The 118,095-nt window shown below is 34.3% G+C and overlaps 13 protein-coding genes, 1 long non-coding RNA gene and 1 pseudogene across 22 annotated transcripts; 8 read left to right on the forward strand and 7 right to left on the reverse strand.

Moving 5' to 3' along the window:
* Positions 1-1,129: 1,129 nt before the first annotated feature.
* On the reverse strand, positions 1,130-3,964 carry LOC120579449 (uncharacterized; annotated as a pseudogene).
* A 1,182-nt stretch (positions 3,965-5,146) lies between these two features.
* Positions 5,147-9,292, forward strand: LOC11429491 (UDP-N-acetylglucosamine transferase subunit ALG13 homolog). The gene is made up of 3 exons (XM_003602602.4): positions 5,147-5,512; positions 6,003-6,099; positions 8,795-9,292. The coding sequence occupies exons 1-3, from the start codon at positions 5,345-5,347 to the stop codon at positions 9,049-9,051; spliced, it is 522 nt and encodes a 173-aa protein (XP_003602650.1). The 5' UTR covers positions 5,147-5,344; the 3' UTR covers positions 9,052-9,292.
* A 4,692-nt stretch (positions 9,293-13,984) lies between these two features.
* On the reverse strand, positions 13,985-28,637 carry LOC11428648 (DNA topoisomerase 3-alpha). 3 transcript variants are annotated; one of them, XM_024777853.2, is made up of 24 exons: positions 28,213-28,636; positions 27,924-28,102; positions 27,623-27,695; positions 27,328-27,450; positions 27,114-27,235; positions 26,962-27,034; positions 26,755-26,871; positions 26,198-26,281; positions 25,336-25,515; positions 25,109-25,237; positions 24,311-24,385; positions 23,446-23,535; positions 23,235-23,339; positions 22,432-22,466; positions 20,882-21,011; positions 20,116-20,168; positions 19,942-20,041; positions 19,538-19,576; positions 18,966-19,044; positions 17,992-18,063; positions 17,583-17,654; positions 16,242-16,448; positions 14,877-14,997; positions 13,985-14,571 (listed from the first exon to the last, which is right to left on the reverse strand). In XM_024777853.2, the coding sequence occupies exons 1-24, from the start codon at positions 28,501-28,503 to the stop codon at positions 14,325-14,327; spliced, it is 2,796 nt and encodes a 931-aa protein (XP_024633621.1). In that variant the 5' UTR covers positions 28,504-28,636; the 3' UTR covers positions 13,985-14,324. The 3 variants fall into 3 exon arrangements, with proteins under 3 accessions (XP_024633621.1, XP_024633622.1, XP_039687648.1); XM_024777854.2 differs by lacking the exon at positions 14,877-14,997 and having other exon boundaries at positions 28,213-28,637; XM_039831714.1 differs by lacking the exon at positions 13,985-14,571 and having other exon boundaries at positions 14,992-15,059; positions 28,213-28,637.
* Positions 28,638-40,434: 11,797 nt separating this feature from the next.
* LOC11434077 (F-box protein At5g39450) lies at positions 40,435-44,204 on the forward strand. Its single transcript, XM_013606123.3, has 2 exons — positions 40,435-42,512; positions 43,745-44,204. Exons 1-2 carry the CDS (start codon positions 40,675-40,677, stop codon positions 43,758-43,760), a joined length of 1,854 nt encoding a protein of 617 aa, XP_013461577.1. The 5' UTR covers positions 40,435-40,674; the 3' UTR covers positions 43,761-44,204.
* A 981-nt stretch (positions 44,205-45,185) lies between these two features.
* On the forward strand, positions 45,186-48,780 carry LOC25489862 (farnesylcysteine lyase). Of its 2 annotated transcripts, XM_013606125.3 has the most exons (6): positions 45,186-45,747; positions 46,151-46,324; positions 47,056-47,415; positions 47,547-47,722; positions 48,097-48,295; positions 48,437-48,780. In XM_013606125.3, the coding sequence occupies exons 1-6, from the start codon at positions 45,223-45,225 to the stop codon at positions 48,449-48,451; spliced, it is 1,449 nt and encodes a 482-aa protein (XP_013461579.1). In that variant the 5' UTR covers positions 45,186-45,222; the 3' UTR covers positions 48,452-48,780. The 2 variants fall into 2 exon arrangements, with proteins under 2 accessions (XP_013461579.1, XP_013461578.1); XM_013606124.3 differs by having other exon boundaries at positions 48,097-48,780.
* Positions 48,781-49,786: 1,006 nt separating this feature from the next.
* LOC11420731 (vacuolar protein sorting-associated protein 20 homolog 2) lies at positions 49,787-52,841 on the reverse strand. The gene is made up of 6 exons (XM_003602608.4): positions 52,380-52,841; positions 51,564-51,716; positions 51,060-51,212; positions 50,742-50,825; positions 50,112-50,247; positions 49,787-50,007 (listed from the first exon to the last, which is right to left on the reverse strand). The coding sequence occupies exons 1-6, from the start codon at positions 52,479-52,481 to the stop codon at positions 49,982-49,984; spliced, it is 654 nt and encodes a 217-aa protein (XP_003602656.1). The 5' UTR covers positions 52,482-52,841; the 3' UTR covers positions 49,787-49,981.
* Positions 52,842-54,380: 1,539 nt separating this feature from the next.
* LOC11424996 (RNA polymerase II transcriptional coactivator KIWI) lies at positions 54,381-56,700 on the forward strand. Of its 2 annotated transcripts, none has more exons than XM_024778007.2 (5): positions 54,381-54,506; positions 54,596-54,776; positions 54,890-54,995; positions 56,211-56,233; positions 56,352-56,700. In XM_024778007.2, exons 1-5 carry the CDS (start codon positions 54,451-54,453, stop codon positions 56,409-56,411), a joined length of 426 nt encoding a protein of 141 aa, XP_024633775.1. In that variant the 5' UTR covers positions 54,381-54,450; the 3' UTR covers positions 56,412-56,700. The 2 variants fall into 2 exon arrangements, with proteins under 2 accessions (XP_024633775.1, XP_003602657.1); XM_003602609.4 differs by having other exon boundaries at positions 54,392-54,514.
* A 2,396-nt stretch (positions 56,701-59,096) lies between these two features.
* On the reverse strand, positions 59,097-62,911 carry LOC11421270 (ribonuclease 3-like protein 2). Its single transcript, XM_003602610.4, has 3 exons — positions 62,346-62,911; positions 61,302-61,678; positions 59,097-59,476 (listed from the first exon to the last, which is right to left on the reverse strand). The coding sequence occupies exons 1-3, from the start codon at positions 62,826-62,828 to the stop codon at positions 59,302-59,304; spliced, it is 1,035 nt and encodes a 344-aa protein (XP_003602658.1). The 5' UTR covers positions 62,829-62,911; the 3' UTR covers positions 59,097-59,301.
* A 2,142-nt stretch (positions 62,912-65,053) lies between these two features.
* LOC11418945 (NAD-dependent protein deacylase SRT2) lies at positions 65,054-71,595 on the reverse strand. Of its 2 annotated transcripts, none has more exons than XM_003602611.4 (11): positions 71,428-71,593; positions 70,998-71,040; positions 70,666-70,903; positions 70,471-70,536; positions 69,507-69,552; positions 68,754-68,914; positions 68,521-68,650; positions 67,065-67,229; positions 65,840-65,967; positions 65,572-65,671; positions 65,054-65,476 (listed from the first exon to the last, which is right to left on the reverse strand). In XM_003602611.4, the coding sequence occupies exons 1-11, from the start codon at positions 71,449-71,451 to the stop codon at positions 65,426-65,428; spliced, it is 1,152 nt and encodes a 383-aa protein (XP_003602659.1). In that variant the 5' UTR covers positions 71,452-71,593; the 3' UTR covers positions 65,054-65,425. The 2 variants fall into 2 exon arrangements, 1 of the variants encoding a protein (XP_003602659.1); XR_003010550.2 differs by having other exon boundaries at positions 65,422-65,476; positions 65,572-65,666; positions 71,428-71,595.
* A 4,256-nt stretch (positions 71,596-75,851) lies between these two features.
* Positions 75,852-77,338, reverse strand: LOC112419969 (uncharacterized). The gene is made up of 3 exons (XR_003010170.2): positions 76,761-77,338; positions 76,619-76,678; positions 75,852-76,130 (listed from the first exon to the last, which is right to left on the reverse strand). It is a non-coding gene; the product is annotated as an uncharacterized lncRNA (long non-coding RNA).
* Positions 77,339-83,587: 6,249 nt separating this feature from the next.
* Positions 83,588-85,853, forward strand: LOC11424008 (psbP domain-containing protein 2, chloroplastic). 2 transcript variants are annotated; one of them, XM_024779746.2, is made up of 3 exons: positions 83,588-83,981; positions 84,060-84,215; positions 85,328-85,461. In XM_024779746.2, exons 1-3 carry the CDS (start codon positions 83,619-83,621, stop codon positions 85,415-85,417), a joined length of 609 nt encoding a protein of 202 aa, XP_024635514.1. In that variant the 5' UTR covers positions 83,588-83,618; the 3' UTR covers positions 85,418-85,461. The 2 variants fall into 2 exon arrangements, with proteins under 2 accessions (XP_024635514.1, XP_003602661.2); XM_003602613.4 differs by having other exon boundaries at positions 83,591-83,981; positions 85,347-85,853.
* Positions 85,854-86,882: 1,029 nt separating this feature from the next.
* Positions 86,883-90,734, forward strand: LOC11425555 (amino-acid permease BAT1 homolog). The gene is made up of 8 exons (XM_003602614.4): positions 86,883-87,186; positions 87,310-87,455; positions 87,556-87,738; positions 88,144-88,263; positions 88,459-88,650; positions 89,006-89,311; positions 89,669-89,851; positions 90,129-90,734. The coding sequence occupies exons 2-8, from the start codon at positions 87,345-87,347 to the stop codon at positions 90,618-90,620; spliced, it is 1,587 nt and encodes a 528-aa protein (XP_003602662.1). The 5' UTR covers positions 86,883-87,186; positions 87,310-87,344; the 3' UTR covers positions 90,621-90,734.
* A 4,457-nt stretch (positions 90,735-95,191) lies between these two features.
* On the forward strand, positions 95,192-102,286 carry LOC11424997 (ultraviolet-B receptor UVR8). 2 transcript variants are annotated; one of them, XM_024779945.2, is made up of 12 exons: positions 95,192-95,671; positions 95,936-96,122; positions 96,555-96,701; positions 97,844-97,925; positions 98,911-99,063; positions 99,324-99,503; positions 99,827-99,898; positions 100,155-100,226; positions 100,379-100,497; positions 100,791-100,876; positions 101,046-101,098; positions 101,596-102,286. In XM_024779945.2, the coding sequence occupies exons 1-12, from the start codon at positions 95,578-95,580 to the stop codon at positions 101,674-101,676; spliced, it is 1,326 nt and encodes a 441-aa protein (XP_024635713.1). In that variant the 5' UTR covers positions 95,192-95,577; the 3' UTR covers positions 101,677-102,286. The 2 variants fall into 2 exon arrangements, with proteins under 2 accessions (XP_024635713.1, XP_003602664.1); XM_003602616.4 differs by having other exon boundaries at positions 95,195-95,671; positions 99,330-99,503.
* Positions 102,287-103,086: 800 nt separating this feature from the next.
* On the forward strand, positions 103,087-110,032 carry LOC11420732 (auxilin-related protein 2). 2 transcript variants are annotated; one of them, XM_039831715.1, is made up of 9 exons: positions 103,087-103,616; positions 103,692-103,743; positions 104,268-105,534; positions 105,770-105,893; positions 106,002-106,099; positions 106,486-106,551; positions 106,856-106,945; positions 107,787-107,963; positions 109,571-110,032. In XM_039831715.1, exons 1-9 carry the CDS (start codon positions 103,397-103,399, stop codon positions 109,607-109,609), a joined length of 2,133 nt encoding a protein of 710 aa, XP_039687649.1. In that variant the 5' UTR covers positions 103,087-103,396; the 3' UTR covers positions 109,610-110,032. The 2 variants fall into 2 exon arrangements, with proteins under 2 accessions (XP_039687649.1, XP_003602665.1); XM_003602617.4 differs by having other exon boundaries at positions 103,087-103,743.
* A 542-nt stretch (positions 110,033-110,574) lies between these two features.
* Positions 110,575-113,707, reverse strand: LOC11428649 (amino acid permease 3). Its single transcript, XM_003602618.3, has 6 exons — positions 113,472-113,707; positions 113,004-113,237; positions 112,684-112,777; positions 111,926-112,140; positions 111,479-111,618; positions 110,575-111,387 (listed from the first exon to the last, which is right to left on the reverse strand). Exons 1-6 carry the CDS (start codon positions 113,575-113,577, stop codon positions 110,743-110,745), a joined length of 1,434 nt encoding a protein of 477 aa, XP_003602666.1. The 5' UTR covers positions 113,578-113,707; the 3' UTR covers positions 110,575-110,742.
* Positions 113,708-118,095: the final 4,388 nt, after the last annotated feature.

Here is a 118,095-nt window from a genome sequence, read left to right on the forward strand (position 1 = left end):
TCCTCTTTATTAGTTTCATCGCTGTCTTCAGCTTCCGCCTTTGACTCATCATCAGAGTCATGGCTAACTTCATTGGTATCTTTCTCATCTTCCTCCGCATCAGAATCAACAGAATCATCCTTTGATTCCTGACAATGAGTAAAGGAAGTGTAAGAATGGTTTATGTTCTTCCAAACAAAATTAGTAAAATTGAAACAAAATGATATGTTTCAAATATGCTTTTCACAATTAAAATGTACCTCCTCTTCTTTCTTCTTCTTAGCCTCTTCAAATGCTGCCTTCTCAGCCTGCAAGAACATATTTTCACCAAAGAGGATCAACATCCATTAAGTTTTATTCCTTAAGGCCAAAAGATGGAGTGAATAGAAAACATCTTAAATCCTTCTGCTTGCCCATGTTTCTTCAGCAACTTGCTTAGCATACTCAGGATCATCGGTAATAACAACATTGTCAAACAATGTACCAGATTTCACCTGCAAAGTTACGTAGCTTGCAGATCAGAATTTGGAACTAAAATGCTCAAATCAAGTGGAAAAAGTAAAAAAGTAAATGTTACTGAATGAATTAATGAAATAGAATGATGCTATTATAATAGAATTATACCTGCACAAGACTTGATTATATACCAGTACTAAGAAATGACCAAAACAGAAAATATAGTATGTAAACAATGTTTTAGTACATTTTAGAGAGAGAGAGAGAGAGAGAGAGAGAGAGAGAGAGAGAGAATTTGAGACATAGTTCTACAATCCTTCTTTTCTTTTCATGTAACATTGTTCTGCAATCCTTTAAAATACAAAGAAAAGAATCGGCAAAACTATACCTTTACAACTCACAAGCAACGCTTTGGACATAACAATATACTTTCCTCTAAATCCCATATAAATCAACAGATATATTGGTAAAAAAATCATCTGAGATATAGTAGATTACTAAAGGATAGTAGGATACATTCCAATAAACAATTGCATTTCAAAGCATCATATTATTGTTCCTATTCACCATTTTAATGTTGGTTTCTCGGACTTCATTTGAATTTAATACCAGAATATCTAAAAGAATCAACTTTCCTTTTGAAAGATGCACCAAAAACACAACACCAAGTAATCAAACATGAATAAAACAAACTTTACCTGATTAAGAATCCACGTCAAGCCAAGCCAAGCCAACAGCAGCCGTGCACTCATTTTTAGAAGCACTATTAAACCAGTCTAGATTATAAATTGTGTCCAAAGTCTCTGTTATTGTCGTTATATTACTCCTTCTAACCTTAACCGAAAAGATTTCTCCATTTGAGCTTATGTTAGGATGACTATTTAAAAACGTCTCATGCCATCCACTCCCAAATCTCTGCATCGACAGAATAGTAAAATACCGCAGCGGGTGGCACCTGCATTCCTCCCTAACAAACAAACAACTATGCAATCAATAACAGTAAAATTCAGAAACATTCAGAAACAAAATCTCTTATTCTACACTTAAAATTCAATCACCTGCTATAAGTTTAGTGATTTGGATAGTGCACATAAGGAATCTCCCAAGGTTCAATGTTAGGTCCAGGACAAGGCATTTGAATAACATTGATATCTAGAAAACCAATTCTGCTACCAGTGCTTATCTGCTTCAAACAAATAGAACATATACACACACCACAAACCATTGCAAAAGCCAACACGATCAACCTCCAAACCAACGTAGAATTCTTCAAACCCTTCACAAGCAAAACATCCTGTAACCATTAACTAAAACATTATTAAAATTGATTCATCATTAATTAATCAATAAATATGCTAAAAATTCAACTTTATTGATCTAAGACAATAACAACATTGAATAGATTAACCCCACAGAATCTACACAACCAAATCAAAAAGCTAACAACCCATTAACCTTAAAAAAACAAAAAATAATCTATTAATTCACTTTGGTTATTGATGGTATACTAAGTAATTTACACTCACAATTCTTTGATGCATAAAACTGCAGGTCACTGGAGATCCAAACCCAATTTCAAAGCAACTTATATGAAAACTATTTGACTTTATTTTAAATAAAAACAGCTTATACATAAGCGCTAAGTTGTTTATCCAAATGGAACCTTTATGGTAAAATGCCAATACCTGCCATGATATACTCAGGAGCAGCATAGCCTTTTGTTCCCATTATGCATGTTGTTGTCACATGTGTTTCTTCTCCTTCAGGACCATCTTTAGCTAATCCAAGGTCTGATAGTTTGGCTGTGTAATCCTGAATTTAGGGAAGAAAAAAAAATTACTTGATGTAGGCTAGCAGCAGATGCAACATTATCATTGATCAAATGAATGAACATACCGAGTCCAGTAATATATTTGAAGTTTTGAAATCCCTATATATTACAAGTTTATCTGCTTCATGAAGGAAAGCTAGTCCCTTAGCTGTACCTAATGCAATTTTCATTGATTACAACGATCCTGCATATTTGCAAGCTCTTTAGCCAACTCTAGATAATCAACATCAACAGCCTATATATTTATTTACTCTCATAACCCACATTGCTTTCAATAGTTAGCATAAACTTTGTTTCATCAAGAAATTTCTTCTAATTTTTATAATTTATTTCCTAATTACTCTTTGCTTCAGCATTTTAGAAGAATGCTTAGCATTCCTCCATTACAAAAAACTAACTAATAGGCTTCCCCTCCCTTCACTTTGAATATTTTTTAATTTCTAGTTGTGTTATCTGTTTCTGTCTTGAATGTCATAATTTTATTTGTTTTCCTCATGTCGACTTGTTCTCATTTCTAATTACAGGAAGGTGTTCGGCAGCTTGTTCCGGGTTTATACATCATACATTACTCTATTATCCTATACATCACCTAAAACCACTTGAGACAATAATTTTGACATACCGTAGGAATCGGAACTGATTTCGAGGATTCAGCAAATGTATCAACCTTCTCAAGGTTCAGTGACTGAGTTGGAGCATCGAAGACAATATTCTATAACACAATGGAAAACGAAACATAAGCTGTAAAAAATCAAATAGCCATATCTGTTATAAATAAAATAGCTTCATAGAAAATATCCTATAACAATGCAATCGAAAACCAAACATAAACAACAAAAAATCAAATAGCCAAATCAATTATAAATAGAATAGAACGAAATCACAAAAAATGTTCCATCTATCTATCTGCCACCAATGGGAACTACAAAACCATTGGTATTGATGTTATTGTGAAGAAGTGTTTCATAAGGCACAAAATTCATCTCTTGTAAATATTCATAGTTATCATCATCATTAACCCTGTTAATTCCAGAAGTTCCTTCACCATCTTTTCCTCTACTATTACTCCCCATCATAAACACAAACCAAGAATTTTTTATAGTGATAATCACCACAAGCGAGATAGATATAAGTATATGAATTCAAAATATAAAATTCAACCGATTCACTAACCTCTTTCTTAGCAGCCACAAGTTTCTTCTCTTCTTCAGAGCTTCTATCATCATCTTCATCGTCAGAATCGGAGCTATCTTTCTTACTCTTTTTTCAACAGCAACAGGCTTTGCATCCTATACAGTGGGGCATAAGTTAGAACATCAAAGCATTATAAATGAATACTTATGTGAGAATGACTCAACCTTCCACTTCAACTACTTCTTTTAGAGAATGAATCACCCATAGTCAGTACCCAAGCTCTTGCAGCAACCAAACAACACAACAAATCATCCAGGCTTCACATGCAATGTTTTTGATGAGCTTAAACAATGAACTTTTCCAATTTTCTTTCTTAAAGAGGGTTCGGCTGAGAGGAATAAAAGGGAGGGGAAGAAATTTAAAGTTGGATTCTAGTTTAGTTTGCCAATTGGAGTGTGAAAATGGGATTGCATGTTGATTTCCACTTGATTTGAGAAGAATTAGATGAATTGAGGTGAAGGAAGAAGAGAGAATAGAGTGAAGAATGAAATGGGGAAAATTCTGTTAAATCATACCACTCCATATATATATATGGGAAAGGCAGCATTTACTAATTTACCAAAATACCTCTATAAGGGCAAAATAGTAAAAAAAATGGCAAGAACTGTCCTTTTGTCCAATATAGTTTAGTAGATAGATATTATTCATTTAAATTATTTAATATTAAAAATTAATATAAAAATTTGAAGAATAAAAATGCACAAAAAAATGAGTTTAAAATTGGTTCGAAACCAGTTTAAAACTGAAAATTAGTTCAAAACCGGTTAAAAATAAGTAAACCAGTTTAAAACTGTAAATCGGTTATGAACTGATTCTAGACCGAACTGAAATTGGTTTGAAAAATTAACCAATTTTTATTAAAATGGTTTTTAAAAACTGAACCAAACGGTTAATACGATGCAGTTACAGTTCAATTATGAGCCACGAACACCCCTCTATCTAGTGACACTTACAATTAAGTGTGGTTGGATATTTTTCGTATTTTTTTTTATTTTGTATATATAAATTATTATTTACACTTGAATAGAAGGCAAGCGGACAACAAGCTGTGTCGCTCAACCTTTTTGGATGGCAAAATCAATTATCGCAAACACAACATTCATGGACCTAGGAGACATGACATTGCTATGCATAACCTTCTGAACTCTATGTAGAAGGTCAACAGCCTCGGGTGTTAAGAAACCGAAAGTGTCAAAAGCAAATGGTATAAAAGCATGTTGATTCTCAGAACACGCTTTCTCATGTTTGGCCACTTTGCTTGACGCAACTTTTAGAGCTGCCTGACCTACGGTAAAAGGTCCGACACCTAATCCCACAAGTGGTGAAACCCCAGTCAAGTCTACACTAACATGTTTTCCACCTACTCATCCATACACCATAATGTCCACAAGCCTGAGTGTTGATCTTCTATCTAGTGGGTCAGTCACGAAGTTCACAGGCACCTCCTTCTTCATTGATATCCCTGCCCGTCTGAATATATAAAAAAATACATCTGTAACAAAGTCATGTCTGTACTTAAAGTCGGAAAACTCCTTACAATAAATAATGTGCTCCCCAAAAGTATCTATATGGTCTACTAACTTTTTAAATTGGTTTAACCATTTTTTTTTTTTTTTTAAGGGAAATTGGTTTAACTAATTTAAAAAGTCTCTTGGTCAGACGGAGCTATTTTTGTCATTTCCAAATCATTTTCTTTCTTTTTGCAGAAGCAGTTATAAAAAACATTGTTTTTTTTTTTTTGGGTATACGATTCTCTGTTCAGCTATGAAATTGATCCTCTCCGACGCTAACAACAACACAATTCAAATTTCAATTCAATTTCTGCGTTTTTTAACAGAAGAACCAAATCGAATAAAAATTGAGCTGTGTGGTGTGATTAATTAAATGGGGGGTGAAAAAACGAAGAGAGTGGTTTTCGTGACTGTAGGAACGACTAGTTTCGACGCTCTGGTGAAAAGTGTGGATTCAGAAACTGTTCAAAAAGAGTTACTTGCAAAAGGGTATACCCATCTTCTTATTCAAATGGGTCGTGGATCCTATCTTCCTACCAAGGTAGTAACTACTTTCAATCATTTTCTTCAATTTGCATTTTTTTTTTTGTTTCTTACTATGTTTTCATAAATTGTAATTGTGATCTTGTTATGTTCAAATTTACCATGACAGAGTTGTTCTTATTTTAATGCGATTATGTTTTTTTTTTTAATCTTTTGCGTTTTTGTGTTGAAATGGGATTTGTAGACAAACTTTCCTTGTTTAAAGAAAAGTTGAAGCACATAATTGTATTACTACGAAGCACCTCACCAGACATGACACTTAGTCACTTACACTTTGATATCGGTAATAATTTGAGAAAATGAACCAATCGAATGTAATCATATTTGTTGATGTTGTGTTAGTATCGGACATCAGACACTATTTCAATCTGAAGTGTCGGTGCTACATTACATTTACTTTAGTAGATGACATATGGGGAAAAGTATCCTCTTATATAGAAGATACTTCGGTTTGTACTGAGTTGGTTTTTGTTAACTTTTTAATGTAGTCCGAAGGAGATTGTACATTGGCTGTAGATTACTTCACTTTTTCTTCCAGTATTGCTGATCATATCAGATCTGCTTCTCTTATCATTAGCCATGCAGGTATGCTTGCTACACCTTGTCCTTTGTATGTTGTTATTCACATTATTATGTAATTATAGACACATTGTATTTCTTAGGTCTTGGTGGCTTGTTTGTATTATGCTCTCCCATTATGATTGAGAAGTATTAGTAATCATGTTTAATTATTTAACGGCATGGTGTTTGTCTGTTTGGTTAATATCTGATAACCTATTCTTTTGACAAAGTTGGCTTTTAAAAACGGTTGGTTTTCTGCAATTAACTCGCTAGTTCAAGTGAGCCAATAATTTATAATGATTTGCTTTGCCATTCCTTCCCCTTGCTCCACATATGAAATGGAAATGATTTTTGTGTTGTCTTTGTTTCTTTTTTTGGGTATGTAGATGAAGTAGTAAGCATCACTAAAACTCACACACCACTTCGAGGTCTTGGATTCGAACCCGGGTGAAGGTGTCCAACCTAGCGATTTCGGCATTGCGAGTTGCTGTGTTGTATTTGGTAGGAATAAATTATGAAAATAGAGAAAAGGAATAAGCATTTTATTACTTGATTGGGAATGATCAGAATGAGAAAAAATATCTCTCCTCAAAACAGTTTTTGCTAGGGAAATTCGTGTTAAAATCAGCACATGTCTTATTATGTGACTGTAAATGGACAGAGTACAGCTGAAGGGAAAGCCCTCGGACTAGAGAAAGCTCTCGGCTCCAGCAAAGACAATATTTTACTCAACATAGTATTTCTCTATTTCTTCGTTCCATATAACAGACTTCCTATGGTTTTCTCTCCATAACTAGCTAACACTCTCCCCTCTGCCTATAGTCTTTCTACGCCTTTGGGGGGCCTTCAAGTATAAACTTTAAGGGGTTTTGTGCATAGTTTTAAAACTCGGCTCGGTCATCGACTCGGTAGAGGCACTGAAGCACTGAGTCGATGGTCGAACCATCGGGTCATTTGTTGAACCGCATGACAGAATCGGATGACTCGGTTAGATAACCTGGTGTTTAGATTAAATTTGTATAGGTATTTAATCAAATTAAATCGGATTGAACTGGTGACTTGATTACTCCAAAAACTAAAATAATAACATATATAAAATAAAATATCCAACAAACATAATTTCATAGACTAATTATTCATGTGATAAAAAAAAGCGAAGATTAATTATTCATGAGCTTTAAATAAAATATTTGAGCTTTATAATTATATTTTTTTTAGGGAAGCTTTATAATTATACATGTCTATGTTTTTGTCCGTTAATATTGTGAGTTATTTTTATAAAAAAAATTAAAAAATTGATAGGTATTTGCTTTGTAAAGTATTAAACGTTAATTTTTTGAGGTATTTTTATCAACCAATAAAAGGTATTTGCTTTGTACAGTATTCAATATTTCGATAGTTTTGATCTTAACCAAAAATTTGTTTAATATATTTTTATTAAAAGCAAATAAAAAACAGAGAGAACAAATGCTTCAATGGTTAGGAAGTTGTTTCTTAATGGGAGGGTCACGAGTTCAACTCCCATATGTGCCATTTTTTGTAACATAATTTAATTAAAACATGATTTAAGTTAAAAGCAAAAAAAAAAAAAAGAAGAACCGGTTCGACCCATAACTCGGCCGAGTCACCGAGTTTGACCGGTTCTCGCCGACTCAGCTGCATGGCCGATCCGAAGGTATGCTCGAAACGGTCTACCCACCGGTTCTCGGTTCAACCGGCTGGTTCGAGCCGAGTTTCAAAACTATGGTTTTGTGGGCTTCTTGGGGATTGCACGATTTCGATTGCTATCCATATCGCCCCCTCTAACATTTGCCTAGTCCTTCAGGCAGAGATTTGGAAATATCTTTGATTATCTCAGCCTCCTGCCAAGTTGTTTTCTCTACTAGCGGACACTTCCATCTTTTGTTGATAACACAACCTCAGGATTCATAAGTTCAGGTTCGTCTACCTCCATTTCAGGGTGCACTGTTTCTGCCACAAAACTGATAGGACCCAAAGTATGAATTGGAAAACTTAATTGTACCGATGCTAAATAACTCAACCAAAAGGATAATTCAGTTATAGAGTATAGTAAGAATTTGAAATGGAAATATAAGAGCTCCTTTCAAAATGATAAACCTGTTGGAAAAGGAGCCCTATCAGGACGGATACAGGGGAGGGCAAGGGTGGGCTCCAGCCCCTCCCTCCCCCCAAAACAACTATTAATGCATATAATATATTTGAAAACTTTGAACTTTTTTATTTTAATTTTTTTTGGTTTCTCTTAAGTTTTTTCCACCGGAGAAAATTGACACTAAATATGACTATCTCATTTTGTCAAAATTTGAAAAACTTTGATTCGTCATGTTGTAGAAGTCGAACTTTCGTTCAATTTTGATCTTTTACATTACAAACGTTAAAACACTTTTGTTCTTTTCAGTCAATTTTTCTTGCCTGCCTCCCGTTGACCCCGAGAGATAATATTCTATCTCTCGTTCTCTCTCTTCACTCAACTAGTGCCACCAGTCCCATTCTGTTATGTCCCTTCTCCGTCTAACTGCTCTTCTCTATCACGCGGATGGTTGTATTTTGATTAAACTGAATGGAAAAAACCAATGTATCATAAAGGTAGTTTCTTGTGACCCTTTTCTTTTTGCCCTTTTCTTCTTGTTGTCGTTGCTGCTAGCCGGCTGCTATTTGGGCCTGAGGTAGTAACTGTAACTAGTCTGATTTTATGCAGGGTCAGGTAGCATATTTGAGACGCTGCAGCTATGCAAACCTTTAATTGTGGTTGTAAATGAGGATTTGATGGATAATCATCAAAGTGAGCTTGCGGAAGAACTTGCAAATAGAAAACATTTGTTTTGTGCTAGTCCTCAAACACTCCATCAAACCATTGCTGATATGGATTTAAATGCTCTCCGTCCTTACTCTCCAGGTGATGCTACGCCAGTGGCCAAGCATATAAACAGATTTCTTGGTTTTCCTGATGATTGAGCCGAAGACTTTCTTGTATTTTTGCTCTATTATCAGAGACCGTGCTTGTAGATTTAGGAACTCTTGTACTTCGGTATTCAACATGTGACTTCTGCATATTTAGTCGTGTGGAAAATTGTCTAAGAAAGAAAGAACTGTGTACCACATGTTCAAATTGTCTACTTGATGTTGAGGTGACTCAGGCATCGTGTTTTTATTCTAAATCAAGCATCATGTTTAGACATGTCATTCTTTGCTCCTATTTCCATCTTGTTCAATCTTTTCACTTTCATTTCCTTAAGACTTGGTTGGATGAAAAGCAATGTCAAACAGCAGACTAGTTATAGCAAATCATTATTTCAGACAATTCGAAAATAGTAATTAAGACATAACCACAGAAACTTGCAAATCAGTTTCTTTTTTTCACGTCAGTTCCACATATTACCTTTGTTTCCACAGAAGCCGGATTATCAATGGATAGTTCCATTTCATATCAATGAATCACCAGGTCTTCAATGTTGATTCACAGAAAGCACGTCCTATAATTGAGAGGGCGAGGCTACTGACTTTAATGCTGTGTATGGGTTCGAAAAGAAGGTAAAAGAAAATGAAGTAAACAGAATGTTAAAAGGAATGAAAGTGAGTAAAAAACGAAATGACTATTTAGTTGATCAAGTAAAAAAGACATCATGATAAGATGGGTTAAATTATATATTGGCAAAATTACACACGCAGTCCTGTAACCATTACCTTGGATTGGTCCTTCAAATTTTATTTTTTCTCAAATTTGTCCTTTATGATACATTTTATTTGCATTGTTAGCCTTTAAGTTATCTTTTTGCTGCATTGTAGCCTTTATGTCATATTATGTGATTGTGTGAACCACAAGCTTTGTTACATAATTAGAGATGAATAACATTCAAGTATCCATTCATCACACTTCACACTAAAGATAAGTTACTAATTGTTTTAATTTGTAAATTTTAATCATGTCTAATACCTTGTTGCGAACGATGAGATACTTTGGTTTTAAAGTTTTTCAATCAAAGAATTTAGATTTAAATAAGAAAAGTGAGTAGAAATGATATGGACATATCTGACATGTCAGTGTAAGTTTTCTTGATATTAAAATGTCAAACTTGCTTAATTTTTACGGAACTTATTAAAAAGGCTAGCAGTGAAAGTATAATGTAACATAAAAGATCAATTTAAAAAAATATAAACTTAACAGACCAGTCTAGGAAAAAGGCCAGACTTAAAGGACCGCAAATGTAATTTTGCCTATATATTTATATATAAATGCATGAATTTAATTTTTTTTTTTGTTGAGGAAAATATTGGTGTTTAACATTTATATTTGTTTAAGTATTTATAGTGGTAATGGAACAGTACATAAAGTACACACTTGCTTTCATTTTTCATTTCTCAGCTCAAACAAACGTCATAAGCTTCCATCCAGACTTTATTTTTGTGAACCAAGACCAAACTCTACCAACTACTTTTAGTAATTTATTCAGAATGTATCAAAAAAATTATGTTGGGAAATTATCATTTAATTTCACTTACTGTAGAATATAATACACTGCTTTGCTTCATTTAGTCCAATAACAAGTAATAAGAAGCAATAGTCATTTAGACATTTGTTATTGATCTCTCACACATGAAAAATGTTTTGACTATTACTTTTCCCATCCTATGCCTTTCCTCGCGCGCCCTATTTTTTTTTCCAATTTTACCCCTAGTCCGGATTTCGTTTTTCGGATTGCATTGTTAAAATTTTGCAGATGTTTCCGGATTTCAATATCCGGAATAATGTTTTACCAGAACTTTTGCAATTTTAATCTTCAAAATTCGTAAAATAAAATGCAAATAAATTAAAAAACAGAAATAAAAGGACACAAACATAAAAACAACTGATTTTATTAATATATGAACAATACATTACAATAATTTTCAAGCTTTTTAAACTTATTACATAAGATCCTAAATCTATTTATACTCTTAACTTATTACATAAGCAATATCGGTGGCTCCAGCCACCGGTGGAGATGAAAGAGGGGGGACGAAAGAAGATGGCGGGGAAGAAGAAACCAATGTTGCCTGATAGCACATACCAGTAGCTTTGGTGTTGGTGGGGAGACAGAGGGGGCACAGGGGCCTCTAGGGAATAAGAGACCATGATGGTCACCATGACACCCAGGCAAACGAATCTCACACCCAGACTAACCCCTTCCAGTGGTGGAGCCCTTCATGGGCTGGCCCACCCGAAAAAATTAAAAAATCAACGATTATAGATCTATTTTGCGAGATTTTATGCAATTTTTGTGTCGGTTTTATGTGTTGGTTGATCCAAATTCTTGCAAAGTGATGTAGTGGCTCACCCGAAAATTTAAATAATTCAATTAAAGGTCTAATTTGCGAGACTTTAAACAATTTTTCAATAGTTAATTTTAGTGGCCCACCCTGACATTTTTTTCTGGCTCCGCCACTAACCCCTTCCCTATTGACCGATCATATGACCCCTGATGGATTTCCAAAGAGGCCTCTTTGTATGAAAGGCCAACGATGGAAACACATCGTTGTAGAGGAGAAGAGGAGAAAGAAGAAGGTGTGCAAATGTTTGAGGAAATGAACCATATTTATAGGGGAGGGGGGTTAAAAAAACGCGGGGAAGCCATCAATGCCGGTCAAAAAACGTGTAGAAACACGTTTTTCAACTTGACCACCGTCCAAAACGTTTGAAAAACGTTTTCTTTGTAGTGCATACCACCGGCCAAAAGTTTCTGGTGTAATCTGGAATATATAATCCGGAATATATATTCCGAAAACATACGATGTTGGGGTGAACAAAGGGAAACTTGAGACTTTGAGTATGGTGAGGGTTGGTTCGGATTTTAGAATTCGGATTTATTCAGCATTGGATTCTTTTGTGTGTCCCACATTGCACCGACAATTTTTTGTGGTCCACAACGCCCACATACCTCTATAAATAGGGGTCCCTGTTTTCATTACAAGTAAACTACATCAGACAAAAAAACATGGAATTCCCTGGCTTTGATCAGAACACCAAGCTAGCGGCAGTCTACTACAACGGTGGAACACCACCCCATCTGTTTAGGATTCGAGACGATGTCACCCTCTCCGAGCTGAAGGATGAGCTGGATCAAATCAACAATCAACTAAACCACAAAGACACGAGGAGGGTGGTCGGAGTTGAATATCGATGTCCGTTGTCTGACTCAACCGGATCTCTTCGCTTCAGCCGGATGAAACACAAGAACGACGACAACGTGCGAACCATGTTCTCTGTCTTTGGTCAGCATAGTACAAGAGGACCGATCGAGTTGGACGCTTTGTTGGTTAGATCTGCTGAACAAATTCTGAAAAGTTTGCACCGGACCAGGAACTACGAAGAGATCCGGGCTCTGCTGGAGGGACCAGAGGAGGTAGAAGTTAGTTTAGATGATCCGTGATAATGTGCTATGTTTTACTTAATCGCGTGTTTTATGTTGTTTTAATTGAGTGTTAGTTATGTGTTGTTGAATTAAGTTGTTGCATTATGTTTTGAATAATATATATATATATATATATATATATATATATATATATATATATATATATATATATTATTTAAACTTTCATTATGTTTTAATTTACGTCAAATATGTTCATTTATTCGATAAAATAACCAAAGAAATGATTTTCGGATTACAAAATCCGGATTTGCCTAGGGCGTATGTGTGTTCCGAAAAACGAAATCCAGAATACCTCATCATAGGATTCTTTTTTATGGACCACATTGCACCAAGAGTTTATGTGGTCCTCAACATCCAAGGACCTCTATAAATATATCCTCTTCGGTTTCCAGCTTCAATACCATCACAACACACAAACACACCAAAGAAAACCATGCAAATTTTTGTCATTAAGCTGAGGATCTTTCTCATGCGGTCGCAAATAGATGAGTTAGCTCTCTATTTGACTGCATGATGAAGATCCTCAGCATGCTGTCCTTGATACATATCAAGAGGTTTCTATGAGTTCGATCCTTCTGCCTGTCAGATGAATAAGTCATTTGGCAAGGCAGCATGATCGAACTCAAAGAAATCCTCTTGAAAACACCTTCCTGAAAGATTCAACATTTATGTTATTTTGGTTTTTTTTTTCAACTGTTTATTTGTCTTATGTTGATTCTATTTATATTATGTACCTTTGTTCTATTTTTTTTCCAAGGCATTTGCAACAAAAACGATCCAAACAAAAGGGTATAATGCAGTTCGGACTTTAAAATCTGGAATAGCTTCATGCATTCAGGATTATAAAATCCGAAAACCCTTAGTAACATTTTGGCCGGTGACGTTTCACCAAAGGTTATGCCGATTTGTGAAGTTTTAATACGTTCTTGTGGACGGTTTTGAATGAAAAACAAGTTTTCCTTGACTTCCAAATTATCTATGACTTGTTTTAGGCTATAAAAAAGCTTGGATCTTCAACATTTTCCTTCATTCTTCTTCACCCTCCTTTCTTACATTTTCTTCAAAAAAAAATTAGTTTTTTAGGTAGATTTTAGGAGTGTTAGTGATGTCATAGTCATTGTTGACCGCTCATACGACCCCTGCAATTGCATTGCAGCTTATGCGGGGGTCGTATAACGGTCAACAGAGACCCTTGACATCAAAGAAAGACAAAATATTCATATCGTACTTGTCTGGACTATATATTCCGGAAACACTAACAATCTGGTCAAGATTACATAATCCGAACCAGAGGTATTTATGGAATTTTTGCAGGGCGCGCGAGAAGGCAACAGGGTGGGAAAAGTAATAGTCAAATGTTTCAGTTAATTAGCCCCCCATAAAGTTAGTGGTCCTGAAGAAAGATCAAATCCGAAAATTAGTTCGTTTTCTTCACCCCAACATCAATCCACATATATGCAATACAAAAAACCACCAAGTATATACATCCCATATGCATTAAAGAAAGCATTTAATGTTAAAAAGTTTACATATGACCTACTGAAGAAAGAATTTTGACAGGAATCAAAGTGTCCTAATACCTATTTGTTACATCACTATCAAATGGCTTCCGGTGAAACATGTATAAGTATTCCATAAGTCATGGAATCCGGGGATTATATCTTCCCCTTAACCAAAAAGATCCAATTGAACTCATGATTCATGGTTTTCAATAAGCATGCTACATTTGACATAATTATGTCTGTATCACTGCTTCAAAAAAAACATGCAAAACACCAAGTTTTTCCTTCTATATGACTGATAAGAATCATTAAGGCATCAGAGTCCACCACGATTGGGGCAAACATTAGCAAAGTGAGATGGATCACCGCATGTATAGCACCTTCTATCAGAAATAGGATCACCAGTGGCTGACACAAATGTCCCATTAGAAGAATTAGATCCATTGCGACCCCTACCACGAGATCCACGGCCACCATTTCGACCACGGTTGGATGCTGGAGTACTATTTGAACGTGGAAAACTTCTTCCTTCACTGCCATTGTTGAGGTCATCCACCCATCTTCTGTAATAGAGGTCATAAGATTCACGTAAGCAAATAGCTGTCTCAAAACCATGAACTATATTTTGTTCCTCTAAGCTGCATGATATCATCCATCACATAATGAAAACCATGCAATATAATACACTGATTTGCTATATTTCGTCCAAAAATTAAATTGAAATTAATGTTAGCCTGTGTTATTGGTGGATTGAAAGCAATCAAGGGGAAAGAGGTTGGTAGGCTATTGATTCTGTTATCTAGACATTGCTAAGTGTCAATGATGTGATAGTCACAATAATTTTGGCATGGATTAGGAGTTCACGTACACAAAGAATCTGCACCCCTGTGTTTGACATGAGTAGAAATCCCTGCCCCTGTTACTATCTGTATTTGCAGTTTGCAAACCACACGGGGTTCCACACGAGCTGCATGCAACAGAAGATTCCCCTGCATTGTGTAAAAAGGTTTATTACAAGATGCATTCCCTTAAATTTCAATTTTGGCAGCTGCTAAACAATGATGGAAAAATGTATGGTAAGTGATTTGCAAAAAAATTCTAAAACTAAGACAAAAGTTAAGACTCCTATCCTTTTTGAAGAGAATAATTCAGTTCTTATTTTTAACATCCAGGTAAAAAAATATACATACGAACACAAATTATCGCCTCGACTAGTGTAGCAATGGGATATAGAAATTAGTAAACAACAATAATAGCCCTTTTCCACTAGGTGAGGTCGATTCAGTGGATAAACGAATCCATAAAGTTTTATAGTAACTTTTTTTAATAATAAAACTATTGAAGTCTTTCTTTTTACCTTTAGATTTTCTGCGTGTTAGAAGTTAGAAGCCCCTTAGAGATTACTACCTTTTCCAACATAGGTTCAAACACATCTTTCTTTCTTTCTTTATTATACTTGCAATATCATAATGACATTTCAAAATAATTAAAAATAAATAAATTTAAGCACTTCAAACCAACAATGATGTGTGGAACAAAAGACTGGACAGTCTAATGGCGACAAAAACAGTAAACTTGGTGTTGTCGGGATGAGAATGCTAGCTGGACAAGTGATTACTCGAGAAAATATAGAATTAGAAATACAAATACTATAGACAAAATTGGGTTAGGTTCTAATTTCTATAGTAGAGAAGATGGCAGAATCTCATCTTAGGTGGTTTTGGCATGTACGGAGAAAACTTGTAGAAGCACCAGTAAAGAGAGTACATCAAATGGAGGATAGTCAAACAATCGGAGACAGAAACCAAGGAAAACTATTGGAAAATCAATAAGAGTGAGTTAGGTGTAAATGATCAACTTTGAACCAAAATACATGTCAAGACTGTATGACATCAATTGACCCATGAAGCCAACCCACCTAGTGGGAGAAAGCGTAGTTGTTATTGCATTGAATTAAATTTCAACACTTTGTGCAGCATTATTCACAATCATCAGCACATCAATAACATGGTGAGGCTTGGATAGGGCAGATTCATCTCTAGGACCATCAATTATCACATGTCAATTCATCTACAAAATCCAAAATTAACATTTGTGTATCACAAACTACAGGACCAAGATCTGCATGGTTGACTCTCACTGCTTGCTAATTTCCTAATGTCCAAAATTTACAATTCTTATTTCTCTAGGCTGTCTATTCTGCTGTGGCATTTTAAAATTCCAGAAATCTTACCATTTTGTTGGTTCATTCCAGGATATTGGGGATTCCTGGAGCGTCGAGTCTGTGAAGGACAGTCATTAGAAGAATGCCCTGTTTCTTGACAGTGCGAACAAACTGCTTGCCTTGGGTTGGTATGATGGGCGTTGCTGGTTGATGCAGTAGACCTTGGGTTGGTATGATGGACGTTGCTGGTTGATGCAGTAGGTCCTCGACCTCTTGCTGGGAAAAAGGCAAGGTATAATCATTGGAATTTAATACTTATCCATGAAAAAAAATTAAATAGCAGTAAACAGGTTAAAACTGCATTCCTTTCTGTCACTGACTTGTGACCGCAAAATGCTATAAAAACTCATTTTATGCTGAAAGTAAAATGAAAATACCCATACAGAAAAACTTGCTTAAGGGTCGTAACAGTATCCATAAATAAATCATAATATCTCTTAAAAAAGTTTCAATGTCATTGATAAAATTTGTAGGTATCTAGATTGAATCTGTCGTATATACACGGGTTATGTCACGAGTTTTCGATGCTAACAGATATTGTTCAACCTATTAATTATCAAGAGACTACGAGAAACGGAGTGTAAAAAAATGAGTGAAAACGTAAAGAAGGCTACTCTTAAGTAAGATTGTTTTTTTTCTATATAGCGAGAGAGTAGAGCTATATACCCACATTGATTAAATTAAAAGTACACCGCAATCTCAACCCACAAAATCTAAGGATCTGGAAGCCAACTATAATCTGTCATTACTGAATATAACTTGTGAACAGAATGTAGAGGCATATATAACTATATAACAGCCCAATTGAATCTCATTGTTACTGACACTGATAGGTAGAAGTAATCCTGTATTGCTGACAACTGTACGCTGTGTGCAGCTGTGGTAGGACCCGTCATGAGAATATCCCAATGGATAGTAGAGGTGAGGTGGCAAGTTAGTTAGGGGAAAAATGGGAAACACATGTGGCAATGAGTGATTGGTGAGGTGTGTGATCAATTTTGTTATAAGAGTATGTGAAGGTAGAGATCAAAGCATCTTTGATCATTTTGTTCAGTTAGAACCTTAGGGTTGGGCAGAGAGAGAAATGTCTCTTCTCTGAGGAGCTTTTGCTCTGGGTTACAGGGGTTATCTTCTGTAACACATCTATTTTCAATTCAATAATACAATTTATTTCTTTTCTGTGAATTCGAGTTTCTATCAAGCTGTTATCAAAAGACTAAACTATTATTGACAGTCTAATTCAATTTAACCATAGTTTACATAGAGCCATTATTTCATATGAAACAATATGTACAATCCAAATATATTTTTAGAAGCGTTACTACTAAGTAATTGGCCATTCATACAGACCTGGCATGCGGGAGCCGGTACCACATATTTCTGTCAACTGTGTAAGAATCTCATCGCAGCCACCAATGCAACCTATAATAACACATGTATTTATAAAACATAAGTGCTTCAACTAAAAAAGGTTTGCATAGCTGTCATATCAATGTGAATGAATATGTTAAAGAATCAATATTGCAAAGGATAGTTTTCAATGTTGTTTTCTTTCCAGTTGCTCCTTTGGCAGATAATAAAAAAATAAAATATGGGAAACAATAATCTTTCAAAGCACGCAAACTTGCAACAAATTTTGTCACCAGATTGGGATTTAAAAAACATAAAAGTAAATGCATATATATTTTAAAAAAAGGAAATGTATGCTCACAAATTAAAAATATCAAGAAAATTTATCATAAAAAAGACATGCAACTACCCAAATGGTTGACATTGTAGCTTGGTGGTATTTTCAGCTGCTGAAACTTGAATTGAATTAGGTAAACAGGACCTGTAATATTTTCTACAATTAGATATGAAAATAATATCTAAAACAAGACATGGAACCAACATCGCTAAAACATATATCAATAGAAGAAAACCATGTGTTTCAACTACACCATGATCTCATGATCTCACTGGTTGGATCTCTTATGTTACTCTTCATTGTGCAAGTCCCAATGTTGGACATCATCTAATTAATGTAAGTTGTCATTGACATGAATTTCTCCTCCCACAAATCCACTCTATCAAACATCCTAGATATGGTGAACTATTTATTTTGCTAGCCTCAGGTTTCTTCTTTTGGATAGGATCCAGAAAAATAGAGCACCCAAGATAAAAGCGGATTATATTTCCAAACAGAAACAATAGACTTGTTATGCTAAAGACAAAAGTCTCCTACAAACAGTATTCTCTATCCGCAAAATTACACACCCTACTATCACAAATGCTCCTAATAAATAACTTCCAGTTGTTTTCTAATCATAATTGTCGTTACACAATTATGCCACAAATTATTTCCTGATCATAACTGCCATCAGGCAGTTACTTCTCATGCTGCCAAGTATAGACATTCCAAGTTTGTGACTTGGCTGGTTTATAGACCTGGTTCAGCCTTGTGGATCCCATCACCAATCCTAAAGAAATAATCTAAAAATATTGGAGATATCTTTATGTATTCTAACAAGAATAATAAATTCTCCAATATATCAGAATTGAAAGGGGAAAAATTCAACAATTCACATTAAGTGCTGGGTGAACATATTCTAGTTTTACAACATAAAATTTTGCTTCCTTAGTAGAGAGAGAGCCAAAACAAAGCCATGCATTAGCATGCAAACCACCAACGTTTTTTTTTTTCTTCAGTAAGAAGCTAATCATGTATGTTAATGCTATCTGTCGAGTACAAACCAGGAGTGCAATTGTTGCAAGCATTGGTGGTCACAACCGCTTCTGATATTGATCCAGGGAGCCAGACAACACTTCTACACTGTTTTTGACAAAGGCAAATTTATTTTAGTGCCGGTCAGTTATAACCAAGAGAAATAGGGACAGCAAGGGAGAAAAGCTACATAGAACTTTCCTTTTTCAAAATTAAATTCAGAGAGGAGAGAAAAATTAGATATCTATCAGTATGAGTATTTAACTACTTGCTCTTGAGTGATGACTACTTCAAAAAGGACTTGAGAATCTATCTACATGGACAAAGGCAACAAAGAGAACAAATTTTCTTTGAAGTTTTCCAATAAAAGAAAGCAGTTCCTGTAATTATTGTCGTTGCAAAGGAAGAATTTTCATCCTCCTTTTTTGTTTGTACTAATTCTTTTCTCGTTTAATAATATTTTTTTTATTCACCTTGTAAAAGGGGGATGGGGGGCATGATGTATTGGCAATTCCAAGTGTAAATAAGTTCTAACTTTTTTATAATAGATACATTAACAGGAAACTGAAGGGAAAAAAGATTGTAAAAAAAAAAAACCAACCTGAGGGTAACTACGGCATCCAACCATAAAATTGCCATCCTGATCAATGATGATAATATAATATTAAGCTTTATACATAAAATATAAACATGACAAAATTCACCTATAATTCAAGAATAAATAATTTCATACTTTGATCTTAAATCAACTAGATAGATCATGCACCACCACACCACGCCCACCACCCCAAAAAACCCATCCCTTCATGTTGCAGACCATAAACAACCTAACTTCCACAACCACTATCCTTCTTGGTGACATTGTAATTGATTAACTGTCGCATGATCCACCAAAATAATGGCGCATAATTGATCAATTTATTTTTTTCATAAATAAATGCCCTAACTTTGTTCATGAAATGCCATTATTTACACCTAGGAAACCACAACTACCCAAAAACATACTCGATTTTTCTTTAGCACCATATCTGATTCTTGGCAAAGTCTACACCGTCGAACAACTACCCCAGTTCCATTCTGCTCATCACTGCCAACTCTATTTAATCTGCAAGAGTGGTTGAAAACCCATTAACATTTTACATAAGGAATCCATGAGGCAGAAGGTGCAGGGATAACTACCTTTCAAAAAATATTGCCATAGCTTCTAAAAGTTTAACTTTATTTAATCTTGCCTGCATACATTCACAAGTTATCAATTATTGAAGGTCGCATTGTCCATAATCAGAAAAGAAAACAATCATATAGGGCAGATGGCATGGAAAACCTACCTAAATGAATATTAAATTAGTACCTATAAGTTTCTTCTAGTTTGCATTTTCTCACCAAAAATAATGTTGTGAATAAAATAAAAAAAATGTATTTGATTTTTTTTTTTTTTTGCTCAAAATCTCTCCGGTCTAAATGCCAAGACTTGTGGAGAAAAGCCACAACCCAGTTTATTGCAGAAAGCACCAAAACAGTTGGTCTTCCCTTACCAAAAAAAGTCAAATGAACTCACAACGCATCCTTTCCTACCAAAAACGTCCTACGGGAGTAATAATAATTGGAAAAGGATCAGATGCATATAATTAATGAAGGTTAAAGAGGAATGATATTTATAAACCAAATTTCAACAAGAAAAGAGAGCATGTGAATAGAATATGCATATAAAGGAGATTGGGATATTAAAAGGGAACTTTTTACAAGATATAAGAAATTCGTATTAGTTATTACCTTCGCATGTCATTAATATGAGCAAGAAAACTAAAGTTGTCATCCCAAAAGCAAAAGTAAATGAATATTTTTAATTAAGGGTTCACAAGATGCAATAATAAAATTGACAGCAGAACCAAACCTTGATCGCCAATATCAAATAATTACTAAGAAGAATGAAATAGAGGCATACATCTAAGAAACAAGTTTTCATCTGCTGCAAGCTAGTATCCAAAACTTCAGCTTTGCTTTTATTCCCTTCACTGACTGACTTCATATCTCGTTCCATAACTGCTCTAAGATCTGGTTTCCATAGTTTATACCTGAAGGCACGACAGAATAGCATCTCTTAACCAAGTGACTAGGTAAAGAAAGTGCTTGTGTGGAACAGTGAATACTGAGATGTAGCCATAGGAGGAAAGCAGAAAATGTGAAATCACATGTTGGAATTAAACACAAACTAAGGACCCTTTCTTACTAAAGTATGCTAATTAAGCATTATACAACAAAATCATTTTCCTACTAGGTTAGGTCAGTTGCATGAATCAGACCACAATGCAAAATTCAATTGTGCACCACGTCCACGTCTAATGACAAACTATTTTCACCTAAATCCTTATGTTAACTTGGGATCAACTTTGAGTTAGGGAAGAAGGAATCAAGGGAAAATAATTTGTCCCATGCCTAAGTGTCAGAAAGCCGAAATGTAAATAAAGTAGATGACTTTAAAGCAAATAACTAGAAGTGAACGCCTTAAGGTAAGGTGGTTTGAAGCCAAAATCCAAAGAATAAAAAAGACACACATTGTATCACTCGAAGCAGGCCTCATACAAAGTCCAATCATTCGAACGACAGTTCACACACGAAGAAAAATTGCGGCCAACCCTAGGTTGCATTCATTTCAACCAATCATAGCCTATCCCAGATGAATTCAGCCACAACTATATATCTGCTCTTTCAAACTTCACACCCTAAATGCCCAAACCTAGATGTGAGGGTGTTGAGAAGGAGATCCCTCACCAACTGGTGGGTTATCTGTATAAGGACTAGTAAATCCCCAAACCTTCGGCAAGCTTTTGGTGTTGGCGATGGGTTGAGGTCGCAGAAGATCCTTTATCCCTTTCTCCACAGCATTTGTTAAGAGACTGAACGGTAGTCTAGCAGAATCTGACATGTTATATTTTCATTGAAGAACAATACTAGCTAGTTTTGTCATTGTAAAGAAAGACCTTATTCATTCTCAGTATAACATTAACAATTTATCCAAAATTGTCTTCAAAAAAAACAATTTATCCAAAATAGATCCTTGTCTAAATATTTCTTCCCCATCCTGGTTTCCAATATTCAACGCCATCACATTTTATATACATGATTGAAACTATAGGAGTGATTACAAAAAGATATTTTGGTAAATAATTAATTTTATTTTAGGAATAATTAACAACCAAAATGATTATATAAGTTTGTTGCTGGTTAACTACTGACCACTTTTTGAATATCATTAACCAATGGAATCATTATGGGGACGAGTAAAATGTTGAACATCCCTACGGTTGACTGGTTAATTGTTCATTTGTACCTAACCTAAGAAATATATCTACCATGAATTCCTCATTTTGATATTTTCAAAACTTTATTCAACCAAACTGACAATTTTTATCATGAAAAGTTTATAAAATCTAGACATCCATGATCCAATTAAGTGAGACAAGAGACTTTTTTTAAATGAACAGAATTACTTACCCCATGTCATCATATCCCATAACAAGTGCCTCACCCTACAATAATATCAAACCCACAATCAGTATAAAAATACAAAAATACAGGTTATTAAAATACTAATACAGTATTTGTATGGACTGCTAACTTCTTATTGCAGCAAACTACATAATTGTGAACTAAATACATTATAGCTACACAACTAACAAGAAAATATTTTTCAAGTACTAACATGAAAAAATTCACACAAGTAAAACTTTTAATTTGCAGCATATCTGCAGATTAATAACCATGCTCGTTGTCACTTTGTTTTGCAGATCTATAGAAAATAAAATGAAAAGGAATGATAACAGGATAACCAACGCCCTTGTACGCCATGATATTGGGCAAAACCTTTTTATGCAGATCTTCTGTCTGTGATAGACATACTCTTTGCTCATGTAATGTAATTATATATTAGATTTTGTCAAAACTAATGCAGGTCACATATCAATTTTAGTTTACAAATATCATAGTTATTTCTTCTATAGGTCACAGTCATCTTCTTGTTCAAAGAAATGGAGCTGTCAACCTAAATTATATGGTTCACAATGTAATGTATGTATTCAATTATTATCCAACAGTGAATATAATATCACACTTATTAAAGAGAGGCCTTAAAGAGAATTATTCACATAATGATTCATATCCTCTTCTAACCTTACATGGTAACTTCTCAAAATAGCAGTAAAAAAAGACCCACGAAAAAATAGCATGGAGATTGGAGATTGATTACAATTAAGAACGAAAACATATTCTTTCTTTTAAAATTAACGGTACGAGCTTACCAGATTAGTTGGTGTGAAACACATGTTTGCATCCTTAGTTGCATAAAATCGATCAAGCAGCTTCTTGATGTGATCGTGCATCGTAGCATCCGTACCAATGCACTCCTATACAATTGTCACTATTTAATAAAACATACTTCGACTTAAATGGAAGAAATGGTCATATTGCTAATTATATGATTCAATATGTAAGATTCAATATCATTCTCACCTTATCCATACGGCTCAGCAAATCCGCTTCACTAAGAAGAGGTGGTGGATTAGTTTTTCCGGGATCAAGGGTCAATGTTGTTGGAATGAACTGTAATAGCAATAGCTCTGTCATGAATACTTATTTTTTGGGCTCAGATGCAATTTGCATACAGTGTACTCAAAACTCATGGATTATAACAATGTATAAAAAAGTATCTAAAACTTTATGTTCAGATTGGACCTAGTGACGCGTATGTTCCAATCGTACGCTAGCTAACTCCATTTCTGAGAACGAGGATATGTAAGGAAAAATGGTAATTTGTCTATGTAGTGGGTTGATGGCACAAACAGATTTTGCCTAATTATAATGTTGTTATGCTTAATGATGATAGTCCTTTATCTGGTAGCATTCATTTAAATAATATTTACATACACTAAGAAAATGTGGTTTGATTTTAAGAACCAAAAGTGATCCTTGAGTTAAATTGATGAAAAGAATGTAAATAAAACTAAAATATAGTAAAATATACAAAAGCTTTCTCAAAACTTAATAGACACTTTAACATGGATGTTGAGGCTACTACTTGCAACATATATACTTGGATAATTTTGTTTTTGTTTTAGTCACGAAGATGAAACTTGTCAAACATCTAAATTTTTAGCATCCAATAGGCACGAAATGTGACACTGAAGATTTAGGATACCAGGGATACCGGGATTTGTTTGGTGTAGAATTCCATCAGGAATCTGAGATTTAGGATACTGAACAGCTTGCAATGGGAATAACAATAACTTGATGTAATATGAAGAAAAAATACAACAGAATAATCAACGCAAAATCAAGGAATGTTGCATATAATCTGATGTGATAATCAAAGGCAAACCTGTTCACCGATAGCATAATTCGGAATCATTGATCCATCCCATCTATCATAGATATAGATATCCAAGTAGTTTCTCTGTTCAAATTAAAACCAACAAATACCATATAATCAGAACATTTGTAACTTCCCACACATTTATTGGAATTTGGTTGAAAAATGCAGCAAGACAATGCAAACATTTTTTCGAACTTCTATGTGAATTTTACTTGTTCCTAAAAGAAATACAATGATATATTCATAGTTATATAGTTTCAATAACACCAACTGAAAATCAGGGAACAATGCAAGACACCACTCAAAGTATTTGCTTTTAACTGATTAATTAATTATGTTTATCTTATACACTGCACAATTAACTGAAAACCTGTTTGGTTTCAAAGCAGAAGAAAAAAAATATTACATCACGATAAATCCTATCTAAAGCATGCTTATCAAATCAGTAAATCAACCCAATCGCATAAATTCTGGAAGTGAAATATATACTCCCTCCGTCCCATAATAACCCAGTCTTTTGTTCATTTCACACATATTAAGAAAAAGTGTATAAGTCAAAGAAAGAGAAAAATGGTTTTGAGTGTCTTGTAAGTGTTGGTGCATTCCCCATTATCATAAATACAAAGTAGAATATATTGAATTGGAAGTAATGAAAATAGTATTAATTAGAGTTATAATTGGAAAAAAGTAATTAATATTGCATTGAAAAGTGATATATGTCAATTATCTTGGGACAAATTTTTTCTGCGATGGCTCAATTATTTAGGGACGGAGGGAGTACATAGCATGACTGAGAAATCTCACCTCTAGAATCACCCTCCCACATGCCGAAAATCGTTCACCAGCAATGTCAATTTCCACTGTGGTTTCAGCTCCTAAGGCCGGCTTTGAGACACATGCCAGGAAGTGGCGAACAACCAACTCATACAGTTTCTGTTGTCATTTGAGAAATAACATTAATATGAATATCAAAGTAAAATAGAAGGTTTTAAAGTAAAAAAAAGTGGTAAGCATAAGCAATCATTTCTGACACGATGGTCTTGACTCCATCCTGATTCTCCAGCAGAAAATTTGGTGGGGTGGATGGGTGGATGAGCCTGGTCATCATGTCCACCACCTCTAGGGTTTCTCCAAAGTCCCGCCCCAGGGTCCAGCAACCGTTGTGCATATATTCCCCACTCAGGATGCCCTTGTTGTTCTTGCACAATTGCCTACACTTAAACAAAATAAATAGATTAATAAGGGCAAAACAATATTACTGTTGATGCAGACTGCAATAGAAGCTGAATAATGCAAGTCATAATTTAGCATACTGGCTTCAAAAGACAGATCATCCTAGCTCTCACTTAAAACCATATATTCTATATATATGTAATGTCCTAATATACATACACGGATAAATTGATGCTGTAATGTCCTAAAAATACTATGTCTAATGTTAAATCCAAACCATTCTTAATGTATCTACAAGAAACCATATACCCATGGCCATATTATATTCTAATGAATTTCCAACAACATCCGAAGTGATAAACACTCCATATTTCCTTTTTTCTACCTTAATCATGACATAAAGAACACCTCCTCAAAACCATTGTTAAAATTATTGTAAATAAGGGTAATTGCAGAAATTAGGCTTTTTTGCCATTTAATTAGTGTATATATAATATTCTCCAGGGTGTAATTAAGACACGCGTATTCGCTCAAATGCTCTTTCATTTTCACTCTCAACAACCCTAATTCTTTTACCCCCTTTTCTTTAATTTGTAGTATACAACCCAAATAAGTGCAACAACTACACAAAATCCATGTCAAGCAGCATGTTCTCCAAATTCATCTGGGATGACCAACCAATAATTATGTGTGCGTGAAACAGAAGATAAAGTTACCCACATGCAAATCGGTCCTTGAAGAAAAGTTATCAGTTTCTGTACGAGGATAACTGATGAAACCACCTTGGTAAAGTTCTTCTGCCACCTATAAATAATTAAAAAAGGAATAAGAGACGTGTATAAAAACAATGATACCCATAAAACTATGAAAAACAAAAAGTTGGAACTTGAAATAAAAAACTCATGTCACTAACTGTAAGCACATTTATTGTGTAGCTTAATGTGTTCATTCACCACATTGTGGCAAACAGAGATACACGTAATCAGAACATTTGTCCAATGACTAAATACAGTAGCAGGAAAGCAGTTAGAAAAACTGTTGAACAAAATGTACCTTTTGCAGGGCACATATGCATTCAGACACAGGTAAGGAACAGGAGATGGGTACACATATGCATGCAGACACAGTTATGGAACAGGAGTTTAATTTCAAACACTGCTGGGTTGTAAGTTTTTTAGGATTTTTCTGCAGCATCGTCTACAAATGCATTGCTTGCTCTTATATATTCCAAACTCATTACCAACAATGAAATACATGGATTCTCAATATTTACTCACCTTCATTGTGCGCTCAGAGCTCATACGGAAGTATCGTGAGGCCCGTTTCTCAAGCTCAATAGTACTCAGGGGATGGGGAGGATACTTTGGCTTCTCCTTTGGTGTTACTTTTGTCACCTGAATGGTAATAATATGTATCATCAGTAAAAAAAAAAAAAAAAAAAACTGATTTCAGCATATGCAAGCCACAGTTTGGTGAACACTTACGGTTGCAGTTGGTTCCTCGATGCACATCTCATATATTATGACAGCACATGTATAATCAAACAAATGTCCCCGCCTGCCAAGTGAATTCAGATTATAAGCAGTTGGTAAAACTCAATAACAATTGTGAATGCACACAAAGCTTTGCATATTACTCCCAGCTGAAATTAGCAACGCCTTCATCTGATCTATGAGAACATTTGATTAACCAAAACTCTTCCGGTTCATGTGCTTGTATCTCCCAGTATCTTTCCACAACAAATCCAAGCGTAGGGAACTGTAGCCAAAATGAAGGCAAAATGGAAACTCACAATATGCCAATACCAGCTTAAGCACAAAAACATCACAATATTGTCAACATAAACACACCTGGCAAGGCCCATAACTCAAGACAGTATTTCTGCCATCTGTAACAGTGTCTATGACAAAAGCATCTTTCATTAACATGGTCTGAAATCTGGTGAAAGTGGCACCTATACGGAGATCTATTTCCTGCATAAAAAAAAAAAAATAACCATCCATCACCCTCACAAAGTAAACAATATCAATTAGCATATGTTGGTTATTAGTGAAAAGAAATTGATAGAAACCAATAACATCAGATTCCTGTTTCAATTGGAACACAAAATTTGAGCTCCAACTGAGACCAAAAAAGGAGACTCGCCTGCCTAGCATCTACGGCATCAGCAAACCACTTATTAGGCTCGACAAGATTTTGCACAGCCTGATGGATTTCCCTGCATCAAAGCAGCAACAGTAAAAAATTATGAATCAAATACACAAACACAGATACTAAACACACCGCTGCCAAAGAAACGATCAATTTAAGAAAATTGAACTGATAAATTGATGTGTTAGTGTCGTGTTGGACACCAAACTTGCCTTCAATCTAAAGTACCAGTGATACAGGCATTACAATAACAGAGGAAAAAAACAACTAAAATCATGACAAAACAACGCCTAACCTGTCAATCAATGCAGAAAATCGAGCTCTCTTAATAGTAAGATTCGGATTTGCCGCAGTACACACATTGATAACTTCAAACGCGATATTCTCACCTTCCCTATCGCAATCAAGCCACAAAATAAGCCACTGACACCGCCTAGCTTCTTCCTCTAATGTCCTCTTGATATCCTTTTTATCCTAGGGTTTAACAACGCAATCAAAATCGCACAGATAATCAGAAACATTCTAAAGAGAAATTAAGATTCTAACAACGAAGAAGAAGAAGAAGAAAAACGAGAAGAAATTACCTCGGGAACGAATTTATGAACCGGAGCCTGGAAGAGATCGGCGGGATCACACGAGTGCCATTTCCGGTAACGATCGTCGAAGTCAAGCTCCATGAGGTGACCGAGGACGGAGGTGAAGAGCATTTGACAGGGTTGACCTCGAATGGTGTAGTTGAATTCGAAGATTCTGTTGTAGCGAGAACGACCGTCCCTTACTCGAAGGCCTTGGTTGCGAGAGAGTATGCTCGCCACCGATTTCGCCACCGACGGCTTCTCTGCCACGTTTAGGACGGTTATGGCGCGTCCACCCATTGGTTACGGTGACTCGTAGCCGATTCCGTGGGGTTTGGATTTTCCCGCCGTAATTTGGGTGTTTATCTGTATCAGGGTTTGGGAGGGAGAGAAAGCGGAACCCAAATTGTTTGAAAATTCAATCAACGGGAAAGTAACTCGACTCGGGTACGAATAAATAAGGAGGTTTTTTCTAAATTACCTTTGAAAAATAGTGGGTAATTTACCCATCAACCAATGAAAATGAGAAATTTGTTGGTGGGGTCAAGATTGTTCATGAATACCACTTAAAAATGTGCTTATGTGGTTAATGTGTATTGGTTGGGGTAAATTACCCACCATTCTTCCATGGGTACCCTAGTTGTCACCAAATAAGGAAGATTGATGTGGACACATTTCATAAAGACGAGGCACGCAACTAAAATACATGTTTGGTCCCTCAACAATTAATTGTCGAGGAATTCAATAACCGAATAGATATGGGAGTTTCCAAAACTCTATTGTTACATTTTTGATCTCCTACGTGCAATTTTGAGTAATTTCAAGTCATTTCAAACCAATTTCAATCACAAAAACAAGTAAGTTTTTTTAATCTTATCGCATTGTTGTTTTGTGGTCAAATTGTTTAACTTTTTTTGTTAAATTTTAATTATATAGGTTTTATTGATTTTATGATATGTTAGGATAGTTTAGGTTAGAATGGTTAGAATTGTTAAAGAACTTTTATTGAATTGTTAGGTTTAGGTTTTGATGAATCGTTGTAGAATTGTTAGGTACCGTTTGGCCCAACTTTTTTCCAGCTTCTCTAAGTTTTTAAGAAGAAGTTAGGCCAAACACAATATCAATAAAGTACCTTCGAAAAAAAGTATTTTTTTTAGAATGCATAAAATTAAATGAAATGTGCTTTAACCAAAAGTTGTTGAATGCTACTTCAAAAAACTACTTCTCCCCAATTTATTTTACAAGCACCCTCTCTACAACTCACGCTGGCAACCTATTCTTTTATTTTTTCAATATGCTTTTTTCTTCCATTTTATTTTATTTTTTGAACCGATCCATTTAATTTTTTTTAATGACGGTCCATTTAAGTTTATTATCAATTTTTTAAGGAATTTCATTATCTTTTTATCACTTATATATTAATTTCAATATATTTTGATTATCACAACCTCGCAAATATTTTTATTCACGCTGTCAATGAATGACAACAAATATTTTTATTCTCTTTCTTCAACCTCATAAATATATACACACACATTAGTGTTTAGAGTAATATTTTATGTTCGTCTGTCTGTTTTTTTTTGTTACGCTAATGCGTATAATTTTTTTTAGTGTTGCGTAATACATATAATTATTTTTATAAAATTTTGATTTTAATTAAAAGTACAAGTGTAGTTGCCTAAAAAAATTATACTTATATATATTTTACACATTTGTATTGTAACAAACTATGCATATCTTTTTTTTATTAAAAAAATTAGACATTAGAACTTAGAAGTCTTTTATTTTTTTCCTTTTTAATTATGTTTTTTTTTCTTTTGATTATATAGTACATGCCTACATGCAATGATTCACCTTTCAAAAAAAATACATGTAATGGTAATAAAAAAAATTGGTGAATGATAATGCCTGCCAATTGAATGGTGAATATTTTTCGACTAAATGTTTTATTAAAAAAAAAATATTCATTAACAGTTTGTTTTCATCATTGTTTTCCATTATGGTGGTATTTTAGCTTGAGTCCCTGTTTAGTTTCACGGCCACCAACCGCAAACGAACGTTTACAGCCATCCACCGTGATTTGATTGAGATTGGGGTTGTTTGGATCTCTGCTATGGAATTGAGTGCCTGTTTGGATACCCGTTAGAAAACGGAAAACATGCGTTTTGAGCGGTCAAACACAGTTTGACTAAAAAGTGTCATGTTTGGCTTTCATCCATATGAATCGCTTCCATATTATTTTAAAAGGAATTTATGAACCAGCAAAAATGTACTTATGATTTTAGAAAGGTAGAGATAATTATCTGAAAAGAAAATATGATATTTAGTTTCAAAAACAATTAAAAGGATAATTTGGTCATTGCACATTCAAAATCAATTTTGACTAAAATTATCCAAACAACATCAACTCATAAGAATCACTTTTAAGTGAGTGTATCCAAACATAAATCAATTCATATCAAACTCACTTTTAACCATAATCAATTATCTCAAACTCAATTCTACCGGAATCAATTCTCCCCGCCGCCAAACCAAACAAACACTGATTCTGAATCTTGAAATCGATTCTAGTTGAAGCAACATTTTGTAGCTTTTGTATTTCCCTTAAATCAATTCTAAAGTAACCACAAGCAATGTCAATTTTGCCCTCTTTAATAAAAGAAACTTTGCTGTGTATAGTGACGATCTCTTCCTTCCTTCAATTATCATGTCATTTTTGTATTGCAAAACAGTAAGCTTTTGTGTCAATGTTAGAAAAGATATGACTCCAAAGCCAAAGACCCCCCTTTTTCTGTTTTGGTACATCCCTTTCTGATCAAAAATTTTGGAAGTCCTTATCGTTATCCCTTATTTAACGAATGGATCACCCCTTTCATTTATTTAATAAACTAAACCAAAATAGTTATAGATGTTGAATTATGAAAACATGGGGAAAATAAGCATAATAAAAAGTGTTTTTACGTCCTTAAAAAAAATGCTTTTAGTTTTTAATAAAAATTGGGCTAATATTTAGGTTATATTTGTATTTATTATTTTTAAGTTGAAAAAAAATTATTTAAAAAATGATATACAAAATTTTAAATATTTTACAAAAATTGAAAAGAAATTGATCCACAAATAATATACACACGTATGTTAAAACTTAAAATCCATTTTGGTCATTTACACATCCAAAAGCAATTTTGACATCGAGTATCCAAACAACATTTTTCATACAAAGCACTTTTGTTGTGAGGGTATCCAAACATAAATCACTTTACATTAAACTCACTTTTAACGAAAATCAATTCTACAAAATCAATTATATTAAAATCAATTTTCTCCACCACACAACCAAACACACACTGAACCTTTTTTATTTACGAAAATACACATAAAAACCCGTTTTCTTCTTAACAATAATACAACATACAATGAAGTGTATTATTTGATTTTGTTATCTTTTTCTTTTAGGCAAAGGATAAAGAGTAATGCTAGCAACAATATCTTTCCAACACTCTTCCAAACATTCACTTTATTATTGGTTTAAATAAAGCTGGGTCTCACACATTGAAAATGGGTTCCACTTAAAGTGATGGGACATACACTAGTTTCATCCAATAAGAGAGTGAGTGTTGGAGAAAGTGTCCCTAGCATTACTCGAGGATAAATATATTAAAAAGAAAACAAAGACATACAAAAACTTGGGGACATATGACATGACCCTGGTACAATCCATATGAGAATACATCGCGATAAAGCAAAACCACCTAATCAATCCTAACAAACAAACACTTGTTTCAAGCGCAACCTAACGCACCGACGTACGAGTACGAAACAAAGTTACAAAAAAATGAAAAGAGTGGCATCTGTGAGAGCAATTAGGGTTCACATTGGCGAATCAATCGGACGCAAACACGGAATCCAGATCCACGTACCAACTCCTTGAAAAAATCAACAAGTATAAAGCTCCTTCGAGCATAACAGTCTGACAAGACTAAAACGAACCAACACCGGTAGGGAGGCACACCTGACGTCTTGAGATCTACAGATCTCAACAGATCTGGAACATCATAGAATCAAAGAGAACAGGAACCAACCACAACCAATCTCGTCATAACCACATATTGAACCAGATCGATAGGTCAACACAATAGTCGCCAACCAAACCCTTTCTGGTTAAAAGAACCAACATACCCTTTCGAGTTTACGAAACCAACCACAAGTCAGTAACCGAAATCACCCCAGTCTCTGAAAGAAAAACGAACGAAACGACCAACCGCCGACGACAAAAGAACAACCGCGAATCCGCGATTGTAAAACAAAAACACGAACCTTCCAAAATGGTGGAGGCAATCTGCGAGCATAACCCACCAACACATATATGGATATGAACAAGAAAACCCAAACAGAATGCCGGCAATAAAAGAATCGGCAATCCACTAACACCACCAGCGATCCATAAACCGCCCGAGTGACTACGGCGAGCAGCTTTGGCGAAGCAAAAGAAGTCGCGGCGGCGCCGACGAAGGAAACCCCATAAGGGGGTAGGTGGTGGAAGAACCACCACCACTTTGCTGATCTACATCTTGTTAAGGAAAATTTTGATTTGGGAGAAGAGAAAGTGGTGTTTCACTTTTCTGTAAAGTTAGAGAAAGGTGAGAGAGTTTTTACCTAGAGAGAAGGGTTTATGGAAAGAAGTGATCTTCCTTAATCCTTTGAGAATTGTTGTTCACACATTTGATAAGACTGAGGAACACGAGTAAAATACGATTTTGCCCCCACGGCAGGAAAATTCGGCTGGAGTTAACTGCCGAGGAAAACCTCGGTAGTTAACTGCCGAGGTTTTCTAGACATAAACAAACGCAGAAACATAAACATATACCATTTTCAAAACTTCTCTAAAATTCTCAATTTCTCTCCAATCTTCACCAAAGCTGTAACACTCCTATTTCTATTTAAGCAATTAAACATGCGAATAATACATTTATTCAAGAAATAGAGATTACGTCTTATTCAAAATTCAAAAACCGATAGACATGTATATAAACCTCAATAGTTGCAGCGGAATATAAATCAGAGTGATCAAATATATACATGCCATGAGCAAATAAATCATATCCCAAAGATAAATCTCAAAACCCAAACATACGGGCAGTCATCAACAAAACAATAATCCAAAGGAAATATAAACAACCTAATCTAGACCGACACGACAAGCCTAGATCAGAGCCGACACGACACCGATATCGGAGGAAGCTCCCGATATCCCAAGCAAAGACTCACCGAGCACTACTCCTGCACAACGTCTACTCACCCATACAGGCAAGTAGGCGGTTAAAACCACTGGGGGTAAGCATTACATTATCATAATCCAGATGATAATAAAATCAAATAATATCATGTATTTGAATAATATTAGCCATGCATAAATACTTACATCACAACTTGATAGCTCATATCAATATACATCAATCACATGAATAATTATCCAATCATAAATATTCATTCACAACATTAATCATTGAACAATCATTATCAACATTCATTCATCTCATTTAATCACCAATCACATATTTCACATAGGACTCATGCTATGATATGCACTTATTGACACATAAATGCATGTGGTACCAAATCTCAACAAGGTCGTCACCTTTCGATGCCACTTGCACATCGTATGTAAGGGCTCACACCTGCCTTACAATAATCTCGAAGTAAAAGAGTTCAACCCTTTTACAGCAACATCGACTATGATGCATGGACATGTATAAGGACTCGATAATGCGACAACAATTCACAATCTCAACTCAATATATAGGACGACACCCAATTATATTGATTATCTCCACAACATTGCATTACCAAGGAAACATGCCCATACACGATTAAATCATAGCATTCATCATCATCACATCAACATGATTATCAATAATCAACAATGTTATTCAACATCAACTATCACATATAGTTCACCGATTCAAGCATTCTCATATTCCAAGTAAGATAGCAAAATATATCTCATGATCATCATCACATCCCAATTACATATTTACATACTCAATTATTCACTCTAAATACTTCATTAAGCCCAATATCAAGTTTGGAAAAGTTTCACGGCTTATAGAAAAAGTTATGATAAGTTTTCACAAAAATCCACATGACCCATGTGTAGTAATTTAATCATATCTCAAGTTCTAAAAATCATTTGGACGTCAAACCAAAACCAAAAGATAGCTAACATAATTGTCTACAACTTTCATGTTTACCAAAAAGTCCAAATCAAAACAGAAATATGCGAAAACGATGCAAGAGCGCGAAACAGGGGAAGCTGTCACTGGGCTGCTCGCCTCGCGAGTAGGGTTACTCGCCATGGCGAGAAATTCCAGTGGCTACTCGCCACCAGCTCGCCTCGCGAGTGATGACAGTTTGCAGAAAATTATGTTTTCGTGAAAAATCCATTTTCACCCCAAAATCCCAATTTTTGACCTCCCAATACCCAAATTGATTCCAAAGGTTTACCCAAATGTTTTTAGACATGAAAAGATACTCAAATCCATATACAAACTTGAATCAAACATCATTTTAAACAAAATCACCATTTGACCCATTTTCTCAAAACATCAACAACATCTCATTTTTCATCATCAATCCATAATTATGTATACCCAAGTCATAATTCACCCACAACAACATCAGTTAATAGCAATAACCTTAATGGAACATGAATCACATCTCATTTTAACAACAACATATCAAGATTCACTAATTGAGTATAATTTCATAGCTTGACATTTATACATACTTTGAAACATGTAATTTCATCCACAAACATACCATAATCATCAATTCATGCACAAGAAAATAGCATCACAACAAGAGCACGGATTTAACATCAATTGTTCATCAACCCATTTTCATACAACCATGAGAAATGAAAAAATTTGAATTGATTATGATGAAAACAAACCCCCTTACCTTAGATGATGTTTAATCTTAACTTAGGTTTCACTTTATCTCCTAATTGCTTCAATCTTCAAGTTTCCCCCTTCCTCTAACCTTGTTCTTCCTTCACCTCTCACTTCTCTCTCTACCTCTCTCTAACTTAGTGAAATGAAAAGGAATGAATGAATTTGCTCTCACAACCCTAATGTTATTTCCCCCTAGTGGGCTTAACTTAGTTTTAGTGGGCTTAACCCGTTTCTATTCAAACCACAATTCTAAAAAGTTTCTATACACTCAACGGTAATTACTAACAACGGTAAATTATAACCAACGGTCACTAAACGGTAAAAAAAATTAATCACTACACTAGTAACTTAGTAAAATAAGGGTTCTCACTAAATATTAAAAATAATTCTCACCAAAATTACCATTTTACCCTTACCCGCCAAAAGACCAAAATACCCTTCTAATACGGTAATCCATGTAAATGCACCCAATGACAATTAAATACACACAAGCACAAATAATCACAGACAAACACATAATAAAAGTAATTAAAATAAATCTAGCTAAAAATCGGGCTGTTACAAAAGCCATTTTCACGAATTGCAAGCAAATCAATTGCACATTATCACAAGTAAGTTGTATCAATCATTTTAATGATAATGTTAGTTTGTTTAGGTTTATTTAAAAAAAAATCAGAGTAGTTTGCATGTGGTTAGGGTTGATTTTAAAATTGACAATTTGATGATTGCATGTGTAGTTTAGGAATTGATAAATGAATGTAGTTGTTGCCTATGTTGTTTAAAACATAATGTGGCTTTGAACGGTGGCAAATGAACACAATTTGAATATGTTTTATACTTTGCACACAATGTGTTTGATAAAATGCCTCAATGACAATTTTATTGATTATTTAGTTGGTTTAGGTTATGGAAATGATAGAAATGATGTTAATTATAGTTTGGTTAAGTGTATATTGATTTTTTAGTTAGTTTAGGTTACGAGAATTATGATGGACACAAATGATTAAGTGTATAGAAATGATTAAGTGTATGTTAATTATTGAATGATGTTTAGGTTATTACGGAAATTATGGACATAAATTTTATTGTAATGATGATTATATTGAATGATTTTAGGTTATGGAAATGATGTTCAATGTTGTACTTTTAATGTGTTTGATTATGTTTATGTTTAATGTGTTTGATTAGGTTATGGAAATGATGTTAGTTTTAAAAAAAATTGTGTAGATATGTCTGATCAGAACCCGGTTGATCCATCTAAAATGATTGCTGGTCGGCGAGCAATGACTCAGAGCAACCGGAGGGAGAGGCAAAGCGGGCACATCCCAAAGAGGGGAAGAGGTCGGAGGGTGGATGGTTCAGGGAGTTCGTAGGAGGATTCTCAGGCTACACAGCCTGAAGAGTCGCATGTGGTTGATCCGAGCCAGCAGGTGGAGTACCTGAATTATCAGGATCAGGTACACCACGATGTTACGGATGGTGGGTATGACCAAGATCATATACCAGAGTAGCAACATATAGCATATGATGATGACATTGCAGCAGCTGTTGTCCCAGAGGTGTTACCTGTGGACTCTCCCTTTCCTTGAAGACCGGAAGACCTATCTTTGCTGCACTCTTGTGCCAATCATGTGGCATTGTCGCTTTGGTATAATTCAGAGAACGTAAGTATATTTTTTTTTAAATGTTTTTTCTTTATGTTTAATTATTTTATTAATATTTGTGTTTGTTTAATTATTATATCAACTTTTATATGTGTTTTTTTTTTAATTCTTTTCTTTATGTTTAATTATTTTCTTTATATGTGTGTTTGTTTAATTATTATATCAACTTTTATATTGTTTTTTTAAATTCTTTTCTTTATGTTTAATTATTTTCTCTATTTCAACTTTTATTGTTTTCTTTATGTTTAATTATGATTTAAATTTATTTTGTTATGTGTTTTATTTAAGTTTTAAGGTTTACGTGTGTTATGTTTTATTTTTGCATTTGTTGAGTTTTATTTTGTTTAGTTAAATGTTTACATTGTTTAATGTATAAATTGTTTAAACTATGTTTATTTTTTTATTATTTCAGGTTCGTAAGCTGCGTGTGGTAAAACCGATTAATCATGGGGTTAAGATATTGAGTCTCGGACGCCCAAACGGGAATCATGATTGGTTTTGGGATCCACTTAGGGAAAGCGGGTTACATGATTTGGTTTACTTGGGCTACGCCACTGTGCCTCATGCCCTGCCGATGACTCTATGCGAGAGGTGGCATCCCGAGACCAGCACTTTTCACATGCCCTTGGGGAGATGACTGTGACTTTGGATGATGTCGCATGTCTTATGCATCTTCAAATTGAGGGGCGGATGTTGAGTCATGGGAGGAAGATGCCGAAACATGAGGGAGTGGCACTACTGAAGAGGTACTTGGGTGTATCGCAGCAGGAGGCAGAGAAAATTTGTGGTACGGAGTACGGTGGGTACATTAGTTACCCGAAGCTGAGGGAGTTATATAAGAGGTACCTTGGTAGGGCTAACGTATTGGCGGATACGGAGGATGCAGAGGAGATGGAGGAGCTGCAGAGGGTTAGAACATTTTGTGTGAAGTCCTATCTCTTATATCTTGTAGGATGCTTGTTGTTTGGTGATAGAAGCAACAAACGCATCGAGTTGGTCTATCTGACGACCATGGAGGAGGGCTACGTGGGGATGCGTAATTATTCCTGGGGAGGGATGACACTCGCATACCTATACGACGAGTTAGCTGAGGCGTGTAGGCCTGGAGACAGAGCTCTTGGGGGAAGCGTGACACTGCTCACTCTAAGAAACTTATAAATGTGAATCTTAACTTTTATTTTTTTGTTATATTTTTTCGTGCGTAATAATTTATAAATTGATTTGTTTGGTTTGTGCAGACATGGTTTTTGGCGCATTTTCCTGGCTTTTACAGTGTTGATCCCAACACCGACTACATGGAAAACCATCTGGTTGCAGCGAGGTGGAAGCTTCATAAGGGTCATGGATATGGGGTCACGTATCAGTCGCTGCTTGATCGTATAAAGTTTGATGACGTATGCTGGAGGCCGTACGAAGAGCACATGGAGATCCAGGATTTTAAGGAGGTTTTCTGGTATTCAGGCTGGATTATGTGTGGTGTTCATAGGGTGTACTGTCACTTTTTCGAGAGGGTTTTGAGGCAGTGCGGATACGTCCAGACCGTCCCCAGACATCTGACAGATGTTGTAGAGCTGCCACCGCCTCAGATTATGCAGATATTCGTCGGCTTCCGCACTCACACGCTTAAGGCGGCCGATTGGGGTGAGCAGGCAAGAGAGCATACATGGCTGATGACAATGTGTTATGGTACACTAGGGTGTCTCACCCTCAGATTTTGCCACCTCTTTCAGGAGATCTTCCGAGGCCAGCAAATGAAAAGCAGATCATTGCACATCAGTGGGAGCGGTATGAGGTGAGAAGCTCGCCTGACACCTATGACATGGTTAGTGCCGTTGTTGCCTACGCTGATGTGCAATTAGGCCAGGAGGAGGTCATGAGCCCTCAACAGTGGTTTCAGGCCATAAGCCATCTTAGGGAGCAGAACGCGCCGATCTTGACCAGGAGGCGAGCCCATAGGTCGAGGAGGAGGCACCAGCAGCATCAGCAGGACCATGACCAGTAGTAGTAGTTTGTTTTTTAGTTTTGGTATTTTGATGACATTGATTTGTATATTCGTATTTTGATGATATTACTTTTAATTTCATGTGATATTTTACTTTGTTTAATGGTATAAAAATGTTGGTTTAATTAAGTTTGGTTTAATTAAGTTGTGCATTTGCGCCAATATTTGTTTTGCCATTTGAACCGTTATGCATAAAAAAAACAGGTACATATGTTGTGTTTTGTGTTTGAAATACATTACAGGTTCAGGAAATGAAGCTACTGCCTCTGTCTTGGCTTCAGGACGCATCGACAGTTTACTGCCGAGGAAATCCTCGATAGTTAAATGCCGAGAAAAACCTCGGGAGTTAACTGTAGTCGGTTTCCACAAACTTCGGCAGTTAACTGCCAATGAACATTTAGGTAAATTATCCGTGTGTCTCAGTCAAACCAAATGTGTCGAGAGCAATTCTCCAATCCTTTTCCCTTGTTACTTTTAATTTCAACCACAAAATAACTTAAATATATATATATATATATATATATATATATATATATATATATATATATATATATATATTAATTAATATATTAAGTAAAGAAAATATCAATTAAAATAATAGTTCAACATCCACTGTAATATATTATATATATACTTAGTATTCCATAAATATCAATGTATCAAGTCGGAGAAAATAAAAACTAAAACAATAGGATTTAACATCAAATGCATGATGAGAATATTTGATTTACTTTAGGGTGTCACATGTTATGACCAAAGTTTTATATGTTTGCATTTTCATATATACATTTAGGAAAGAAAAATGATATTTGAATATTGTCAATATCACTTTTTTCTTTGTAAAATATGGTTGTTACCAAATTGATTGTTCAAATAACATTCTTCTTTAGGAAAAGGTCTCAAATGTATAATGTGTGTCCATATAAAAGAAAAGTAGCTTATTTACACACTCATACATCAAAAATTGTTTGATCAAAATTAAACGGTTCAAAATTTAACTCTATACTCCCTCTGTTCCATAATAACAGAGTCATTTGCAAAAAAAAAAAAGTTTTAAAATAATTTAGTCATTTCATTTTCAATACAATATTAATTATTTTTTTCTTTTTATAATTCTAATTAAGACTACTTTCATCAATTTCAATTCAATATATTTCACTTTGCATTTACGATAATGAAGAACGTACCAATACTTAATAAGAACATTTAAAATCATCTTCTATCTCCTTCACTTATACATTTTCTTTAATACGCGTAAAATGAACAAATAATTCAGGGAGTATTTTTTTTTGTCTTAAATGCTTGAATGCGTGAAAACAATGACAAGATAATCCTATCTCAAAGGAGTACAGTACTGAGTATTCCATACTGTTCTCACATTCAAAGACACTCAAAGTGTACAAAGCAGTCAACGCTTTCTTCTTTTCACGTTTTGAAAAATATTAACGTGTGCCTTTAGGGTACAGGTTAATGATTTCACTGATAGAAATTATATCTTAAAAATTGCGTTAATTTATTGCTCAATTTTTTTTTTCTTTTTTTTTTAATTAATACTTACCGTTAGGGACAAAAATTTAATGCTTAACAATTAACATGTATCCTAATAGCACAAGTTAACGAACCCTTGCTTTTTTACTACTTTCCACACACCCCCTTTTGAACACCGATATTTTATTCCTTTCCTTCATTTTTTCAACAACACAGAAACCGCATCAAAACACACCCCAATAATTGAAGTTTTCAAACCTCTTTCACACACAGATTTCTAATAACCCACTTTCATCAACAATTTTCACGGTTTTTTTTTTATTGTTTCTGAATTTGCAAATTCTGTGAACAATTTTTGAAACCTGAGATGTGTGATTCAAACATGCTTTTATATCTACCTGATGATGTATTTGCAATAATTTCTAAGTCCTTTTCACCAAGAGATATATGCAATCTGAGTTTATGCTGCAAGAGCTTGAACTCTCTTGTGGCATCTGAAAAAATCTGGCTAACTCAGTGTCAAGTTTTGTGCATAGTTCCTCATAAGGATCTTGTTGAATGGAGAAAGGGTGTGTGTTCTTACAAGGCACTTTGTCGTTTTCTGTTGAAAGTTCAACCATTGATTGGAATATGGGTTCATCAGAATCCTGAGCTAGGGAACGTTGTATATGTGATGCCTGGTTTTGTTTCTGTTGTTGGTTGTAGGGTCATTCCACAGGAGCTTGGTCCTTTGGGTATGGAAGATGGTCCAATTCTATGGGCCTCTGTTTTTGAAGTTATTGCTGATTTTGATGGTTCACCTATGTTTTTCCTTCATGGAAGGGAAAAGGGTATTGATTATATTTATCCTGGTTCAGCTAGGTGTATTGATAAATTTTGTAATATATTGTTGCTTGAGGTTGAGCCAGAACAAAATAAAAACGTTGGTAGTTTGTTGCAGAGCAAAAGCTTTGTGCATCAATCTGGTTTGGAGTTGTCGAGGAAGGTTAGTAGGTCGAATAGTGATATATGTAGGCCACAAATGGTGATTGGAAATAATAATGAAGGAAATGTTACCTTTAGCAAATTAGCTTTTTCTGATAGAAGAAAGTTGCTTGAGGTTACTACTGGCCAAGTTCGACAAAAGATTCCGGATACGGTGTTAGGACCATTGTTTCCTAGATTGAGGGATGATGAGGGAAACTTTCAGAAAGATTTGGTGCTTTTGAGGGAAAGAAGATCACAACTTAGTCGATTATACAAGCTTGGTAGTAGTGAGATTGACTATAAGGCGAATTCTCAGGAGGTAGTTGGTTCAAAACAGTTAGAACTGGATGATGATCCTGCTAGGGCTGTGCCTGATTCTCTGTTCGGGGAGGATGGTGGCACACAATCTGTCAAGAGAAAAGGCATCCACAGATATTTCTGGAATAGCCTTAAACATATTCTAGGAAGATCAAATTCAATTAATGACAGTCATTCAGCTTCCAAGAAGCTTACTACAAGCAGTGAGAAAAGGCATGCTCAACTTCAAGAGTTTCTTAAATCGAGTAACACAACAAGGCTAACCTTGAACGCATCGAATGTGAAACTAACCTCTTATAGAGCGTGGCCGAATATGCACGACAGTAGGTTTGCACTTTACAAGCTGCCATTGCGAGTTCCCAGTGCCGACCAAGAATATGCCGGTTTATGGGGAGGTGCTTTTGGCTGGCCTCCAGGAAAGCCTTCTGAAGACAAGCCTGGAAAGGCTTTATTCTTTCTTCTCCTCTCTTATGAGGAGTTTCAGGGTCAACAACTTCTCATTGCAACCAAAATATTAGAAGGCACACACTATGTCTTGCACCCTAATGGTTCGGCAATGTTTATAGCGAATATCAACGAGCCTTCGTCTGAACCCTTTCCTTGGAACACTGACGCAGACTCTTTGCCGGTGAATATCAAACATGTTTACACCGGAGAGGGTATTGCGAGTGGTTATGGGTTCAGATACCCTGGATCAAAGCCCGGCTCGCTCTTTGTTTTTCATAACGGTGTAATTGCATTCATTTGGAAGGAGACAAGGGCCGTTTTGACCTTGCAAAGACTTAACTTGCAAGAACTTTTGAAGAAGGGTGAAAGAATACCTTCTCTGCCTCCCATTGCCAATTTTTCGTATCTGACAAAGTCGTACTCAAATGTGTTTGCCGGCTTTCCTACCTCTTCCAATTCTCTGTCTTCACCAAGGTTTGCCTTAAATCTGACATGTCAGCTTTCTTTCACTTAAAATTTTCCTATTAACCTTTGCTCATCTTCATGGTTTTATGATTCTCTATAAGCCTCTAACTATTGGATATACGAAATTAGTTTATGTGTTGAAGTTTTAATTGATTGAAATTCGGGATTTTTCTATCTTGTCTGTGGGATTAATAGGAAATCACTGCTTTCTGGTTTCCTCTTTCTACCGAGTGTTTGTATAATAGTGAAAGTATGATCTAAGTCTTGTGAGAAAAGTTTGTTAACGTTCTGGGAAAAATATAAAAACATTATAGAACAACAGCATCTATCAGCTGACAGTTGCATTTTCTTAAATTCTATATACAGCAAAGAAATGGAAATAGTGAGATATCTATTAGAATTCAGAAACAAATTATTTTGTGTAGAAACAAATTAGTGATATTTTGACAGTATGATATTGTTCAGGGTATCAGTTATATTGTCAGTTCATGAAGTTTGTTGTTGTGGCTTTGGGATATCACTGCTGTTGTTGCTGTTGTCTTGTTCATGTTTTAACTTTGTATGCATCAAAACTTTCACAAAGTAGGCAAAATTTACAGTTAGTCTAAGAATAAGGATCTGTTGATTACTGAAATTACCGGAGATGGAAAGGGTACATGTTGCAAGGCTTTTTGGAATCATATTTGTAAATCTTCATCAATATGATCTATCTGAGTAAGACCCTGTTTGGATAAACAACTTAATTAAGGGCTTCTCATCTAAATGCTTATGCATAAGCTATTTTTATAATAAAACATAAAATAGAATCAAACTATTTTCATGAGGTTTGTGTTCATAAGTTATTTTTAACAGTTTCACAAGTGCTTATGTCAGTAGATAAACTCAAATAAACCAATTTAAACAGGTCCTAAGGAAAATGTTGTCCAAAATTTTGACAGCAGGGACATCGCTAATTTACCAATCTTTCGATGTATGAATGAAATACTTTCAAAATCACTACCTATGGCTATGACTATGTGCTTCTTTTGTTTTTAAGTTGCCTTTGTTTGCATTATTTTTTTGTTATCCACCAATATAAGGTAGGGTTTGAGTTTGAGTTTGAGATATACACCGTCGAAATCTGTTGAAGACACTGATCTTAGTTTTTTTTTACAATTGGACATCGATCTTAATTGATGGTTACTGTGCACGTTCTTCCCTTTATAATGAAAAATCTAAGCGGGTTGCATGTTTCTTTACAGGAAAGCACGGCACTAGTATATTAGTGGGCTTGAGACTCGATGGTTTTTGTCCACTTGTGCTTACAACGGTCTTATAAAGAGGGTTAAGCCTCGTACTTGCGAAATTGTGATTGCTGGAGTTGCTTTGCTTCTGGCTGTCCCAGAAAACACTTCATGCTGTTGTGTCTTCTAGTTGCTGCTTATTGAGCGAGACCAAAGATCGAGAGTACACTACCTGTGATGAATTGTCATATCATACTCTCTGTTGTAGTATAAATGGGAGAAAGTGTACAATAAAGATCCCAATAAAGTTCTTCTATACATTATGTATAAACTGACAGAATGTTGCCACTGTGGGCCATATGGTGAATTGGTGATACTATTACTAACTATACTATCACCGTTTAAACAAAGTTGGCCCATCGTGTAAAAATATTGGCTTCTATTAATACAGTATTTGCTAATTTCTTGGCCATTCTTATCTCCACCTCCACCTCCACCACCTTCGGGTTGATTATTTTTTTGTTCTACTTCCATTGCTCTTCGGCTTCAACGCCGTGTGCAATGTGTCTATCTCGACACACCCTAGGTGTATTAGAAAACACACACACACACACACACACACACACACACACACACACACACACAGGAACTTGTATTTGGATAAATAGAAAGGATACAATAGAAATGTTCTTGACTGGATGTCCATTTAGGCAATCCATAAAGCCTGTTTACTTCTAGTTACTGATGGGGTTGGTTGACAATTGGATGGTTGTTTCTGCCTCACGGTTTGGTGCAACCTGCGATTAGAGACTCAAATAATTTTTAATTTGGAGTTGGACAATTATGCATTGGCAATATAAATATAATGTTTGATTATTATTTTGTTAAACATGTAATTGGTGCGAAATGCATCGGTTTTGTTAATGACTAATCTATACTTCAAAACCTAGCTAGTCCATTTTCAGTAAGATCTTCCCTCTCAACCACGGTTTATTATTTACAAAACTCAAACTCAAGATTTTGTTTAGGAGAACCTAGTCCACTTCTACTAAAACCAACATAATGTTGGCTACACAATCTAAGTTTATATAGAATTTCTATCCTCTTAATAGGATTCCTCATAATGATGGAAACTACTCAATCACCCCCTTCTTTTATTTTTAAGTGTTGATTTAAAATATTATACTCAAATTAACAATAATACTCATCTTATTTATAGAATTTCAATTTTTCATGAAACCATAATTATTACAGTGTACCATTAATTAATTTTATTGAAAAGAGTAAATATAAATATTTAAAAAATAGTATAATTGATAAATTAAACTGTTAAACTATCAAAACGACAATTAAATTAAAATACAAAAAAGGACACTAAAAAAAAAGGACAAATATCAATGAAGCTAGGTGAATGTAATTAACCAAAGTTGTAAAATAATTTATCTAAAATAAATGATAACCCGGTCACACTAGAATAGAAGCAAGCAACGACCAAAATGCATATGCTACTACTCCCTCTGTTGTTGACCTTCCTTAACCTCTCCCAAGCTCAACCACCCTCCGATGCACCACTCTCATCCACCGTCTGCATCATCGGAGCCGGCATCGGCGGCTCCTCCGTCGCCCATTTCATCCGCAAATACTCTCCCGACCTCACTCCAACCACCAAAATCCGAGTATTTGAACGCAACACCATCGTCGGTGGCCGCATAGCCACCGTCAATGTCGCAGGAGAAACATTCGAAGCTGGAGCTTCCATTCTTCATCCGAAGAATCTTCACGCTGTCAATTACACAAAGCTTCTCAACCTTAAGGCCAGAGAGCCTAGTTCGGGATTCTCTCTTGCCATTTGGGATGGAAACAAGTTCGTTTTCAAAACGATTGAAATCAGTTCCAATCTTCCCCTTTTCGATAAGCTTCTTAAACTTCCTTTTATTGAGAATCTCGTTTCGCTCGTCAATTCGGGACTCATGTTCGTTCGTTATGGATTCTCGCTTTTTAAGATGCAGAACTTTGTTCAGGTACCTATTTTTATTCTATTTAATCACTTTTTTTTTAGGTTGATTATTACTTATCTCCTCTTTTGGATAAACAACATTAATCAGGCACCCGCAGCATTAACACTTATCATCTAAGTGATTATGTATAAACTATCTGCTTGGATAAACAACTTAAGTAAGTGCTTATAGCATAATCATTTATCATATAAGTGCTTATCTTTAAGCTATTTATTCTACAACTAAAGATAAAATTCTCTTAAACAACTTATAGACATGTGATAAACTGTTTTTATAAACTAACAGCTCACAAGTCACAAGTGCTTATACTAGTAGATAAACTCAAATAAGTCTATCCAAAAAGGGTCTTATTTATTTGTATATAAAATCAAATGTGTGTTGTTTTTCTAATGAAGTTGTAATTTAGAGTGCTGTGGGTAGCTTCTCGAAGTACTACGAGGATACTGGTTCAAGACCTATTTTTGAGACTGTGGATGAGATGTTGAAATGGGCTGGACTGTTTAATCTTACTACCAGGACTTTACAAGATGAATTGGTTGATGCTGGGTTGTCTCCCCTGTTGATCAATGAACTTGTCACGGTGAGAATTCTTATTATTCTTGACAATTATAGAATATAGATCACAAATTCAGAATTTGTGTGTGTTACCTAACGTTTGTTTATTGGGTGAATCAGCATTTTATTCAGTCGAATTGTAAGAGTTGATAAATTTAGTCCTTCATATTTATGAAATGGCAATTTAGTCCCTTAAATAGAACAATGCCAGTCAATTTAGTCTTTTCTCCAAATTTAGCACAGCAATTTTAGAAGGTTCTATGCGTGTTTTGATGCATTAAGAGACTAATCAAGTCAATATTCTTAGTTTGATTGAGGGACTAAATTACTCAATCCTTACAATTTGGAGTACTGAAATGCTGGTTTAGTCTTGTTTATTTTAACTAAGAGCTTGTTTGGATAAACTTCTTTCTTGACAAATGATCATGCAAAAAGAAATATTAAAAGAATTTTACAGCAACCATGTATCCTATAAGTTGAAATTAGCTTATGTATCTTAATTTTTTAGAAGCCCTCTCATTTCACTTCTCTATAACCATCTATAAATTTATAAAGATTTTTCCTTAAATGAAGAACCATACACTTATATTAATTGAGAAACTTTGATCAGTAAGGAGCTAATCCAAATTGGGCATGTGAAAGTATTGTTACTTTAGAAATTAGAACAAAAGATCCCACACCTATAGAAAAGAGTGGCATCTTAGATTTAAAAAAAGCTTACTATAATATGGAATTTTGTTCTTTTCATTTATGCAGGTCATTACACGTATTAATTATGGTCAGAGTGTCTACATGAGTGGGTTGGGAGGTGCAGTTTCGCTGGCAGGATCAGGTGGAGGATTGTGGTCCATTGAGGGGGGCAACCGGCAAATGGCTGTTGGGCTGATTGATCGGTCGGATGTTGCATTACATCTGAATGAAGGAATAAAATCTGTTGCTGACCTTGGAGATCATTATGAACTCAACTCAACAAAAGGAAACAATTACATATGTGAAGTTGCTGTGGTTGCCACACCATTGGATGAGATAAATATTCAATTTATTCCCCCAATTTCAATTCCGGAGAGAAAATTACAGCACACACATGCAACTTTTGTCAGGGGCCTTCTAAACCCTGTGAGTATTAACATCTGATAGTCACAGCCTACTATTATGTAGTACAGATTCTGTCCTTGTCGGTGTGATATACATTCTTCTTTCATTTTAATCGGTGCTACTACTAATGGATTTCCTTTGTTGTGCTTTAGGTATATTTCGGTCTGAAGGCTACAGCAAAAATTCCAGATCTTGTGGCCACATTGGAGGACCCTGAACTTCCATTTACAAGCATTTCAGTTCTCAAGAAGCACAATGAAGAAGAATCAACTTATAAAATATTCTCTCGTAAACCAATGGCAGACACATTACTTAATAGCATTTTCAGGTAATATTATCAGCTGTTAATTAAATAATTTCCCATTCGCCTTGAAACTTAAACTATACTGCTGATCTGTGTAACCAAATCTATTGCACAAACCTACTAACTTCTATTTTGAGAAGAGTTATAGTTCATAATTTGAGATAGCCACGTGCTCACAAACAAACCTACGTAATAATTACAATATGGACTTTGGTTAATCATTTAGCCCCAAAGTGCAAATGGGATGCATCAGGATTGAAACCTAATGTTGGTATTTAATTGTATAGCTTTGTATTTGAATTATAAGTTGTTTCAACTTTCTCCTTCTTGCGAAGATGAGTACATGAGAACTTTCACCAATTTCTAATTGTAACTTTTGTTGACTGCTTCTCTGACAGTGTGAGGAAGGAGACAATTCGGATAGACTGGGCTGCCTACCCTCAGTATCACGCCCCAGAAATATTTGCACCGTTTATATTGGATGGTCGAAATCTGTACTATGTTAATGCGTTCGAAAATGCGGCTAGCACCATGGAGACAAGTGCTGTGTCAGCTGAGAATATTGCCCGACTCATACTCTCAAGATATTTTGGCAAAGTAAGTGTGCATTCATCTAATTTAAAGGCTAGTTCTCAAGAAGAAGATGCTCATTTAGAACTGTGATACAGTAGTTGTAAGATTTTGTTTATATGCATTTGGAAATACGGGAAAGTAAATGAAGCAATTATTGGTCAACAGGAGGTTAATCCCTAGCCTACTGGTGGAGAAACAACAATGTGCAAAACACAGGACAATACTGCAAATACGACACAATAAATACTTACTCTCCCCAGTCCATCCCTTTGTATTATTATGTTACTTAATTAGTGTGTTTCATTGTTGAGATTGAAACTTCTAGTGTTTGCAATTTCAGGCGAGGATTTAGTTGTATTTGTGCCGCTTCATAGATCACTTCGATTAACAGGCCGAGGTATAAATATGTAACATTCGACTGGTGCAGTATTTTACTAGACTGTATGTAATAAAATTATTTGCGGTGTTCTATTCTGTGAACTTAATACAAAAAACCATATTACCACCTATTTGTTAAGGTTTTGCACATTCCCAGACAAGTTTTGTGAAAGGAAAATGTTTTTTCTTCCTACGGACGAATGTTTGGAGCTTCGTGAATGGCTAAACAAATACACAGCCAAACTATGAATCCTTGACACAGCCTCATGCTGATTAATGCCAAGGTGTTGCTAAACAAATTGCTAAACACACAGCCTTATAAACCAGGTTGTTCGGGAGGGTGTTTGTTGATTTTATAATGTACATCCTTGTCAGGCCTGAGAGATGTGCTATATTGATCCCGTTTTGTTGTTTTCTCATGTGTGTTGTAACGTAGTACACCCACGGAAGCTTTTGTCATGAGCGTTTTGTACTAAAAATAGACCACTGATACCATGTAATTTCTGGAACTTAATTTTGGCACCACTTGTGCTTGGGACAATGTCTTTAATACATTATTATTTTTTTTATATTTTAAAAAACATTAAAATAGTGGTTAATCGCCTGTAAAACAAAATATATGATGAATTTTCTCATTATACAATTCAATGATATATTTATGTTTACTGTCACTATCATATTGAGTGTCGCTTGAAAAATGAAAGTCATTCTTTATAGGGAAATGTTAACTTGTGTCCTAAAAACACAAGTTAAGAAACTTAAAGTAGAAAGATTGTCTTTAAAATTGTGCATTCATTTTTTTAAAAGTTTTAAAATTGTTCTTTTCAATTCAAGATATCTACTTTAAGATTCCCCGACATTTGCCCTCAGGACACAAGTTGTGACTTTAGGATTTCATAACATTTGCCTTAAAAGTACAAGTTAACACGACCTTCTTTTTTAATTAAACATTAATTTCCCCCCTATAGTTTTGACCTCAAATAAATAGCGTGTGTATCATTTCCCCATTCTCAAGTCATTATACCTCATTATTATACATTTATAACAATGAATAGTACTCCAAAAACAGTTCAGTAAAATTGTTTCACACTCCTTTGGTCATTTATTGTTTATTTTTTATTTTTTTGTGAAGAAACCTTATCAAATAGAAATGGAAAGTTTATCATATATGCACATCTGTACAAATTAAATGTCATTGCAAATACTAAAACCATTCAAAACTCCAGTAACTGCATGAGGCAACAGAATCGATAGTGGTACAAGCAGACAAGAAGACCAGATGCTACACTTTGGTTTGCAAAGCAGTTAACTGTGTTTCAGTCACAATGTTCTTCAGGCTGCCAATGGTTCCTCCATAACTGTTGCAACATCAGCCATATTAGTTAGTCAACTTCTATACTTTTTTTATTTTATTTTCTCGGGAAAGAGGGATGGGGGTGAGTTCAGAGGGAAGAGGCAATACCTTTTCTTTTTATAGATACTTCAGCATCACTCGTAGTGGTAACTGGTGCCTTGGTTGGAACATCAGGAAGGTCCAACTTTTCGTCAACCTTGTCAGGAACTGTGCTAGGAGCTTCAGGAAGATCTTCCACTGCAAACTGTTGGAAATATTATGAATTCAGTCAATTGCCATGCAGTAAGAATTTATGGGGGAAGGATGCATCTATTGCACATACATGTCTCCTTTATATCATATTCCTGATTTTGAATTTATAACCTCTATAGTCAATCACTAGCTCAAAACTTTGCTTAGAGATGGGCCAAACAATTGAATTCTATGTTTCGATTGGCAGCATAACTACCAGGCAGTCGCATTATGTAGCTAACTGCAGTACACCATTTTTTATGCTAGATGTCATACTCATACAACAAGTAACTTAGGTTCGGTGAATAACAAAATCAAAACAAATTAAACCCACAAATAAAGAACCTCCATTAATTAGTCTGAGAACAAGGTGTGTGTATGTGTGTGCGTGCGTGCATGTGTGTATGTCCTTTCCATATACTATGATTAAAACCAGCAGTACAACGGGAACAATATGAATGGATTATAAGTCAATACAAAATCACAAAAACCGAAAAATCTGTGTACCTGGGTTTCCAAGTTCTCAAACTCTGCTAAAATCTCCTCTTCATCTTCTGCTGATAATTGCTCCCCAAGTATTGCATTAATTTCCTTCAAATTCAGCAAAACCATGTAAACTATCGGCAAGTAGATGAGAATTGACAAAGAAAAAGTAGCAGCCAAATATATTAACAGCCCAACAGAACAAAAATATTAATCAACCCAGTACAACTTCAATGCCTAACCCCGTCCCCCAAAAAGATACACTCAAGTTCAATGAATCTAGATGTGGAAATCGGTTTTCAGAAGCAGCAAGCGTAAGGATAAGCGTGAAATCAAGCTCACATCTTGATAAGCTTTTGCTTCAGCGGTGTCATCCATAAGTTTCTGAACATCTTCAATGTTTATCTCACTTTGTATGGCCTCAATTGCTTTACTACCAGCCTTTAAACTTTCAAAGACAGCCTTCTGCTTGCTTGTCAGTTCAATATCTGCTAACTGAACCAACAAAGTAAATGTAAGTATCTCTTTTAGGCGTAGAAATTTATATTCATGTTAAAAGAGGGCAGTGTTGTCGCTCAATTATCTCTTCTGAACAAGACATCGAAAAGGGAAAATACCCAATGGCTCAATAGACAAAGACAATTGTAAAGCCATAGAAAGATGCTAACAGGCAGAGATTATCGGAAAGGAAAATACTCAATGGCTCAACAGACAAGAACAAATGTAAAGCCGTAGAAAGATACTAACAGGTAGAGAATGAGTCATTATTATTGGTCCAAACCAAAACAAATAAGTAGACTTTTATAAATAAATGACAGAATAATAAAATCAATATAAAAATATTACTTGTTGCTCAACATTTATAAGCCATGTGTCAACTTGCTTCAACAATTCTTCTTGTGTCTTTTTCTTCTTTAACGCCAACAATGCCCTGTCTTTCTTCTTTTCACGAATCAAGTCTCGTGCAGCTTGCTTTTCTGCTTCAATAACAGCATCAAGCTGGAAAATAAAGAACACGGAAAGGGAAAAACTCAAGTAAGGCAATGTATCATCTTTGATACTTCAGTGCTTATGTTCTATCCAAAATCCAAAACGCTATATCATCCCAGTTAATAACCAAAAAAGTGCAATCATCACCAACGTTCAGCTAATTCATTTTCCATACACCAGATACAATCAAAGACGGTCTAATTTTAACTCAGTGTTATTAATCTTGGATCACACAAAATATAGTTTTTGTTCAAATTCCTCTAAGCTACAGTGCTATAGCGGTGCAGCAGCGGCTGGTTTGACAACATTTTGTTACTAAATTGCATACCGTAGGACAATAGAGATTTGCTAAATTTCCTCTATGCTATAGCCGATATTTATTACAATTTCTTGATATAACTTGAAAAGTATGTAAAACTAATGAACAAATATTATTGATGACTTTATCGATTGAACAAAAGTAATCAATACAGTGGTCCTATTTATACATATAAGTCCATATGAAAATGAGAAGAAGTTAACAATAACTAACTTAACTAAATCTAAACTAACTATACTTGAGTTCAATTACTTTTTGATCTTTTAGCCCTAATAAGTAATTACCAGAAAATTTGACGTGCACAATGAGAATGGAATAAGAGATATGAAATTGAGGGTATTGAAAAAGGTAACCTTTTGTTGATACTGAGCAAGTTTGCGTCTCTGGGTCTTGAGTGCTAGAATTGCACGATCTACGTCGGTTACCTTAGGTTTCTTCACGAATATATTCCCCATCGATTTCGATTTGTAAATTCGATGAGGATGATCAAATTCAAAAGATGAGAGAATTGAGGTTTTGGTCGTTTCCAACACAGCTGACAAACAACCTTAAAGTTTCGGTCTGTTTGGAACAGATGATTTAGGAAATAGAGAAATATGTGAGGGACAAATAAGGGATGTTTCTATTGATTACTGTAGCAGTGAAACACACAGGAGAAAGAAAACCTATGAGCCCCACTGCTTTTTGGTTTCTTCGCTGGAATGACGAGAGAGTTGTTTCCTGTCACTTTGCACAAATACCCTCATCCTAAAAAACCCAAAATTGTATAATCAACTCATGATACGATTCCTCAAACTTTTTTTTTTTTCTTGGTAGAATTACAAATAAAAAAACTTTTGTTAGCTCTAACTAATTGTTTTTTCATTTTCCAAACACACACTAACAGTGTGTTTGGTAGAGAAGAATTAAGGGAGAGAGAAGTTGAGGCGAGAGAAATAGAAGAGAAATGGGAGAGAATTGAAACATGTGGGACCCACATATTTTTTATTTCTCTGCTCATGAGCGAAGATAGAGCTGAGAAAGGGCTACTTTTTCAGATTTCCATATTTGCCCTTGCCTCATTCATTGTTTCACTGCACTCCTTTTTTTTTTTACGTGAGTTTTTACTTTTCTTAAGGAGTGTGAGAGTTGCTTTCTTATTTTTTATTTTTGACAAGTTCCGTTCTTATTATTTTTAAGGTGTGAGTTCATTTTTTCTATCAAAACATTAAATTCGTCAAATTAATTAATAATTAAAATAACTAAACTATTTAAACTTTTAATTAATAAGTAATATTATAATAGGTTCTTAAAAAAAAGTAATATTATAATAGGTAGTTAAATTAATCTAGTTATTTAAACTACTTAAAATTATATCAAGTGATTGAATTAATTAAATTATTTTTATGAGATTTTTTATCTCAAGGGTATTTTTGTACTTTTTGATTCAATCAAAACTTCTCTCTTCTCTATTTCTTTTATCTTTCTCTTCTATCAAACAATCCCTCAAATCTACTCTATTTCTCACCTCTTTCTCTCTTCTCATACTCTCTCTTACCTATTTCTCTCTTCACAACTTCTCTTCTCAACCAAACATATCCTAAATGAAATCTTAACTCAAAATTATTTAAAAAAAAAAAGTGAGAATATGCAGCTTAACTCAAAATTATTTCCAAAATCTCACCTCATTTTTAAAATGTTCAACCTTCCCTTTTAAACAAGGGTCATATCAACCTGTGTGCTTAGGACACAGGTTATGAAGCTTACAAAGAAATTAAGCATTAAATGCACAAGTAAAAAAGATAAAATATAAAGCTTTCAAAATTAAGAATATGCATGCCTTTGGCCCTCCTTGTAATAAAAAAATATTTAAGAATATGTTGTAATTTAAGATTTTAGTTCTATTTTGGTTTCTTATCTTGTGCTCTATCATTTCCTTTTAAACGAGTTAATAAAATATAATCGGTTTTTGGATCAGATACCGAGTTTAAGAAAACAATGTAAAAATTTTAACTTACATTATGATCTAGCGATTATTAATGACTGAGAGCACTCTAAAATATAAATAAGATTAAACCATCAAATTAGTTATGTCTTTATAAGTCATTATCGAACTAGTTTTCGAATATATTAATATTTCAAAATAGTCTATCTTTATAAAAAAAAAATTCAATTAGATCCTTCGTCATGTGACAAAAACATAAAGGCAGAAACTTAATTGAGTAGTTTAAGATATTAATAGAGTCGATCATTAAATTAAAAATGATTTACAAAGACATATACTAATTTAGTGGATTACTCTATAAATAAACAACTCTATAAGATTTTTTTATTTTATTTTTAACATTTAAGTTTTTATTTTTTTAAGGAGCATAAGTTTTTTTTTTTTTTTTTTGACACAAAGAACATAAGGGTTGTTTTCTCTCTTTAAAAAGAGAGTTGAACATGATTCGACTCACTCACTGGCTCTTCCATTGCACAACCGTTTGGGCGCCAAAAAGGTTTCTAGGTTTTGATTTTTCGCTTTTCGCTCTTCCAATTTCTGCTTCCGTGTATTCAATTCCACTAACTCTCTCAAATCACGTTACAGTTACCTCACACCGCGAGTGAAATCAACGCTCACAGTTTTGGAGAAAATGTCTGGAACTGGAAAGGGGAAGAAGAGGGAAGAACTCGACCACGCTTCCGAGGACGATACTGAATCTCACGCGCCTCCCAAAAAGACCGCCAAGAAAGACACTGAAGATGACTCTGGTGACATCGTCTTTGAGGTAGGTTCCTCAAAAACCCCCAACTCCATTACTAGGGTTTTCTTGTTGTTGTTATTGAAATTTAGGGTTTTGTAATTTTTACTATTTTTATTGATTGATTTCGTTTCACACAGATTGGGAAGAACAGGAGGGTTTCCGTCAGGACCTGGAACAAACAGCCTTGGGTTGACATTCGCGAATTTTACACCAAAGATGGCAAGCAGTTGCCTGGCAAAAAAGGTATCGGATTCATTTTCTCATGAATCTGTGAACATGGTTCCGTTTCGTTGTTTATGAAATCTTTTAATGGCTTATTTGCTTATTGATTGGGTTTTGAAATAGAATGGTATCTTTATATCGTGGTTGCCTAGTTTGTTATTTGAAGAGATTCTTGAAATGTTGAATAGGATCATAGGATGTTCAAGTTGATGATAACTGCAGTTTTTACTTCCATAAGTTGTAGTATTCGATGTTGTCAATCATGCACTATAGCAGTGCAGCGTGACCTTCAAGAGTAGCGGCAATTCTACTATCTGCGATACCATTTTTTGGGGTTGTGCTACTCGCCACTATTTGAGATTAACAACATAGGTCTTAGTGATGCATGATGTTCTAGGTGCTCTATCCATTTGTACTGTGTACGCTGATCTGATTTGTCTTGCCAGTGAACTCAATTGGCAATTGTGTTAAGTTGTATTGGATAGATGACTCGTGAACTTAATTATCAGCAATATTATTTGATCCTTGTTGACTTGTACTGTGTGTGCTGATCTGATTTGTGTTGCCAGTGAACTGAATCGGTGATTATGAAATGGTGTTAAGTTGTATTGGATAGATAACTTGTGAACTTAATTATCAACAATATTCTTTGATTCTTTTGAGTTTTGATTGAAAGTGGTGGCCAACTTATGTTGGAGCTCGTTATGTTAATTGTGTGTGTTTCATAATGAGATTTTATTAGGCTTAAATCGTTTTAAATTCTAGCATTTTGTGAGAAAAATATAGGACTCCTACTGATTGTAAGTGTGCGTGTTTTTTGTAAGCATTTATTTGCAAACATTTAAATTGGGAAAGTTTGGAAGTAGTTTTAGGAAGTTGAAAATACTGTAGTTGGTTTAATCAAGTGAATGGACACTGGACCTGATTTTGTTTATCAGTTTTGAAAATTGTCTCCAATTCAATTTTATGGAAATTTTGGTTAACACAACTTTTGTTGCATCATATAGATGAAATTCAAAATCCTAATGATGGTATAGATTTTTAAGATAAGCTTGGAGTATGTTGGCTTTGTGAACTGCATTTGTGTTGGAAATTTTAGGCGTGCTTGCTTCCCTTTCCCTTTCCTACCAAACCTTGATTGCTGTCTTATTGTTGAAAACATAAGTTATCTTGCTTGGTGGTGGCCGTTGAATTTATGTAAAGAATTTACAATGACATTTGTTCACTTGTTTTCAGGTATCTCATTGAACATGGAACAGGTACTTCTTGAAACTATTGATGTTGTATACTTACAACTTACAACTTATAAGATTTGAACCCATTATTCATTGATTAATTGTCTGTCTGTCTGTCTGTCTCTCTCTCTTCTGTGTGCAGTGGATTGTGCTTCGTGATCACATTGAAGAAATTGACAATGCAGTCAAAGAGAAATCTTAGGAATTTGTGCACTAAATGGAATTACTAGTCCAAACACTATCTGTGGGTTTCTTTAGTTTTTTATTAATCATTAGAAGCACCTGACATGGATCCAAACCTAGGCTCAAAAATTTGAGATTTGAACATGTGGTTATTAGTGCATCTGTGCATGTAAAGAAAGTGTTGATTGGTTAGCGTATAGTTCCGTTATTTGCTAATGCTAATATCTTGAAACTTGAAAGTTTTGAATTTTGGGCTTAGGTGTGTGTGGAGATATTTTTGTTTTTTAATCTTTTCATTTTAATTTGCATTTTTAATGATTCTTTTTTTTTTTGCTATACATATTGGCAATAGATAACAAAATGAATATTTCTTGAACTACGGACTGAAATTGAAAATGATCTCTTCGAGCTTGTTTGATTCTGTTTTAACTCCTTAGTTTTTGAAAGTTGTCTAGTAAAATCATTCTAAAACTATTTTCTAATAAATATTTTTGTAAAAAAAGTAAATATGATTAATTTTGTTTTTTAACTTCAATAACACAGTAGAAGGCACGGTTTTGTGAGTTTGTTTTATAACAATTTTAACCGAATACATTTTTAATATAATAAAAATACAGGTACGTTTAAACAAGAAAAATAAGCAAGTCTGTATTTGCGTATTATATATATTTAATTGCCATGTGAGTTAAAATCATATGCCAACAATATACGTTACAGCGATGAAAGCATGTGCAAGAATTTTCATTAAAAAAAATTAAATCCGTTTTGATCTTCATATCATAATTTTCATACGTATGTTTGTTTCCCCTCGTTTCTTTCCCTGCAATTTTCGCCATACGTTATACACTACAGTATTATTTTATATAAGGATAGAGAGTATTTTATATAGGATTCTTGATTTGGTTACGAAAGGAGTCGTCATCTTGTGTACAAGCAAAATGGAGAATGAGTAGGAGTGTCAAGAGACTAGACTTGTACTGTGTGCAAGCAAAATCCATTGATTAATGTTGTATGTATATGCATATATTGACTGATAATTTCCTGTCTAAATACCGAATAAAATTTCTGTTAAAAACATATTAACGTCCATTAGTAGCCAGCTTAATCAATTTAAATTACTAAATATTCCTAACTTTGGGTAAACCAAGAATTCTATTAGTTGTATAATTTCATAACTTGTGAAACGTGTGTTCAGTGCCTGGACATAAAACATTTGTTCAATTCACTTAGCTAGCCAGTTCGCCTAATGGAGGCATGTTCTAATAAAAAAAGTATGTGTGGCTAAAACTCATTACCGCAGGTTACTGCAGTTGAAACTGTGTTGTCCTAATCCATTTTATACATAAGAGTAAGACGAGAGCTATCTTGATTTTATGAACAAACCACTAAAATAATCAAGTAGGACTTGCGATTTCATACCCCAAGTTGCCGATAGTAGGATAATATCTTTTCATAGTAAATAGGACAATTAAACTAATGTTCACTTATTTGTCAAATAATTCAAATGGAATATGATCAAGGCACGTCATAATTCAATATTGTTTATAAGTGATCCATACAAAAATTAGAGTTACAAGTATGTTAATTACAGTAGCAAGACTCATATGATGCTTGTATTAATTAGGGTGTTCACAATGGAGTTTGAATCGATAGTGAGGAAAAAAGTTTATCTGATTCAAAAATAAAATTATATGCGATCCCTTTTGGTTTTTGATGATAAACATAAAAGTTTTGATACGGTTCAAATTAATGTGGTTTAATTTGAATCTGCTTTGATCCGATGATGCTGGTTTGAGACTTTGAAGTAGGCATGGCAATGGGGCAGGGTGGGGACGAGTTTTACCTTTCCCGTCCCCATACCCGATTCTCATATACTTACCCGTTACCCTACCCATACCCAACGGGGATGAGAAATTGAATCCCATCCCCGTCCCCGACGGGTTCGGGTATCCCCGCCCCATCCCCGTCCCCGTCCCCGCATTGAATAATTTTTTTAATAAAAAATATAAGTTTTTTTGCATCCCCAAGAGCAATGTTGTAATACATTATCCAACAATAAGCTCACTTTCACATTTGTTAGACAAAATTATTTAGTTGATCCTTTAAATATCAATGATAGTTTTTATTAACATGACAATTATCAAACAAAATAACATAACATATCAACATAAAGTAGTTTTTTATATTTGGGACGGGTTTGGGTATGGGTTCGGGGTGGGTACCTATATACCTGTTACACGTCCCATACCCGTGTTTCGAGATCGGGGAAAACCCATACCCATACCCAAACCCAGTCAAAACGGGGAAAACCCGTCAAATTTGGTTTGATTCGGACGGGTAACCACGGGTATGGATTTTGTTGCCATGCCTACTTTGAAGTGTGTTTCTATCAAGGTTAAGTTTGATTTTCCTTGATTCCAACTCTTCTAAAGTGAACAACTCACGTTAAAGTATAAAGTGAATAATATCATCCGTTAATTAACAAATTACGAGTTTGTTAAAATAACCACCCTTGATTTTTCACTTTACACTTCAGTCACTTTAGAGGATCCAAATCCGATTTTTGAATATCCAAATTACTAATTGTAAATTTATGTTATAAATACTAATATTATAAAGACACGGTGAAATAATAGATTTGATGAAAAATACAACATACAATAATATATTAAAAATTTAAAAATTATAAAACGACAAAGATCAATTTTGTTTAAAACACGTGAAATGCAACATTTTTATACTAATTATAAAATAAACAAGTATTAAATATGTATACGGTTTGGTTCGAGCTAAGGGTTGAGAAGTTAGAGATCATGAATTCGAATCCAAACGAAACATTTAGTAATTACTAACATGTTATTAAAAATAATAGTGACTAACATATGTAATTGAAATAAATACAATAATTGTCACACTAACTGGCCTTGCAGTAAGGCCCGAATCATCAAGGAAGCTGCAGAGTTTTGTGAATCCTTCACTCGAGACTTTTCTTCCCCTAACATTTTGAGTGTACCATCTGGAGTGGCTACCTGAACAGAAGTGACAAATATCTTGTTCTGAGGAGTACCTTCGTCTCTCTCAATGCTGTGAAACATTACAGAGAATTAAGAAATCAGTTTACAAGGAGGGTCAAATTCTTGACACATGCAAATCAATTGAAAGAACAGCTTGAAAATAGCAATGAAGATCAATTAGCTACTAGAAAATATCAACACTGCAAAAATAATTATTGCCAAGTTTCTCGCGTATTAGGATGATTGATGCTTAAGTTTTACTACATCAACATATTTTATTTATTTTTGAATCATATATTAAACCACCAAATATCATACAAGGCATGCGATAGGGGACAAAGACGAAACTGAACAAAGGGCCCGAATTTGCGGTCCCAAAAATCAAACCAAATACTACTGTCATGACAGCAGCACTGCCGTAGCCAACATAGCAGGCAGTAATTGCGCCAGACCCCAAACCCGCAGCTGCACAGCAACACAACAAAAAACAAAACAAAATTCCCCTAACGCAAAAGACAATCCTTCGGGTTCCAACTCCATTCATAGAAAAGACATGGATGGATCTTCAATCTAGATAAACTCCATTGCCATGCAACACTTTAATTTCCTCAACTAATTTTTTCCAAACCACCCAAAGAGAAGCATGCCACACCAACCAATCCCCTTTACGAAGTTTCTTATTCCAGATCTCCCCACTCGAACATACAAAATGCTCGTACAAGTTGTGTGGCGTAACGAAATTGGTTTCTAACCAACTTAAAATCTTTGACCATACTTAGTAATTTCTCGAAATATTAAAGAGAGAAATGCGGTGGCGGAGCCAGAAAAAAATGTTAGGGTGGGCCACTAAAATTAACTATTGAAAAATTGTTTAAAGTCTCGCAAATTAGACCTATAATTGAATTATTTAAATTTTTCGGGTGGGCCACTACACCAATTTGCGGGAATTTGGATCAACCGAAACCTAAAACCGACATAAAATTGTATAAAATCTCGCAAAATAGACCTATAATTGAATTATTTAAATTTTCGGGTGGGCCACTACACCACTTTGCAGGAATTTGAATCAACCAAAACATAAAACCGACACAAAATTGCATAAAATCTCGCAAAATAGATATATAATCATTGATTTTTTAATTTTTCCGGGTGGGCCAGCCAATGAAGGGCTCCGCCACTGGAAATGCCCAGGGACGGGACATCAAATACTCAGAGTAGAGAACAAGGTTGCACAGATCATCTATAACAAGTAGAAAAAGGAAAATAAAATATAGCATCTGTTATATGATATCTGTTATAGTTGTATCTCCTTTATTTAGCTAGTGGCATCTTAAGTTTCTTATTTCCGTTTGAATACTTAGAAATTGTCCAAACTTATGTTATGCAGAATCATTGATAGATCCTATAATCTAGAATTTGTCTCCTCTTGATTAGATGAAATAATATCAGTCTGCGTTTTCTTCTAATTGAGACAGACTTAATAATAAATGTAAATCATTCACCGGAAGGAATCAGTTATCATCCAAATTTGATTATAGTAACTTTCTAAGACTCCGTCATGGACGAGTTTTCTGTTCTATGCTGCAAGCAGGTTTCTTATGTGTCTAGACCTGTATCTAGGTATGAAGGTACTTAACAAATGCAAGTTATAACTTAAAACTGTTCCGGTCAACGAAAATGGTATCCTCAACAAAAACAAAAAAACAAACAATACTCTTATCCATCCTCATCATTTTTTGGTTTCTCAAAGATGCCATATATTTCCAAATTATTCTACCAGAGGAAACCAGAAGACATGAATATGCGCTTTTTATATACAGAAATCAGGACTATAAATGAATGTTTTTCTCTCAATAAGCCATTGCAAATTACAATGGCAGGCTAGCAGTGTTTACCTGTATACTGGAGTAGGCCATTTTTTCCTCCCACAAAGTGCGTATAACTTCTGCTTGGGTTCTTCAATCTCAAAGGTACCATCTAGGCCTTTACAATTGTCGGGCGTCGTGGTAGTGATAGGGAGTACACGTTCTAGTTTCTGCACAGCACTCTTGGCAGCATCAAGCTTTGCAATGTCCTTCTGATCAGAGGAAGCCACGGCAAACAACTCTCCATCAACATAGACACTGGCAGTGCTTTTGTCACCATTCCTCGAATGTCTTATGTCAACCTTTTTCCCATTCTTATGACAGATCTCATAGAGCATTGTCACCGGTTGCGGCTTTTGTTCCAGATCATTCAGTGTTACTATTGGCTCCAAAAGACCTCTTATTACCTGTCGACAAAATTACAAGCATTTATCATGTAGTGACAAATTTGTAGGGTCAAAGCAACTAAATGATTTCAAATCCAACATATGCAAGAATAGTTTAAGAGTTTAGACAGCATGGATAATACACAAGCTCATTGTGTACAACTATTATTAAGCTAGACCATGTCCCAGCATCCACCCTTTTTAACTTCAATGTACCAAACACCGAATACAACATCTAACCTATTTACCAAATGTTGTTTAAAAACATGGTCATAAACTTTTAACTCAAATGCAACAAACATAAAACATCCCCTACTATCCCATTCTAACCGATATACCAAAAGTTGCGTAAAAAACATGGTTACATTGATACACAGCATGGTAAATTCAACTCCCACATCATGAACTCTAAATCCTGTTTATAGGAAGCAACATATATGTGGTGATCTACAAACTGATAGTTGAGTCAAAACACACGAGTGGTTTTTTAGACAACCTATAAGAATCATTTGCAAATGTAGCCATTGATTCATTATAATTATAATTATAATGAACTAATAAGGTCTAATTGTAGCTTAGTTTCTGGATTATAATCAATGTTCCTTTCAATGTATGTAAACCTGAATATAGGCTATGAAACATGAACTCTAACACGACGAGTGTCATACTTAAAGAAAAGCATACATACCACCCATAATTTCTTAAGATCAAAATCAAGATCAACATAAACAGCAGCAGCAACAGACTCAACAACATCAGCAAGAACCTTCGGCGCTTTAACTGCTCCACCATACAAAACAATAGCACGACCCTTCTCTTGCTCAACCGCGGCAGCAAACTCTCTAATATGTTCAGCAAGAGAATGAGTTTTGAGACGAATGTAACGGTGGAGACAATTACTCACGGCGGCACGAGCAAGTTTCTCGGTGCTGACATTGGCGGAACGGAGGAGAGAGAGTTGACGTTGGTCAACGTTAGTGTAAACGAGGAAGAGATGGTTGCTGATAGCGTGGCCTAATACGGCATCGCCGATGAACTCGAGACGTTCATAGGAAACGGATTCGGGGTAAGAAGAGTGGGTTAAAGCTTCTTCTAGAAGGTTCTTGTTTCTGAAGGTGTACCCGATTATCTTCTCCACTGCTGCAACAGAATCTTCCATCTTCATCTTCATATTCTTTGTCTCTGTGAATGTGTGTCAGTATGACTTTAGATTTGGTACGGTCTCCGACAGTGATGTGATAACGCCAAATTCAATGGATATGTACTGTTGTTATAATTCTTATCATAAGAAAATAAACCATCAATTTTTTCATATAAAATTATTTTAAATATATAGATTGATTTTTTTTTTCAAAAATGAAATTATAATTAAAAATTACAAAAATATGAATATTAACTTAAATGTTTTTTTAACAAATTTAAATTTTTTGTAAGGGTAATTTTGTCATGGCAACCATAATAGATTTATTGTTTTCTACGTAATGTTTGTTGGGTACACACTTCTTGGATATTGTATGTCAAAAATAATTATATTGTAAATTTGTATGCAATATTATAATTATTGGGTTTGAAAATACGGTGGTAAATAAATATATTTGTTCTGTAAATAAGTTTATTGTCTGTCAGAATAGATTTATTGTTTTTCAAATCATGTTTGTTGAGCACACACCTCTGGACATTGCATGTCAAAATAATTGTACTGTATGCAATATTATAATTATTCGGTTCGAAAATATATATCCTGCTGTGGAAAAATTTAGTTCGAAAATATGTTTGAAGATTTAAGTGATTAATTGAGTTGGAAAATATGCTTGGCTTGGAGAGGGTCTAGTATTCCAGGATTGCTTGCTTACAACTATGATTTAATGTCTACTCGACCAAAAATAAAATATATAGCATTGTGCTATAGTATAGCGGATTTCCATTCCATGCATCTACATTGACAATATCTTATTATTCGTGTCGAGTACTCTTGGCAGTATCTGCAGAATGCAACAACTTGTTCAAATTTGGGGTAGTAAACTAAACATGCAATAAGGCACATATATATCCTTGCTAGCATGATAAGACACAAATCAATCAGATACATGGTTCAGAAAGCACTTGTAGTCTGTTTCTTCAAGCTAAATCATGAATTATCACAAGTCCAAAAACTCATCATGAACTTATGCCAGAAGAGACAGGTCAGCATCAAGGAAATAAGATAAAGATGCAGCGGAGCACACATCAATATAATGTGCTCACATAAAACCAAATGAAAGCACTACATAAATGGTCATCATAATTGGAACTTTGGTCTAGCCGAACAGGAAAAATAGTTGCGTTGGATAATCTTGTAGCCTATTATATACTTATCAGAACATTCATGCAATGAATCGAAAAGGTCTATTCAGCTGCAGTACACTTAAATATGACATTTTTTCAAGATAGTTTTTTCCTTCTTTTTGTCCTTTGGTTTTGTTCAGTAGAGATAGAGTCAGGTGCTCATATATTCTCAACTGTTTCAGGTTTATAAATTATGAATAGAGCTTAAGCTTCGCTTGTCCCAAGTATTTACTAGTTAATATTAATAAAGAACAATAATCTGGTATGAAATAAAAAGGTTCAAGTATACACTCAAAACAGTCAAATATTTCAACTGAAAGAAGCAAGAAGGCCTACATCAGATTTGAGAACATCGTTGTTTCATTCCAAAGTTTGTCTAACACAAGGTTTCCAGGTGCAAATTATTTACTGCTTCAGCTCACTGGTTTAGCACCCAATGTTCCAGAAAAGTGAATCTCAGAAGAACCCTAGGCAGTCTTGAGAAGGAAAAACTTCAATTATGAAGCAATTTTTATCCTTTTAAATTGAGAATCATCATGTAAGTCATATTTTCCAACTTTCATTATTTGCAAGACCAAATAGTAGACGCATGTGATAAAAAATAATAAGTGGATGAAACCTACTAAACATATTTCTTAAGACCCAAGTAAACCTTCTTATGAGTAACCCAGCCGAAACAAACCATCAAAATTTAGTTTTTACAACATCCGCCAAGAATCAATGTCTCATCTAAGTTTTAAATCTTTCTGCGTGACAACATATTAGATCTTTTCAATATCATGACTTTGTTTGCCAAACTCACGTGATCAACATTTTTTCAATTTACAAATCCGCTATACTATAGCACAATGTTACATATTAGCATTAAATTAAATTTGTTAGTATTTTAATTAACGGTTATTAAATGAGTTTAAATTTGATCATGTTTCAAAGAAGGCTGCGAATATGTTCGAAGTAATTTCAAAAATTTGCATCTACATATCTGTAGTCATGCACCCAAAAAAAAAAAAAGGAAAATTTAAGTTGATCACAATTGGTATGAAATAAAAAAACATTGAAGCAAACAGAACATGAATATCAATTACTTTATTTCCATGTGAACTAAATTCTTCAGTCAGTTACAAGGGAGACACGTAATAAGATAACATACAAGTAACTGAATTTAAAGTAACTTTTCAGGTCACCGGTGACAATGTGATAACTAAAAATCAATTGACTTGAAGCTATTTAATGAAAACAGCACCAACAAGCATAATCTCTTGCAGATATTATTTCTGAAAGCTTAGCATGTTTCTCCAGACTCTGAAAGCTCATGAATATTGAAGTTGACATTCCTACCTACACGCTGGCATTCTCATTTGAAGGTGATTATGGTCGGAAAATGACATTCCTACACTACAAACAACACACAGGGTTCAAATACAATTTGTACATCTATTATCATTACACAGAAGGTACGCTGATGGATCCCATGTCAAGTACTCTTGGCAATATCTGCACAATGCAACAGTTTGTTCAAATTTGGGTAGTAATTACTAATCAGTAAACATGCAGTATTAAGAATTTTCAGATAATTTTTCAAGCCATACCTCACCCAATCGTGCATTGATTTTCAAGGGCACAAAATCATCAGCACGTGTCACACCTACATTGACAATTGCAGTAGCTGCACCAGCCTCATGAGCTGCCCTGTGAAAATACAATTTAGGAATGAAATGATACCAAATATGCAGTTAGTCATTTCATCACAGACAGTAAAAATATTTCATAACTTGAAGTTCGAGAATAAATTATTTCAGTATCTCTCTCGTTCATCCGAACACTGTCACTAAAAGGCCTATGCAATTTTGTAAATACCTGACAAGTCGAAAAGCAGACATGGTCATCACAGACGACCCTAGTACAAGAAAAGCATCACAACTTCTAGATGCTTCCATTGCCATATCGGCTCTTTCCTTAGGAACATTATCACCGAAGAAGACAACCTTCATAATTATTTACAATAAAAACATACATTGAGAACACATTGTAAACAATTACGTTTAATTTACTCAAACAAGAGCCCATGTGTTGCTAGCATAATAAGACACAACAATCAGATACATGATTCACCTAATATATCTCTATTCATAAAATAACTTAATTTGTTCAGAAAGCACCTGTAGTCTGTTTCTTCAGGCTAAATCATGAAATATCACAAGTTCAATAACACACCATGTATTTATGTCAGAAAAGATAGGTCAGCATCAAGGAACTAAGAAAAAGATGCAGCAGAGCGCACATCAATGTTTTCACATAAAACCAAATCAAGCAGATGAATGCACAACATAAATGGCGATATAATCGGAACTTTGGTCTAGCTAAAGCAAAACAGGAAAAATAGTTGTCTAGGAAGGATACCCCTATAACCTAATATATTCTCAACAAGTTATCAGAACATCCAGAATGTAATGGAACAAACAGGTTGATTCAGATGCACTAAATTTCAAGAAAACATTTTTCAAGATAGTTCTAATAGAAACCGGTACCAATATACAATTTAATTGCAGAAACTGACTTTTATCGATGGCAGAAACGTTTGCAACAAACAGAAATACACACACTATAGATAATGTAGAATTCACAGATAAACTAAGAAAAGAGATATTATATACAATTACTATGATACCATCCAAGAAATTCGAGAGCTTGGTCTCTCCCTCCCAAAACCATTCAAAACTATCCCATAATCATGTTCTCCTTTCTTTTCTATATTTATTCTAAAACAGAAACACACATAACCCATAATTGCTATACATAACTGACACCAAGAAAAAATAACTACCATAATAAGAAGTCTAACAAGTTCTTCCTTTCTTTTTACCCTTTATATTTTTGTGCATGAGAGATGCGGTCAGGGGCTCATATATTCTCCACTCTATCAGATTTATAAACTATAAGTTGAGCATATGTTTCTCTTGTCCCCGGTTATTACAAGTTAATTATGAAGAACAATAATTTGGTACAAAATAAACAGGTTCGAGTATCCACTCAACACAAATAACCGACATATATTTCAACTGAAAGAAGCAAGATGACCTACATCAGGTTTGAGAACGCCGTTGCACTTCTGGCAGGTTGGAATGGCAAAATCCTCCTCCCAAAATTTTTCGTCAATCTCAATATCACCATCAGGTCTTTGTTTCATTCCAAAGCTTTTGTCTGACCCAGCATTTCCATGGTCCAAATTTTCAATTGCTTCTGCCCACTGGTTTAGGACACAATGTTTCAAAAATTAGACTCAGCAGAAAAAGCAAAAATCAGAAGAAACTTTTGCAGTCTTACAGTTTGAGACAAAAGTTCCAACTATTACATTAAAGGATTGATAAAATAAAGCATTAATAAAGGATGAAGCAATTTTTATCCTTTTAAAATGGCAATCATGACATAAGTCATATTTTCCAACTTTCAATTGAAAGACCACATATTAGACGCATGTGATCAGAAATGATAAGTGGTTGAAACCTATTAAACATATTTCTTGAGGAACGGAACTTAAGAGACTGTTTCAGTATATGCTATACAAATATTAGTATTGCTTGCAAGATTAAAGATGGTACACACTCACTCAATTTTCGTTTTATCTCTATTCTTTCTGGTTAAGCAGAAGAAGTTTAATAGCCAGTAATATTACCCAAAGTCCAAACCATTTGGAAGCTTTCACTGGATATACTCGTCTTTTCCTATACATTTTCTTTCTACTTTTTAATTTATTTATTTTTCCCAACAATCAAGTTTCAATTCATAATGCACCTGTAAAGTATAAACCATTTCATGGGATTGCCGTTCTCCCCAAGTAATGCAGCAGATAGATGAGACCCAACAATTTCCATGGTTCTCATTCTAAGACTTCTATTTCAGCAGATTTAAGAGAACATAAAAGAAGAGGTAAACCTTTTATTGAGCAAACCCAACCCAAACAAAACATCAACAATTAGTTTTTACACACATGCTATGATGCAAACCCAATTCAAAAAGTAGTAATTAACAGAGAAATTAGATCATTAATGGAAAAACAACAGTATATTACTGATGAAAGTAACTGATAAATGCAAAAAGATGAATATTCTAATGCCCACAGAGCCAAGATCCAACAGAGAACAATACTCTATATAACTGACTCACACTACACTGTTTAACTTCTCTCTCACTCTCTGCCACATGGATAATCCCAACAAACCCACTCTGCCTTTCCTATTCCGTCTAGTTCTAGCATAAACCTGTTGGATACTGGACTAGGGGGGTTGCTGCTGTTCTAACAGCCCATTTGACCCACTTCCCTCATACGGGGCCCTGAAATACTGCAGCTATCATCCACCAAGAATCATTATGTCTCATCTAAGTTTTAAATCTTTCTACATGACAACATATTAGATCTTTCGAATATCATGACTTTGATCGTCAGACCACTTCATCAACATTGTTTAAATTTAGAAATCACTTAAGCATTTGTTCATTCACTACACAAATTTCCAATAAAATAAACCCAAATTGCTGACCTTTGGATTAAGGGACTTCAACTGGTCCTGAAATAAGCTTCGGCAAAGGGAATATCCACAATTTATACAAATTACATTATATACAGTCCCATGTAATTCTAATGGGTTGCTACCAGCTCGATGATGCAGCCTGAAAACAAGATATAACAAAACTATAGGACAGGCTTGCATGAAAACGTAATATCTCAAGTATCCTAAGCAGGCATCATTGATAATGACAAATAACTAGATACCTATCAACATTTTGGGTAACCATAAAATCAACTCGGCCGGCATTCTCGAAAGCTGCCAAAGCACAATGAGCAGCAGATGGCTGTGCTGCAGTAAATTGCCTCCACCCAGCATAGCTCCTAGCCCAATATCTCCTCCTGGCTCGGGTTGAACGAAGAAACTCCTTTTAAATAATGTCAAAAGAAAGCAGAGCTTAAACTCAAATAATAAGATGGAATTGAAAAAATAATTTTGAGAATTGAGATTATGTAGTCAATCCTTGAATTCCTTAGTTTTCATGACTATGTTTGGCATGAATCACCAGTTGAGTTTTTCCCTCCTTCACCGCATTGCTATAAATCTTCAATATAAATGTGCTAATGCCAAATTCTAAATCACTTATTATATTTGAAGTTTTTTCTGTTTTTGTAGATGAAGAGAATTTTATTTCCCTATGTTTTCTTGCTTGACTTTCCTTTGTCAAGATGCAAATATCGTATTCAATTAACCCAAACAGCAACTTTTATTCACTTTCAAAAAATCTTGATCAAAGATACTATTATATATTGCAGATATTTTTCATTGGACCATAATATTTCAGAAATTTTACGCCATTAAAGAAACCAATTGTAGCATGGTATCTAAATGCGAGAGATCTATGTTTTCCTATCATTAACTATCAATTCATTTTGTTGGTGATATTTTCCCACTGTATTTGGGAACCATCACCCAACAATAGAAAGAAGCAAGTTTGGTTGACCGTGGCTTTAGCTCACCTGGTGGGTTATTGGTCTGAAACCAGAACTATAAGCACCATTAGGGCTGAAATAAATAATAAATTGCAATCAGTGAAATGGAAGAAGAATAAAAAGTTAGCAATCCAGCCTCAATGATAATAAATTTTAGTAATTCATTCCATATTCGCAAAATATGAAACTCCATAAGGATGAGCATATGTTAGAGATACAAACAAAAAAAGGCCATGCAATCTTCACTTTTAGAGCTTAAGATTTTAGGATAATTGGTTCATGACAGCATTTATAAATTTCATACACAACGAGAAAGGTACATCTCTTTGACTCAGGCCACTAAAAGACAGTGGCTATTGATCAGAGATGGCACTGGTAAACAGTCTTTGATAGATGGTGACCCCCTTCAATAGCTACCTCATGCATGCGTATGGTTTCAAGTATTTAAATTGTCGGCCACTATATCATCTCCTCCTCCTCCCCCCTCTTTGCCACAAATACATACTGATGGAGCACATTACTATTAAATGTAAAGGTTGAAATCCCAAAAATACAAAATACCAATTTTCAAAATATCATTTCACCTACATATCAAACAAAGTGTGAAAAAACTGAGAAAACTTTGTGGGCCCTGTATAAATATCAGATCACAATTTGCAATGAAAGCAAAATACCAATTTTCAAAATATCATTTCACCTACATATCAAACAAAGTGTGAAAAAACTGAGAAAACTTTGTGGGCCCTGTATAAATATCAGATCACAATTTGCAATGAAAGCAAAATACACTCTTATACCGTGCACAAAATCAAAATAGAAAACAAGTGAACCATTCAATGAATGCTATATTAACAACATTTATAAGATCCTACAAATATAATAATATTGGGAATAGCAGGTAGCAATTCTGAGCATAACTCCGTGGTCTAGTGTTGCTAAATAAATTTTTCGGTTAACCTAATAATTGATACTAGAAAGAAAAAGTGAGAACCTTCTATAGTCAGGGATGCCACATTCTGTACTGATTCCAGCTCCAGTCAATACCACGAGCTTGGTACTGTACATTAAAACTGAAACTCAGTTAGGGATATGTTTTATTTTGAAAATGTAAACTATATAAGCACTTGTTGTATACACTAAGAAATATATTTTCAACCAAAAATATGACGGGAAATTGAAAAATAACCTTTTTTCAAAAAATTGATACAAAAGGTTGACATCTTTGGTACTAGGAGGATCTGCATCAGGAACTACCTTCTTATCCCTCAACTGTGGTTTTCCATCATTTACTGGGAATGTTCCAGGTGCAGAGATTCGACAAGATGTTTGGATGAACCTTGCACCGCCCTTAAACGCTACGAGTTGTCCTCCTTTTGTTGATAAGTTCCAGCTTTGAGTTGTTGGACTCGGACAAAGAGCAATATCTATGAGAATGAAATGGAAAGAGAGTGGTAGAGTTCGTGAAATAAAGCACAAATTATGAGTAATAGGTAAGGGTTAATGTGGAAAGGAACATGCCTGTTATAATAGTCCCTAGCACTTTCCTAGCAAATACAAGGGACTGCAAGAAAAAGAAACATTTATGAAGCACTTGATTTATAGTTACAAGTTAATTGACAGGACAGAGTAGAGATCAGCATGATTTTCAGATTAAAGCAAGAGATTGAAGATGCTTAGTGAATATAGGGCCTGTTTGGATTTTAACGCATTTAAGCCTATTTTCTTGCATAAGCACTTGTGAAAATTTAGAACTTATGAAAACAGTTAATGACATCGTTCATAAGGTGTTTGTGAGACATGTTCACAAGCTCTCCAAGATAGCTAAACAGTTGTTATACATAAAGTGTGTGTTTATCATAATAATAATAATAATAAGTTGTTTATGCGGCGTTCATTCATTGATTAAAGTAGGAATTGCATAACATGGAGAGAAAGAGAGGGAACTTACGGTGAAAGAAGAAGAGGGAGACATTGAAAATGATATTTCAATTCAAAGGGATGATGATGACTCTGTGGTGTGCTCTCATTGGTAAAATCGTCGCCTCTCCTCTTTGCTTTGAGTTATCACCGACTCCTCCACGTTACATACTTCTCTACCGCCTATTACATCTTTTTTACATCCTCTCTTTCACTTCTTTTATATTTCCTCACCTAACTCTACGTTAATCTTAGTCTCTTTTTTCTACTATAAATAATTATATAAATGCAAGTTGTTAAAAAAAATGTTAGTGTTTGACATGAGACCGACACATGTAACAACTTTTTCTACGGAATATAATTAGGAGGTAGGATATTTTGACTCCAAGAGTAAGTGTAATAACTTACTCTAAATCTTGACATTTAATTCTAATGTTGATTAATGGATCAGATTAATTGATATGGTAGATTTTAATTTCATTCTCTATTGTAGTCAACACTTATCACCATAAAATAACAAAACAATAAATGTCTTTTAATTGATTGATTTTTTTTTTTGTTCTTCTTCCATTGCTTTTTTATTTTCACGTTAAAATAATTATTTAGGTTAATGGTCATGGTTGGATCAACAACATAGTGATTTATAAGGCATTAGAGTGGCATAATGTGTGAACAAATACACCCTTTTTACGTGATATTGAAATTTTTACAAATTTGATTTTGAATTTTTACCTCTTGTTATGTTATGTTGGATTCACATGTTCCTTCACTATTATGTTGAACTCCTGAGCTCTTTCGCAAATAACATCATCATCATCATCTATGTATGTTTATGACAACAAAAACAAATTAAAATGGAGATGATTATTTTGTCATTATTTATATAAGAAAATACACCAATTTGCTTATTTTTTATGCAATTATTGTAAATGAACTGGATATAAGAAAAGATCAGGTTACTTCCTCTATTGTATTTTTTTCGTGACAGATTAGCACAAAAATGTGTGTTTTTACAAATAAAAAAAAATATAAGGAAAGATCAGGATTATAATGAAGAAACCAAATAAAATATGTCGTATAAAAAATAATAAAGGGAGAAGAATAAATATAAAATTCTTAAAATTTTACAATCATTTTCTTTAAAAAATATATATGTGCAACTTTTTTTTAACGTAAAAAACAGTGAAGGGAGAAGAAGAAAAATTATGGTCAAATAAAAAACTTTGATTCAAAAATTATTTAAACGTGATAACAAAAAAAAGTAATGGGAGAAGAAAAAAAAATCAATGAATTAAAAGATATTTATTGCTTTGTTATTTTATGGTGATAAATGTTTATTACAATAGAAAATGAAATTAAAGCCTACTATGTTAATTAATCTAAGCTATTAATCAAAATTAAAATTAAAGATCAAGATTTGGAGTAAGTTATTACATTTACTCTTGGAGTCAAAATATCCTACCTCTATAATTAAAGAATTAAAAATTAAAATTGTGCATTAATGTATGTGAAACAAGATTCATGTTAGTATATTATGTCAGTGTATAATCATCTTGTACATGCATGCAATGATGTTTGTCATACCAATTAATGAACATAAAAACACATTAGTTGTCGTGTTCATTATTTGACGTGAGAATACATCATTGAATACGTGTAAGATAATTATATACTGACATATTATATTAATTAAACCCGTAAAACAATTTATTAGATATGTTATTTCAGGGTTGAATACATGTAAGATTCATTCCAAGACAAAATATTTAAATTGAGTTCATTAAAATGTGTCATTAAGAAACATATTAATTATTTAATTTGTTGTTATATCATACAACAATTATTTAATTGATATCAAATTACTTTCGTAAGCTTAATTCAATTAATAGAGATATTGGGTTCGAATCTCATACACTTTGATTATTCAAACAAGTGGATTTTTAACACCAGGCTACTTAAAAGAAATTGATGTCAAATTTTAATTTCAAAATATCATTTATCTTATTTAATTTGAAGCATGTTTAAAGTTAAAGAGTTTTCTTGACCAAAAAAAAAAAAAAAAATAAAGTGTTTGGTTTGCAAGGCAGTAAGTACGGGACAAAACAGTACAAGACAAGACAACACAACCAATAGCACAAGACAAATTTTTATCGTATTCAATAATTTTTTGTTTTATATGATTTTTGGATGACGAAATGCTATTTTTGTATTTTAGACAATTTGTATGTGGGATAAAAAGTTATGTTGTGGTTTGGCGAGGGACAATTATTTTTTGTCATGTCCCTTACCTACAGTTTGTCATATCCTAAAACTGTTTTACAAATCAAACATCGAACAACTGAAGTTGTTCGATCATGTCCTTCATTTTTTATCAAATAAAACACACATTGAAGTGAAGTGGGTTTGGAAAGTGGGTAAAATGACTAATACCTCAAATTCGTCCTTGAATTTTCAAAAATCGGCCAAATTCATCTCTGAATTTTGCGAAATAGCTATTTTGTCCTTGAATTTATAAAATGTCAATCAAATCAGTCCCTCCGTTAAGTTGGTATGTTAACGGAGGTGACGTGTAACGTTAACCTCCTACAAGGTTTACCACGTCAGTTGCCACGTAAGCAGGGACCAAATTGGTTGATTTACAGAAAATTGCCAAGGACCAAATTGATGGACTTTTAGAAAATTGCCAATGGCTCTTTCTCCTCTTTCTCATTAATGGTTCTTTCTCCTCTTCCTCGTTAACGGCTCTTTCTTCCCCAAATATATAAATTTGGAACCCTAATGTTATAATTTGTCACCCAGAGTTCAAAATCCCCCAAATTTCTTCCATGAATTAATGTCAATGTTCTTTCCCAATTCAAAAAACTTAAACCCTATTTTTTTGATTCAATTCAAAATTCAAAAACCAGTGGTCATTGTTCAGAAATGATGGGTGGTGGGTGTGTAACACCCCGTTTCCCCAACTTGAATTTTTTTACATAAATCAGAGTAAAACAACTAAACAGGATGCTACACTTCTTTCAAATCTGAATATAGTAAAATTACTAATTATCTCAATCATCAAATTAAATCTTATTGCAACGGAAATTATTTCAACGTTTAAAACAACCTTGGCACAAAGGCCTCAATGTAAAATCTCATAAAATTATTCTAATAACATGTTCATAAAACTTCATAAAATAATACGTAAGGAACAGAAAGCAACAAACAAAATTCTCATCCGTTACGTATCAGAGAGACCCTAAGACGACGACACGTGAGAGAGTCGACTCACTTCATAGCTAATCTTGATTACTTGCAAGTTACACAATTGTGAGTGCAACATTTCCAAACAGAAGGGGTGAGATTTCACATTCAATAATAATAAGCATATAATTCATCAAAAACATTTAACAACTTAAACTTCATCAATTAATAACATTAACTCTTCTTACAATACTTCACTAATAACTCAACCAACTTCTAATCATCATTAACTTCATATTCATCACATTATATACAACATTATATAACACATAATAATCGGATCATAAACATCATCATATAACGACATAATCTTCACATCATAAACATCATCTTTATAACAACATAAACGATACATCATAAACATCATCTTATAACAACATAGACAACACATCATATACATCATCTTAACATCATAAACAACACATCATAAACATCATCTTATAACAACATAAACAACACATCATATACATCATCTTATAACAACATAAACAACATCATAACATCATAATCAATATCATAAACAACATCATAAACAACATAACAACATCATAATCAATATCATAAACAACATCATATAATCTTCATTAACAACACGTGGATAGAAGACAACTCATGGATGACAACTCATCAACAACGACTTTGACTCGACAATGCAACTTCGACTTCTTAATCATGCATGTGGTACCAATCAAGGGCATCAAGCCCCAACATATTGAGCATAAATACACTCCCAGGGCATCAAGCCCTCAACTTAAAGAGCAAAAGCTCACATGGCATAAAGCCCTCAACGTAAATGAGTATGCATGGACTCAACAACTAATGCAACGACAACCAACAACTTCAACGACATCGACAACAACTTACAACTTTAACGACATTGACAACAACTTACAACTTTAACAACTTGACCAACATATGCAACTTAATGATTTAATAATCAATACAGCAGAGACAACAACATACAACTAGGGGTGTAAGTGGGCCGGTTTGGGTTGGGTTTGGCCAAACCCAAAACCCAAACCATATAAGGTACTCCGGTTTGGGTGAGATAAAATGTCCACCCGTTAAACTATTGGACCGGTTTGGGTAAACCCACTAATTTCCGGGTTGGATTGGGTTGGGTAGTGGGTTACCCGAATTAATTTTTGCTTTTTTTTTTTTGTAGTATTAAACCAAATGACAAGTCATCATAATTTTTTCATAAAAATAACTCAAAAATTTAAAGACATTGCATAACATAAAATTGCATTAGAATAAAAATACTCAAAAAGTGCATCATCTTAAATTAGCTAAAGTCTTGGCAAAAGAAAACAACAAATGTTCAAGAGACAAATTGCAACAACCAAGTCAAAATAAACCAAAATCATGTCTCATCAAATACAAAAAAGAGCCCAAAACATAACAAGAAAAGAGTCTTGATGTCATCATTAACATTCCCCACAATTCAAAAGAGTCCTGACTTCATCGTTTATATTCTCCATCTCCACCAAACTGTGATAATAAAAATTAAAGCATTAGTTCATAGACTACCAATTTGGAGTTCAAAAGTATGCATGTCATAAATACTACATAAGTGATAATTCTGTCATAGATTGGAGTTCAAAAGTATGCAGCAAGAAACATATACATTTATCCATTGTGAAAATCTCAGCACTACATTACATAATAATGAGCAAGAAAAATCTGAAATGTTAATGAAAAATTAAGACAAACATGTGTAATCCCAATTCAAAAGATCACTCAATATAACCCAAGTTGCTAAACCTGCCAGGACATCATGACAGTGACAAACAACCTTCATTAATATGTAAGTCAGGCTCTAATTGAAGGCACATAAGAAAAACACATAGTAGTAGTATGCAACTAAAAAACGTAAACTTCATCAACAACAGGAAATAGACTACCCCATCAACAACAGGAACACCAATCACACAAGACAAAATTAGTATAAACATGAAACAATGGTATTAGATTTTTACCTAGTTACTCGTCAAGGGATTCAGCTGCAAACTCCTCGAGACCATTCAAATATGACATTTCTAATGACATAAAAAAATAAACAATGTAAGAATAAAACTAAAAGATAAAATAAAAAGATAAAAGCTAAGAAACAATTAATACCTGTTTCAAATTCCAGCACATCAAATGCTTTACTTTCATCTAAAACAGACCTTGTGACAGGCTTGATCCAATTTTGAGTACAGATCAAAGCCTCAACTGTTTCAGCTTTCAAAGAACTACGATATGGATCAATAACACGACCTCCAGTGCTAAAGGCAGACTCAGAAGAAACAGTAGATATCGGAATCGCTAATATATCCCTAGCCATGAGAGAAAGAACAATGTACTTTGTGCTCTTACTTTTCCACCATTTCAAAAGTTCAAATCCTTCATAATCATCTTCAACCTCATCTTCTAAGTATCTTACCAACTAACTTGAGTTATGTTCACTTTGCCTTCTTTTAACCCTTCTTCGGTGCAAAGCATCCATATCCACATTACCTCCAACACCGAAAGTAACAACATCACTTTGCATTGTATTAGTGGAGCTAGAGGAGGAATCACTAGAAACAAAACCAATAGGCTGCACTGACTTGTAATAATCAAACAATTTGCCTATGAGTTCATGCAGTTTAGCAATTATCATTTTAGCCTTTTCCACCCCATACATCCAACCAAAACACAAATCAAGATACTCCATCTTGTACCTAGGATCAATATAAACAGCTACAAACAACAGATAATTGATATTCTCATCACTCCAATACTTTTCAAATTTAGCTTTCATAGTCAATGCCATGTTTTTCAACACAACATCTTCACCTTGAATCCATGATGACAGTGCAGTATGAATCTTCACCAACTTTCTAAAGAAACAGTTAGCACTTACATGTAAAGAAGAGGAAAAAGTTAGGGTAGCATCATAAAATATCTTCAGAAAATTGATAAACACACGGGCACGGTTCCAATCATACACAGTTGGAGTTCCTCCTACGACCTCAAGTTCAGACACATATGAAGGATCTTCACCCTCCAAGCGGTTGAATGCCTCTTCATATTTAGAAGCTACCTCCAACATTAAATATGTGGTATTCCATCTTGTTGCTACATCAATTACTACCTTTTGTGAGCTAGAAATGTTTGCATCTTTCACACACACTTTAAACAATGCCAATCTAGAAGGAGATGACTTAACATGCTTGCAAGCAGCCCTGATCTTAGAAATGGATGAATCTATAAGAGATAATCCATCAGAAACAATCAAATTCAAGATATGGGCACAACACCGCAGATGCATATACTCCCCTTTAAGCAAGGTATTTCCATTCCAAGCACTCATATTTCTAGTCAAATAAGATAGAGCAACATTATTAGAGCTAGCATTATCTACTGTAACTGTGCACAGTTTAGTAATTCCCCAATCTTTCAAGCATTTTTCTAAGGCTTTACCTATGGTGTCACCTCTATGGTTAGCAATTAACCCAAAGCCTAAAATCTTTTTTTGTAATTCCCACCCTTCATCAATGAAATGACCTGTCACACACATGTAATTCATGTTCTGAATTGAGGTCCACGTATCAGTGGTCAATGACACCATTTGCTGGTTGAGAGACAACAAAGATCTTAAGATCACTTTTTCTTCCTTATATAATTCCATACAATCTTTAGCAACAGTGACACGACTAGGAATTTTCAAACGAGGTTGAGCACGACTCATAAAACCTTTAAATCCAACACCTTCAACATGTTTAAAGGGAAGTTCATCAATGATAATCATCTTAGCAAGCTCCATTCTACACTCTAATTGATTAAATTCAACAAGCTTAAAAGAGACATTACTATCACCCTCTACTTGCTTCCCAAGTACAAGGGTTTTTTGTGCCTTGTCAATTACCCTGTTTGGATTCTTGGGGCATTTCTTATAGTGTTTATTGAGATTTGTGGTTCCATGTGTATTACCTTCAGCAGCATACGTCATATTACAGTAAATACACTTTGCCCTTTTACCGTCTGGTACAAAATGATCCCAAGCACGAGAACGTTTACGATTTTTTCCGACGTCACCTGCCGCTTCACCTTGTAAGTCATGATCAGAATCAACATCAATTGGATTTTCCACAGCATTTGTAGGAACATCATCAACATCCATGTTCTCCTGCATTAACAATCATGTACAACAGTATTAAAATAAAAGAGAATCGAAAAATCAAACTATTAAAGTATTTTTCAATTCTAACTTATAAGTAGATACTATAAATAAACATTAAAAAATATTGATATGAAGTAGACATTTCATCAAGCACCTTTTGTGCAAACTAAAAAAAGAAATGAACATGAGTTAGATATGGTACTGTCAATTTAGCCACAAGAAGCAAGCTTACTTTGATGATGCAAAACAACTATGGATTAAGAAAAATGGTATGCTGGAACGAGAAATTATTGTTATGCAATGTGTGAAATGAATCTTTCATAAATAGTATGTTATTGCTGGAACGAATGAGTTTGATTTTGGTAGATGGGTTTACTGGTTGGTTAATGTTGGTCTCTTTATATATTGAATTGAACATTGAATTGAAAATTGGCAAAATGAAATATGTATCGGTGAACACTATTTGGAAACTGAACTTATTTATGAAATTGGAATGTGTATAGTATCAATGCTCCTTGAGAAGAAAAAAAAATTTCAGTATTAACGTTTGAGAAAAATTGGAATATGTATTGATTGCTCATCTTCCGGGTTAAAATGGGTTTTTGGGTTTGGGTCCGGTTTTACCCGGAACCCATTTTATTTTATGGGTATATCAATTTTTAAAACCACATTCACCCATTTACCCGGCCCAACCCATTTTTTTGGTTTTCTTTGGGTGGGTTTGACCGGGTTTTCCGGGTTGACCCAACCCATGTACACCCCTACATACAACAACTCCACAACATAGCATCATTAATAATAACAACTTGAATGGTATAACAACATTATTTTCTATATCATACATTTTCCACATAAATATATGTAACTCAAATTATTCAACAACAACATTCACATAATATATGTATTTCAAATTATCCAACAAAGATATTCACGTCAAACCAAATTAGATCCATCACAACATAGGTTAAATACTCTTAAAAACCCTAATTGAACTCATAGTACTTCTAGTTTTGAGGTTTGGAATTATTCCTTAAGTTTTGGATTAACTTAGAAACGGTTATGCTGAATTTTCATAAGATTTCACTAAGACCTCCTTGGAGTATTTTCATCATATCTCAAGAACCAAAAATCATTTTCACGTCAAATGCCAATTCAAAACAGAAACGTGTGAAAAAGACGCAAGAACATGAAACAGGACGTGCTGTCAGAGAGCAACTCGGGAAAAACCCACTTTTCACCCCAAAATCCCAATTTTAACTTCCTATGCCCAAATTTGATCCAAAAACTTGTCTGACCATTTTTATACATGTTAAGGCACTCAAAACCATATCAAACATTGTACTAAAAATAACCCATGATCTGAACATCAATTCTACACAAATTCAATGAATTTTCTACTCTATTAACAACCAATTACAACTTCAAAATATAATTCCCAAATTCCCATAACTACAACCTACAACATGCTAAACTCAATTTCAGAATTATACAACTTAGAATTAGAGAAAGTTAGTCCCACCCTTACCTTAGATTGATCGACGAAGGACTCTACCGCTTTCTCTCCTCTGACTCTTCTCTTCTTTTGGTTTTCTCCCTTTTTCTCCAAAAACAGGTTTCACATAATCCTTATTTTCTAATTCTAACTCTCCCCTTTTATATAAATCATTAACCTACTTATTTTTTCTTATTTCCAAATCTGCCCTCAAAGTCTCAATATTCTATCATAATATATGCATATATATATATATATATCTCTATAACAAATATATTTCTACACACATAATATTTCTACACCAAATAACATAATATTTTATACTAATATATACCAACATATAACATAACAAAATATCACTCATCAAAATAAATCGACTAAATTATAAAAAGACATCTAAACTCAATTAAAGTAAACAAATAATAAAATAGGGCGTTACAGGGCGTATGGGCAAAAACAACTACAACAGTCGATCTTCATCTTCAATCTCTATGTACAATGATGAGGTGAGAAAGCTTCAATGTTGGTGTCCTAGAATTTGTGTTGTAAGAAAAGCCAACACTGTCAACAATAGTTATGTGATGTGTGAATAATTTGTTTAAATAGTACATATTTTGTCTTTTGATTGTATAGGATGATGGTGAAAATTGTAAATTTTTTGTGTGGGTTGATGAAGCTGAAGAACTAGGCTATTTTACAAACAATGGTTCTGGTCATCGAAGAAATGGAAGGTTGATGGAGAAGCCAAAGGATAGGGGGAGAGAAGACGTTTGGAGGGCAAGGTTGATGGATAAATTTGATTGTGAAGGAAGGGAGCTTAGGTTGATTAAGATATTGATAGGAGTATTTTGTTTGATTGAGTTGTTTAAAATGGTATTGTATTGTGCCAAGTTCATGTAATGTTGTAATGAAAAGAGGTTGTCAATGAATGAATCAAACCTTTCTGAAAAAATTTCAATCAAATTGGTCCTTGAATTATACACATATCCATCATATCGATCCTCAAATTAGTGAAAATACCATCAAATAGGTTCTTGAATTTTCACAATAGATATCATTGTGATCCTTGATGCATACATTTGCTGAACAAAGTAAAAATTAAAAGACAAACACTTTGATTATAAAAAGACAGTCATTTGCATACCATCATAAGTCATATATTTGATGTTCATAAGTCATTACATAGCCAAAAAAATAACCTTACATAGCCATCAAGTCATCAAATCATTTGATGTTCTTAAGTGATTACATATCCAAAAAAGCATAAACTAAATAAGTCTAAAAAGCATTGATTAAACTAGTCCAAAAGCATAATTTAAACATGCATCAATGCTTTGGAAATCCTGGAGTTGGGATAAACTCCATGTATTGGGGTTAAGTAGAAGCGGATGACCCGTAATTTGAATTTGGAACTCTAATAACTCCATGAGCAGTTGAATTTTGTGGAGCAGGACCCCTCAGTGGTGTTTGTTTATGCATGTCATTTGAAATCACTGGTCTTTTCATACCATATCTCCTTGTACTCATTCTCTGTAAATAAAATCAATCATATCAGCCCTTAAATTAGTCCTCAAATTATGACAGTAAGTCTCAAATCGATCCAGGACAACACAAGTAATAGAGGGGTATAATTGAAAACACAGGAAAAATTACACTGAAAAGTTAAATCTCGAATTTTTACCATTTCCATCAATTTAGTCCTTGTACACGTGGCTGTCTTGTTGACACGTGTACATGACGACACAACATGTAAGAGGACACATCATCACCACTAACAGAGCTTTTGGACGGAGGGACCATTTTGATGGGCGTCTGTAAAATTCAAGGACTAAAGATTTTAAAAGACTTTTTAATTATGAACCTGTGGTATTCAATCAAAACTTTTTGTAATTTAAAAAAAGTCATGTGGTATTCAATTAAGACTCTTTGTAATTTAAAAAAAGTCTTGTGGTATTCAATTAAAACTCTTTGTCATTTTAAAAAAGTCTTGAGGTATTCAATCAAGATTTTTCATCACTTAAAAAAAGTCTCATGGTATTCAAAATCATTCAAATTAGGATTGTTTAATAAATTGGATTTTGTGGGATTTTCTAGTGAAATTTTAACAAGAAAAAATCTTTCATGAAGACATGAGATTTTTTGGGATTATTTTTCTTTTAAAAGTTTACTATTACTTTCTTCTCCCTTCTCGCTCTCCCCCCCCCCCCCCCCCCCCCCCCCTTCTCTCTCTCATCTCTTTTCTCCCCTCTCTCTCTCTCCCTTCTCTCTTGTTTCTCTCTCTCCTCTCTTTTCTCCCCCTCTCTCTCTTCCTATCTCTATCTCTCATAAAAAAAATCTTTATTGAGAATATTACTCTCTCCGTTTCAAAATACATGTCCATTTTAGAGAAATTTTTTGTTTCAAAATACATGTCCATTTCATAGTTTAAGGATACATTTTGTCTATTTTACCCTTGTCTACCAATTAATTGGATTCTAGATTTTCTCCACAATAATTATTTTCCACTAATAAATGTTGACCCAATTTTAAGTAGATTTACTCATGCACTCTCCCAAGAAATTATTTTCCCATGACTACTGCACTCTAATCCATCGTAACTAACTACTCCTAATTAATTGGACTCTCTAATTTGTTTATAAAAATTGAGTTTTTATAATTAAAACTACCGAAAAAAAATGGAAAACAAAGGAAAGTCTGTGAAAGTTGAATCTTGCACAATGAAAGAGTTGAAGACTCTTTTTTCAATTGAGTTTAAAAAAAAATTGATAACCGAAGCATGATAAGAGAAGTTGAAAAAAAATTATATTGGCATGCTATTTTCAATACATAACCGCAGCAAAAACCATGTGATTTACTAGATGAACCATATGTATTGGTATTGCCAGTATGTATTGGTATTGAAGGATGATTGAATTTAATTAATTTTGGTATTGGTATTGGGAGTAATTATGAGATGGGGTAAATAAATGTAAAATGGAGAAAATCAAAGACAAGGGTATAATAGGAACTTTTGTGTCAAACTAGCTTGTCCTTGGTTACTGCAATTTCTCCAAAATAGACATGTATTTTGAAACGGAGGGAGTATGATAAAGAATGTGTTGTAATCATTCATTTTCAATGAGTCTTTAAAATTCATAAAATCTTATAAATCCATAAAATCTTTTAAAATCTTATGATGTAAATCCAAATTGAAAATCCTGATAGTGTTTTAAAATCATGAAAGTCATTAAAATCCTATAAAATCTTTGAGATTTTTTTAAGCAAAAATTATCTTTTAAAATCCTAATCCAATAAATCCGGGGTAAAATATGGATAACGATTAAACCAACACCCATCAATGTTGTCATCTCTCCCGATTACCAAACTCAACTCTACAAAGCTCAAAGGTTCAGCCAAAATGGCTTTGAAAAGTTTCTCCACACTTTCACACAACACCCTATTCCACAAACTCATCCACGCTTCTTCGTCTTCCCCAACCTTAATCCCAAAATCAACTTCACCTAGCTGCATTCATGATTCCCACAAACAAATGCCCTGTTTTGGTAAGAGGAAACTCAACCTTACCCTTCTCCTTACACCCTTTCTCTGGAGCGTCTTCCCTAATGTACTGTTGTCAGCTCAAGAATTAATAACGGAGCTTCAGAGATACACAGATTCCAATGAAGGTTTCACTCTTCAAATACCCTCTTCTTGGACTAAGGTTTGTAAACAATTGAGTTTGTTTTTTCTTCATAAAAGAACAGTGTTTGATAATAATATATGTTGTTGTAAGTGACAGGTTGATAAAGCTGGGGCCACAGCGTTGTTTCAAGACCCAAATAAGGGAAGTAACAACATTGGTGTTGTGGTGAACCCTGTTCGACTCACAGCTCTTGGAGACTTTGGGACTCCTCAATTTGTTGTTGATAAGCTTTTACAAGCTGAAAGACGTAAGGTAAATCAATCACTGTGATCTTTATGAAATGTGTGCCTATAGTAATGATTTATTGATGCTGACTACAACAATTTCTTTATATTTGGAAAATCATAGTCACATCACACACATAGAATAAAGATAAAGATAAGGTCTAAAATGTGACATAACTCACTTCAGGAGCTGTTTTGTAAGGTTGAGTTAGGTTAAATATAAAACCTAATATGATATCAGAGCCTATTGACCTGAGCCATCTACCATTTCTATTCACGAGCCTGTTTTGTAAGCATGAGTTAAGTCTAATACAAAAACCTAATATGGTATTATAGTCTATCGATTTTGGTCACCTTATCACCTACCATTTATACTCACACACCAAACCCGATATTTATATTGTTGGGCATGAGAGTATGATATATTGGGAAAAACCCAAGTCCGTGCACCATTTAGATTCCTTGTTGATTTTAAACCCAAATCCACACACCATTTGGATGTACTTGAAAAATGCAAGTCCAACATATGATAAAAATAAGGCTTGGAACGAGTTTATAAATAGTGCCAATCTTGGGAAAGACTACATGAGAAGGAAGAAAGAGCTATCAAATGGAATCTACCTTTGCATTTGTTAGATTCCTTGTTGATTTTTTTATAAAAGTTATTTATGTTGTATTGTGTGCCTATTTGGATTGATAGTGAATTGGCAAATTTACCTTTTAGCATCATAATTTTATTAAAGCTCCAATGGTAGCTTTTGTCAAAATCACGGTGGCACACCGTGATTCTGCCAAAAGTCACAGCCCATTCAATCATACACTATATAGAATTAAAGATACAAGCAACAACAAGATAGGAAAAGTAGGAGTTCTGTACTTAGTTTTAAGGAAACACTGCTGCTGCTTTTATGACCAAAAAATGACCATTTCATTTTATAATAGTATAATAATCTTAAAGCATTTAATATTGAGGTTGAGAAGTAAGAATAGGAAACACGAGAAGGTCTGTCTGTCCCAAACTTTACCTCATTTGCATATAGTCCTACATGTTTTTGTGTTTTAAGAAATGGTGGATTGATAAGCATGCCTTACATCTAAGTGACTGTGTATCAAATTTAATTTATCTTTAACTTCTGTCAGTTATTGCCTCCATGTTCAGGAAAGTACGAAGGAAGCCGAGGTGGTCACAGTTGCAGAAAGATCGGGGAAGGGAGGTTTGCAAGTTTATGAATTTGAATACAAGATTGATAGTACTAGGGGAGGGCTGAAGAGGATCTTTTCTGCAGCATTTGTTGCCTCAAAGAAGATATATTTTCTAAATATTGTTCACTCTGATAATCCAGAGAGCCCTCTTGATCAACATAAAAGAATGATGTTAGAGCAAGTTCTTCATTCCTTTGATTCAACTAGTTAAACTCTTGTAATTAAAAAATTTGTTCTTCTGATTTTCTCCCCTCTATTGATTTTTGATTATTTAGTTATTGCTACTGACTTATGTTCAAATGCTACTCTTGAAAGTCATCGTAAACAAGCTGACTAAAAGATTAAAGTGCATGTTGAACTATTTGAACTTGTAATTATCATTACTTCAACACAAATTTGAGATGTGCTATGCAGAAGTCATAAATTTCTATATGGGGCTTTCGCAAGGCACAGACTTGTAAGATTTGGCTTATCTTAAGTGAATAGAGAGGAAACTAAGAGAATCAAATGTTCTTATATCAACAAATTCATGATTCGATATGACATACTTATAGTATAAGTATTGATTTGTTTAATTATGAAATATCATAAGTCCAAAATACACACCATGTTTTTATGTCAGAAGAGATAGGGCAGCAACAAGGAACTAAGAAAAAGATGCAGACATCAATGTTTTCACATAAAACCAAATCAAGCAGAAGAATGCACAACATAAATGGCCATCATAGTTGGAACTTTGGTCTAGCCAAAGCCAAACATGAAAAATAGTTGCCTAGGAAGGATAATCCTGTACCCTAATATATTCTCAACCAGTTATCAGAACATCCAAAATGCAACAGAACAAACAGGTCCATTCAGCTGTGCTACATTTCAAGAAAACAATTTTCAAGATAAATCTGATAGAAACCGGCACTAAAATACAATTTAATTGTAGAAACTGACGTTTATTGATGGCAGAAACGTTTGCAACAAAAAGAGTACACACACTATGACCTATAAATGATGGAGAAATAGTCCAGCGTGGTTCATTAATGAAATCACAACATGGCCAGGCACGTCCATTTGAAACTAAGAAAGAATTAATTAAAAAAGCATGAGAACATGATGAATAATTAGATGGCGTGCATATTATTCTTTGATACAAAATATTTAAATTAGAAAAGTCAAGGCCCATAATAGTAGGTCAGATAGAACAACCAATCTAATATACAAAAACTATGAATTTGAGGCAAAGCTAAATGACAATTAAAAATGTGTCAAAGTGAAGGAGAGTATAGTTTTCTTCCTGACATGTCAAAAATATCCTCACTACTTATACTATACCGTAGTTTTATTAAATTCCGTGTTCATCTTATTATGTTGTCCACATTCAACTGAATTTGTCAACCAAGAAAAGTCAAGCACAGAAATAAAATACACTTAAAAATTGATGCAAGCAATCCATCACTCTATAATCTTATATAGTAATGCATGCTATATGTATATGATATAGTAATTGACAAATTAAGCGACAAAATGAGTTGGTTGTTTTAAAAGAAAAACTATTTTAATGTGTTCTTATTGTTAAAGGTTTTACGTTGAAGCATTCAAGCTGCAAGTGAAACCAAAGCAGAAAAGGAGCAAGTATTAAATCAGTTTTTCTTTCATTGTTTGATAGAAAATAGTGAGTGACGCATTCATCTGTGGAAAAATAGTCCTGAGAAAATACTGCCTCAGATGACTATTCAAATATTGCAACTTGTTTCAAAGCAGTACTAACTAACAAGTTTGAATCTTTCAACTGAAACATATATTGGGTTAGTTACATATTATTCCTCTTCTTCTTATATGAATTATGCTGTTTTAAGAATCCTCATGTAACTCCCTATTTCTGTTCCACTGAACACCATATTTCTCTTTTTTTCTTTTTCTTTTTCAAGAATACGCAAGAACTTCTCAAGAGAATCCTTGTTACATGGGGACTGAGACTAGTGTTGTTCCAGAAGTGACAGAAAACATAGCTATGGATTCAGCAGAGAAGAGACTCAATGAGCTTGGTTACAAGCAAGAACTAAGAAGAGAAATGGTTTTTGTTCTTTTGCCATCTTGATCAAAAAATTCTCAAAAATAAAGTAACATTTTTTTTTTGGTACTAAATCTGTTAATTTTTTCTATTTATTGTGCAGACTATGTTCAAAACTCTTGCGATAGCATTTTCAACAATGACGCTTTTCACTGGAATCACGCCTCTGTATGGTTCTAGCCTTCTGTATGCAGGCCCTGCAAGTCTTGTTTGGGGATGGGTTGTTGTTTGTTTCTTCACTTGGTTTGTTGGGATTGCAATGGCGGAAATATGTTCATCTTTTCCGGTTTGTCTCTTCTCCTCAGTTTATGTATGTAATTTATTTTATAATTTATATAACCCTGATAATCCGAAGTTTGACCATTAGGTAAATGATTGTTCTAGTCAGGATTTGAACTCGGATAGTACTAGTACTTTAAGGCTTAAAAATTAATCTGTATAATCTTAAATCGTTTATTCTTACAAATATTTACGGTCTACATATCAAGCTATTCCCAAATTTCGATTTTGAAAAGAGTCGTGCTTGAACAAACAAAACATGTCTTATTATCCTTTTCAATTATAAAACAAAGAGTCAAGAATAGCTTTTCATTAGGGAAACTTCTGCATCCTAAAAATACTTTGTTCCCGCTGCACATGAATCAGTGAAAATTAAAAAAAACTAATTTCCACTTTTGATTCAATCTAACAGACAACTGGTTCTCTGTACTTTTGGGCTGCACATTTAGCTGGTCCGAAATGGGGACCATTTTCTTCATGGTGTTGTGCTTGGCTTGAGACTGTAGGTCTTATTGCTGGAATTGGTACTCAGGTAAGTGGACTTGGGTTAAATTTCATGTATGTTTGGATTGGCGCTGAGTTTGACAAAATCACGGTGGCATTGGGATTTTATTGAAGCTACAAAATCGTGGTGGTTCACCGTGATTCTGTCAATCGAAACATGCAGTCAGTGTTTTCATAGAATGTGTGCATAGTAAGTAACTCATTCTTTTTCATGGTTGGTAAGGCATATGCAGGATCACAGACATTACAGAGCATAATCCTACTCTCAACAGGCACAAATAAAGGTGGAGGGTACTTTGCTCCAAAATGGCTATTCTTATGTATGTACATTGGCCTCACTGTTATATGGGCAGCATTGAACACATTTGCATTAGAAGTCATTGCCTTCATCGATATAATTTCAATATGGTGGCAGGTACTTTTGTTTCCATGTATATCCATAACTGCCATAAGATTGCTCAATATTGTTTATTCACTAAAACATCATATGGTAACCGCAGTCAGTCATTCAGAACTGTTGAACCAAGACCAGACAACTTATATTTTGAGTTGTTTATAAAATTTGGCTTATTGAACTTAAATTTGAATTGTCCGATCCGATCTTTATCTAATTGCTCCCACTTGCTGATAACGGTGAATGTGTGGTATCGTGACTGCAGCCAAACACTTCATTGTTCTTTCTACCAAAAATGTTCTAAGATGTGCTTCAAAATTTGCTCAACTTTTTTGAGCTTTTATTAGGAAGTAACACACTCAATTTTCTGTGTCAGGTTATTGGTGGAGCAGTGATAGTGATACTGTTACCTCTGGTGGCACTAACTAAACAATCAGCTACATATGTATTCACAAACTTTGAATTAGCATCTGATACAACAGGAGTATCAAGCAAACCATATGCAGTGATTCTATCATTTCTTGTGAGCCAGTATTCCCTCTATGGATATGATGCTGCAGCACATTTAACTGAAGAAACTAAAGGTGCAGACAAGAATGGACCCATAGCAATACTTGGTAGTATTGGCATCATTTCAGTCTTTGGATGGGCTTACATCTTGGCACTTACATTCAGCATTCAGGTAATCATGTCTGAGAGGTATTAGCAATAAATAAATATCTTGAAGATATAGTCAAGGAATGAACACTTAGTCCCATAATGGATGAGACATGACCTGAAAATAAGTTTTGAAGTATGAGACATACTCACCATACAAGATTCATTGAGCCACCTACCATCGAGTCACTTGACATTAGGCCAACCAAAATTCTAAGATGGTATCAAAGCTTGTCGTTTTTTTTTGGAAAATTAGAACTCAATGCATTCCTTTGATAAGTAAACAGTGAAAACTCCTAACATATTTGAATTTTTTTGACTCAAACTACACAATTTATGGCAGACGGGTGACAATTAACACCATTTTTCAACTATGATTCAGGATTTTGGTTACCTTTATGATCCAAACAATGAGACAGCTGGAGCATTTGTGCCAGCACAAATACTCTATGATGCATTCCATGGAAGATATCACAATTCCGCTGGAGCAATAGTTCTCCTATTTATCATTTGGGGTTCATTCTTCTTTGGTGGACTTTCAATCACTACAAGTGCCGCCAGAGTGGTAAGTACTAAACCTGTTTGGGCTGATTCATTCGAGCTTATCTACTGACATAAATAGTTGCGAAACTATTTGTTAGAATTTATGACATCGTATCCATAAGCTATTTTCAGCTTATTTCTATAAGCTCTCCAGGATAGCTTATGAAAACAGTTTGACTTTGTTTTATTTTTTGTTATAGAAATAGCTTATACATTAGTACTTATATGATAATCGCTTATGGTATTGTATACGGCGAGAAATGCCTCCTAACCAGTGTCTCAAATGAAACAATTTTCAGGTTTATGCCCTGTCAAGGGATAAGGGAGTTCCATTTTCATTCTTATGGCGGAAACTGCATCCAAAGCACAAGGTTCCTACAAATGCTGTATGGCTTTGTGCAGCAATCTGCATTCTTCTTGGTCTACCAATTTTGAAGGTAAATGTAGTTTTTACTGCAATAACTTCAATAGCCACAATTGGATGGGTTGGTGGTTATGCAGTTCCAATCTTTGCAAGAATGGTGATGCCTGAGAAAAACTTCAAGCCTGGACCTTTTTATTTGGGCAAGGCAAGCAGACCAACTTGCTTGATAGCATTTCTATGGATTTGTTACACATGTTCTGTATTCCTTTTGCCAACTCTTTATCCTATTACTTGGGATACTTTCAATTATGCACCTGTTGCTTTAGGGGTAGGTTTGGGTCTAATAATGCTTTGGTGGGTATTAGATGCAAGAAAATGGTTTAAGGGGCCAGTTAGGAATATTGATGCTCAAAATGGCAAAGTATAATTCTTGTAAAGTTTGAAGAATAATTGATGGAATATTCTTTATCTCATGCTTGTTACTTTTGACTTGTACATTCTATGGTCAACAATATTGTTTAAATTTTCATGTCAATATTCAGTCTTAATAGTTCAAAGAGGTCAGTAAGAAAAATATTTCACTTGCTTTTTTTATACTTCTTATAATTTCTTAATTAAAATATTGATGCCGCCGATTATAGTTCATACATACTATGCCGCACGAGCACTTCAAATTAAAGTTGTGTCCGGTAATTGACAAGCATACTAGTGTCACTCTCACTTGTAACACTGCTCAACCATTCCTTTGCTTCCTCCACCTTAGCCTAAAAACATGCAAAAGTGCTCCTAGCATTATGTTCTTCTGATGTGGCCATGCTGATGCTATCTTTCCACCACATATCAAAAATCTCATATCTCCTCTCTCTACCATGTTGTATGTAACGGCCCTTGATTTTTTGCATCCCCTTCCCATAATATTCAGCAATATCTACTGGCTCAACAAGGAGTTTGTGGAAATGTGAAGCATTGATCCATTTACCTCTAATTACAAAGTCATTAGTTTGCTCATTTCTCCCCCAACGTGTTAATTACATTGTTCCAAAACATCAACGAAACTAGCCACTAAACTACTTGACAAGAAAGTAGTCACTAAGCCCTTTTTAAGTTGTAATGTTTATTATATTAGTTTCTTGTGTACTATAGCAAGTAACAATGAAGGATGTCATGTTTGGTTTCTCTAATACCGAAATATGAAGTATCTAATGTTTTAGGAACTTGGTAAGGTTAGCAATATATACTGTGGATTAGGAGTGTAAGTGGTTCGAACAAAACCGAATTAAACCGAAAAAATATATGACCTTGTTTGGTTCGGTTCAAAACCGAACCGAACCAACCTAAATCGATTTAGTTTGGTTCAGTTCTCGGTTTTTAATTTTGAAATTCAAAGAACCTATGTTAACCTCACTCCCCATTTTAGTAATATTATCACTCCTGACACACACACTTATGATTAAGCTCAAAGGCCAACATAAAATACTCCATAATTCATTCACTTTCTCCCATCATCGTCTCATCTCATCATTCACACTCTATTTCGTTTCTACTAAAAAAGAACATTAGCCGCTACTTACACCTAACCCATCGTTCCTCACCTCTGTTGGGATCGTCCATCTCGTGTTAGTTATACAAAGTAGTTTGAAAAACAGAAAACATAGAAAACAAAGTTCTATAAAATATTTGAGTATGTTGTATGCATAAAATACAAATTTGTAAAAATATGAATTTTTTAATTGTATTACCGAACCAATCCAAATCAAACCAAAAACCTCTAGAAAAATTGTTTCCAGATACATCAGCCAACAACACATTATTAAACTTTATGTGACTGACTTGTGTAGTTGTATATCACATGTGTGCCATTAATCTTTCAATAATTCAATGCCAAAACACAAAACCATCAATCAAGACCACATTCAAAATCAATATGCAACTTCAAGAGTTTCTAGTACTTTGGTAGTTGATAAAAAAATTTAAGGATGTTTGTAATTTGTATCTTATGAGTAAATGTTCAAAAATTGGAAAGTAGAAATTTTGTAAAAAAATAAAAAATAAAAAAAAATCAATTTTTAAACTTTTAGTAAATTGAATTATTGACTTTGAAGTTAGCATTTGCCTAATTTTAATGTGTGAAGAACATGGTCAAATCCACAGCATGCCCAGGCCCGGCTATGTGTGTTGCAACAATAATTTGACACGTACACAGACTAATGGGGCAATGTATGGGACACATTTGGACATTTAGGGGTCAAAATTAGGACAATTATGTATGTTATTTCAAAAACCTAATTTGTCACGTAGTATTTGATTCGAATGTAACCCCTAAATATTCAACATTCGTATCAAGCATTTATTCACATGCATTTGAGCTGTATTTTCTATTCATTGATGTATCCCTCCCTTGATAACTTTTGTAGTGGGGTTTTGAGTAAAAAAAAACTTTTATTGTGAGGTTTGTCATGTTTCATAATGTCTCTGAAATTTCACGGTAGCCAACTTTTCTTTTGTTCCTAAGTAATTATTGTTTTTGACAAGTGTGGTTGGAAATTTGCATAGATGTTCATCAGAGCAGGCTAGCACCGATTGAAGAAGGCAAGACTTGATTTTTGGTGTTTGAGCAGATATAAATAAGGGATAATCAAATGATGAAAGTTATAGAAGGATTTAAATGTATGTCTAGTTATCCAAATTCACGTAATGATACTGTTACAATGTTAGAAGCATTTAGTAATTAAAAAGAACAAGGCCACAGGAAAAAACATACAGACAGTAGCAATAAACACAAAAGCAAGACTTCCAAAACCACACCAACACCTCCACATGCAGCATGAATAGTTGAAACTTTGCAACTCCAATTATGACAATCTTCGGGTCCCCAAAGTACAACTTAATGACCTTTGTTATAACGTTAAGACAAATTGATCTAATCTGATCAGCATTCATTCGATAAAAACAAGAGAAAATAAATACATTTATAGTACCTCAAAACTCAACTTATATTTTATTCATATTTCTTTCTGTCAAACCAACACTCATTATGTCAATAAAGAAAGATTATATGATTTAATATGAACTTTTAGATAGTCTAACTTTCCATAAAATGTCAAAAATACTTTAAAAGTTTATGATTATTAAATACAGAGTAAAAATGTAATGGAATAATAATAATATTAACAAAAGTTATTTATATTTACTTATGTAAGCCAGCTTGATAGACATAAAATACACTTTTCAATGAGAAGAAAAATAACATAACTTTTTTAATTAGCTAAAGGAACTTACAAAAAAAACCTTGGTAATGTATAAACTAGGGTTAAATATGTTTTGAGTTTCTCTAAAATTGGAAATTTTTAAGTTCAATCCTTACTTAATTTTAATTGCTTTATAAGTCCCTACAAAAAAAAATTACATGTGATTTCAATCCCTAACAAAAAAAGTTTGTTTAATTATCCTTAAATTCATAATTTTTGAACGATTTTTTTGAGTCAATTTTAGAATATCACGGAAGGTTCATTTGCTAAAATTTAGAATTTTTTAACATGAAATGAATTAAATATGAATTTTTTTAAACGACGAAGGTTTAAGATAAAAGTAACAAAAAATTGGACGTAGAATTCAAAAGATAATTTTGTATGGAGGAACTTTTAGTAATGTTCTTAACACGTCTGTCAAAAGTTGTTCAAAAACTTAAGAGTGTGTTTGGACGAGGTAATTAGGAAATTTTGAAAAATTTATAATTTTAGACAATTCAAAAGATTCAATTAAATTGCCTTCATTTCTAAATAATTTTGTTCGGGTGGAGAAATAAAAAAATTTATTGTTATAATTTTTGAACAACTTTTATAAATTTTAATTTTTTTGGGCCAAATTTGGAAATTGAAATTAAGGGTTTGAAATTTTCGGGAATTTTGAGGGGTCAATTTGCACTTTTTTAGAATTTCATTGGGTCAATTTGAAAATTTTGAAAAATGTGAGGATCAAAATGCAAAATTTGAAAAATTATAAGAATTTGAAATTCTTAGCTTTTTGGTGTCATTTGAAATTATCTAAATTTAACTTGAACAAAATACTTCATAAATTTTCAATATTTTAAAGATTCTCCAAATTATCATCCAAATAATGTAATTCGTTCAAAAGTATTTGAATTCCATCAAAACATTATATTACCTCAAAACATTCCTCCATCCAAACATACTATAAGCGTTTAAGCATAATTAAACAAATTTGAATTTAGTAGGGGTAAAATTGAGTGCAGAATAATTTTCTAATAAGGACTAGAAAAACTATTAAAATTAAATAAGAACTAAACGTATACAGTCCCAAATTTATAGGAACCAAAACCATATTTAACCCTATCAACTATGATTTAGTATGTAGATTAGACCGTAGATCGTGGAATGGGATCAATGAGAGCTTAAATTGTGTTTCAGATCATATCAAATCGTGCCCCGATTTTCTAGTTTGTACACAGAACAACAACTGAACGTTATTCAAAATCGTGGTCTGCTTTCTACAAATCACGGCCTGATTTTTGTCGAACCAAAATTGTGTCACAATTTTACTAAAACACAAACATCAAATTTTGAATCAACGCAACAGTTAGGAAGTTCATCTCTCTTCCATGATTGGTTTCTTTGAATTATACTTTAAAATAAAGACAACGAATATGCTGATTGGTTGACCAATTTTAATATAAAGAATGTTGACGTTACAAAGTTGTGAAATTTCTCTCCCATTCTTCTCTATTCTCGTTTTCTATTCTTGCCAAACAAGATAAGTATACAACTTCTATCACTCCTCTATTTCTCTCAAACCAAACAAACAAAGGACAATTTTTGAATTTGCAAAAAATAACATTTGAATTGTTATATCTGTCAAAAGGACAATAATTGAACTGTAATAGTAAATAACAGACAACCAATTATACTGTTATGTAAGAACAGAAAAGTGGAAAATGTCCGTAGTGAAAAGGAAAGATTATAACTGTGGTGGTGAGGAATTAGTTAGAAGAGATGAAGAAGAAGGAAAAAAATGGTTGGTGATGATGTTTGGCATGGGTCCCCCCACGCATTGAATGCACATTGTTTCTGCATTATTATCTCTTTTTCTCATTGGAGAAAATCTCTTTCTTGTCTAGTCTCTTCCCAAACCTATGATCAATTCAGCATTCTCTTCCTTCCACCTGTCAACATCTAAATCTATCTTTCCCAAACTCTTCTTGTCTTTTTTCCCATTACTGTTCTCTCTGTATCTCTCTGACATCATAATTCATAATAATAATTCACTATCTCAAGTCTCAACTCTCAACAACATCACCACCTGATTGTATAGATAGAGAGAGACAGACTGTTTTTGAAGTGTGAAACTGTTTACTGTAAAGGACAATCATGCAGGAGGTTGAAGCCACCACCGCTTCTCCGCCTCCACCCCGCCGTGTTCTTCTTATATCTGCTGGTGGTAGCCACTCTGTTGCTCTTATCTGTAAGCTCAATACCACAAAAAGCTTAACTTTTTTATTTTATTTTATTTTACTAACATGCACTTTTGATTTTTTCTTTGTTTGATTCTGAAAATCTGCCATTTGGGTTGTGAAAAGTTTGAATTTTTAATGGAATGATGCCCTTTTGATTTATTTGCTGTGATTCTGAAAATCTGCTATCTGGGTTGTGGAAAGTTTTAATTTTTAGTGGAATGGATAGGTTTTTGAGTTTGTGTGGTTATGGATTGATGTTGATCTTTTTTCAGCTGGAAATGTTGTTTGCTCGTGGGGTAGAGGAGAGGATGGACAATTAGGTCATGGTGATACTGATGATAGACTTTTGCCTACTCAACTCAGTGCATTGGATGCTCAACAAATTGTATCTGTTGTTTGTGGAGCGGATCATACCCTTGCTTATTCAGAGTCAAAAGTGGAAGTATATAGTTGGGGATGGTATGCGTCCTTTTCTTTTTGACTGCTATAACATTATATAGAATGGGTTATGGATGGTCTGAAGTAGTGTTGCTGTATTAGACTTAGCTTTAAGATAGTGTTTTTGTTATACTTGCACCTATATCTTGGATATCTGTAAAAATGTCAGTTCATTCAATCTAGATTGAGTTAGCAATTTGCCTTTATTCATACTCAAGATGAACTGAAGTTTGATTTTGGGGGCAGAAGAGACTGGATAATTTATTAGATTGTACGAAAACTCATTACGCAGATTGAGTTGCTATTCGGGTCATATAACGTTTCAAGTTGTTTTCATGAGCCATTCAATATCTGATCCATTATTGTTCACATCGAAAATAGTGTTATGAAACATATTATGATTATGACAATATTCTTAAATTTTCAAGTAGATCTTATTTTGATTTTTTTCAGGGGTGACTTTGGACGGCTGGGTCATGGTAATTCTAGTGATTTGTTCATTCCTCAGCCTATTAGAGCATTACAAGGATTAAGGATAAAGCAAATTGCTTGCGGTGATAGCCACTGTTTGGCAGTTACCATGGAAGGCGAAGTTCAGAGGTTTGTAGTTCTTGACCGAATTTTTATCTGTCTCCGTTCTTACTTTTTCTTATCAATTACTACCATTCCTGCATCAGTCAAGTTTTTTTTTCTTCTTTTTGTTCTTTCATGGAGTGCATATATAAAAACGGCTAAATTTCATCATTTGTCCTTTAAGTTATTTAATTGTAACAAAATTTTTTTAAGTTTTTTTCGTACCACTTAAGTCATTTAAGTTAATTAGTTGTAACAAGTTGGCCTTTTAAGTTTTTTCCGTACCAACAAGGTCTTTAAGTTATTTAACCGTAACAATTTTGGGGATTTTAGATCTTAAAAATGTAAGTTATTCGGGACCTAAAAGTTTAAATTAAATAAGGGTCTTGTTAACCAGTGCCCCGGGGCACTGGTTAAGGAATCTATAAATAGAATTTCTGTCTTGGAAATATAAACTGTCACTTTTTATTAAGTAATAATTACATTACTTTTTAATAAATACTTACTTCTTTTGGTGCTTAACCAATGCCCCGGGGGCACTGGTTAACATTCTCCATTAAAAATAACTTAAAGATCTAAGTGTTACAAACAATACTTAAAGGACTAACTTGTTACAATTAAATAACTTAAAGGACATAAGTGATACTAAAAAAATTTAGAGGACCAATTTGTTACAATTAAATAACTTAAAATCTCCTGTATAATTTAGCCTATAATAACCGACAGTGCAAACTTAAAGGGCCATTTTCTACTGCAAGCTATAGGCCCCATTTTTTTAATTTTCTTTTCTTGTCTATTTACTTACCGAAAGAAGGGTTTAAGAGAATTTAATACTGATACTGAAAAAAGTTGCTCTGAATCAACCTACTTGATTTTTGCGACAGACTCTTGTTATATTCTCATTACTTAGATAACTGATACTCCCTTTATGAATTAGATTTGTTTCCTTGCACACGATACATGCATCTAAGAAATGATTCAATATTCTATTTTTAAAGGTATCAATGCATATTGAAGTCCTTGTTTTATTCTGTGAGGATAAATCAGTCTTCCATCGGTTGTTTGGAAGTACCAGCAACAAGTCATCTGCATCATGAAATCAGTTGGTTCATTCTCATTTTGTCTGACCTTTGTATTTTTTTCCCTCCTTTTATCTCTACTCATTGAAGTTGGGGGCGGAATCAAAATGGTCAACTTGGACTTGGCACCACAGAGGACTCCCTTGTGCCACAAAAGATTCAAACATTCCAGGTACTCTTTTTGGAGATATTCATCAAGGTTACCAATAATAAATAAAAATTAATGAGCTAGTATTGAATGATCAATCAATACACAATGGCAAGTTCCTTTAATATACCTAATGCCTTCTCATCCATCCCCTTTTCAAAGCAAGTTTAAAACGGATATATTAACTCTCTGTCATTGATGAGATCGTGGATGGATGAAAAAGGGAAGCTGACAGGAGCGAGACAAAATACCTAGAACATTTAGATTAGCTAGATGGAATAAGACAATCAAAACTTTTAGATGGTTAGACAGATGAAAGTTGTAGGAGCAGGGCATAGCTCAAATAGGGGGAAAAAGCAGAAGAGAGGAGGGCCACTGATTCAGATAAGAGAGCCAGGGCATAGCTTAAATAGGGGCAAAGTTCATCTCTTCTCTATTTGTTCTTTACCTTGGCCTAGATCCAGTTAAAAATGATAAGAGAAAAAGATTATCTAGGGGTGTAAACTACAATTTTTGTACTCATTGCAATGTTTTTCACATCAGTCCTTATACTAAACAAATAGAAACAAACATCCTCGATCTATTTTCTATTGGTCTCATAAGTCCTTTGTGGAGGAGTAGCATGATGGGCAAACCTAGTCCACTAGCTATTTAAACACGTGCTAGATCCATTTTGAGGTTTGCAACTCCTACTCGCCCTGCCTTATCTTCTTGCTCTTTTTCTATTGGCTAAGAGTCTTGGAGCTGAATGGTAGAGAACTTGACCAACTGATCTCTCAGTCTTCAGGAAGCATTTGTAAATCTTAACAACTTTATATTATTTACAGAAGTGTTATCCATTTAGACACACGAAAGAAAGAAGCGGGCTAAGAACCAAAAAAAAAATTGATATTGCAATCTTGTCATGAACATTTTTTATTTATGCATTGAACATCAAAATATAATGCATCAAATGATCAAACTAATTATACCATTATCTACTGGGCTCATGTAAATTTTGATGTTGAAGGGAGTACCTATCAAAATGGTTGCTGCTGGTGCTGAACATAGTGTGGCCATCACTGAAAATGGAGAGCTGTACGGATGGGGTTGGGGACGATATGGAAACTTGGGATTGGGAGATAGAAATGATCGATGTATTCCAGAGAAAGTTTCTGTTGATGTATGTCCTCAGACTGGTATCATCTTGCCTTTTCTGATTAGAATATGATACATCGATTGGAATTTGGAAAAATTGCAATGTAATGTTTGATTTTTGACAAAAGTTTGACTTGCTGTTTACTTTAATATTAGAATCAGCATTCGAGAAATTCACTTTTGTCATAGAAAACGTTAAGATTCATGAACAATTTTGTACATGCATACTAATAGATGGAAAATATTTAGTTTACCCCTCATTGCCTAAGTCTTGCTTGTTAAAAGTTGCAGTGTGACAAGATGGTCTTGGTTGCTTGTGGATGGCGGCATACAATATCTGTTTCATCGTCTGGTGAACTATACACATATGGATGGAGCAAATATGGCCAACTGGGACATGGAGATTGTAAGGATCATCTTGTGCCTCACAAGCTTCAAGCCTTTAGTGATAAGTTAATTTGTCAGGTATTCCTTTAATTATAAGCAGTTGGTGCCCAGGTGGCAATTTATCATATTTTTAGGCTGCATTGGGGTTTCCCTTCGCCCTGGTTGTTCAGTTGGTCTTATCTTCCACCGTATATGTGCCAGTGCCACACTGTTTTGTTTTTAATCCACCTTTTTATTGGATATGGTTTTGGCTGGTTGTAAAAGACTAGCAAAAATTGATCCCACAATTTTTTTCCCTATCTTAGAACTTGCAAACTGGGTGCAATGTATTTGGTGTTAGATAAAGTGGTTAGTTATAGTTATGTTTATTCTGTTGCTGAACTTTGCTTATATTCTTTCAGGTATCAGGTGGTTGGAGGCATACTATGGCACTCACAACCGGTGGACAGCTTTATGGATGGGGCTGGAATAAGGTTGACAGTATTTTTATTTTTTATGTTCCTCGTATAATGTGAAAGTTTGTGTTGTAACTAGAAATATTTGTTGATTTACAAACACAACAAAGGGTTGCATTCGGTGACTGGTTAAAGAATGCACATTACTATGTATGCAGAGAACTAAAATATATGCTGCTTTAATTAAAAAGATGGCGTGAAATTTTATTCTATATATATGAACAATCACGAGCTTCGAAAATTGTCTCATCACCTATTTCTCCTTTGATTTTAGTTTGGACAAGTTGGAGTTGGTGACAATGTTGATCGCTGCTCTCCTGTGCAAGTGAAATTTCCCCATGATCAGGTACCTGAAAGTTGAAACTCTGGTACTCTCTGTCTCATTATTTATTCCGTTTCGAAATTTGTTAAAATCTCTCTAAAAGTCAATTTTTTATTGTTTAAATTATCGCCAACTGTTTAATTTTTATTTCTGCATGCTTTTGTTTGGTTTGACAGAAAGTAGCTCAAATCTCATGTGGTTGGAGACACACAATTGCTGTTACTGAAAAAGACAATGTATATTCTTGGGGAAGAGGCACGAATGGGCAACTTGGAATTGGGGACACCATTGACTGGTAATTGCTTCTAAACCTAGTAATATTGTTGGGAGTATTAGGTAGACATTCATCTTTTACTTTATTGATTTTTTTTTCTTCATATTTTTTATGAACTCACTTAGGAGACATTCTTTTATTTTGGTTGTAAAGATACATTTCAAAGGTGAAACAGTTAATTTGTTCGTGGCGCTACCTTTATTTTGTGGCAACTATGACTATGTTAATTTAACTAGAAACATAGCCTTAGACTCAAGTATTGGGTGCATTTCATTAATATCTTTAGTTAATAGAGTCGTTTTTTGGATTTGTAGGAATTATCCAAAGATTATCGAGGCTTTGAGTGTTGATGGATCTTGTGGGCAGCACATAGAATCTTCAAACACAGATCAATTATCAGGTGCTTTATTCTGCTCATCAATGATGTTTTCCTTTGTATTATATTTTTTGCCTTGACCTGATATTAGTACCATTTCATTGTGTAATTTAGGTTTCTATCTTTCAATTTTTTATTTATTTTGTTTATACACTTTGCATTATGCTAACTGTTGTATTTTTCCCCTAAATAGGAAAAACCTTGGCCTCCTTAGCTGAGAGATATGCAGTTGTACCAGATGAAGCTGTAAGTGTCTCGTTTTAGCATACAGTACTTCTAAACTTAAGACTGAAGGGTGACTAAAGTATGTTAGTAGGAACAATTTTGCTCATAGTTTAAGAAATCTAGAAAGAAAAAGATAACCATCAACTTGTGGGGACTATCTGTATTATGAGAACTTTAGGAGTATACATGGTCATTTGACTTGGACCCTGTTTTGATTGACATCTTATTTTGCAGCTTGTAGTATAAGCGCTTGTGAATAAGCTATTTCTATAACTCAAGATAAAATAAAATCATTTTTTTTTATAATCTATAAGTTGTTTTCATAAGATATATCGGAGAGCTTATGGAAATAAGCTGAAAACAGAATATAAATGTCATGAATAGTTTTCATAAGTTCTCTCAAATAGTATCACAAGTGCTTATGCTTGTAGATAAGCTCAAACAAGTCAATCTAAACATTCCTTGGCATGAGAGACACGCATTTCATGCTAATATTATAAACTTGTATGATTTGTCAGGCGCCGGTGGCTAACTCAGGCAGTTTAGATAGGCTGGACCTTAGTGTCCCAGAAAGCGATGTCAAACGGATTCGAGTTTGATATTACTACAAAATCTCCATTTGACAAGAATGATGCATCCAATCAATGTCTCTGCCTCATCAGTCCCATGGGGATGAGCTTCCACTTTTATCATTTTGGCTATTAACATAATTATTGTAAAGTAAAATATATCCCACATTATGAGAATATTGCATGTGGTGTCACTCTTCTATATATATATTATATTATTAAGCAGCAAAAAATACATTTATGATATCCTAGTGTTAAATTTTTATTTCAAGCTGTATTATGATTATGCCTTGTGTTACAAGAAAAGAAAGTGGAGAAAATAGGACTTGGCCAAAAAGTAGCTACCCAGAATGCAGACAGATAAACCAGTTGGGAGTTGATGGCTGTTGTTTAAGTGTGGCAATGCTTGAATAGTTAAGTATTGGCAAGACCTTGGAGTAAAGATAGATCGTTGAATCAGCGATAGTGTTGGAGTTTCAACTCCTCGTATGAACCTGGTGTCTTCTTTGATTTTATACAAGCTTTGTCCAAATTAGTCCTTTTTTGTTAGATGATCGTGTTGTAGTCTCAACTCCTCTTATGATGAAGTTGTAATTTCTCTTTTTCGGACATCTTCTAATGTATCCATTAATTTATGCAAGTTCGTTATTGTTTCCTCTAATAATGATGCCCAACTAATTCATAATTTATGTCAATGGAAAACCAACAAAATCTATCTTCAATCCCTTTCTATGTTGACAAAATTGTTAAGAACCAACAATTTACTCCCTAGGTTGGTAGTTGTGCTAGTGGTGCATAAAATGGCAATGTCTCTATAAAGCATCAAGAACCTTAACTCTGAAATAAGGGAGAAGCTGCTCCGTCGTCCATGATTGTTGATAGATTTCTAGAAGCGCATTCATCCTACACTTCCACACAAATGAAGATGAAATCATGATTCTCTTTTAAAATTAGGGAGAAGTCAATCTTTTTAATTTGAGAGAATTATATATGATGATAATCAACATGCGATGAAGTGGTAGAGACTTTGAGATATTTATAAGAACTTATTTAACCTTTAAATGTAATAGAAAAAACAGAAGGTCTTTTGGACAGTAATTAAATAAAGAAAATGCTAAAGAGTATCCATACAAAACTTTGCTAAGAAAATTAACATACAAAATATTGTATTGAAAAAATAATGAAAAATACTTTATTTAACTTTTTAAAAATAAAAATTATTATTTTTAATAAAAAGTTTCAATTTTTTATTTTGTGCTCCAAATCACTAGTTAGTTAGCATTACCTCTTAAATAAATAATTTCCCTAAAAAAAAAAAATTGGCCATTAAATAATGTCATATACTATAGCACCCCAAAACAAATGCCGTTAATATATACAAAAAAGCCAGCAAAACAATATAGAATTAAAATTTAAAAACGCGTAAAATGTTTTTTGTTCCCACAAAAATGAAATGAAATGAAATTCCCTTGAATGGTAAAATGCAGAGATTGAGGAAGCTTTGATCAATCAATCAATCAGGCTCAGAAATTGAAGGAAACATACTTGTGAGTTGTGAATAAAAAGGAATCACCATTGCCTATTCAACCCACTACTTTAGAGAAGAAAAAAAAAAAAAAAAGAGAGAGTGAGAAAAAATAAAACGCGAAAGAAGTGAAATTGAATAAAACTATTCCCTCCTTCTCTTCCTCTAACTGCTGATCCACCGACAACCGTAGACGGAGGAAACCACCGTTCACCAGATCTCACAATGAACGATTTCGATCGTTTATTAGCTACTGAATTCGGTTTGAAACCTCAAGGCAAATCTTCACCAATTTTATCATCATCATTCAAAGGATCTTCCAATTTCACCAAAACTTCCTCTCTCAACTTCGATTCACATTCCCGATCCTTTCACTCTTCCAATCATGATTCCGATTCCTTCTCCGATCTCTTCAATTCCAATCCCATCTCTCGTAGCACCTCTGGTTTTGCTTCCACGTCCGTCAACTTGCCTGTTTATGATAAACCTCTTTACGACGACGACGACGGAAGTGCCGCTGCGTTTGATGATCTTCTCGGTGGATTTGGGAATAATAAGCCTTCCCGTCAAAGGTGTGGTTACTGTGCGTAACTTGTTAATTAAGCTTGCTTGTATTGTAATTTACATGCATGATCAAAAGCATTTTTAGTTATTTATTTACTTGCTTGCATTTGAAGTAACAATAGCGTATGATCCAGTGAATGCTGTGTACTGTAGTCCGACCTGAGGTTGAGGCTTATTGATATATATGTGTGTGAAAACCTATGAAGCATATACCTTATTTCAGTAGTTGTTATTTTTAGAATGTCCTTAATGATTTTTCTTTGCTGTGCATTTTTATTTAAGAAGTAGATCCACCATTTTATCTGGTAGTTTATAAAACAGACCTATAGAAAAAGAAAGTTATTGTAGTTCTGTAATGCTTTGTCTATTAGGATATTTGAATTGAAAGTCTTATAGCTTTGCTGTTCCTAAGCATGAAGAGAATGAGAATAAGAATAATCGAAAAGGGACAATCCAATCCCTTATTTTTCACGTATTAGTTGATGTGTTGATGTATCATAATATATTATTTTAACTTACCGTTTCATCACAGGCCCACTCCTGATATTGGTTCATCATCAGAATCTACTTTCAGTGAATCTAAAACAACCTCCAATGCAACAGAAGACCCTTTTAAGATATTTGAATCAGCTTCCGCTCCAAATGATTCATCCTCAGGCCACTTTTCAGACCCATTAGAAGATATTAGTAATTTTACTAGTTCTAGAAGCACAAAAAATGATGGTTTGTCAAATTCTAATGGCACAGTATATGATGATACTGATCCCTTTGATGGACTTGGAAATTCAGTACCAGCATTTTCATCAGAGAGGACTGGCAGGAATGGCACCAATTCCCCAACACCGAGGTCAAACACAAGTTCAAGTTGGACCAGAGATAAAGAATCAATTAAAAAATTGTCTGTGAGGAGTCCTCATAGACGGACACATAACAAGATTCCTGCTGAACATGATCAGGAGTTTCATCAAGCTCCATATGGCATGCCTAAATATTCATCTGATTCTAATAAACCAGTAGTTGGCCAAATGCCTACTTCCCCTTCTTATGTTAATGATGGATTTAGACCCATCAATTCTCGGGCAGATATGTCTCCAAAATATGAAGAAAATTTGGCCTCAGATCATGATGACATATGGCTAACAGTATCAGAGATTCCTCTTTTTACACAACCAACTTCTGCTCCACCACCTTCAAGGCCACCTCCTCCTCGACCAGTACATATTCCCAAGTCAAAAGAGAGAGGCAGGTCAGACCATGAGCAGCAACAAAAGGAGACGGAGGATATAGAGCAGAGAAGAATTGAGAGGGAAAGGAAGGAGAAAGAAAGAGAACGACAGAGACTTGAGAGGGAAAGAGAAAATGAAAGACAGGCTGTGGAAAGAGCTACTAGAGAAGCACGTGAAAGAGCAGCTGCTGATGCTCGCCAAAGAGCTGAGAAGGCTGCTGTTGAGAAAGCTAATGCAGAAGCTAGATTGCGTGCTGAAAGAGCCGCTGTTCAGAGGGCACAAGCTGAAGCCCGTGAAAGGGCTGCTGCTGAGGCAAAGAAAAGGTCTGAAAAGGCTGCTGCAGGGGAAAAGGGGAGAGAAGCACGAGAAAGAGCTGCAGCTGCAAGGACCGAAGCTGAAGCACGAGTTAAAGCAGAACGTGCTGCTGTAGAAAGGGCTGCTGCAGAGGCCCGAGAAAGAGCTGCAGCTGCTGCAAGAATGTACCAGCAAAAAAATGAAAACGATCTTGAATCGTTCTTCAGCGTGAGGGGACGGGCCAATAGCGCTCCAAGGCCTCCTAGGTCTAATTCTTCGGTGAGTACCAAGTCTTGATAAACATTATTTATACTAAAGTGGCTAACTCTTGGTTTTGATGTTTGGTCTCTTCCCCATCATTTTTATCATTAATGCAGGAGCTTAAATTTAGTTAGTTGTTATTTTATTCAGTTTTAGAATTATTTCATGTTTTAAATGTTAAAAGTTTGGCTAACAAGCACCGGAGTAATACTTTTTGCATTTTGAAAAAAATTCTGTTTCTCTTTACTTTCAGGATTCAGTTTTTGATGTAAAATTTCAGTCAGATGTAAACCAGAAACCTACAACTGTGTCTTCAAACATAAAGAGGGCACCATCATCACCTAATATTGTTGACGATCTTTCCTCAATTTTCGGAGGTAGGATTGTGTGGCAATATACTGTTATTGATGTGGAAGTTGTTTGAATTTTCTTTTGTCTCAATGCTTATTTGGCTCTTTCCATCCCTTTTCTTTTATGGTTTTAAGCTTCTCCCTCAGCTGGAGAATTTCAGGAAGTTGAAGGCGAAAGTGAAGAAAGACGAAAAGCCAGGTTGGAACGCCTTCAGAGGGCTCAGGAGCGTGCAGTATGTTTTTTGTATTTTGTTCTTTAATTTGTCTTTTTCATTGTTATTGATGGTAAAAGAAGGCAACAAAATTACAATTTTGAACTCAATTGACATTGATTCATGTAGAAGTGTTGGGATAAAGAATAAAGAGGAGTTAGCGAAGGAGAAAATAGTTCTGTACATTTGATATCTTGAAAGTGAAAGGAGAAACCTTAGAGAAGAGACTCTCTCCTACTCTATCCATTCATTGATAAAAAGAAAAAAATTATCTCTTCTCATTTTTTTCTTTCTTTCAGTTTTCCAACTCTTTTCTTTAAGATGCTAACTGGAAGTGTGTGCATTATTGAATAATCTCTTCAAATTGTTTGTCTATGTTACTTGTAACCATTACCATTTTATACTAGGCAAAAGCATTGGCTGAGAAGAATCAACGGGACCTACGGACACAGAGAGAGCAGGATGAGAGACATGTAAGTAGTATATTTTTTTGCTTTCCTTTTTATTTGTGACCGGGTGGTTTCTGCTCATACACTTGCGTTGTGCCCATTGCATGTTCAAAATATATATCTCTGTCATCGTGCCTATAAAAAACTATCTCTTTCATTTGTTTTCCCAGTACATGCATCTGTCTCAGGAAATTGTCCAACTTCCTAATCTTTATGTTGGATGCTTATGATTCGTTGGATGTTACTCCCAAGTTCTCCTTTAATTTGCATGGTTTTTATTGTTGTGTTTTATTTTTACTATCTAATTTTATCTACACATTGATTTCAGAGGCTTGCGGAAACACTGGATTTTGAAGTTAAGCGCTGGGCTGCAGGAAAAGAGGGGAACTTGCGTGCTTTACTCTCCACCTTACAATATGTATGTACTATGTACTTGGTATAATGCCCAGGGTTTGTTGCCTTATGCTATTTATTATTATATTTTCTTTAAAAAAATGCTCGAGGCCGGAATTTTTTTAATATTCTTTCGTCTGCCTCATCTAATCAGCTCATTACCTCGTACTCCTAGGGCTATAAGTGGATAGTGTTGTTACTCTCTATTCAAAACTGTTGTTATTAGTTTCATTCGCTCTATTCATTACAGGCTCAACCAGTAATTTAAATTCCTCCACTATATATATATGTTATCCATATTACATAAGCATTTTCCAATCAGATAATTACTAAAATTAGGTGCACTTTAAGCAAAACAGCTCCCCTTTCCATAGAACTGTAGTGTTTTACTCCCTCCGTCTCAAAATAATTGTCAAACATTTTTTCTCTTTCTCAAAATAATTGTCACTTTATAATATCAATGCAACATTTATTAATATTTTTCCACTATTATACTCTTATTTATTGAATTTCATCCAACTTAACTACTCCACTAATTACAATTGATAAGGGTATTTTAGTAAATGATACTAATTTTATCATTGAAATCAACATAATTAAATATTTCCTTAAAAGTCGGGCACAAACCTTAAACGACCATTATTTTGAGACGGAGGGAGTACATAGAATCCATATCAATCACGGTCAATTGAAATGAAGGCAAAAGCAACTTGTTTCTTTGATTTAATATACACCGAAATGTTCCTTCCTGTGAATCTTGAAGCAGCCAAACAGTCCCGTAACTTATAGTGTTTTTAAGGTGGTATTGTTTTTCTTCTATAATTTGTCTACTATGTTAACGCATCTTTTTCATGAATGATGGTCAGGTATTATGGCCTGAATGTGGTTGGCAGGCAGTTTCTTTGACTGATCTTATTACAGCCGCTACTGTTAAAAAGGCTTATAGAAAAGCTACACTGTGCATTCATCCTGATAAAGTGCAGCAGAAGGGTGCCACTCTTCAGCAGAAATATATTGCAGAGAAGGTTTTCGATCTACTAAAGGTATTTGAGTCCTTTTTACACATTGCTTTCTACGTGCTCTCTAATGAATACTTTATAAAGAAAGAAATGATTGCCAGTTGAAAATAAAGATTAGGCCACTGTTATCTACATGTGGGTTTCCACATAAGAATTTGTGGCCAAATGTGTGCATGTAATCCACCTATATTATTTCTTATCTAGTAATATTCTCATGTATACTAAGTAACTGAGTTTGGTTTTCTATGACATTCTGCCTCCGCAGAATATTAGTTTCTTATCCTATTTTATCCTTGCAAATAAGTGAGCCCCTTTTATAATTTAACCTTTTACTTGTTCCTTCTATTCTCCTTGAATCATGAGCTCGTAATGTTTCAGTGCTGCTGACGAACCAATCTTTTTTGGCTAGTAACAGTAGTTAGTTATGCACTGGCCATCTAGTTATCTTCATATCTTGCATATCTGGTCAAATTAAATAGTGCATTTATTTTGAAGGAATGATTGTGTCAGTTAATTTTGCATCTGTCTTAGAGCCATTTTTTGTCATATCTGTTATGAGATACATAATTAATTATATAGAAAAACATTATACGGTTAATATCTTGACTTTGTTGGACTACAATTATCTTGGGGTATGTTTGGAGGGAAGGAGAGCTTACTTCTTTTTTGAATTAAGACTAAATATTTTTAAAAATGAAATCATCGTTTATCATGTTTGCTCTTTCAATTTTTTTAAAACATCAAATATATATCAAAATATAGACTTAGCCCTATAAAGCCATCCCCTCCAAAACATACCCTTTGGATGGAGGGGACTTGCTTTTCATTTTTAAATTATGAATACCATAAAATGCTTTTAAAAATATATGAAGTGTGATTGAAGTATTATATGGTCATTTGTCATATTATTTCAATTTTTTTTAAAATATCAAATATACTTCTAAATATAGACTTGGCCCTCCCCTCCAAAACAGACCCTTTGTGAACTTTTTGTTTTGGTTGACAACATATAATGTAATTTCCATATTAGTTATCCAGTATTGAATACTCAAACTGTTGAGTAGATGTATTGGAAAGATAAAGGCTAGCAGCATAGACATATTCTCTAGTATTGGATGCATTTTATGCTGGACAAAACAAATAACAAAGGTCCACTCTCAATTTAGTGGGGATTCTAATTAAAATTCACCTACTAATAGAATGTGTCGGAAGTAGTGTGCAAGTGTGATACTAACATTTTCTCTTGGAAAATGGGTCCAAAGAACCACTCTGTTCACCGTACTACCAAGAGTTTAAAGTTGAGAGACATGCTTTTTTGGCCCCCAAAAAAAATGCTATAACCGTTCGGTTTGCAACTGTAACTACAAACGGCATTTTTTTGGTTTTAACACCTTCCGTGGATAACTCCTGAAGGGCATTTGTAGCATAAAGAGCAAAAGAGGGGGCCAGAAAAGGACAACTCTAAAGTTCATATATGGCCCAAGTGGTAACTGTAGCCTAATGACACTAAATTGAAAAGGTTGATTGACATGCATGGGAGTTTGTGTTTGTGCCAAGATTAGATTATTTTGTTATTTCCAGAATACTACATTGCCTTCATTCTTGCCTTAAAGCTTGATAATTAATAACAGGAAGCATGGAATAAGTTCAACTCAGAAGAGCTTTTTTAATTTCTGACGAACTTCACAACTTCAGGGAAGTTTGTACTTTGTATAGCCAATTCCATGTGGGGAGGCAACAGCCGTGATTCAGCTACCTCTTACATTATCTAATTGTTTTGATGTTGCCTCAATGGTGAAAAATTGGTTTCATTGTGGTGAAAAATTGGTTTCATTGTTTAGGCGTGAGGATGCCCAAAGGTTACACCGGGGAGTAATCTTTGGTGTAATATATGCTATTCCGGGGAAGTTGGGTTTATATGGATGCTTAAGAGTGTTGCATATATTATTGTAAAATATCATTTTGTGGGGATCTATGTCACAATTTAATTCATTATTTATGTCTAGTGAATAGCTCATAGCTCATGAGCGATTTTTGTTTCCTTTCAATTTATTTGTGATATAGTAAAATCTGAATGCATCATATGCATATTATACCCTCTTGTGAATTGCCATTACAATGTGGTATGGTAACGTTCTAGTGTAATAATTGAGCTGAAGTTCCATGGACCTTATTTGTACAAGCTTCTCCATCTGGTGATAGCATGTTTGGTTTCTAAATTAAATTCCCAATATAATGGCTTAGACAAAATTGATAAGGGATAAGCTTTTGTCCAAATCATAGTTTGCAGTTTGATAAACAAAAACCTAAATATGAAATGAATCTAAAGCTGTTTGTCGTCACTTGTTTTCATTGCACTATGTTCAGCTAGTTTATCTGTTGCTGGATGGAACCAAGTTCAGCTATGTCCAGCTAGTTTACCTACAACTATATTTGTTCTGGAAAATTTTGGACACATAATTTTTTTCTGGGTGATTGTTATATATTGATTTGAATTTTATCTCCAAGTCCAAATATGGTCCTTTGTATGGAAGTGACTCAAACTTTGATGGTGCAGTAAATTTTGTCAGAAAAATTAAGGATGAGGGAGATGAGTGATTCAATCGAACATCCAAATAGAGCTGAAGCATACATTTATTCGCATGTAAAATTGAAGATTCTAAGGAAAATGTAATATTGACATTGCATTACTCTATATACAATACATACAATTATATACAGACTAACAGACCACAACCACCTTTGCCCGCAACAGCTTTTCTCATTTGCAAACAAAGGAGGCAGTAGATGTTGCTTGTGAGGCTCAATACTCTGAGCTGAATGGCTTGTAATGCTTTAGGTCCTCTATAATACTGGCGGTTGAGCCAAGAGCAGCCGCACCCGATACAATAAAGCATATAACACTTATGATTTGCAACAAAATCCATTTAGGACTCCATTTTGGGATCTTCCTTTGCAAGATATACATCTCCACTGGATAATAAACTGTCAAAGGCCAAAATCCCACTGCTCCAAGAAATCCCAGAACATCATTAAAAAAAGGAATCAACATTGCAACAAAAGTAGTTAGGATCATAAATGCTGTTCTCCAAACTAATCTAAATAGATTTAGATTGTAAGGACGAAAACCCGGGATTGGAATTTTGTGTTCCACTTTTGTTTGGGGCCATCTTTTTGCTGCTCCTTTCTCTACGAAGGCAAAGACAGGTTGAACATATACTTGGTATGCTCCCACAAGGTGGATTACGACGGCAGCATTCGCAAAATCGATGAGCCAGGCTGGATTGTACATACTAAATCCAGTGAGCAAGTTCCCTGGTGCTTGTTCTCCGAATGCAGCATAGCCCATGCAGCCACAAAGCAAATAAAATGCTGTAGTGACAGCAACACTTAAAGCTGCTGCATTCTTCATCGTTTTTATTTCGGATGGTGGACTTTTTATGGTGTCCTGTGTAGTAAAAATATATATTTAATTTCTGTCACAAAATTCTGTTGTTTTTCTTAATTTTAATTAAGATAAAGAAAGGGAATATATATACCTGAATTTCAATGAGAATTTGAGAGTATGAATAAGCAAAGGCTATGTCACCAAGAGCTTGGAAAATTCCCCACACTTCTGTTGTTGTTGACACATTTTCAGTGCTTCCTCCAGTGAGAGTACCCTTGAAGGTACCATTTTCTGTTTAAAAATCAGTTAGCAAAACAAAAAGTATAATCCCCGAGTTAAATATGTTTTTTATTTTATTTTTGTGTTAACAGTCTAGTTTTTTGGGGAAAGGACTCTAGTAGTCCTGAGTTCGTTCGAGTTACCGTAAAGTAAATGATCAAGAATTATTACATCCAGCAGGAACTTTGGTTCTCTAAATTTGGTGAATTTCAATAACCACTTGAGTATAATTGTTTGATTAAATGTTTAATATATTTGAAGTCTTTATAAAATTACGATGTTTCATCTTTAGTCCTCTATAAAATAAAATGACGATAACCTGCTGTTTGAGAAATTGCTAAAAAGACGCCAATTGTGGAATAGCCAAAAGACATTATTGCAGCTATTACTGAGAGCCACCACGTATTATGAAACTCTGGAATTTGAGAAACGAAAATTTCGATTACTCCAAAACCGATCATGTATGGGTTGCTTGAAATGTGACATGGATCTTTTCCTCCTGATAAATGGAGACATCTAGACTTTTTTATTTCCCTGTCACCCAAAATCAATTTCAAATTAAAATAAACTCATTAAAAATAATCTAGTTAGCTAAGTAAGACAAATGCTAATAGGTATTTTGGCTTAATTTTACTTTTGATTGATCTGATTTCAACTAGACATGTTTTTGATCCATCAATGTTTTTTTTATTTTTAAACAATATCAATCCTCCTTTTTAGTTGTTATACTTAAGTTCTTCAATGTCTTTTTATTTGTTTAAATTTCTCAAATTTTCATAATAATATTAAAATTTTCACAAATTAATTGATTAATCAATTATTTTTCTAACAAGATTGTTCAGTTGTTCTAAAGACCCACTAATGGTAATTAATATATCTTATTTAACTCAAAAATAAATAAATCTTAAATATTCTCTCTTTGTTTTTTTGATTAAAAAAATCTCTCTTCGATCCTTCATTTTACATTCTATAAACTCTTTTTTTGTACTCAAACACATTTCATTCATGATAATATTCCAAATACAAGGAGGAATGCTTGTAAAAGATAAATAGGGTATGATTAATTAATTAACTCACATCATGCTGATGGGAGCTGCAATCGAGTATCCTATTGCACTGCCATAAAGATACATGTACTGAACTATTCCACAAACCGTGTATTGGCGCCCGCCTGCAAATTACGTTTGAAACTATAATGTTGTTTTAGATACATGCATTGCATTTTCACCAAAAATAATATACATGCTTTGCATGCAATGTTGTGACATGACATTGATGTTTTATAATACTCATTCCGATCTTAATTATACAAACACATTTTGTTCTACATTTGAAACAAAATACACTTGACTTTTTGCTTGTATTTAAGAGCATGGGTGCAAGTCAATATAAGTTACCAAGAATGCTACGAACTGCATCCACAAAAGTATAGCTTCTCTTTCCATACACAGGATCTCCACAACGATAACATTCAGCTAGCATTGATGAAGTATACAAAGTGATGAGGCTGAAAAGAATCATCGCCAAAGGACCACCAATCCAACCCAATTGTGCAGTAGCCCATGCTAAGGATAGCACCCCAGACCCAATCACAGCTGTTATTATATGAGAGCTTGTTGTCCATATTGTTCCTGTCTCATAACAAACAAAATGTGTTAAATTTTCATTACTAGGAGGAGGGATAATTTTCCCATAAAAAAAAAATGAAATTCATCTCTATTTGATATTTGTTACATTATCCAAGAAGACAATAATAGATCGACACCAAATGTAAACTTGTGAAATTCACATTAAACTCATTTGTGCATCATTACATGCAAACTCATTTAATGTAAAATTATATAATGAAATGAATTAATGTGTACCTGTTCGTTTAGGACGACCATCGTCATCGAAGTATTCAGGATCAAGTTGTGAAGGGATACCATCTATGGAATGGCTCCGGTTTCTTACAATTTCTTCTTCCAACATAATGTATGGGGCAGTTCATACATTTAACCAAATAATTGAGAGAATATAAATTGATAATGTTGTTTTGTTCATCCCAACAATTGACACAAATAAAGGTTATGGGACGAAAATTGTCGGCCCTTATTACCTGAGCTATGTATCTTTATATTTTAACCTTACAATATGATAAACGATTAATTTACACCCATTCATCTTATCCACACCTCTTTCCTCTTTTGATTTCTCTTCTCTCTCCTTCATTTGTGTCTTGGAGGGCGGGAAATGTCGGACACACTTACAATATACATTAATATTTAATAATGGAACGCAGCAATAATCATTGACGTATAACATGATTAAACCACAACCATCACCACATTAGTACACTTGATGACATTACACAGACAATGCATAAATGGTTATAACAATAATAACCTCATGAACTCTACAAATTTAATATTTTTTTGCGGATAATCCCAACATAAAGTTTGTAGATACCAAAACAAATTATACTAGAACACAAAGGATGGGAGACTCTCGTTCTCTCATTCATCCAAGACATCTTATTGAAACAAGTGTGAAAATTGGGAATTAAAAGGTTAAACACAAAGTCCTATATTTGATAGAACTAGTATGGTGTGAATTGAAAAAAGGGTGAAGGTTAGGATACACAAGGCATTCTTTTTGTGTATCATACAAAAAGTTATTTTGACCCTTAATATTAGGTAGTATTTAGGATGCACAAATGTTAGATTTGTGCACCATACACAAGTTTTATTTTGACCATCAGATTAAATGAAGAACACATTTTTATTCTGGTCTCTCAGTATCATATCTTTTTCACTTTCTCTCTACCTTCTTCTATCTCCTTCCAACAACAAACTTCCCACCTCCACCCACTAGACACCTATTCGGCTATTCCTCCTTCACCAACCACCACCACCACAACCCAATCCGCCCCTCCACCACAAAATGCTTATTCTTAACAACATGAAATCTTATGAATGGATTTATTACAGTAGTTTTGCAACATTTGTTTATAAATAAAACTCAATCAAACAAATAGAGAATCAAAGAAAGAATTGAATACATGCGCAGTTCAAGTTGTTTAATGAGTTCAACTCCAAAAATTCAGCATGAAGCTTTTTGCCCTTGAACCACACTGCTTGTGAATCTCAAGTGCTCAAGGACAATCAATTATTTTAAGGAAGTTTCTATGTTTACTGAACACTATATTGAATCATGTCATCATACTGACATAGTTTAATAGCGTAAAAGTGTGATAAAAACCATTATGTTTCGATCTCGTCGGAATCCTCAGATCCGATATTCCACCATCGAAGCCCGATTAACCGGAGTTTCATTCAGTGGTTGGATCAAATTCTCTTTTACCCACAAACCCATTTCACTTCCTTCGATTTTTTTATTAAATTTTGAAAGGGTAAAAACAATTTGATTTTTTTTTTTTCAGGATTTGATTTCGATATTGAAGTTGGATCAGCTTTGTAGCAATTTTCAAATATGGGAAGCTAAGACCATAAGGGTTATTGTTTTTCTCTTCATTCATGTGTTTCAACTTTTTCAAATATGGCAGAGGTGGCCATCGGTGTTGTTGAATTTGGTGGTGGTGGTGATGGTGAAAAGAGCAAGATGATAGAGAAGTTGAAGACAGTGAGAAAAATATAATGTAGGCAGACTATAATAAAGATCAATGGTCCTCTCTAATCTAATGGTTAACATTTATTTCCTCTAACTTGTGTATGGTGCACAAATTTAATGTTTGTGCACCCTAAAAGGTGGACAGGTTTTACTTGTAATTCTAAATTGACCCCCCTTTAGTGGTTTAAATCAAAGAACCTCCCCAAGACAACCTAATATACTACTTTGGCCTAATTAATTTCTGCAATATTTTTATTAATCGTCCAAAAATCACTTATGTTCTTCATCAATCTTTCACCAAACAAAGGGAGATCTTAAATGCTAGAATCAAGGAGAACATGTCACCAGCACCAACTTGAGCTTCTTCTCACTATGCCCTTTTCCATCAACTTCGTCATATCTATTGTTTGAATCGGTTGTCTTCTCTCTCGTTCGTTCGTTTTAGATCTACAATTTGTGGTTTGCTATTTCTTTTGTCATTGATGAAATATCCAATTTTAGAACAGTTCACTACTGATTTCTTTTAATCCTTAAAGAGCATATGATTTTTTATAATTGAGCAAAAGCCTTATAGATGCATGTTTCTTTGGTTCTTCTTGAGCAAAATTGCAGAACATAAATGATATTGAGCAAATGTTTCTTTTAATCCTTAAATGCTTCTTCTTTCTCGTGTGGGAGTGAGATCTTAAATGTTTGAAGAAAAAAAACTGATAAGATTTATTTTCTTTTGTTTTTCTTGTAATACTTTTTGAGCAAAAGCATGTTTCTTTCATTTTTTTTAAAAAGGTATCAATGATTTGTAAAAAAAATAAAAATAGAAGTAACAATGATCTTTGTACCCAAAAAAAATAAATAGAAGTAACAATCATCTAGAGCTGTCAAAACGGGCCGGCCCGTTTAGCTCGATTAATTATAGGGCTTGTGCCTTAAATATTGAGCCCGAATTTTAATAGGGCTTTTTAGCCCAACCCTAAAAAGCCTGCTATCCGTTAGGGCTAACCCGAACGGGCCGAGGGTAGTCCGCTAGCCCGCATAACAAAAGAAAATCCTATAAATTATATATATTTTTCAAATAATTATTTAGTTAGTTGATTATCAAAGTAATAAATAAAAGTGAAAATTCAATGAATTAACACAAATATACATGTAATATAAAATTATATTTACTCGTTTCGTTATTTATAATTTTAAAGATCGAATATATAAATATCTATAACCATAACGTATCTAATTTATTTAAATCTACTTTCCTCGCCGTTTTAGTTTACGATGTTTGTACGAAAATGTTTACAATTTATTTTTGTTCTAGGCATTATTTAAACATATTAAAAATATTATTTATAAAAAAAAAATTGTTGGAGTATTTTATAGTACTTTTTAAAAAAAAATATATATGATTTTTAATACGGACCGACCCGTTAAGCCCGCGGCCCGTGTAGGGCCGGGCTCGGGTAGTATATTTTAAGCCCGTTTTTCAATCGGGCTTTTTGGCCCGGGCTGATAAAGCCCGTTAGGGCCGGCCCTAAACGTGTCGCGCCGTCCATTTTGACAGCTCTACAATCATCTTTCAAAAAAAAAGATAAATATCATTTTATTTTAAAAAATTACAACATTAATTAACAGGTTTTTTGAAATAAAAATTAATGGTTCATTTAATGACTTAATTGGCTTTTATACGGTTTTTTATCAAATAACTGTAATAATAATGAAGCAAATTTTGTTTTATTGAGGAGAATGATAGTTAGGTAAACGTTATTTATCATTAGGATTAAAATGATTAAGCAATTCATCGCAATTTTTATTTAATTTTCAAAATTTGAAAAATAAAATTACATATAATTTGGGGTGATCTTGCAAATACACACATTATAATATAATATCACACAAACCTATCAAGGAGGTAGCCCATCTTTAATCATAGCTGTTGAATAAAATACTAATATATCAATGGTCAAAAGTTTACTTTTGTATGGTACACAAAAACATTTACTTGTGTATCTTAAATGTCACCTGAAAAAAGTGGTAGTCCTACATGAGTCTATCTTTGCTCTATTTATGTTTCCTCAATTTATTCCATTTCAAGACTTAGATGGATGACATATGGGCAATTAAATTTAACGGTTGTGATTAAAAGATGAAGAATAAAAAGGATCTAGGTGATGGAAAATAAAAAGCAACCACGTGTTCTGTTTTCTCATAGCTTTCCATCTTCCTCCCCCATTATCATTGCCGCCGCCGCTGACGGAATCACTCTCCTCCCATACCAGCGGCGTATCTCTTCCCTAGCCTCACACACCATTCTTCGTCGTCGTCGGCGTCATGAGCAAACTCCACCATCCCGCAACCAACATCAACCAACACGCTGTCGCCGTCTCCGACCATCCCAGCGCAAAGAACAAGCTATACTTTGAGGTTTATGTGAATTGTATACCTTTGCAAAGAAGAAGGTATACTTTGAGGTTTCTGTAACAATAAAAGGTAAAGTTTTGCAGAGAACACAATCCATTTGGCAGAGAACACATAAACCAAATTAAGTAAACGTTTTATTTCAAGTAGAGTGATTCAGTCGTCCTCCTCAAACTACAGTCAAGGTCATTCCAATTCCCAGAATCGTTTCAAATCTAATTTCCTTAGAAAGCATTGGTTACACAACATTTCAAAATTGTAAAGTGTAAAACTTCAAACAACTCGATTAAGGCTAACGAAAAAGAGAGAGGCGGCGCCGGCACATTTCCGAGTTAGAGATAGAGGTTGCGGTGTCGCCGGCGAGTAGATGATGAGGATAAAGGGAAGAGAGTCGCCCGAAAGGGGCACCTTCAAGACGCTGGAAACGGGCGCTAGCAACGGCGCCGACAAGGGGAAGAGGGGGAGGCGACAACG

Source organism: Medicago truncatula, chromosome 3 (genome assembly GCF_003473485.1).
Source record: "Medicago truncatula cultivar Jemalong A17 chromosome 3, MtrunA17r5.0-ANR, whole genome shotgun sequence".
In the NCBI taxonomy this organism is placed as follows: Eukaryota; Viridiplantae; Streptophyta; class Magnoliopsida; order Fabales; family Fabaceae; genus Medicago; species Medicago truncatula.

Bases quoted from the DNA above. Each gene is read 5' to 3' on its own strand.
- LOC11429491 (XM_003602602.4), top strand. From the start codon at position 5,345: ATGGGGGGTGAAAAAACGAAGAGAGTGGTTTTCGTGACTGTAGGAACG. The intron at 5,513-6,002 runs GTAGTAACTACT...TTTTTAATGTAG, and splicing joins GATCCTATCTTCCTACCAAG to TCCGAAGGAGATTGTACATT. The intron at 6,100-8,794 runs GTATGCTTGCTA...GATTTTATGCAG, and splicing joins TCTTATCATTAGCCATGCAG to GGTCAGGTAGCATATTTGAG.
- LOC11428648 (XM_024777853.2), bottom strand. From the start codon at position 28,503: ATGGGTGGACGCGCCATAACCGTCCTAAACGTGGCAGAGAAGCCGTCG. The intron at 27,451-27,622 runs GCGAGTCTCCTT...TTTTTTATGCAG, and splicing joins ATGCCGTAGATGCTAGGCAG to GAAATAGATCTCCGTATAGG. The intron at 24,386-25,108 runs GTGAGATTTCTC...TAATTTGAACAG, and splicing joins GTGGGAGGGTGATTCTAGAG to AGAAACTACTTGGATATCTA.
- LOC11434077 (XM_013606123.3), top strand. From the start codon at position 40,675: ATGTGTGATTCAAACATGCTTTTATATCTACCTGATGATGTATTTGCA.
- LOC25489862 (XM_013606124.3), top strand. From the start codon at position 45,223: ATGCATATGCTACTACTCCCTCTGTTGTTGACCTTCCTTAACCTCTCC. The intron at 45,748-46,150 runs GTACCTATTTTT...GTTGTAATTTAG, and splicing joins AGATGCAGAACTTTGTTCAG to AGTGCTGTGGGTAGCTTCTC. The intron at 47,416-47,546 runs GTGAGTATTAAC...GTTGTGCTTTAG, and splicing joins TCAGGGGCCTTCTAAACCCT to GTATATTTCGGTCTGAAGGC.
- LOC11420731 (XM_003602608.4), bottom strand. From the start codon at position 52,481: ATGGGGAATATATTCGTGAAGAAACCTAAGGTAACCGACGTAGATCGT. The intron at 51,717-52,379 runs GTTACCTTTTTC...TTTATTTTCCAG, and splicing joins TTGCTCAGTATCAACAAAAG to CTTGATGCTGTTATTGAAGC. The intron at 50,008-50,111 runs GTATTGCCTCTT...ATGTTGCAACAG, and splicing joins AGTATCTATAAAAAGAAAAG to TTATGGAGGAACCATTGGCA.
- LOC11424996 (XM_024778007.2), top strand. From the start codon at position 54,451: ATGATTCGACTCACTCACTGGCTCTTCCATTGCACAACCGTTTGGGCG. The intron at 54,777-54,889 runs GTAGGTTCCTCA...CGTTTCACACAG, and splicing joins CTGGTGACATCGTCTTTGAG to ATTGGGAAGAACAGGAGGGT. The intron at 56,234-56,351 runs GTACTTCTTGAA...TTCTGTGTGCAG, and splicing joins TCTCATTGAACATGGAACAG to TGGATTGTGCTTCGTGATCA.
- LOC11421270 (XM_003602610.4), bottom strand. From the start codon at position 62,828: ATGAAGATGAAGATGGAAGATTCTGTTGCAGCAGTGGAGAAGATAATC. The intron at 61,679-62,345 runs GTATGTATGCTT...TTTTGTCGACAG, and splicing joins ATCTTAAGAAATTATGGGTG to GTAATAAGAGGTCTTTTGGA. The intron at 59,477-61,301 runs GTAAACACTGCT...AATGTTTCACAG, and splicing joins TGGCCTACTCCAGTATACAG to CATTGAGAGAGACGAAGGTA.
- LOC11418945 (XM_003602611.4), bottom strand. From the start codon at position 71,451: ATGTCTCCCTCTTCTTCTTTCACC. The intron at 70,904-70,997 runs GCATGTTCCTTT...TCATTCTCATAG, and splicing joins GCTAGGGACTATTATAACAG to ATATTGCTCTTTGTCCGAGT. The intron at 65,477-65,571 runs GTATGGCTTGAA...TGCATTGTGCAG, and splicing joins TCAATGCACGATTGGGTGAG to ATATTGCCAAGAGTACTTGA.
- LOC11424008 (XM_003602613.4), top strand. From the start codon at position 83,619: ATGTTGTCATCTCTCCCGATTACCAAACTCAACTCTACAAAGCTCAAA. The intron at 83,982-84,059 runs GTTTGTAAACAA...TGTAAGTGACAG, and splicing joins TACCCTCTTCTTGGACTAAG to GTTGATAAAGCTGGGGCCAC. The intron at 84,216-85,346 runs GTAAATCAATCA...CTCCATGTTCAG, and splicing joins TACAAGCTGAAAGACGTAAG to GAAAGTACGAAGGAAGCCGA.
- LOC11425555 (XM_003602614.4), top strand. From the start codon at position 87,345: ATGGGGACTGAGACTAGTGTTGTTCCAGAAGTGACAGAAAACATAGCT. The intron at 87,456-87,555 runs GTTTTTGTTCTT...TTTATTGTGCAG, and splicing joins AAGAACTAAGAAGAGAAATG to ACTATGTTCAAAACTCTTGC. The intron at 87,739-88,143 runs GTTTGTCTCTTC...TCAATCTAACAG, and splicing joins AAATATGTTCATCTTTTCCG to ACAACTGGTTCTCTGTACTT.
- LOC11424997 (XM_024779945.2), top strand. From the start codon at position 95,578: ATGCAGGAGGTTGAAGCCACCACCGCTTCTCCGCCTCCACCCCGCCGT. The intron at 95,672-95,935 runs GTAAGCTCAATA...ATCTTTTTTCAG, and splicing joins CCACTCTGTTGCTCTTATCT to CTGGAAATGTTGTTTGCTCG. The intron at 99,899-100,154 runs GTTGACAGTATT...CTTTGATTTTAG, and splicing joins ATGGATGGGGCTGGAATAAG to TTTGGACAAGTTGGAGTTGG.
- LOC11420732 (XM_003602617.4), top strand. From the start codon at position 103,397: ATGAACGATTTCGATCGTTTATTAGCTACTGAATTCGGTTTGAAACCT. The intron at 105,535-105,769 runs GTGAGTACCAAG...CTTTACTTTCAG, and splicing joins CTCCTAGGTCTAATTCTTCG to GATTCAGTTTTTGATGTAAA. The intron at 106,100-106,485 runs GTATGTTTTTTG...ATTTTATACTAG, and splicing joins AGAGGGCTCAGGAGCGTGCA to GCAAAAGCATTGGCTGAGAA.
- LOC11428649 (XM_003602618.3), bottom strand. From the start codon at position 113,577: ATGTTGGAAGAAGAAATTGTAAGAAACCGGAGCCATTCCATAGATGGT. The intron at 112,778-113,003 runs GTAACTTATATT...CGTAATTTGCAG, and splicing joins TGCAGTTCGTAGCATTCTTG to GCGGGCGCCAATACACGGTT. The intron at 111,388-111,478 runs GTATATATATTC...TTTACTACACAG, and splicing joins AAATTCTCATTGAAATTCAG to GACACCATAAAAAGTCCACC.